General features: G+C 41.2%; 6 protein-coding genes across 45 annotated transcripts in view; 1 reads left to right on the top strand and 5 right to left on the bottom strand.

Moving 5' to 3' along the window:
• The window catches only part of edf1 (endothelial differentiation-related factor 1), a 3,358-nt gene extending 2,979 nt beyond the window's left edge, over nucleotides 1–379 (bottom strand). The window contains exon 1 of the mRNA XM_020082598.2: nucleotides 89–379. Within this exon, the coding sequence (XP_019938157.1) occupies nucleotides 89–166 (78 nt within the window). The 5' untranslated portion in view covers nucleotides 167–379. The remainder of the gene's footprint in view (nucleotides 1–88) is intronic.
• A 3,184-nt stretch (nucleotides 380–3,563) lies between these two features.
• On the bottom strand, nucleotides 3,564–21,902 carry prrc2b (proline-rich coiled-coil 2B). Of its 9 annotated transcripts, none has more exons than XM_020081980.2 (31): nucleotides 21,737–21,902; nucleotides 17,647–17,824; nucleotides 17,353–17,530; nucleotides 16,968–17,070; nucleotides 16,808–16,871; nucleotides 16,506–16,649; nucleotides 15,895–16,208; nucleotides 15,630–15,754; nucleotides 15,383–15,546; nucleotides 15,186–15,273; nucleotides 14,884–15,055; nucleotides 14,430–14,769; nucleotides 14,134–14,327; nucleotides 13,719–13,920; nucleotides 13,423–13,627; nucleotides 11,241–13,283; nucleotides 10,526–10,686; nucleotides 10,293–10,408; nucleotides 10,063–10,204; nucleotides 9,642–9,718; nucleotides 9,232–9,519; nucleotides 8,975–9,076; nucleotides 8,647–8,839; nucleotides 8,468–8,565; nucleotides 8,256–8,383; nucleotides 7,879–8,119; nucleotides 7,605–7,772; nucleotides 7,399–7,478; nucleotides 7,141–7,213; nucleotides 6,703–6,912; nucleotides 3,564–5,928 (listed from the first exon to the last, which is right to left on the bottom strand). In XM_020081980.2, exons 2-31 carry the CDS (start codon nucleotides 17,759–17,761, stop codon nucleotides 5,758–5,760), a joined length of 6,699 nt encoding a protein of 2,232 aa, XP_019937539.2. In that variant the 5' UTR covers nucleotides 17,762–17,824; nucleotides 21,737–21,902; the 3' UTR covers nucleotides 3,564–5,757. The 9 variants fall into 9 exon arrangements, with proteins under 9 accessions (XP_019937539.2, XP_019937536.2, XP_019937542.2 ...); XM_020081977.2 differs by having other exon boundaries at nucleotides 10,526–10,689; XM_020081983.2 differs by having other exon boundaries at nucleotides 10,526–10,689; nucleotides 13,423–13,624; nucleotides 17,353–17,527; nucleotides 21,737–21,890.
• Nucleotides 21,903–23,160: 1,258 nt separating this feature from the next.
• Nucleotides 23,161–80,943, bottom strand: LOC109626228 (inactive phospholipid phosphatase 7). 28 transcript variants are annotated; one of them, XR_011239099.1, is made up of 37 exons: nucleotides 80,745–80,943; nucleotides 78,956–79,151; nucleotides 78,642–78,796; nucleotides 78,023–78,221; nucleotides 77,858–77,928; nucleotides 77,675–77,744; nucleotides 77,468–77,571; nucleotides 76,954–77,060; nucleotides 76,755–76,821; nucleotides 76,447–76,570; nucleotides 73,387–73,545; nucleotides 71,612–72,062; nucleotides 71,385–71,521; nucleotides 71,202–71,290; nucleotides 70,567–70,653; nucleotides 70,116–70,265; nucleotides 69,314–69,472; nucleotides 69,093–69,196; nucleotides 68,642–68,821; nucleotides 68,195–68,283; nucleotides 68,022–68,105; nucleotides 67,389–67,697; nucleotides 67,135–67,302; nucleotides 66,665–66,776; nucleotides 64,811–64,856; nucleotides 63,923–63,992; nucleotides 63,692–63,776; nucleotides 63,359–63,411; nucleotides 61,723–63,273; nucleotides 60,548–60,615; nucleotides 60,268–60,451; nucleotides 59,962–60,114; nucleotides 58,071–58,242; nucleotides 56,819–56,964; nucleotides 55,953–56,007; nucleotides 55,645–55,678; nucleotides 25,447–26,092 (listed from the first exon to the last, which is right to left on the bottom strand). XR_011239099.1 is itself a non-coding variant. In XM_069513359.1 (36 exons), the coding sequence occupies exons 1-36, from the start codon at nucleotides 80,784–80,786 to the stop codon at nucleotides 26,080–26,082; spliced, it is 5,988 nt and encodes a 1,995-aa protein (XP_069369460.1). In that variant the 5' UTR covers nucleotides 80,787–80,943; the 3' UTR covers nucleotides 23,161–26,079. The 28 variants fall into 28 exon arrangements, 16 of the variants coding, with proteins under 16 accessions (XP_069369460.1, XP_069369459.1, XP_069369458.1 ...); XR_011239091.1 differs by having other exon boundaries at nucleotides 26,075–26,092; nucleotides 60,268–60,460; XR_011239098.1 differs by lacking the exon at nucleotides 25,447–26,092 and adding an exon at nucleotides 43,087–44,125.
• fam78ab (family with sequence similarity 78 member Ab) lies at nucleotides 33,415–43,479 on the top strand. 2 transcript variants are annotated; one of them, XM_020081964.2, is made up of 3 exons: nucleotides 33,415–33,556; nucleotides 34,225–34,528; nucleotides 38,745–43,479. In XM_020081964.2, exons 2-3 carry the CDS (start codon nucleotides 34,266–34,268, stop codon nucleotides 39,268–39,270), a joined length of 789 nt encoding a protein of 262 aa, XP_019937523.1. In that variant the 5' UTR covers nucleotides 33,415–33,556; nucleotides 34,225–34,265; the 3' UTR covers nucleotides 39,271–43,479. The 2 variants fall into 2 exon arrangements, with proteins under 2 accessions (XP_019937523.1, XP_019937521.1); XM_020081962.2 differs by having other exon boundaries at nucleotides 33,505–34,528.
• Nucleotides 80,944–81,926: 983 nt separating the features above from the next.
• On the bottom strand, nucleotides 81,927–110,867 carry LOC109626450 (nucleus accumbens-associated protein 2). Of its 3 annotated transcripts, none has more exons than XM_020082414.2 (7): nucleotides 110,450–110,867; nucleotides 92,119–92,300; nucleotides 91,244–92,008; nucleotides 89,696–89,872; nucleotides 88,050–88,155; nucleotides 87,722–87,819; nucleotides 81,927–87,623 (listed from the first exon to the last, which is right to left on the bottom strand). In XM_020082414.2, exons 2-7 carry the CDS (start codon nucleotides 92,228–92,230, stop codon nucleotides 87,097–87,099), a joined length of 1,785 nt encoding a protein of 594 aa, XP_019937973.2. In that variant the 5' UTR covers nucleotides 92,231–92,300; nucleotides 110,450–110,867; the 3' UTR covers nucleotides 81,927–87,096. The 3 variants fall into 3 exon arrangements, with proteins under 3 accessions (XP_019937973.2, XP_019937978.2, XP_019937977.2); XM_020082419.2 differs by lacking the exon at nucleotides 110,450–110,867 and adding an exon at nucleotides 109,849–109,961; XM_020082418.2 differs by lacking the exon at nucleotides 110,450–110,867 and adding an exon at nucleotides 93,403–94,242.
• Nucleotides 110,868–113,737: 2,870 nt separating this feature from the next.
• tmem250 (transmembrane protein 250) lies at nucleotides 113,738–115,547 on the bottom strand. 2 transcript variants are annotated; one of them, XM_020081634.2, is made up of 2 exons: nucleotides 115,300–115,547; nucleotides 113,738–115,036 (listed from the first exon to the last, which is right to left on the bottom strand). In XM_020081634.2, exon 2 carries the CDS (start codon nucleotides 114,843–114,845, stop codon nucleotides 114,426–114,428), a length of 420 nt encoding a protein of 139 aa, XP_019937193.1. In that variant the 5' UTR covers nucleotides 114,846–115,036; nucleotides 115,300–115,547; the 3' UTR covers nucleotides 113,738–114,425. The 2 variants fall into 2 exon arrangements, with proteins under 2 accessions (XP_019937193.1, XP_069369465.1); XM_069513364.1 differs by having other exon boundaries at nucleotides 115,379–115,515.
• Between the last annotated feature and the right edge of the window lie 28,632 nt (nucleotides 115,548–144,179).

Genomic DNA, 144,179 nt, shown 5'->3' on the forward strand with positions numbered 1-144,179 from the left:
ATAAACAGCGATGTGAAAGCATTTGGGCCCTGGATCAACTGTTGACGATCTGCTTCAGGAAAACAACGGAAACGCGCTGGTCTCTGACCTGCTTGGATTTGGCCTGAGCAGCGGTCGGCCCCTTCTTCCTCAGCACAGTCACCGTGTCCCAGTCGCTCTCTGCCATGTTTCCACTCGATGATCCGCAGATTCAGAAACAAGTTCAACTCGCTCCCTGCTCAAAACGAAGCGTTGTGTACGCGGCGCTGCTTCTTCTTCAGCGGACTCACGCTCCGTCCACAGTGATCACCCACGCGTTCTGCCAAAGCTTTATTGAAAACGATGAACAGTGACATAAAGGAGCTGGTGTCAGCAGCGCCCCCTGCTGGAGGAGCACACTGACCCACTTCTGGGTTTCCTGCAGCCTGGAGGCTTTTTAACATGATTATACAAATACTTTTTTAAATACACTCGTATCTGCTGTCCCATCATTTATACAGGCTGTGTTATTCTAATGCATAACTTTGTATAGCTTCAGTTATTTATCTTTAAATCTCTATTTATATTTGGCTTCAATACTCCGCCTCGGTTACTTGTATCTTTCATTCACCCCATACTTAAAATATTTGTGTTGTCAATATCTCCATTAGCACATACTTCAGTATGTACTACATATACTACAGTGATAGCTTAGTAGTAGTTCTGGTAGCTGGACTTCCATCTCAATGTTGTGAACTTATTCTTGATAGTTTAAATCTATCTGTCTATCACACTTAATGTACTATTTAAAAAAAAATCTGTTCACACGAACAATACTAATAGCGTGTTTATTAAAAAAACACAATACCAAACAGAAATACAGGGCATAGAAGAATATGTATAGTATTAAATTAGATGTAGAATTATGGAGGCTAATGAGTCTAAATGTCCTAATAAAAAATGAAATGTGAAAAGACTTTTTCAGTCATCAGTTTGGTGGAGGTCCACCAGGTCACCAGTTACAAGACATTTCAGAGGCAGCGTCGCTGTTTCGTCGAGTGCGGATCGGGGACCAGCCGAACTCAGACTGGGCGTCCTCAGCCTGGTGGAAGCGTCCCCAGCGGTAGCCGTGTTTGGAGCCCTGTTTCACCGCCCATGCACGAGGCTTGGGATTCATCTGGAAACAGATGAAATAGAGATTAGCGATGTTGCCAATACAATTTACATTGTATGATGTGTTTCCATATTTCATCAGATTTCATTAACTAGGTGAATGTAAACAGTTAAGATGTACTGATCACAGACTGCATAAAGACCTCAATCACCCCCTGGTGGTTGGCCACAGTATTGGTATAAAAAGCCCTGCCTCCTCTATGTTAGGGGATGGGACACAGACCAAACTAAAAAGTCATAGTTCATGTTAAATACATTTTTCTCTGTAACTTAGGTTGATCTCATCCCACTGATGTATGTTCAAGTGCTCATTTAAAGTTTTAGATTATTGTCAGGACCTTGTTGCCGCAGCTCCACATGACAACTGTTTTTTCAATGACATCACCAGCATAACTTGTTGATTACATTTACATTCAGGATATGGAATATATATAGATATTATATTTATTGTTTTATTGAATATCACAACTGTCTGTGGACCTTCCTACTGATCGTCACCCATTATTATATGTCATTACTCCATCATATGCACGTGATCAGCAGAGCTTTTTCTGTGTTTAATGTACTGCAGCATGTAAAAGCATAAGCCTCTAGAAAGCCCCCATGTCTTACCTGAACAAACACTGATGTGTTCATGTGAAGAGTCTCCACTCGCTCTGACAAGTGATTCAACCACTCCAGATGCTCAGCGACAGACTGGCTTAGATCACTGTGGCTCTGTATCAGAGGAAAGTAGAGATCTCAATGACAATGAACTTTGATCAAACAGTCTTGTTTTAAAGATGACAGGCCGACTAACGCACCTCAGACAAGTTGTCCTTCAGTTCGACAGCAGCCAGGCGCACATGCTCCAGTTTGTCGATGTGCTCTTTCAGCCGGTCGTCAAGCTCCTGCATCATCATCAGGCCTTCGTCTGATCTCACGCTGAGTTTGCTGGCCATCCTGAATCTGACACACACACTTCTCTCTTTACAAAACAGACAACTGAAACATACAGACTCAGACAATAAGAAAGTAGAAACATCAACATAAAGCTGGACGATCAAACGTGTTCATATCAGTCGAATTCTGTGAATTATTATAATAAATGTCACGTTATTATATCTTTTAAATTCCAAGACTGAGTTTTGATCCTGAGTGAAGTTTGTGGTTGAAGCTCTTCTTTAGGATAAACACTTGATGAACAGCAAAACAATTTTAACTTGCACCTCCTCACCATGTGGGAACAATGCATTACCCAGCACTGCGTGTGTGTGTGTGTGTGTGTGTGTGTGTGTGTGTGTGTAGAAGTAAAGCAGAAGAAAAAAGCACACCCACAACCATTACCAGTGGATTGCTGTTCAAATCCTCAATTCATAACCAAACTATCGTGATTTTTCTGTTAGAATATGAAACTTAGAGATTTGCCGAACGTGTATTTTCTTTCTTTTTTTCTTTTTCATGCAGCGAAGACACCCAGGCGCGTTCCCTGGTGATTTGACCTAAAAGCACATCGCGATCGGGAGACATTCTTTCATGCGTTTATTCCCAAATTAAGAAAATCCAAGTTTAAAACCGACGTGACGATGTTTGGACGTCAAACTTTAAAGTCAGTCAGTCGCGCGTGCAACACAGTCAAACAACACGAGACAAAACTCCAGAGTTTCCACTAAAGTACAGACACATCAGCTGAAAACAAACATGACTTTACCGGTGATCCGCAGCAGAAAAGTGTCGAGGTGCAGAACACGACTTCCTCCCTCCAGAGCCACCGAGCACAAAGTTTCCTCGTCCGGACAAGACTCGTCTTTGTCCGGAACATCTCTGGAATCTGACACTTGTGACGTCACCCACCCTGCTGCGTTACTATCGCTATATTACGGTAATTGATTTACTTGTATTTTCTCAAGAAAAATACCTCAGTACATCTGATCAAAAAACTCTGAAGAGATGCTATTTGTTCTCTTTGTCGTGTACCATCATAGCTTGTAATAGAAGAGAATGGGCATGGGGCTGATATTAAATCTTGATTTGATCTCAATGCAAACAGACTGTTTTGTCTTGCTTCCTACGTAGCATGAATTCCAGACCAATCAGGAGATAGGCAGAAACAATCCATTAGGTTTTTATTTATTCTTGTTATAAATTATTATAAAGTAGAATATCTTCTGTCAGTGATAAATGGTGAGGTGGCTATACCACAAGGCTATTAAAACATTCTTTTGCATTTCAAACTATATATACTAATACAAATTTCGGCAGATAGATAAGCTCGTCTTTAGCTTCACATTGAATGTTAATGTGTGCTATGCTAAAAAAACAGCCTGTGAAATACCTTTTCTTTTTCAGACACTGAGCTGGTCAGTTTCAAAATGACTCCACTCTCCTGAAGCTTGATTACTGTAATTATAAGGTACTCCCACCAACCTCAACTAACAGCCCCAAGACTGAAACCATTTGATGCATGATTTTAATATGACAAAGTGAGAGTACAGAATCAACAGTACATTTAAGAAACCACAACTGCTTTATTTCTTTTCTTTCAATAAGCTCTTTTTTTTTTTAACAAGGGAGAGTATTGACCAAATATCTGAAAGGATAAAGATCAGATAGGATAAATAGAATGCTGGATCAGCTGTAGAAAGCACTGGTCCTCCAACAAAAATGAAATATGCATCTTAAAAGTACAAAAAGAAAGAGTCGGGGAACATTTGGGTGCAGGTGAAATGATGAGAGGCATCGAGATCTTTTTCAGTAAGGGATAAGAGGCAGAAAACACTCCAAGCCTGACAAACCTATCGACAAGTGAAAGCAGTCCAGAACACAGTGACCTTTTCAACGTTAAATCCTTTATAGTGCCATAATATCTAAAAATGAAATGTGGTTTTGAGCCTCTCTTCGCTAAAGAGGCCTGACTGTACAGTTAAGTATGCATATACATATATACCAGTGAAACATTAAGATAAATCGCAACATGTTGTAGTGTCATGGAGCATTATAGTAAGCAGTAACATTTAACCAGGTATGACATTGGCAATTTTGAGTTTCAAAATAAATGTCCATTACAAAGAACAAAGAAAAAAAATAAAAGGATGATTCCCAACAGCTTCACATTTTCAAATAGAACACTTTAAAAGTCCTTCGTAGTCCACTGGAACTGCAGCGCGCGCAAAAAAAGCGTAAGCAAAAATGTTTAATTCGGCAAGCAAAGCTAAACGCCCCTTGTTTGTGATCATTAGCTTCTATCAGGAAAGAGTAAAAGTTATTTGGACCCTGAATGTGATTATAGTTAGGCTGCATTTATTGCTCTTGCCACCTCAGAGACCAGATGCTGAGTAATAAAACGGAATGAGTCCGTTTCTTCCATGACACAGAGGGATTTGAACATTACTAGTGAACAGTGTTTCAGGAGCTTTAAAAGGAAAAAGCAAACTTCCCCATGGTTGAGGGATGAAAATATAATCACTTATATCACATGTTCATAAACTGACAATTTGATTCATTTACAACCCAAAGAAAAAGGATAAGAAAGCAAATCAGCTAATTCATGAGGGTCCTTTACAGCAACTGAGAATGCAGCCCCCTCCCCACATCCCCCACACAAAACATCACAACGAGCCCCAAAGTTTTGCTGCCAGCTTGGTTTGTTTAAAATCCTTACAGTCGACGGCAGCGTAACCAACACCGCGTTCGGGTAGATAGGAGTCCTGCGACTTTACACACACACACACACATTCAGCACATCACATGCACACGCCTTATCGATGCCAGTGAAGTTCCCGTGGAAGCGACATGATTTTGGTACAATGTTTACCTTTTTGTTTCAGTTTATAGACAGAAAAAGAGCAAGCAACAGAATGTTTAAAAAAAGCAAACAGACTTTTAAGAAAAGAAATCATCTCTACCAGTCTACGCCGTTTTTGCCGCAGTTCATGGGCTGGGTGGAAAACCCCAGAGGATGCACTTCTAGGCTGATGCGACTCAACCTTTGCCACATTGACATGCAAAGATGTCCACAATTAGAGTAAGCTTTTTTTTTTTCCAGGTTAATAAAATACGTCCTTTACCAGTAAGATGAAGGGGTGATGACTTGAACCTTTTATTTACCAGCAAAAATGAGCAACAGGTGCCCCACTGCATTTCAATTTTCTTTAAAAAAATGTTTAACAGACTTTTCATCTCATAGTGAGTTTTATCAAGTGTCTGCCTGGTCTCGAGGGCTACAGTCCATAAACAGGGAGTAAATACAGTTTGGCAAAATGGTGTGAAAAATGAACCGTCTGTCTGAGTTGGCCACTTCTCTTTTCCCTGCTTCAAGGAGAAACCCAAAAAAACAGAAATATCTTATCTTTACCAAGCTCCCCTTAAAAGTGACTAATAATAAATTAAAGAGGACCTTGAAGAGATCTGCTTAAAAGACTGTTTGTGTCTATGTATATATTTATAATATATTTATATATCTCTATATGTGGTGTGAAATAATAAGTGTCCAGTTCTGACAGTTCAAGAGGGGTCAATTCATCATGTCTGCATGTTTGCCCCTTGCCTCAGCGCCTCTGGATGAGATGGGTCTCAGAAGGCTCAGACATTGGTGGAGGGGCTTTGCGCTGACAGGCTGGGTGGCGATGAGGACGTTCAGGTCCATTGTTATAATGCCTTGCCCTCCTCTACTTTGACAGCCTGGGGTTTGATGGCTCCAGTGCGTGCTGGTTTGGCTTGACCCATGGAGGGTAGGGGCTCCTGGAGTTTGCTGGTCATGCCCCCGGATGTTGTCTTGCCCTCACCCACTGCTTTGCGCACTTCTCGTAAGGTTTTATTCTGTACAAAGAAGAGGCAGGGTTACTGAAACCTACAGCAGCATCTAGTCAGCTTTACATTCATGCTGTAAAATTTGTTTGGATAGTCCAAGGCTGATGTTCAGCTGCCTGGAAAATATAAAAGATATATTTCTTATATACTTCTCCCTCAGTAGTTTCAGACATTTTCAAGGGTTATGTTGTCTGAAACAATGTAAATTTCAAGTTAGGGGAAAAACCTTGTTTATAAAGTGTGATCACATAGTTTGATAAATCCAATAACACCAAACTTCTACTTCATTTAGCACAAAAACTGTATTTTGCACTGACATCATAAACTCTAAACAGATTTTGTCTGATCAACTCAGCCAGATGGTCTGTAAGTTCTACCATGCTGAAGATTACTTGTCAATGAGTTGATAGTCACTCAAATCAAACTGATTATCAGCATTAGGCTATCCAAAATTCAAAACAATCATTCATCTGCAATCATATTTAGGAGTGCATATACAGAATTACTGTTTTACTTTTACTAATAACTGTCGAATGAAAAATGTGACTATATTTGTTAAACATTTTTAGACTTAAGGGCAGTTTAGACAAATTGTTATCATTACTGTCAACAGTATAAAATTACACTATCTCAGATACGTCCTGCAGCAGAAAATACATTTCAGATATAACTACATGTAAGTCAAAGGCACTCTCTAAATAAAAGCAATAAAACAAGTGATTCAAACAGAGAAAAAGAAAATAGATTAAATTAAATTACCTATATTTACAGTGGGTGGCTCACCTTCATGCCATCCTCTGGCCCTTTAACAGAGGGCTCGGGGGCCGAAGGAAGGGTGGAGTGGGAGGGGTCGCGGCCAGGGTTAGGGTAAGGGGGGGAGCGGATAATGACAGGCTTGTTCACCTGCATGACTGGTCTCTGGATTGGGTTGGGGAAAGGGCCAGTGGTGGGGGGCCGCATGTGCATCACCATGCTGCCCTGAGTGGGTGGGACCTGGTGGTCAGGGGGTTGAAGTGAAGTGAAGGGAAGAAGGGAAGGTGAGGGAATGGGAAATAAATGGAAAACAAAAAATTAGCATTGAATTTATTATTATTTTCAGACCTTTCACACAAATACCTGCATTTATTCACAAGTTTGTTATGGTATTGCTTTGAGATACACAGCCTTCGATGTTGGAAAACATTAAATACACCTCCAAATAAACATGTGAAAAAGAAATACCTGTTGAGTGTAATGTGTTGGCAGGGGGCCTAAAGGACCAGAGGGCTTCCCACTGGGGCTGGCAGACCCAGGCCTGGTGACAAGAAGGCAAAAAAAAAAAAAATGTTCTTCCCTTTTCCTCACCAAAAAATGTTTTTACAATCCATGTCTTCAAATATACATTGTAATACACCTCATCTCAATTGGTAACATCCTAAAGTAGCATATTAAGTGTGAGCTGTATATACAGTTAAATTCTAGGAAGTCTTTTCCACTCACCTGTAGGACCCTGCAGGCATGCCCTGGGAGTGGTTGGGCTTATCAGAGAACTGAAAGCCTTTCATTTCCATCTGCGAGGCCTGAGTAACAACAAAGACACATTTATCAATACACAAAACACTGCGGACTACTCTTTATATCATTATTGCATTAATGTCTGAACAATGCAGCATTTGGTTGAGTGACATGAGAGCTACAAGTCCTACCTCTCGACTGCCGGTCATGACAGCAGGCTGGGATCCAGGCGGCAGCATCCGACGTGGGCCTCCCACCGACAGGTTCTGTCCCTGCTGCAGCTGGATGGACTGTGGGAGGATGAGATGCTGCTGAGCTGAGCCGTAGCGCAGCTGAGAACCAGGAAGGGGCATGGTCACCTGGTGACAAGAAAGATCTTAATGTATTTAAATCTGAAAATCCGACTACCAAGAGAAACACGGTATCTTGAGCTGTTTTGAAACCGAGCTTCACCTATGAACTAACCTGAATGAGCTGAGAGTCCATTAACTGGGAAGAACCCATCCCGGGCCCCTGGTTCATCTGGCTGTCATAGACTAGTTGCTGACTGCCATTCATTGGCTGGTAGTGTGAGCCTGACTGTGACTTGACCATGTCTGAGGGCTGCATGCCAGGGAAAGCAGAGTAGGGCCCCTTGAGAGGGGCTCCACCCGACAGCACCATGGGGCTGGGCTGTGACAAGTTGTGGTGCATGTACACCTGTGACCTGAAACGAAGCACCGCAGCAGAATGAGCAAAAACTACATTGAAATGAGGTTCATATGTGCCATCTGAGCATCCAACTAATTGAAGCAAATTATTGAAACTAGTGGGACGTCAGTGAAAAATTGACGTGGCAGTACCTGAAGGGAGGGATAGAGCTGAACATCTCTTGAGACTGAGAGACGGGTAGACCGCCCCGAAGTCCCAGCTGAGCCTGAGCCTGAAGAGACGTGTGGAGAGAAATAGGAATCTGCTGGGCTGCAGCCGCCTGAATGAGGGAACAAACGAAACATGACGACAATTCTGCTGATACACAAACAAGCCTGTGTGTTTATTTTGTTTATCCCTCTACCTGTTGGTATGTCTGCTGCTGGGTCATGGTGGGAGGTACAAGGCGTGGCTGGCTTGGAAAGACATGGCCGTCCAGATACAATGGTGTGATGTGATTACCTACAGAGATAACATGTTTTTGTTTAGTTGTCTTCAAAGACTAAACCCTCATCGTACAAAGAAAAATAAAATGTGCTCTACCTTGCATGGACATGGAGGGTGCTACTGAAGCCACAGGCATTGGAGGCATGGACACTCCTCCAAATGAACTGTAGCTGACACCACTGGATGAGCCAACACTGCAGGGAGGCTGAGCACCTGAGGGTCCTCCGCCAGGGGAGCCCTGCTCAGGGAGGGACTGGGAGTTCTCCCATGCCTTACGTGCCGATTCCATCTGAAGAAAAGAAACATTTTAAATTGATGAGCATGTTCCATTACCACAATCAGTTTTGCCTTTATGTTCCCACTAAATGATCAGGAAATGGTTACCTAATTAAACACTGAGTACATGGGATTGTAATTCAAGTACCTTGAGAGTGAGGTCAGCACTGGGGAAGGAGATGGGGTTGAGGTTAATGCCAGGCTGCAGGTGATTGGACCGCAGCATGGGAATAGTCTGATTGAGAGCCGTCTGTTTAAAAAAAAAAAAAGTTCAGGATCAATATCTCATTATGTATGTATTCTGCTCTTCTCTGGAGGCATTATATTATTGGTTTTAGTTGCAATAATTCAGATCACCTCTAGTTTAGTTTCCAAGACAACAGAAGTACAGTTAAAAGCACTTACATTGGTGGTCAGTGCTTCCTGAAGCTTGTTGACAGGATTGGACACTGGCCCCGGGGTAGAGCCTGGTGGTAGGCTGAAATCAGAGTCTTTGGCACTGACACCAAACTCAATAGGAGGCACGGGCAGCACAGTGTCCACATGCAGGTCCACGCCATTGACTGGTGTGATGGGGCCAACTTCCAGCCGATCAACACCTTCTGAGCCCTTGCGGTGCTTCAGGGAGCGTTCGTTTCCGATGGGCCCCGGCTTGTGCTGTTCTTTACTCTGCTCTGGGCCGGCATCAGAGTCCTGGCCAAGAGGAAGAAAATACATTCATTTATTCAGGTTTTAAATCATTTAATTTTGTTGCAAAAAATGATATTTGACAATAATGAAGCAGAGAAGCAAAGTAAAACTATTAACTGTATTACCTCAGAGTTGGGCTCGCTCCCAGTGTAAGACACCTGTTTAGTCCACGAGTCTCCCCCTGAAGACTGGACTGAAAGAGCTGCAAAAGATAAAAACAAAAAACACAAAATCATCAATTATATTATATAAAGAATATCTCAATGAAAATTATTTTATTGAAAACCAAAAATTTAATAGAAGTAAGCTTTTGTATAGAACCCACATTTTAAATAATTCCTTCCCATTAATACACGTTAATGAAACTCAAAAAACCTCAGTTTAATACTTGAGAAAAGCTGTCAAATAAAATTACAATAGTATATTGTGCTGTTAAATACTTCAGTTAATGTGCACTGAACAATGTTAAAATGTTGTCTCTAAGGTTCCTGCTTTATAGAACCATATAAAACTGCGAACAAACACTATTAGGACCTTTTCTATTACCTGAGCTGTTGGTCTCCCAGATTTCAGTTCCCAGATTGTTGGAGGAGAGCGCCTCCTCAGGTTGTTCAATGCTCATGCTTCCCTGCTTTTTAGCAAAGCGTGGTGGTATCTTGGATGCGATCGTCCTGTTCTTCACTGGCATCTAACATGGCAAGGGACATAATGTTTAACAAACTATGCACTATTGTTCATTTTGGCATGAGGAGCATCTGGATGCGTGTTAAACTTACACCAGCTCCCTGTTCCTTCCTCCTCCTCTCATCTTCCTGTGGACGCCTTTGCTTTTTGGACAAGGCGTCCTGGTATCCATCTGCATTAGAAACTGGTCCCCCTGCATCACCCTCAACTGAAAGAAAACAGGCATGTGGTCTGTGTAAAATACAAAAATGTAGGAGCACTAATTGCCCATGGGTATTTCTATCAACATGGAGAAAAACTACTAATTAAAAAACAGAGGACTCACTGGGGTAGCTGCTGAGTTCATACTGGGACAGAGATTCAGGTATGTCTGTCTTGACAGGTCCTGGCTTTAGCTCCTTGTCCAAGTCCTTCCCTGATGGCTCACTGGGCTCCCTCTCCTCTGGCTGCTCTATGCCGTAGATTGGGCCCAACTCATCTGGGCTCCTGCTGAAAATAGATGAATATTGTAAGCACTGCTAAAACATCAACAAAAAAATACATAAAACTGTGACAAACTTAAGAGAATCTCATGATACACAGAATTTAATTTTGGGTAGTCAAAATACACGCTCAGGGGTGGATTCTGTTGAAAATCTACAGTGATGTTCAATTTGCCACTTGTCTGTAACTGACTGCATTGGGAGTCATGCTATTTACCTCAGACTTTATTCAAAAGCAGGGGGAAACAGCAGCAAACAATATATCTCTATAAATAACAAGCATTCACCTTCATGAATAAATAATTGTTCATTCAAATTAAGGTGACCTGTCCAGGGGAAAGTTGGATCATATTTGGGTCAAAACAACATGTGAAGAAAACATTTTGGTATTGGTTTAATAGCAACTATGACAACCAGGCACGACACAAGACATTGTCGCATCAACACAATTCCCAAGCACATATTGAGATTGCTTCATTCCTTGAAGCAATACATATGGGTATAAGATGGTAGAACCTACAATGGACTTCTATTAGTCTGTTCTATCATTCACCTCACCTCTTACAAGAAGTCCCTCCGTTCTGCCAACTGTCACCCCTGTTAGAGGACGACGTGGGGGGATTATCAGGTGTACGTGTCATCTTGCTCACTTCAAGCAGTGATGGCTCGCCTTTCCTGTTCTGCCGTTCAACCAGCGGTCTCTGGCTGGAGAAACTTCTCTTGGAGAGTTCCCTTTTCTCACCAGAGCCTGGTTCGCTGTGGCCCGAGTCAGAGGGAATATCGCCATGTCCCTGTGTAACTGCGCTTCCGCCTCGCTTCTCTCTCCAATCGCCCAAGTCGCTGTTGTCTGATCCTGTCTCCCATTCTTCCACCTGACCATGTAGGTTGGGCCGTCCACCAGAGTAGTGGCCACTGGGCCAGTTGTCTTCCCCACTGCCTTTGGGGCGACCAGGCCAGGGGTTTGCGAAGTCTCCATTTACATACTCATCACTCGTCCACTGGTTGGAACCTGGTTCACGTTCTTGTTGTAGACGACGGAAGCGTGGAGGCTTGTCTTGTCGGGGTGGACGCCGTCTCCTTAACATCTGCCTGTCTGGGTTATCGTTATCAAAGTAGTATTCTCCCTCACGGTCTTCTGTGCCATTTTCCATTAAAGAGCCAGTGAATTTAGGGTTGTACTTGAGAGACTCGCGCTCAGCAGGGAGTCTGCGGGTATAAACAGTCTCAGCTCCAGGACCATAACCATTCTCTTGCATGGAGCCACCACTGTTAACAAACTGGGGCCCACGGCCTCTCCATGTAGAAATGTCCCTGGAGCCCCCAAAGCCTCGACTGTAACCTCCAGTGGTATTTAGTCTGGGAGGCAACGTGCGACCCCCAAAGCCCCTGCTTGCCTTGGTCTTTTCTTTGAAATCTGCAGCCGTCTGGTCATCTGTATACACTTTGTTGGATCTCCAAGAATCTCTATCAGCTTTACGGACTTCTCCAGAATCTGTGTAACCTTCGCCATTTTCAGATCCCTTCTGGCGTCGCCTCTTCGGCAGTTCCTCATACTCTGAGGTTTCACTCAAGGTCTCACTGACATTTCGCCTCCGGGGCTTGCCCCTCTGGAACTCCTCCACCTTGACCAGTTCCCGGGGTGCTGCTCTGCCTCTGCCTGTCCGTTGAGCACCGATTCCACTGCTGTTGTTATTATTGTTATAAGCTCCTCGGAGATTGTCCCCACCTCGGCCACCACGGGTTGCACCTCTGGAGTTGAAATCCCTAAAGCCTCGACTGCGGCCTCTACCTGATCCCCTGACTGCACCAAAGGCTTGTTCTTCGTCAATGAAGATCCAGTTATTACGTCGTGGTGCCTGTGGATCACGGTTGTCTTGGCTGTCTCTAGGTGAATGGCTCTTGCTGCTGTCCCAGGGGTTCTCCTTGGGAGAATCATCACTGTGGGTGCTCAGAGGTCTTTCTGTTTTGATGGGAGCTGGTGACTGACGTTGCCTCTCTTCGGGTTGCTTCTCAACAACAGGTGAGGCTGCACGCCTGTTGCTGGCAGGCTGGATGTCTTTCTTCAAATCATAAACATTAGTAAGGACCTCTTTCTCTAGACGGTAGGGGACAGGCTTCTCCTCAGGCTCAGGTTTAGGCTTCTCATTCTCCTTGTCTTCCACTTTAAGTGCCTTGAGAACTGGTTTCTTGATGGGCCCGGTTCTGCGAATCAAAGTACGCCCACTGGGTTCAGGTGGCTGGCTCACACTACTGCTGGAGCTGGAACTGGCTTCAGACCACTGGCTTTGTGCACTGTTGTGTCCCCCATCTTGTTTCTGGCCTCTTTCTCTTTTCCAATTGTCCTTGGAGCCATCTGAGGTCTCGTCATGAGAGTCAGGGCTATCTTTGAGATGTTTGTCTCTTGAGTCTTGTTTTGGGTATTCATTATCTGCAAGATTCTGGGGGTGGGTCTGAGCAGTGGTCAGCAAGCCATGGTCATGATGTGCTCTGTCTGGGGCTCGGCTCTGGAAAGCATGGTGGGGGAGATCATCTTGAGGGTGGGTTAAACACTCGTTGGCTCTTTCTTCATAGGAGTCCTGTTGGGAGCTGATGACATCACTTCTGCAGAAAAAAGCCCATCAAGAGAAGCCTATGTCACTAAGCAAAGTTTTACTAGATGTTTCATAGTTTATTTAGAGAAAATACACAAGCGTGCCTCGAATCAAGAACTGCAAAACATATTTTCATTACAATCACTAACCTATCATCTGGCTGGCCACTGTCTGAGCTTTCATGTTGCCTCTGGTAAGGTGGGGTGAAGCTGCGCAAGGGGTAGCCATCTTGGTTCCACACAGGGTAAGGCTCAGTGGAGGGGGCTCTTCTCTCCTGGTGCAGGTTGGAATGGCCCTCATCAGAACCAGGACTGTTCAAGTGGTCTTGATGCATCATGGGTTTCATCATTCCTGCTGATTTCATGATAGAAAGTTTTTTCATGATAGAAAACCAACACATTTTAGATGTGAAGGTATGTGCTTGTTTTGTTGAATTTGGACTCACCTGAAGAATGGACAGCACCAGGGTAGTAGTCCACAGGAGATCGTCCTTGGGTCATGCGGGGATCCATGAAAGGCGGCATCATCATCCAGCGAGGGTCAAACCCGAGGACATGTGGGGGATAGTAGCCCCGTTGGCCATGGCTTGGGTTTGACGGGGCAGGGTGTCCTGACTGCTGCCAATGCTGCATCTTGTACACTTGATCCTGTTGAATGTATACAAAAAACCGATGTGTCAGGAAATGAATGAAATTGAATACAGTCCACTTTCTGGACTTAGTCAATGTGGCCGGACGTTTTATAATTAAGCACCAACTAGTTACAATAGACCCTTTTTACACCAGACAACAAAGCAGTAAATAATAATTGATACATTAGTATGGGGCTTTATGTCAGTATGGGTATCCAGTGGCACTCACCTGCTGCTGCTGGTGGTGCGGTGGCTGCTTTTGAAAGCGGGGTGGGATGGGTTTGGCGGTATGACGTCCGTTGTAGTCTCCTGGGGGGGAGGAGGGCTCCTGTCCATCATCCTCACTGCCACGGTAGTTAGAGAAGCCAGATTCCTCACGGTAACTATGGCCTGGAGAGTTGTCTGCAGGACACTCAGTTCCATCTGGAAAAAATAAAGGATACAAAAATATTAGAACTGCCTGTTGTAGAGCTTTTATTTTAAGTATGTGGACCTAAATGTGTAGGTTTACTTGCAAAATCTCACCTTTTGTGCTGTACTGCCAGTTCTCATGATGACTTTTACTTTGTTCCCTGTTTGGGGACAGCGGGACTTCTTTGCCATCTCCCTCTTTCTGGCCCTCCTCTGTCCTTGATGTCTGCCTTTCGGTCTTCCCAAATTTCTCATCCAGCCTTTTCAGTTTTTCAGCACAGGCAGCCAGTCGCTCCTCACGGGCACGCCTCTCTTCCTCCTCCCTGCGTCTGCGGGCTCTTTCGACGGCCTCCGACAGCTCAGGTGACACATACTTCGCCCTAGCAGGAGCCTGAGACTGGCGCTGGTGATCTTCCTGGTCAGTCAGTGGCTCCCCTTGGATTTTCTGCTGGGTCTAGAGATAGAACAGAGGTAGTTCAATAGGCAGGACATCTCATTTATGTAAAGGATTAGACATGTTATCTCAAGAGAGGAGAATGAAAGAAAACACAGCATTGTGAGCTTTTACCTGTGCGTCTGTAGAGAGATATCTGCCGTTGGCCTTCCTTGCAGCCTCGAGTTGGTGATGTTGGTAGGAATAGTTCTCCTCTTGGCCCTCTGAGGGGTAAGCCTCACCTGAACTCAGGGAGGAGTGGCAGTCACGTTGGTTCTCTCTCTCCCTCTCCCTCTCCCATTCAGTCCTAAAAATCAACAGATCAAAATGAACCAAGAATTTTTTTAATGATGACAAAACTATGACAGAGAGTGTTTTCAGTCTAACAGGAGCGCTAAGAGCTGTCATGAGGTATGATAAAAAAAAAAAGATCTCACCACATCTTTTTTTTTTCATTGGTGGAGTGCTCATCTTCATCATCACTAAACTTGAGCTTCTCACTATAATCAACTTCCTCATGGAGTCCTGGAGAAAAAAAAAACATCAAATAAATAAATAAATAAATGAAAGAAAGTCACAATTCTATTAGATCTCAATAAGAGAGATGTCTGGAGGCAGTTTGAGGAACACTGACCAGCCCATCCATCCTCGCAGTCATTGTCAAGCTCATCCAGATCCTTCAGATCCTCAGGATTGATGATGGCTGGGCGTTGAGGTCTTTCACCAGGCCTGCGGATGGGCTGAGAAGAGAGCCGAGGTGTTGCACGCACAAAGCGGTTCTCTCTTCTTACATCACCACTGCAATCAGAGACAGCGAAAAAAGACATTAGCAATTGTCTATATGACTTTTACAACTGCTCCCACATTGTGAATGTACTTACTTGACGAGTTCAGGTTTGGCGAAGCTCTGTCTAAAAGTGGGTTTGTTGTCAAATCGGACTGGAGCTGTGACGGTGGCAGGTACATGCTCTGTACCTGGGGCTTCACGGGTGTCTTTAGAGCACATCTGTAAACAGCAGGATGACACAAGATGTTAATGGCAGAGAAACAATTAGCCAACAAAAGCCACTGAGCTGTTTCTATCCAAAAGTTAACATGCACAAAAAGTCCTTGCGTGTGAAACATAATGAGTCAAACGGTACTTACAAATGCGGGCAACATGTCGTGGTAGACAGCAGTGGAAGTGTGGTGAAGCTGGTACTGCAGGGCAGTAGGGACGGCTGTTCTGCGCACAGGCTGGGCGGGGCGTAGGGAGGGCTCCTTGAGGTCGAGGACCGGTGACTGAGCCGTCACTACACTTGTAGGGGGGGTGACAGTGGCAGAGGGGGGGTGGGATGGGGCTGGAGGAGTGCCAGTCTCACCCAGGGCAGTGAGCTTACCCTCAGGATCTGGAGGCAGGCCAAGGGTCAGGGCTGAGGGCTGAAGGTTCCTGCCACCACCTTCCCTCCAGCTCGTCACATCTTTAAGTGGGAGAGGGAGATTTTTAGAAATGACTATTGACAAATTCTACATGTGTATGTGCATTTAATGGACAAAATGTGAAATCAAACGCCATACAATGGTGTTTTTTTATCATCATCACCTCCATGTTTAAACTGCTACTGGAGAGGGTTATATAAAAACAATCAAATGATCAAAAAGCCATTTCAACACTATCATTGGCTTCCAGACTATCACAAATGTTAATAATTTAATAATTTGCTTTAAAGCAGATATTATCTTAGCTTTGAGACTACCAGCCAGCCCCTGAGACTTACTCTGGGGGCGGAGGCTTGGTCCTGGCCCATACGACGGATCGAAGCCGCTTCTTTCCTTGCCAACCCTGTCCTGTTCTCCAGCTGCCTTCAGCGTGGGAAATTCCTCGTGAGAGAAGGGCTGAAGTCGGTTTGAGGCCCTTGAACCTGTAGTTTGTGTTAAAAGAAGACACACGCAATGTTGTACTAATTGTCAAAACCAGATGAGGGTCACAATCTTGACAACGTATTCTTCACCATAAGCATGTAATTGAATTTTTAAACGCAAGTCACTCTCAATTAAAGTCAAACATGCATGCTCTCACCATCTTGCTCTACTGCCTTTCCATTTAGCTGGGCCCATTGCTTTGGTCCACCTGTGTTTGTGTTCTATGGAAAGAAAACGAAAGACAATTGATATGTTTGTTAAAAAGAATCTACATAAAATGCCCAAAGTTTGACGTAACTACAGATGAACACACGCACCTCCTGGTTGGCTACCGGTGAGGGCTTCTGAAGATTGGAGACAGATTTCTGTAAAGCCAGCTGTGGCTGCAACTCCGGCAGCTGTGTTATTGATGCAATAGAACTAAAAAAAGAAGGAAAACATTTAGCCAAAGCAGGCACATGCTGACTGTAACAAAGCTCAAAGCTTTAGTTTGTTTTATTGCAATGCTACCTTCTGAGAAGGGGTCTCTCAGGATGCACCTCTGCATTGAGCTTAATGTAGGTAACTTTAAAGGTATTTGAAAACCATACATCTTGGTTTAGGCTGATTAAAAAAACTGATGAAAAAAAAAATACCACTGAAATTTAATTTAATGATGAGATGAGAGGGTCATTTGCTGTGTGTGAAGCATTCTCTCCTCACCTCTTTTGATCGGGTTGTTCCTGCTTGTTCGCCCATCCTGTACCGTCTTTGGGCACAATAATCACGTTGGGATCGTTACCTTTGTTTTCAGACTTCAAGCTCGGCAGGTGAGCGGGTGGGGGCATGCGCCGGGCAGTGGCCACTTTGCCAAGACTCTGTAAGCCATGTCGCGGAACTACTGGGAAAGAAACCACAAGTAGACAAATCAAGGGCACTGAGATTTGAAAAGACAAGTGGAAGCAGGATAATAGAGATATAGGGTAAGATGGGAGAAACAAAACATATCAATCTTACCTGTGTTTTTCTGAGTTTCTATTGATTTTCCCTTGTACTTGTCAAATAGGCTGAGTGAAGAATACTTGCTTTTCCCATCCTTGGACTTGGTTATTTGCCCCAAACGATCGGACATTGCGATGTAATGTCATCTAGTATGGAAATTTTTCTTTGCGCCTCTTCCCAGTGCCTTCTGATTCTACAAAGAGAAGAGGGAGGAAAATTAAACATTTCATCCTCAATCTTGTGAGACTGGAGACAATCTGGATTTTGTCAGCACCAAATCCATTCTAGATTCTTGAGCATTAAAAATAAGTAATTTTGAAATCAGAACCCCTTATTGTTTCAAGAAATAAAGCAGCCAACTTGTATAAACCCAATGTTAACTTTATTAATCTATATTTATTTAAACATTACAAAAGAACTTGTCAGGAACAGTGATTTAAATGTAGGATATATATGCATCCATCATCATTTTTATAATTTGTACAAAAATACGCCTACTTCTGTCTACCTTAAGCCATTTTCAGACATGACCTATGGGGAAAAGTTTACCAACAGTTTGCCTTCCGCACATGCACAACACACTGGGAGGTTTTCTGCATTAATGCATTCACAACAGCATCAAATCCTCCGCATTATAGAGGTGAGAGGTGGAGCAGCCGAGTGCAGCAAGCAGAGACAGGAAGTTTCTGTAACACACTGCTGTTTAGCTTTGTCAAATGTGAATTTCAAGGTTTTGACCGCCCCAAACAAAATTCCTCTCACCTCCATTGCACTGACATTTGAAGCATTCCTTTCAGACGCAAACAAGTTCAAGACCAAGGCTCGTAAAAGCTGCATGACTAGTCACCATAATGAGACCTTTTGTGATTACAGGTATCCGAGTGTTTTAACATTCCCAGGCTGCAGATGATAAAATCTACCCCTGAAAATGAAGCACGGCAGCTAAAACTAAGGCTCGAATAAATGTTCTCTATCTGGTCATGTAAAAGTACAATGTTGGCAGTTTGAGTTTAGCTTGAGTTCTGCTTCCTGATAATTGGTACAGCATAGTTAGCTGTGCCAGTAGAACATGGAAATGACGATTTGTGAATGTGTTCTCAATCACAGTGAATCAGTATGCTAACCATTTGTTTAGCTTTTCCTCCACAGTCAAAGCACTGTCTGAAATAGCAATGCAAATAAAAGAAAGGGAAAGCAACGCTGTGGGCCAGTTGCATATTTTGCATCAGACATGCTCTGTTTGTACAGTGAGCCAATAAATCGACCATTGAATCTGATTCAGTATAGTGTAAATATGCTTGAATCACAAACAGAGTATTTCTAAACACAGGTGTAGAGAGACCACCTCCATGTTAGCGGTCAGATGAACTTGTGTAGTTTTTGCAGCGTGTACATGTGCAACTAACAAAAGCCAATGGGAGGTGACGCATCAGTCGTCCTTTGTCACCAGTATTTCTGTATGTCCCAGCCCTTGGACTGTGTGATCATAAGCCTTTCCAGTGTGACCTCAGCAGCATCGCAGTTATACAGAAAACCATGTGTGGTATGTCGGCTCTGATCACAGAGGCCCACAGCATGGTTTGTGAAATGTATCCTAAGCATCTGTAAAAATATCTTTAGTATTCAGGTATTAAATGTGTCTAGAACATTTTTGAATTATTACGCAACAGTTACATCAATTCCTCAATGGGAAAAATTACAATGGACATTTGAGATTAAATGGAAAAGAGTGATTTGTTCCACATTCACATCTGTTGCGAAACTTCGCCTCCAACTTCTGATTTTCTTTGACATGGGGGCTGCAGCACAACTACGGACAACTTGCACTTAGTCGCGTACGAGACAGTCTTTGTGTAATATTTCTTACTTTGTACCGAGGTGCCATGAGCAACTGCTTTGAAATCAGACACTGCAGATATGCCACCCTCCATAAGCCCACAGGATAACCTCCCAATGTTGAGCAAGATAAAAATGTTAAAATGACAAAATCTTCACTGTGACAGATGATCTGTACAATGTATCTCCACCGTTAAACTTAAACCAGACACAGTTAACGGAAAAAACAGGTAAGCCCGATCTGAGTTTTTGGTTTAGAATGTTGTTATTCTTAGAACAATACAAAATAGCTTTGCAACTCTCTGTAAGTCAAGATACCAGAGGATGATGAGAAAATAAGCAATGGTGTAATGCATTACATACTTAACTCTCAGTAAAATATGACAGCCCATGTTCTTGTTTGCAGGAAGTGGACTCTTTCCTGGCAAAACTCCATGTCCATCTATTCTTCCCTTACAACTGAGATAACTGTAGAACTGATGTGATGTTTGGAGAAACTACTTGAGTCTCACCTGTTTTACTTGGAGTCGTGTCCTTAAAACACCAGATTAGACTTAGATATAAACTTTGTGCTTATAGGGAGTTAGGGTAAACACAGTCAATCTAATGCAGCAGGTTCATCAAATCTAATCAATACTAACAAAACATGAAGAAAACAGCAATAAAGCAATTCACTTGTGTGCATCTACTGACCTTTTACTTGAATTTTCTCCAAACCCAGATATTTTACTCGGTAACTATGAGGTTTTTTTTTACTTAATGTTCACGTGAACCACAAAAGTGGTTGTAAAGAAAACAAAGCTGGAGAACAAAAGCAACACAAGCTCTAACAACTAATAATCGAGACCGTTTTTATCTTCAGTAAAATAGTACAAACAAAGATAATCAATATGATTTCAAACAGTTGTATGGTCTGGTTTCATGCTGTGATAAATCACAAAGCGGTTTCATTTTAACGATGGCTTCTTGTGCTCGGATTTCGAAAGCGATTGCTTAATCACACACGATGGGATTCGGAGTGTGACACGCAGCATTGGAAGTGAACTACAACAAACTCCTGTTTACGTGCCACATCCATTTAGACACAAACAACCTACATCTGCTTATTTCACTGCTGTACACACAAAGCGATGCTGAGGAAAACCGTCGTCCGAGCGGAAAACCAGGCGATGGGCGACGTATCGGAGGCCGCTCGGGTTAAAGCTCCGTGGAGGCGTTGTACTGAGGTTTCTAAAGCAAATATCTGCCCATCAGGCTCCATTTAATTACACGTTAAATCACACCACGCCATTTTCTCATTCGTTAACTCAAGAAAACAAAGGTTGTCTACAAAGGCCTTACAATTACACCTTTGGTGGAGGCTAGGAGGATGTGGAAGCTAACGCAGTGACAGCTAACGTTCTCCCTCCCTAGACTTTGTTTACCTTCACGAACGTATTTCCACCAGACAACACAAGTGCCAGAAATCAAATGAACCATAAACACACGTTTCCTGAAATATAACGCCTGACCTCTATAACGTGAACGTTACTTCTCGGTGTCGTTACCTCACTGGGGGCTAATGCTACTTGCTGAACACGAAACGGACACCAGCGAGTTCGCCGCTTGAAAAAAACAAATGTTTCAGCTAATGGCCCCAAAACTAACAAGCAGATATTGTGATGATGTTTGATTCTGTGATTCGATATAATCTCCAACTGCAGCGTAACGACACAAGCGTCAAGAGGTAGCCTCGGTGTAGCTGCTAGCCATCACACATGCTAGCTAGCTAAAGGAAAATGGCTAATGTAAACATCAAGTGCTGGTGGCCGAGGTCCCGGGGAGATGTGCACCACTTTTATTTACATGTGATAGAAAGAGAACAAATGGCGTTTAATCGTTTATTTATTCTAGAAAATAAAAAAATAACACAACACGGCCACTGGCTCTAAATTAGCAGCAGCTAGCTTCGACAGTCACAGCTTGTTCCGTTAAACTTCCAGTCGGGTGTTCAGGAAACAACAGTGACAGGCCGGTGTTTCCCACACAGTTTACCGCTGGGCTTCACTTCACCGAGCACACGGTGGTTTAACCAGCGGACACCTCCGTGAAACCTGCGCTGACATTTTCAGCAGCAGCCTCAGCTCGGGCTGAACACAGCGGTGGGAATGTAGGACAAGGCGATTAAAAATGGCTGCTGCCCAGAACAAAGCAACAATAAAACAGGGCAGCGGAGAAGAACAAGGCGAAACCGAGGATTTAAGCGAAGCATCCGCGTCCCGCAACTCACCGATTGAACGAGTTAGCTTTTCTCCTGGCTGCTGACAGAGATGTGTTTCCACAAAGTGTTGTCGAAGCGGAGGATGGATGGAGATTGTTTCAGCCCCGATTTTCTCAGCTTCAACCGAGATCAGTTGCTTGGGTCATACCCGGCCTCAGACTGTAGGGGGCAGAGTGGAGCTGGATCCGCTCCCTGCGTACCTACGTCACCGAGCGACGTGAGCCAGGAAATAGGGGGATTGACCCCTGCTGGTCAACAAGAGCAATTACAATGATAGATAGATGGATAGATAGATAGATAGATAGATAGATAGATATATACATAGATAGATAGATAGATAGATTCATAAATGGATAGATAGATAGATAGATAGACAGACAGACACACATAGAGAGAGAGAGAGAGAGAGAGAGAGAGAGAGAGAGAGATGGATGTATGGATAGATGGATGGATAGCTAGATGCAGAAAAGAAAAATCGAGGAACAGAGACAAACATCCTTAGTTACAATATAAGGTTATGTTCTAAAGTTTTTCAATCCCCACATCTCCTCCTACAAATACAAATATAATAACTTTGCCAGATTTCATGATGATTTCAGTCAAGCCTTGTTCCTGGAGTCCCGGGGCGTGATCGAGCAAACTCCTCTAGAGGGAGCACTCGTCTCGCTCTTCTTCAACCGTTCTTCCATCCTCTCCAATGGTTTCTGCATGTCACTGATCCAACACCAGCTACTGGTGCATGTTTCTTTCTTTTTTTATATTAGAGACAGTCATTCAATTTTTGTGCAAATATCTTTAAAACGTGTAAGAAAAACAGTCATATTTACAATTAACAGATGGAACACAAAATAATCATGATGTTATTATAAGAATCATGTAAGAAAATGCATTGAGGGTTATTAAAGAAGATGACAGTGAAAGTGTGTAGTTAGTGACATAACTTTGTTAACTTTTATATCATTGTCATGCAGCTATTTAGTGCACATGCTTTCATGAGCCTGGCTGACATTTTACACATCTTGTTCTCACCCTGATTAAGGGGTTGGGCATTGTAACAGGAACAGGGCTCATACCTACAGCAGAGACAGAGCTCAGTGGCACCTGTAGTTGTGATGTCTAATGTTACCTCTTGTATATTTTATATGTAGCTTAGAGAATGCCACAAATGGAGCAGAAAGACACAACAGAGGGAAGTGTGGTGTCTCTTAAATAAGTGCATGAGGAAACAGGCCTGCGAGCACTATCAGCACTTACTCACAGGGATATTTTGGGGACATGTTTTGCAGCGGCTGCGGAGGCCTTGATTGTGGTGCAAGAGTCAAACAAACGTGGAGCTTTTAACAAACTGTGATGCCTCTCATGTTTTGCAATCGGAGACAAATCATCATCTAAGAACCTGTGACTTGGTCATGATGAAAACACAGAGTTCAGAGTTAGGATTAATCAAGTTTTATTTCATCTTGAGAAAACAGAGGCAAAAGTCCTTAAATATAAAGTACAATGGCATAGTTCTTGATATCAATGGTGTTTGATTTCTAGGATAAAGTTTGTCAAGTGTGTATTTTCACATGCAAAAAGTAAAGGGAAACCCTTCACTGTCCCTGCCCCACTTTATTCAAACTTTTAAAAATATGACGACAGAGGAACTTGGTCCTAATGTTCCTCAGATATTCGATACAATGTATTCTGATCATTAACTGTGCATAGCCAGGGAACGCATACGAAATGACTATAGAAAATTCAGCGAAAGTTATTAAAATTCTTAACATCAGACTCTCTCAGCCAGAGAATTTTAGGGCACACACACACACCATTGCACAGGTGCTGTTTCCTGTCAAATTGCCTGTGGTCAGAGTAGTGTGACAGGAAAGCAGAGGCTGTGAAGACACGCAGCTTCAATGATAATGAATCTTATTGGAGTCAACAAGTCAGAGAGGCCATTGCAAAATACTGTTGCAATAAAATACATGCGCTGTTTGCTGCCTAGATCAAATCTCTATCACTTAGAAAGTTCGTCTTAGAGTCAAAGTAGTTCAGTTACCAGGCAACCGTGAGGCTTAAACTGAAACTGTATCTGACAGTAACAAACCACCGAGTTCGAGTGAACTCAGGTTTGACTCATTTAATCCGTTATGCTGTATATACTCTGCTCAGTGTATAGCTTCTTAACTTATCTAGAATGTGTATTCTGATGCCATGCGTGATCAGAATGCATTTATTTCATTTATTTAAACCAAAAAATGACTCAACATTCAAATTAACTGGAAGTAAGAGTTTAACAGTTTACCGGAGAAAGCTGCTTTTTAACTCTACAGTTATGCCTCTTATAGGTTTAAGCTGATTCCAAAGCCTAATTCATCTACTTATGATTAAGTGTTGATATAAGACAAGGCACTCTTGCTGTAGAAGAATTAAAGATAAAAAAATGCCCAAAGTGTTCATCAGGGTGACCATTTTTTACCTTTCCCAAGCCACTCTGATAAAGGCTTTTTAATTTTTCACAGATAGTGGTTTATTTCTTTTTGTATCAAAATTAACCACCCACATGCCAAAGAGCACATTGTTGGACTTTTTAAAAACATGTGTCTACAAACGCTTCTTTTGTGCTTTTTAAATTAGTTTTTAAGTGTTTCCCTCATTCTGGTTGGCAGAGAGGTGTTGTAAATGACTATTCATAAATATGAATAGTCGTTTGTCTCTGTATGTTGGACCTGTGATAGGCAGTGGGACAGACTCCAGCCCCCTCTCCCACCTCAACAGAACAAGATAATAGATGGATTTATGTTTGGTGGAGATGTTCCAAATTTCAGTGTTGAATATAATGCGTCCACATTTGACTGACAGGCCACCTCATTTTATTATTAAGATGGAAAAGAAACTAATTTAGAACATGAAATATAGATCGCTGTACACAACAAACTGAACTATTGTACAGTATTTACACACCAAACCACTGCACTGAAATACTAAGAAAAAATGTCTATAAAAACACATTTTGAAAAAAAAGGCAACATTTCTTAAAAACTGCTCTTCAAACAGATGCTTTGCATCCGCGCACACATAGTGTTCACGCTTGAGTTGTTTATTGGGGCATAGAATCACTTACATGGTCGCTGTCAAACCAAAAACATCTGTGAGGCTGACGTGCAGACTGCAAAGAAAAAAAAAAAAAAAAAGATTTCAACCCATTAAAGAACACTTTAGCTATGATGGAAATAATATTTGACCCAGTAAAAAAACTTTAATTATGTGAAATTAGTTAAAAGCAAAAAAATTACTTAATATTTGATGAACATACAGTAAAAAGATCAGGAATCCCATCAGAAATACACAAATATCTTAAGTCATGCCAATTAGAAACATTATGGAATATCCAACAACAATCACTTCATATATTCTAGTGTCACATCCATTGTAACAGCCCTACACCAAACTCTATTCAGGGTTTAATATGATGCAAGTATTTCACTAACCTAAAATGAAAGCACAAAACCCTTAATACTTAGAGAAAAGAGGAAGAGGTAACAGAGTAGAAGAAAAGAGAAGTAAGAGCGTGAAGAGAAGGAGGCACAGAAACTTTAAACAGAACTGACTGAGTCAAGAGGTTCAGTTATACATGAATGGTACCAGCTTTCATACTGTATGAGAATCAAAGATTTAAATTGAAGAAAATTCTTAAAACTTCGTGTTAATCTTATTGTCAGTTTGCAGTCGTCTTATTTTTCCCTTTACTATGAAGAAGCAGTAGAGGCCTGACTGGAGATACCAGGGTCTGTGAAGCATTATGTGTCACCTGCCTGTCTTTGGCGTTACATGCAAGCCAGCATGTGCATCCAGATATTAATGCTTCCCTGTTCACAGCCTGCAACCTCAGACCCTTAGAAAAATAATTTAGAAAACCTATAGAGGTCCTTTATATAGCAGGGTTAGTGTATCAAATATGCCTAGCGTGCAAGCATAGCTTTTTATCAGGAGCTCAGAAAAAAGGGCTCCAGCTGAATGTGCTTATTGAAATGAGAGCCTGGCAGGTGCTTGATGACAGCCACACCGTCTCCATCAGGCTGAAGTGCAGCAGGCCCAGCGCAAAGCCGCACACCATGTCGGTGAGGTGGTGCTTCCCTAGCAGCACCCGCGATATGCCCACCAGGAAGGCCCACAGCACCAGCAGGATGCGAAGCGGCACAGCCAGCACCAGGTGGGACAGCAGAAACTTAGAGACCATAGCGGCTCGGCTGGCGTGAGCCGCCGGGAAGGAGTAGAGGTCCATGGCGATGCAGTCCATGAATCCTGGCGTCATCTCCCAAGGACCCCTGCGCTTCACAAGTCTCTGGACTCCAGCCACCGTCATGACATCAAGGATGAGGGCTGTCACAGAGAAAGTGAGAAAATTAGTTATATCATGAAAACCAACAATCTGTAGTGGAAGAGGCATTAAGATACTTCAGTAGAAGTAAAAATACAACAACATCAAAATACTTCATTACACTGCTCAGCAATTACAATTTAGATATCTGAAACGTGACAATGGACCCCAAGCAGACATTATTTCTTTCATATTCAAAAAAACAGGAACCACTAGTTTAAACAATAAAATGTTTTATATGCTATTTTATCAGTGTTTCCATTTTTGATATAAAATCCGAATCTGAAAAATAGTTTATAAGTGAGAAAGTAATAAATATGTATATAACGATATAAGTTTTTTTTTAAGAACAGATCTAATCCTTCCCATTACTGTTAAATTGCAATTTCTAATTAGTGACACATTAAAACGAAGCACGTCTGCATGTCAGAACATGAGTTGTGGGCAGTTTTTGACTGGAACATATCAAAAATTCCCCGAAGATATATCCCACAGTTAGAGTCAATCTGCAGACTACGTATCATGTGGCTCACATTCATAGTTTTGATTGAAATGTCTCAACAACTGCTGGGTGGACTTTCCTGACATTTGGTGCATCCACCCATGATGTTAACATCGGTTACCATTTAGCTCAGAGCACCTTTTTCATTTTTTGTTGAATATGTAAACAGTACTGAACAGAACAAAAGTGATAAGAGCAAAAGACAGGAAATGAACAAGATAAGAGAAACAAACTGTCACAGTGGAACAGTGTGGTCCGATCAGGGCTTTTTATATAATGCAGTGAGGCGACTATAGTTGTAATATGTAAAAGATACATTGGTGACCAAGAATAACTCATCAGTAGCATTTGCTTAGAGTCGACATACCAGACATTTGCAGTTGCCTTTTATAGCTCCATACCCCTCCCAAAAATATCCTACCCATCACCATCTTTGTCTGCCATCTTCTTAAACACGCACACGCACACACACACACACACACACACACACACGGCCAACCCTGCACTAAATAACTGTCAGTTGTCTGACACATTGGTTACGCTGCCCTACTTCTCATTCCACTCGCCCACGCACCGTCCCAATGGGGCCATTATTTTAACTTCCACTCCAGCTTCTTAAAGGCAGGCTTGTGGTAAGGTGCTGTCTTTTTAAGAAAGGAAGAGACAAGGGAACAAAGTAGAGGTGAACAGGTTCAGTAAAAATTTAAAAAACAGACGTGCAATGAGACTGGTGCAGCCCTACGCTGCCCTGTGGCAGTGAACATCCCAAAAGCCCTGAGGGGAGGCAGAAGGTGAGCGATGACACATCACATTATCATCTGCGAGCCTGTTTGCGGTGCCCTTCAGCTGACTACAGCAGCAGCGAGGATTCAGTTTGTTTGGCAGCGTCAACACATCAAATGACCAACGTCTTCAAGAATGTGGAGGTAATTTAGCAAAAATACTGGTATTACTTTTTTTGCAGCTGTTTTAAAAAAGAATCCTGTGCTGGGACACAGACAGCACGGCTGCAGGAGGCACAGTGTGATAATACGTTTGAAGTCAGCCCCCCCTTCAATCAACACACAGTTATTGATCACACACAAACAACAGTGTTAGATTTGAGCAGCCGAACGCTCTCCAACAGTGAGACACCTCCTGGGTGCTGAACTCAGATGGACTGATCAATGGGAACCTGCTAAATTGGGAATGGAATCTCCACCTCTAAGAAGTGGAACAGGTGTAGACAGATAACTGGCTCCACCAGATCAACTTGCAATGAGAGGAAATCCCACAATGCCTATTGTTTTCTCATAAGTTCAGATGGCGCACAACAGTAAAACACTGCTTAGTTTTTTCGCTTGATCAGAGTTTCTTCTTTCCCACAGCAGCAAGTGTCTGTCACTGGGTCTGTCTGATTTCACTGGATGATCTTGTATGAAATGAAAACTTATATACTCTAATGAGGATGAGCTAATGAGGAATGCTGTGTCTCAATTAAAGAGCTGCATCCTTCAGAGGCTGCATTTGAAATGTCTTCATAGCAATGCGGCTGGACTGTCCCATTGAAGCCTCCTTCAAATGTGTCCGACAAATGCATCCTTCCATCCCAAAGAAACCACAGCTCCAACGGGTGGATTCTTCCAGGCCCAACCTATCATCCACAGGTTTTCAAAAAGGTAATGGCACCGGCAAGCGACGAGATGTCCAATACAAACAGCTAACAGTACACATGTTAAAATACCAAGGGTCATTCACACTTGAGCTCTGTTGCTAGGAAACAGCAATAAGGGTGAAACGAGCTGCCGACACTGATCACGGAAACCCTCTGTTGACCAGACCATCTCATGTCTTAGAAGACTGCCTTGTTTGTGGAATGGTTGGACCCCATCCTCGAAGGATGCAGCCTTTTGTCACTCTCTAATTTGTTTTTAGTTAAGTTTCCATCAATCGATCCTTTGAAACAAGCTTGATTTAACCATACCAAGGGTACTGCACACCCTGGTGGCAATGGCAATTAAAAGATGAGAGTTGATCAAAATATCTGGCTCCTCAGCTTGTGTTTGTCATTTGATGGTGGGAAGGGAGCAAACATTGAGGTTGTGGAGTGTTTTTATTTAAAGAAGCTGCCTACTGAGGAAAAACAAACAAACAATGCTGGCAAGAGTGAACCAAAACAATCCAGGGACAGAGTAACACAAACTCAGTGACTTCAGTACATCGGGCTCCGGTCGGGATCGGACAGTGCCTGTCTGGTTCAGGCTTTAGTTTTGCCTCAGGTTTGGACAGAAAATGATGATTGTGAGGATCCTCACAGAGCATCCTGCTGATATATTAATTGACTCTAGGGGCCTCCTTCAGGCAAAGGTTGACTGATTAGTCATGCAAACAGAATCTTGACTTTCCTGATCTTTGTCAGTGCCTGAAGCATCCACAGGACTTGATTAAATCTCTTCTGCACTTTGAATGGAGTTGCATTATTTTATATCAAGCCTGACTCTTTGAAATTAGAGTAATTAGGTCACTGGAGGAACTTAGTCACACAAATGAAGAAAACAGAAAACACAAAAGCTGCACTACACTATAGTTGATAAGTGTGGGAACATCCTCTGCAGTCAAGGTCTGCTTGTGCCGTGCCTCTGACATGTTCCGTTGTCTTATTGTCCCAGTCATTGTGTGACGAGACAGTTTTCCAAACACTATATTGGAAATCCAGTTATGTCAGTGTTATTCAGTCATAACAGTAGACTGAATAATTCCAGACTGACCGGTCTTAGCTGATTACTTTCCCATTACATGAAAACAAACTAGGAGTGTCAATCAGCATTAAATTTAAAATCCCCAAACACTGTTCAAAATGTATTCCCAGACAGACCTTGATAGACTTGATAATACGCAGGACAAACAAATAATCAACAAGCAGTTGAAATTAAACAATGTTCCAAACACAATACAACTGTGTCCTAAATCCAGAGATTTACTCTCTTCCAATCAGAGCTCAGAGTGACTACAGCCGGAGGATTTGTACTGCTTTTTGGTCAATAATCTGTGGTCAAGACTGCACGTGTGTGTGTGTGTGTGTGTGTGTGAGTATGCACTCGCTCATGCACGTACACACACAAGTGCCCCAATCATTCTGACAAATTTTACTTTGTGTCATATGCTCCTCGTAATATATGCTGAATTAAAAATGTAGCACATACAGAGAAAAACAATGTACTACTAGATCAACAACAACAAAGACCTTGTTATGTATGGACCCATGGGAAAAAACCTTATCAAATAAAAATCTGTTTACAAGCTTCATGTCTGAACATATTTTGGGGACCTTGAAATGTTGGCAAATCCATTTGCTTCGGAATGAATGAGCGCTGATCAAAGTGCATCTTGTTTTGCAGCTGAAACTTTGTAGCACAACATAATATCATGAGCCATACAGTGATGCAACTCAATTAAAATGTGCTTCTCAGATTTTTTTTGTCATTCTAAAAGAGTACAAAATAAATCTAATAGACAGAAAAGCTGTGAGATACCAAACTCCTTTCTTTAATACACAATGTTGACTTAACTGCACAAAACTGACATGTGTTGTCATTCTGTCTGAATATGCAGCGTTTGTTCTGGGCAGAATCTGCAGAAATATGAATAATGTGTCAATCATATTAAATATTAACAGGTCTGCTTTGCATTAGAAAGTGTGTTAGTGTCAAAACAACAGGTCATATGATGGGTTTATATAGCTTTAGCTTAATAAATAAATTAATAAAAAAATTATTAATGACTTGTAGAGCATGTAAGAATCCCATTGTCATCCTCAATGTAGCAATAATACATTATAATGTATAAGCCCTTAATAAAATATACCTTGGCAGAAAGTGTTGTGCAAACCTCTGCATGTTGAGAACATTTAGAAGTTGCTGAAACCCCTGTGTTCAAACTAATGTGTTTTTTGTTTAATGTGACTGCATGTCCAAACCTTTATAAGTTGACTGGCACAGCTGACTGTTTCTCCAGGTGAGAACAAAAGTGGGTAAAAGTAATATGAACACTGTCCCACATAGCAAAGTTTGGCATAGCATGTGGTATTTGGGCCAGATTTGCTATTTTACAAGTGGGCCACACAGCTCACATCCATATCATATGCAGGTCTTTTAAAAATGATCTGACTCTTGCTGTAAACTTTTGCACACTGTCGTGGCGCAGGAGGAGCGTTGTATGGAAGATGTATGTGCGTGTTTTGAACAGGCTGGTGACTGGCGAGTGTGATGTGGCATTTACCAAGCAGCAGGTTGACCAGGACCTCTTGTCCAGCCAGAGTGTTACTCCGTGTGAGACACACGATAGTGCCAATGATCCACGTGATGCCGTGCCCAGTGAGCGCTAAGAGGGTGACCATGGAGCGGCAGCCTCCCCACGAGGACGACGTGTAGGCGCACACCCCCATGCGCTTGGACAGACAGATATCAATGGCGAGGAGGGAGTTCATGGCGATTCCCTTGAATGAAGGGTTCAGCTGCATGCAGTCCTCCTCCGGCATCTTGCTGCCACTGTCGGTAGGTTCCTCGCTCTGCTGGCTTGCTTGCGGCTTGTTTTGGCCCTGTCGCCGGGCGCTGCCTCGGCTCTCAGAGGGGCCGGGGCCGCGGGGAGGCTGTTGGTTCAAGGACATGAACTCAGGTCTGCTCAGGACGTTGTTTCTCTCCCGCGCCCGGGACCTCACATTGTAAGTGGAGGGCATGTCTGGATGGTGCCAAATTCGCCTCTGTGGGTGCAACAGCCGATTGTCAATCTCCGGATGATAATTCAAGTGGGTGCGGGTCGACCACGCCGGTGAAATGTCCCAGGATAACACTCCCAGCACCCCCACCTCCTCCTCCTGTGGCCTTAATAGATATATTTAGAGCCACTGGAATGTGCGCTGGCCATGCTGTTTATACCGTGCAGGCAGGGGGAGTGCAGTGAGTGGCATTTAGCTCGGCCAATCCACTGAAACCCGATCTGCAGCATGGAGATAAAATAACAACATGCACGTCTTGTATCGCCACAGCGCTGCACAGCCCCGTAGAAAATAAGAGCATCACTGAGCGTGCATCTGTGGAAAACAAGCTCAGGCTAGAAGAAGGTGCAAGAGATTCGCACGACACGGTGTTTTCATCTTACCAGGGGAAGAAGGATGAGGAGCTACGAAGCGCACAGCTTGACTCTAAATCTCCCCTGCAGCCTCCATAACACCCCTGATATCCCGGCAGAGAGGAGAGGAGGAGAGGGGATGATCGCATAAAGCGATGCAGGCTTAAGAAGTAAACAATCAGCCAAAACAGGGAAGGGCGAAGACAAAGCAGCGCAGCCTGTGTGGCGTTTGGCCGCTCCGTGCGCATGTTACGTAGTTTACGTAGTCCCGATTCACCATCTGCGGTGCGCTCTGCTGCACAGCGGAGTTCTCCAAGGTGCTTAAACAGACCATATCATTCTTCTTGTTATATGGAGACCGAGGGAGGACTTTCTAATATTCAAACTGATACCAGTGTCCCACCAAACAAAACGAACCAATAACTCTGATAACAAGTGAAATAATAAATGAATATATATATATATATATAACTGTGGTGGAAAGCCTATTACAAATAAAACCCCAGAACAAACTATGATTGCCAGACTGATTATTGATAATTGATCAGTCAACTTGTCAAAGCTGATCACACCCGCCCAGAAACAGCTTTGCAGACTACGGTACAAATCAAATAAAAGTTGAATGAAAATTGTTATTAGGTTGAACTACAGTCATATACGTTTATTTCATTCATCGACCAAAGAAAACTATTTAAATGCACACACAAATTCTTAAATCTTAATGAAAAGGAGCAGAAAGAAGAATCTCAAATAATCTGCCCATCTTTAACGAGACATTAATTAACAAAGCAAATAATAAAATAAAAAGTGTTTTCACAAAATGAAAATCATTAGGATTTAATTATTATTGTTATTATCATTATTATTATATTACATTAAGTCATTCTTCGGTAATCCTCTGTATTTTAACCATTAGTTTTCTGCATGGAGCACTTTGTACTGTGTTGAAAAGTGCTAAATTAAGTAATATTATTATCATTACCTTGTTATTTAACTTGTAACTTATCATATTATTGTGTGTTAAATCATGTAAGGAATAGGATCTTGTTATTACAATACAACATGTTCTGATACTATAAAATGTATAGTGATTGACTGTCATGATCATCATCATTTAAAGATCAATCTATTGTATTATTGTTATTTGGAACTGTTAGAATAGAATTCAATCCTCTCCACCTCCTGTGAAAATATACATTTATTTCAAGATTTACACTGAAGCCTAACTCACGTGCTCTGGGGCTGCTTTCTGATCAGCTTTGCCGCACCCAACAGAAACTCTTAAGACTACATCTCCCAGAAATGCTTGCGGCTCAGGGCGGAAGTGTCGTCCCTGAGATACTTAAAGAGCTGCTTCACAGGCAGCTGAAACAGACCAATGCGTAGCGGGGGTGAACCTGCCGAGGCAGCGATGGGACGAGCACCGAGACCTGACAGCCTGCGCCGGAATTTAGGCTGAACCGCATCCTATCGCGCCGGGAGGGTCCAACGGGTCTACGTGACTTCATCCCGGTTGATCTTCCCGGTCCCGTCCCGTCCCTCCAGAGGCGTCATGTCTTTATTCATCCCCACATTTACGCATGGAACCGGTGGAGTCGGCGCTGAAGTTGACGCGGCGGTGTCCTGTGGATGTTGCGGTGCTCCTTCTCAAACTCGCCTAGGTGTGGGCGCTCTCGGAGGGGCTGCATGCCTCCGTGTGCGGGACGGTGAAATAGATAATCATAATTGTGTGGCAGACACAGAAGGAGCGCGGCTGAGAAGCAGATAAAGGAATTATAAACCTCTCTGTGTGACCGAGGAGCTGTGAGAGCCGCGGATCGTTCTGCTGCTGGAGACTTTCTGCAGAACTGTTTTATAGGTAGACTTCTTTTTTTTTATGCATGTTGGTTTTTGTTAGATCACAATCCACGAACCTTTAATCCGCACATGCATTTACGCAAAATACGCCCTTTAATTACTACACGTTTTTTTATAGTGATGAACTGAGGCTATTGCGGATTAAAAGGAGACTGTGTGAGCGTCACATCTCAGCTGTGATTTATGAATGTCTGTTTCTTTCTGTCGCCAGATGGATAAACAGTAGAGCTTTAACCCTTAGATTATATAGTTCAGGATCAGCCCCATAGTGTAATACAGACTCACACAAACAGCAGCGCGACGCCAAGATGTAACATTAGTAGTTTTTTGTTAATTATTTAGCGCGTAATTATCCTGAACTTTAAACCTTTTACTCACACCACTCCAATGCATGATCGCCAGAAGGTCACGCCTTTCTGCGATAGATAAAGCAACTTGTGGGAGTCAGTGACTTGTATCGTGACAGCATAAAAGCATCAATGCACGGATAAGGAAAGTTCTTGCATCTGTGCTTGTTTGGTGAAGTTGGTTTTACGCACCGGAAAGCATACACTCTACAAAAACGAAGACTCGCTGAGCTCGTCCTTTTCTTCCTCTTTTCTGTTCTGGATCCAACTGAAATGATTTTCTTCTTGCTGTGTCCAATGCGTCCTTCTCCTCCTCCTCCAGACCGCTGGACGTTGTTGTGGATTGTGTTGCTGTGTAATGCGATGGGCTGCATCCAGAGTATCAGGTGTAAGCCCAAGAGTTTCCGTGACAGTGTCATCGTCCTGGAGGTGAACACTGCCATCGATTCCAAACCCACCAGCATCGACGAGTCTAACAGCGTGGTCCTGCGCTACCGAACGCCGTTTTTCCGCGCACACGCCCAGATCCTGGTGCCGCCTTTGCCCTGTCAAGAGACGTGGACCATCGGCTGGATTCAAGCGTGTAACCACATGGAGTTCTATAATACGTATGGAGACAAAGGGATGTGAGTATTGTGGGCTCTTTCTTTTTCACTGTGTGGGGACTCCCAGGGATGAATATGAATTATTTAGATATGAACATAGAGTTTGTTTGGTTACTGAAATACAACACCGATGAAAATAGCCATTTGAGCTCTGATGGGTTCATTTGCAGCATATTACAACTCTTCTACAATTCAGATTATAATAGCAAGAGTGGCATCTTTGTCATGTATGACTTTGCATATGAAAAAAAACATATTTACCCCAGAATTTCTTGTCATACTATTGTTAAGGCTGCAGTAGCGACAAATATACCAATTCCAGGTTCACTGTCTTATGAACAAGCTTTTTATTCAAAAGGTTGTACCACTTATTTTCAATATAATAATGAATTGATTACCAAAGTAGCGTGGCCATTTAATGTTGATCTAGTTATTTAAATACTCTTGACACAGTGCTTACCAGTGCTTTATCAAAAAAAGAATTAAGGCCACTAAATTGGACAAGCAGTTGCTGATATTAGACTTTGCAGATAAAACATTTAACCAGTTTAGACAAAGGACAAGAAACCCAGCTAAAGTTAATGATTTCCAAACTCCACTAACAGAAAACATTTCTTTGGGGTAATTTAGCTGCTTGTGAAACTTCCTGTTTTTATGACTAAAGTGCAAGAATGACTCCAAAATGAAAATCCTCTTCAGTAGTGAAACTTGTCTGCAGTTCAATCTGAGCGGTCTAGCACCACTCTGTGCTGTGTATTAAAAATACTACACATATTAATGTCTGTTTCCAGGAAGATAACATTTGTAGAAAAGGAAGATAAATGAACTGTGAGTGCACTTTAATTTAATCAGTCACTCTGCTGTGTGTAGTATATATGTGGGCTTATAGCTTCTTGCTTGCAGGCAACAAAGTAGTTCAAAACCAAACAGATACGAGAGCAGGATGTTGTGCCTCTGCTTGTCAATATGTATAGGTTATTTTTGCACCAGTGGTTATTAAGAAGACAAACTGCTACAAATGCAGCTTTAAAATACATTTATGACACTGCATGTGTGTGTATTTGTGTTGCCACAAATGCTCCACAAGTAGCGTTCGTGCTTTATCTGTAGAATCTGCAGCAGAGGATGTTCAAGTGTTGCACGTCTAAGATTAGAGACCCAGTCCACTTCCACTCCCCTGGCAACCCGACCCCATTATGGTCCCACACATGTGAGTGAGTTACTTTCTCAGAGGTCGGTCTGATCAATAACTTTTGTCAGAAGAAGTTGTACCGTTTACAGTAACGGTCTCTTTCATCCAAAGTTACACAACTCTATCGTGAATATTTGGATTTTATGTTGCTTAAGTGTCTTTTTGTCGATTGTAGCCATAAACGCATACAAGCTTTCATAAATGTCTAATACGTCAAGATACTTGAACACAACTCTAAATAGATATACATGATGAAGTGGACAGAATAAAAACAGAAGAATGAACAATTAGTCAATATTATGCATTTCTTCAAATTCTACTTGTTCTACTATTCTAAATATTTAATTGTTTGTCATTCTATAAAAATCCTCGGGTTCCCTGAAAACAAAGAGACAAGTTCAGATACCTTGACCAATAGTTCAAAACTCAAACATATTAAGTTTATTACGATATAAAACAGAAACGCAAAATCCTCCAATTGAAGGAGCAGGAACCAGCAAATTGCTACAGATTAATTTTCTGTTGATCAACTAATCGATTTATCGACTAATCACTTTTGCTCTAAAGGGATTTTTGTAAAGATCACATTAACTCCTAACCATAGTGTTCCAAAGTGTCTAGTAAATACAGACAAATCCCAGTGACACAGAGGAAGAGTCATCTTAAGTTGGAAGTAACCAACATGGATGTAACAGATGCAGTATATATATAGATAGTACTACACTGGATATAGGGGTGTTGGAATGCACCCACCCACCTTTGCTGTAGCGTCCACAACACTTCATGCTGAATTTACATTATTTTGTCTGCCAGTGTAGCTCATGCGCTCAAAAATGTTTTTCATATATCATTATATTCCCTATTTTAAACTCATTAAACTTTTCCTCAGTCAAAGACAGAATTTGACGAGCAAATCAAGGCCACTTATTCCTGATGTTCATTTTAGGATGAAAGAGTTGAGTTCGCTCTCGACACGCGTAGTCCACTGATGTGTGTTATGATTAGATGAGGTCTGCTGTGTTCCTCTACAAACGCAAAGGTGCTAAAACACGAAATGTGGTAGAAGTGAAATGAGACCATTTAACAGCAGTTAGAGCTACGATGGGTTATGGTAAGGATTATTCTGTTGCAACCACGGACGACTTCTTCTTTTGATTAACTCAGATACAGTTATGCTCAACATATGTTAATTTCCTCTGATTCTGTCTTCAAAATATGGTACGTAATTCTATTTATGACATATAAATACATATTGTTACAGTTTCGGTTGATTTGGTCACACTTGCATTCATGCTACTGGTGGCAGGAGAGGATTTTTCAGTATTTCTCTATGAGGCTACTTTACTTTCACAGTTTCAACTGTTTAAAAAAGGATAAGTGGGATCTGTGTGGCTCTGGCTGATCCGAATGGTGCTCTTTGGTTATGCAGGTAGAAGTACGACAGAGTCTCAATATTTATTGATGCAAAATCTTCAGGTGAAATCACTTCATCAATTTATTTATCAAGTATCAGCAAAGATAGCGACCAACCAAATGAAGTCTAGGTCTTCATCAGGGTCTTTCATCTCTTCATCAGTTACTTAAAGTTATCTACTTTAACAATGCATTCATTACTTTAAGCTATTTCACTATCAACTACTTTAAACTAAAGCTATTTCAACTATCAAAAAATGTAAGTATAGATTTTCTGTCCTTATGCACTCTCAAATGCAACCTGTACGTTCTGGTGCTACAGCTGACTCAGTGTGCGCATGTATCATTTTCATTAAGCTATGATTTAAATATTTTTTTCAAATTAGTTGAACTCCAAGAACAGCCCTCCCTGGTAGCTACACCCCTTCTCAATATAAATTGCACTAGAATTTCATTTACGATAACTGATGACCTCAGGAGTCATAGTGCATTAAAGTTCTGTCATTTTTTTTAAAGAAGTGACTAATTCGCTGCGGTTCCGTCACAAACATGAAACCACACACTGAAGACACAAACAGGAAGTGAGCCCTGAAGTGCAAAAGCAAGCTGTGATCAAAGTTCCTCAGCAGGTCCACGACTCTTCATTGTTCCTGTGTGTACCTATGTGCACATGCTCTACTCTGCCTTTTATAGGAACCCACGCCTTCTACTAGGTAATTTTGACGGTAATCTTTGAGTTTGAGTACGCATACAGGAACAGGTCACAGTCTGCCTGACATTTATGTGGTTCGGTGTTGAATGACTGATAGAAAGTATGACCTAAATAAGGAAAATGAATACATGTTCCTGATGAAGTATAATGAGCTTGTGAGGCCATGTTGTCTGCACAGTTGTGCTTATAAGTAATAAATCTGAAAAGTGTTTTTAATTTAGTTTTCAAGGGTTTATGCCCGTGACAGAGTTGATTGCTTCAAATAGTTTTTCCGAGGCATCAGTTCAGAGGATTGGGTGATTTTTGTTTTTTTGCGAACAAAAATGTACATATGCACATGCACGTTCACTTTCATATTCACAAACACACACACACAAATCATGCCAGCCTTGCTAATCTCGCCCCCTAGGTGAAAAAAAAATCACATTGCCATGTCGGCACTAAGCCATGTGGATGTGATCACACTGTTATCTCCTCTGCTCTGCTGGTCCTCAGCTTTGGGGAATGAAAGGTAACCTCTCTCCCTCAGTGGAGAGAAAATCGATAGGTGGACCGACTGTAGGTACCAGGTCACTTAATCTGTTCAGTGTCGCCCGCTGTGTGTGTCACAACATATTATTGCACTGTATTTTTTTCACAGCAGTTTGAAAATTGGTGGAAAGAATTAAGAGCGAGGCCTTGAATGAACTTCTTGAGCCTGTCTTGTGTTGATGCATCAACAGCAACATCAATAGGGAGATTACTGAGATGCAAATGCTCGGCTGTTTGTACAGGCGTGGTTTTTACCTCACGAATCATTTGGTGTGGTTTACTCTGCCAGAGCTTAAATATAAGGTGTGATAAGATCCAATTATTAATGAATCTCATTAAGCACTGAATAGCTATCAGCTTCAATTCTGATGACTCCTTTCTACTTCCAGGTCAAGTTGGGAGCTCCCAGACCTGCGGGACGGCAAGATCCAAGCCATTAGTGACTCGGATGGAGTCAACTACCCATGGTACGGTAATACCACAGAGACCTTCACTGTTGTCGGCCCCACAAAGAGGGAAAGCAGGTTCACCATTAGCATGAATGACAATTTCTACCCCAGCGTGACCTGGAGCGTGCCAGTCAGTGACAGCAATGTGTCTCAGCTTAGCAGCATCCACCGTAACCAGAGCTTTACGACATGGCTGGTGGCCATCAACCAGGCCACCTCAGAGACTATCGTCCTGAAGACAATCCGCTGGAGGATGCAGCTCTACATCACAGTGGATCCGGACAAGCCTCTGGGTGAGCGGGCTGTTCTGAACGAGCCTGTCATCCAAGAGCAGCCCCAGATTCTTTGCAAGAACGAGTCCATCCTCGCAAACGCCATGGTCAAGCCTAACGCCAATGACGCCCAGGTACTGATGTGGCGGCCAAATAATGGTGACCCCATGGTGGTCATCCCACCCAAATACTGACCCGTTTCACTGACCAGGCTGGCCTTGGATACTTTGACAGTATCATCTCATATTTGTTCTCTTTTGTTTCGTTCCTGCTCTTCACCAGCTCTCACTGCTGTCGCCCTTCGTTGACATTAATGTCCGTCTATTTTCGCCTCTTTACTCTTTTCGCTCTTCTGTTTTAAAACAACGGAGGGAGGGAAAACCAGGCAGAGAAAAAGTTCTGAGAAAAAGACCAGCTGATGCTACAAGGGAAGGAGGATGTACTTTTTAAAACTGGAGTGAACAAACTGCAACCATTCTACCTTCAAACTGGGTCGGGTCTCACTGTGCTAAATGAAGTCATTGAAGAAATGAAAAACAAGAATATTTCTTGGTTTTTTATTTTGGACCTTTTTATATTGTGGCTGTTTGAGCCAAGCAATGCAAGGTTTTTGAGTGTGGGTCAAGTTATAGTATTTACATGACCATGTCTTCGCACATGCTACATACATGGATAGTTACAAACGTTGTATTCAAATACCAGTTGTGTTTTTATTTATGGTTGGGAGAGAGTGCATTTTATTTAGTTTGTTGCTGCCGTTGTGTGTTTCACATGGCAAAATGCATTGGTTGACTATAGATTTTAGTAGTTTAAAAAAACAAAAAAAACATGCAAGACATTCAATCCATGCTGCCTTAAGTTTACATCGCTTTCCACTGCAAACGTTTTCGCCTTAAACTAAGTGCAATGCAGTATTTTGCTCATTTGTCCCATCTCTTCCAGACTGTTGGTGCTGGCGTGTGTGGGTTTAGGACAGGAGATAACCCGCCTCTGACAAATGTATTGTCTAACAAGTACAACCAGCAATATGTATAGAAGCAGTTATACAGTTGTGTTTCAAGTGAATTACGCAGCAAAAGCGATGCTATGTGCAGAAAACACCAGTGAAGCAAACCCTTGTCAATAGCACTGAGTACATAAAACTTTCCGTGCAATAACAACTTGAGCGAAAGGTACTTAAAAGCACTACTCAATTAACCTCATTCAGTTTATTCTCTTCAGTGGCGGCTGTTGCTTTCAACGTCCTTTCTCTTCATCCTTCCATCTCAGGGCCCCTCTTCACTTCCTTCCCTTCTCCTTTTTCATCCTTCCGTTCTCGGTTACTCTTTCTTACCACAATGAGCGTGTTTATTAATACTTGAAATTAAAAAGACAAAGGAAATAACAGCAGTAAGTTTTTTTCCCTCACAATTATACGCATATTTATTATTGTTGACATCCTTTAAATCTGTAAAACTTAACTTTTCATCAAAATCAAAACATGTCTGCGTCTCAAGCCTCTATGTTTTGGCACTTATCCTCTTAATCTACACCGATATTCCTCCTCTCCCTAGTCTTTTCTTCCCCTCTTTCCTTCTCTCACTTTTTATCGGTTGTCGAGGCTGAAAAGCAGAACAGGAGCCATGTGAGTTTGATCCCGGCTGCTCGGTCGGCATATACTGTAGATGACCCACTTCTCTGCTCTGCCAGTTGTGGGGCTTGTCTCTCTTTATTTTACCGCCAATTCACGCAAACACACATACAGACACACAACAGTACTGGTCTGCTAAATACAAACATATAATGAAACATTGCCCATTTAAATGTTCATTTTTGAGCATGGCTTCAGATCCAAAACAAAACCTTTTTTTTTTTAAATCTATTGATGAAAACCTTTGTTAGAGGTTTTCATGTTAAAGTCCAGTTTTTGCTTTAAGATACTATGAACATTTATGCAAAGTTCCCTGTGTTTTGGCTCCAATATAAAAAATGCATCAAAGTATTATGTGGTTGTGTGTTTCACAAAGATTTGTAAGCTGCTGCCGCTGCGTCAGTGTATACACACCTCCCTTCTATGGAGTGAAGAAAGCCTTCCAACTCCGTTCAGGAAACATTTCTTTGTGCATTTTTTTAGGATATTCTGTCCTCTGCAACATTACAATACAGGATTATTGTGTAACTTCCCTGTGTAGTACCTTGATTTTGCTGGTATGTTTACCAGGACTTTAAAGTCACACTTTAAAGTAATACTTTGATAAGTAAAGATTCTTGGGGAACATGCCTATTTTTATGAAAAGTTTGACACCATTCTTACATTTGTGCAAAGATAACAAAAAATGACAACCATTGAAACACCTATTCAACCATGAGTGATATGATTTCCAATATAGATCTAATGGCAGCTCAGTAGAATGACAGATTGTAACCCTGGCTAAAGGCTCCACAGACTTCCATTCAGACTAATGTCTTATATAAGTCAAATAACAACCAGCTGAACCAGTGCTCAAATATCAAATCCATCCATGCGCTCGATCTCTCTTTTAAGCCCACACACAGCTTCATCAGGCACTGCTCCTGCAGCCGGGTTCATAAGTTACCGTGAGGCCCTGTGCTCTGGGCAGAGTCACAGACTGTGGTGAAGGGAGACGAGAACAGGCTAGTAAGGGACTACTGTCATAATTAGATCTGCAGTGACACACTTACACGCCCTACATGGACTGAACCGTGCAGTTGCGAGTTGTGCTGTGAAAGGCAAAGGCTAGCTGGAGTCATGGGCGAGGTATACGTGAGGTCAAGGAGCAGATGTCAGGGGGCAACGTATCTGAAGCTGCTAATGTCCTAAACTGAGGTTGTGGTGGAGTGAATGTGAAGTTGACAACACATCACGTCCGTTTAGAAAACTATTGTATCCTTAACTGCTTTGTAATGTCTTCAGATGACCTATGGACACCACAGATCGTATCCAAGCTGGACTAAGTGTAATATAATTAAACCTTGACACGCGTGGCCCGTGCTCCAAACGTGTGTGTGTGTCTGTTTGTTTTCATGTGAGTTGTGTGTTAAATCCAATTGGAGGGATTTAGAAGGGATGAGTTACACTGATGTACTTCTACTGTTGTTGTGTCATGATCTCTCTCTCTCTTTCTCTCTTACACACAAACAAACAGGCAGGACAGGGTACGTCCTTGTCATAAAACAGGGATAGAGCTTGGACGCAAACACACACACACACACAAACACACAAACACACAAACACCCCAAGGGGAAAGGAGTAGGCCTGGTGCTGTATCTGATTGTCACAGCAGTGTCACATTGGCAGCCTGAACTCATTTATCAGCCCTGCACGTGGACGGTCGGAGCACATGCTACAAAGCCATATGCACAAACACACCTATCTGCTAACAAACAGGGTGTGATGTATGTGTGTCTCCTGGTGATAAATTACAGCAAGGACGTTTTTTTATAAAGAAGAAATAGAGGAACTGAGGTCACACAGTGGGTGCCTGTGAAAAATCAGCAGCGTCTGATGTTGATGGAAAAGGGCACTAAACATCATCTGTGTGCGTCTGTCAACTTTGCGTTAATGATTTTACATTCAGAGAAATGTCACAAATGCAATATGCTTCCTGAAAAAGCCACAGAAAAACAACACCGCACATTATTGGTTTTCCTGTACGGAGCACCAAAAGTGCCAAAATTGGACAGCGCCAAAACTATGCAGTGTAATATTGTTGGTAAGTTGTGAATTCAAAAAAACCTCTTGGCACTTGATGATGGGCCTAATTTCATTTAATTTCCTGAGAAATATCACAAATGCAAAATGTAGCCATATGGGATGTTATTTGTCGTAGCGTTTTCTGCTCGTACGGCTGTGCCAAGCGATCGAACCCCTCCCTTCCTAAACCCACACATTACAGTTCTTCTGAGGGCTGCTACTTTTGCTCCAGCTCTTTATTTATTGGTTGAACCCTCGTGAGACAGTAACCATTATTTAAACCAGTAAACCTAGTTCACACTCAGGACCACCTGCCTTTCATTTCCTTATTTTTATTATTAGTTCTATGCCAGAAAGAAAAAAATGGATTGTCCACAGGTCAATTCATCTCACTATTCTCCTTATTTCAGAAAATATACAACATAATTCAGTGTTTGAAATACAACCTGACATGTGGTACATAGGATACTACAAGCAAATATGTTTGTTTCTCATTTTGTTTGGTTTGTTTGGAAATAACAGCTCTGATATAGTTCAAGCATTGTGTGTTTGTTCAGCTTTGACTTTTTACACCAATACTTGAAAATGGGTCAGTTCTGGAAAATATTTAAAACTGTGAAAATGCACAACATTGGGGTGAACAACCCCTGAAAAAATATGTAAAAAAAAGTCTTTTTTCAAGAATGAATAAAAATGTACAAATGTCACCCTTCGTCTTTCCTTTTCTTTTTAGTTAAATTTGCACATTGACCTTATTGAGGTGCAGTTACATGTTCACAATGTTATCAAATAATTTCAAGGTCTTGTTTAGCATTGGGAAAACTACTATTCACAACATACTGTTTTCCAATTTATAAATGTAATATTTTCATTAGCTCCAGACCGATTTATTGGTCGGCTGTAAAAGAAAAAGAAAGAAAAAAATCTCGATATGAGAAAATCACAGACATATCAATATTGGTCTTTATGTTTGCTGATATAAAAACTATTATTTTAAAGAATAAACAATGCAGAAAAGATGTGCATTTATGTATTAATTCCGGGTTTGATATGGACATCTTAGGAAACATTCCAATTTAATTTTTACATAAATATCAGCCAATATATTGGTATCAGTAAACTTTTCCTCCTGAATATTGGTATACGCCCCCTAGAAATCCATAGTGGTCAGGCTTTGTACTGGCAGCCCACTTCACTGGTCTGAGCTGTTTATCCAAACTGAAACTGACTAAGATTTTCTTTGCTGCCTCGAAGATACAAATCACATTTCCTTTTTTAGCACATCTTCTAGTTTTCATCTCTATATGTGTCACTTCAGGGAGATTTCCTCACCAGGCATGTTGGGTTCACCCGACCTGCACAAATCAAAAGACCAGATACCAGATGAGCCAGAATAAAGAAATGCTGTCTAAAGTGCTGAACTGAAAAATCTTGAAAAGCCTGCACATTTACAAAGAGGCCAGAGGCGACACATACACTGCTGAGCACAGTCAAGGCTTTTCTATGACAACAGAGGGGATGTTACTGCTCTGTATGTGCCTCTTTTTGTTGATGGCAGCGATTGAAAGCAATAAAAGAAGATAGAGCATAGTGGTGGAGTGAAGCCACTGGATAAAAACAAAGGAGGGGACATAAAAAGAACCACGCAAAGAGAATAAAATAAAGATTCTTCAGAAATAGTCAGGTTATGCATAAATTCAAGGGAAAACTTGAATAAACAAGTGATAGTCCTGGGTGCTTGTGGTGGCCCTACATGCCACTCAAACATTAATTTCTTTTCCCTTTAACCATCCCAAGTATTCACCAAGTATTGGAAAATATTATTATTCTGCATGCAAGTCTAATAAATGTTACATTTTACTTGTGGCAGAGCTGAATTAATAAATCTCTAGTAGCTGATGTTGACAACTCCCCTACCAGTCAGGAATTAAATACTTGAAACTAATTTGTTTTCTGAATTTCCATTTATACATGGGTTGGTCAACAGATTATACCATGAAAAGAACCAAATCTATCTGTAAATAAGTTTTCACGACCCCATCTGTGGCACATTAATCTTTAGAGAAGTTGAACATACAGTTTGTAGCTTAAAGATTTAGCGTTAAACTATATTTTTTAGCAAATGTTACTCAAACAGGAATATTGCATTTGTTGGGAACTGTCTGATGTGGAATAATAGACATCAGTTATGCTAGTGAGGAATTACAGCATGCTTTGCATGGTTTCCAGAATGAAGATATATATATGTTTCTATATATACCATACAATGACATACTATAGCAAGCTAAATATGCAATAGCATTTATTGTTTTGTGTCTTTTCATCCCATGAAAAGAAAATCTATCCCCAGCCTTATATTTTCCATTCACATGTTCTATGGTTGAAATTGAGGGTTTCTGTGTACGACCGTGATTTGTCAAATTCATATGCGTAATCTCATCAAAAGGGATAAAGGAGTTATCAGAAAGATTAAATGGCTTAAACTCAGAGCATCAGAGCTGCATCACACAAGATTAGAGATGTACAATAAAGCAATGACCAACTCTCAGTGGCTAAGGAGCCTCTTTGTATCCCAGTGGCACACAACCACTGGGTCAAATCAATCAGAATGTGTGCATCTGAGTCAGGTGATTGAAATGCAAGAAGGGTACACAGGTAATGCTGAACGGCTATGATAGCAGGAAGAGTCTCTTTTCAACTCCTCTGCACTGCACCTCCCTTATAACTCCCAGAGGAGTTCTCAAAGGTTTACAAAGTGCACGTCTGGGTTCCTTAATTTTCTCTTCATCGCTCGGCATACAATATTGCCACATTAGGCATGTAAATAGGGGCTTGAAATTAATCTCTTGACTACAGCATGAGCAGCGAGCAGATATTTCCTCCCTCAGCTCTAGCTCAGAAAATCACTGAGCTAGAGCTCATATATGATTGTGGACACTGACTCACACATTTTTAAGACAAGCTTGGGATTTAGCCACGTGTGGCTCTAACTATGAAAAGTCATTTCAACAATGAATCTGTGGGGAAAAGGGAGGCTGATGTTATTCTCTGTTTTAATGGCTGAGTCCAGCAGCTCATTTACAGTTAGTCTACACGCCGGATTCGGTTCAAGACCCTACAGCCTCGACTGTCTATTCTATCCTGGTCACATTCCTGAGCTGCAAATTCACAGCTATATTTACATGGCTCAGAGTATGTTGCTGTGTCTCGCTGACTGCACACGTCCACCTGTCCCTATTTGTAATTCAAAATAATCACTGCACGATTGCATCGTCGCTCCTATTAATATTCAAATGGTGCCACTGTTAAGAGTTGAAACAGCCGTCTATCATTCTTCGCAACAAGTCCTCCGAACTAAACAACCATATAGATCGCTGTCCCCTGTACCCTTGACCCATAGGAGGGCAGACATACCAGTCAATACTGGGGCTTATCGGCCACTGATCCACAGAAATCTACTGGCTTTCATCTTTATCAGGATTGATCTCTGAGTGACTATGAAAACTAATCTCACCTACTCGATTTTCAAAGTTATAGATATATATGCATGGAAGTGAGATTTCGCCTTTGTATTTTCCACATTTAGTGGAGCTGATTAGTAGAACAGACAGTCGGAGATGTTATTTTGGGGGGGGTCAGGCCTGCATTTAGGGTTTATGAACATGCGAGGTGTAAGTTTAAAAAAGTACTGATGGTCGTCATTGTTTAGAATGATACCAGTATTATTAGACCGTCTCTGATGTCCAGACATTTGTAGAAGTCAGTTAAAATAAGTACGCCGTGTCGTATGGGAGAAGGTAAATTGTATATTTTAACCACTTTTCAAGCAGGGGTCTTAACAAACCTCAGGTTTATGTGCACTACGGATACTTTTGTGACAATAAATTAATATTGGAATATTATTAAATATGGAATGCAGATAACACACCTGAGAGAAACTTAACATTTTCATTTTCACCTTACAAGATGAGGATAAAGTCACGAAATTAATACTTTGTGAAGACAGTGTTGTCTGAATGTCATGAGGCCACCATCTCCAACATGTTTGAAACCCTGTGTGCTCTTCGAGGACGTAACATCCTGTTTGACCTGTTGGATCATCCGTCAACACTAACAGGACACATGAATTGAGGAAGGACCAACAAAAAAGCTTCTATAAGACATGTTTCCATTCAGTCACAATATGTGATTACCTGTCGACAGGATCAGGCTCAGGGTTCCTGCACAGTTCACCAAGTTATTATAGAAATGATTACATTAATGGACCTGGATAAGTGGCAGAACTGGGTGCATCATTACAATTTTGGACACTTTGCCATTAAGAGACGATGAGTTTACTATCATGGACACTAGATATAAAACAAAAAATGTATTTACTAACTATCACAGCACGCGCGAGACAGTATTTAAAACATATTGTCAACTTATTTTACACAATAAACAGTACATTTATATTTTTATGAAACAAAACTGAAATGAATGAATAAACTAAATGTTTATTTTCTTAATTTAAGTTTGATTGATGTAGTTGCATCTGTATTTTCTTTTTATTTATAGTGAAGTTTATGGTTAATCTGTAAAATATCAAGCCTCAATCACATTTCTTTGTCATTAGGAATAATCAAAAATGTTTACTCCCAGATATCTGCATCTACCATCAAAACTCTGTATCTTTTTAGGACAGTGTTATGCAAGTTATTAAAATGTATTATTGCAGCTAAGAAAATTGATGTGACAATAAAGCTAAGCACTCACTTTGTAACCCTTACGACGTTATATAAGAGATTGATCAACAAAAATGTACATCAGTGCTCCGTCTGGATCGTCACACTAAGAATCGTCTAAGGACAATAACTGCTCACTACAGAGAATCATGCAATTTTCCATTTAAATTAATGACAGCCATTAAACACGGAGCATCCCACAAGTAGGGACAGGGGTACTTATTGGCAACCTTTAATTGCCGTCAGTGTAATTACAGCATGTGATGTTGTTGGATCGCACGTCTCCCACACACAGACGGAGGCTTTTGTAATAAAAGCCAGACATCACACAAGCTGCTCCCGAGGGAGAGCATCCACAACTTACACAATTATAAGTTGATGAGAAGTTTTAAAATGAACACCTCATCTGACCTCTGCTTGTCCAGTCCATAATTAATTTCCGTCAGTGGATGAATGCCTTCACTCACAATAACAAAACTTAATCCCCCTTTTGTTTCGCAGTTAATTCCACTCTGGTCACACTCAAACAACTTCAAGGAGTTGAGAGAAAAATCAAAAGATACTGTGATAACAAGTCTGAAGTAAGGCACAGATTTTTTTTTTGAGTAAATAGGGAGTCATAATTTTGTCCCAAATATTATTGTTACTATTAACTTTAATTAAAAGTTACATGTTATGCTCTTCAGTTTTTCTTTCCTCTAGTATGTTATTTAGGTTTTTTGTGTGTATCTAAAAGATCTACACAGTTCAACAGACCGAAGTAAACAGAACCGCCGCGTTAGTAGACCAGCCAAAACATCCACATCATCGTGATGTGACATCACAATACCTCACATACAATATTATAATAATAATGATAATAATAATAATAATAGAGCGGGCCAGCTGGCCAATCAGAGCAGACTGGGCTTTATTAGGAAGGGGGGTCTTAACGAGAGAGGAGCTAAAACCAAGAGTTTCAGACAGAGGCTGAAAAGAGGTGCTGCAGCAATGGAGGGAATGAGGAAAGTGATGTGTCTGAACATTAGAGCATGTAAACATTTTCAAGCAGTAACACAAATTAAAATTATGAACCTGAATGCGAGCATAATATGTCTGCTTTGAAAACAATAAAGTGGGTCAATACACAAGGCTGCTGGCATGAAAATATCGGCAATCAATCATGTTTGGATATTACCGATGGGAAAGCTCAGAGTGCACACGACAATGATTCCTACTGTATCTGGTCGGTAAAACACATCTGCTGACAGCAACATGCATTCAAATTCAAGATGCTTGCTTTGTAAAATGGGGAATGTCTGGGATTCAGTAAATAATAGCATTAACAACAGTAAGCATTTACTAGCTTCAATGGGAAATACCCTGAAATGGATGTTGATGAAACCCTGAGCTAACCATGCCTCCTGCTACAAAACAGACACTAAATTATATAAAGATCCCAGTAAAATAACATTTTACTTCAAGAGGTTAAAATAGGGGACAAGTAAAGTTACTTTTAGGATCAGTTCTGGCCAAGCAGAGGAAACCTGGGTGATGCAGGACATTATAGTGTTAAGCTCAAACTGGAAGCAGAGAATGCTCACCTGAGTGGGAAATTCAGAGGTGACGCTGAGAGGCCAGCTGCTGCTCGGCTCACACTTAAAAAAGAAAAGCAGCTTTTGTGGCCGAGGCAGGGGTCTGACCTCAAATACACTTCAGTGTAAACGAGTGAGGGCGTCTCACATCAGTGGTGCAAGCAGCTTGAAAAAAAGAAACATCACTGTCCGCAATAGAGGAGTCTCATTAGTGTAATATATCCTTTGTGTATCAGGTGACACATATTCTCACTTATTAGGGATCAGCTGTAACATTGGGATATATTTCATCTCCTTCCACATGGCAACTGTTTTCCTTCCTTCCTGATGCTGCTTGTCTCATTATTAAACAACTTTCATAGGAGGAAAAGAGAGAGTGTAGTTGTTGCCTTGGTATGTATGAGCATTCATTAGAGTGCACGGCTGCAGTGATGCTCAAAGTCTTCCCCCCATGTCATCTGTGATAATTCCGGACATCCATGATCAAGTCTATTAGATATGACTGTAAACCCATTCTCAGTAACACATTCACATGCAAAGTAAGTGTTGAAATTGCTGTCACATGCGCCTATTTGTGTTGTGTCACATGTAAACAGACAAAGGGGAAGAACCAGCCCTGTTTGTCTGGGGCACTAAGTGCATTACATGGAAGACTAAGTGAGTTTTATGGAAATGAAAAACTTTCAGAATAAAGCTTCTTTGAAGTATCAGGATAAGTAATGACAGTGAACTGCTTAATCCCTGTGAGGGAGTTAAAGACAAAAGAAAGTGTGAAAGAGGAGACTGCAGGTAATTAAAGGTTGGGATGGACTTAGCACTGGCTCGGATGTAATTTCTCATGCATTATGTTCATGTCAGCACCGCAACAATGCTTTGCTTAGCATCTAAGAATGAACACTACCATGCTAACATACTGTGTTTCGTCCTTACATCCAGCAGCTTGATGGTTGCAGTAACAAGAGCACAGCGTTAAATAGCCGGAGCAGAAAATGTGTCAGTGCAAATACATTTCATGGTGATCATTTGAATATTTGAGATATTTCAGTCTGGAACAAATGATGATTCAGATAGATTTCCTTTAATGTTCAGTGAGGAATACATAAATCCACCTTTCCACTTTACCCATACACGTGTATACCCTCTAATTATGTTGAAAAGAATTTCGCTCCTTTTTTCCCGTTAGATTTTAAAGAAATCTTGTTTAACCCTTTTACAGCAGGGTGCTGGCTGTCTATCCACAGGAAGCAGCACCCGAATAGGTGGGCGAGGCCTTGGAGAAAGCGATCCGCAGTGCACCACCAACTCAGTGCAGAGAGAGGGGAGAAACAGTTGAGCTAGGTCTCCCTCGTCCGTTTAGTGGATTATTGGATTTGGATTATCTGTGTGCACACAAAATTACTCATTAGGCAAAATTGTTGTATGCTCTTTGGGAGAAGCTGGTGTTCACAGTCGCTTGCGCTGACCTCACACAATAGAACAGCAGCACAGAGCTCATAGAAATGACTTAAGAACCCAAAAGATGCACACTCTGGGACGTCCAGTGGCACAGATGAATATGTGTGGAGAGTAGAAGGTGCTCAATGTGTGCTGCTTATCATCAGTCAGTGTGTACGTGGGGGGCAGAGAATAAGGGGGAGTTGGGGGAGGGGGGGTTAGGACAAAGCTATTTTTATCTGGATTCCATGTAGACAGCTGTCATCCTCCTGAGTGCGAGACTTTTCCTGCAGTTCCCATCCTCAGGAACAGTGACACGAGTTACAAAAATAACTGTTACTATCAAATATTTCTGTCATATCTTAGGTTTATTCAAAGTTAAAAATATATATTTGTCGGCTGTTAATGCTTTTATAGAGGCCATTTGTAAAGTGGGCGCTGAAAATCTCATAAGCTCATCCTCTTTAACTGAAAGCATTACAGACTCATTAACTGCCCTTGTGCTTCTCTAACCTCCACGTACCATCACATACATCTGGTGAGGATAACACATCATTGACTATGGACAGCAATATTCAGATTATTAACCTTATTCTGAATAAGACATTATTTTCGTTATGAAGTTTACATGAGTTGCAAATAGAAGATTTGCTTCATATTCCTGTTTACATGTTACGGAGCATAGTCCCGCTATGATTCATGTCCACATTACATCCTATTACTTGTTTGGACTCAAACCCAAGGACATGAGTCATCAAGTAGCTGGTGACCGTTGTATGACAATGTCGCAAAATTCTGTGAAAACTCCAACAAGACGTTATGCTGCGATTAAGGTGTTTAAGTGTGTCTACGTAATGCAAGTCAAGTTTGAACACTCCACAAGCCATCACAGTGACTGGCCAACATTAAATAAAATGTAAAAATCTCAGCTGATATCATACAGACTTGTGGCTTCTACAGGAGCATCTACCATCACTTCACAATTGTGCAGCTTGTGGTAAGTCTACCTTGGATCGTTATAATATTATATCTCTATATCTAGCATATAATGCTGCTGTTCTGTTTCATCAGCCAAAGCCATAAAACTTCAATTTGTGTTGTTTTCATATGTTGCCAGGAAAAGCCAGTAGCTCCAGCCCACTCCTCATATCTATAAAAGCCTGTTGGGGAATGTGGATGGGACCACTTCAGCAGGTGTCTACGACGGGTCACATTATGACCCTGACATTCTCTTGCTGCTTCAGAGTTACCGGAACCTCTGCCTTCCCTTCCGCGAGAAAGAAGGATGACAGATAAGGTTGGACACAGTGACAGTGACATGCTCCACAGCCATAAGCTGGAAATCTAATGCGGTAGATGGCAGCCACATGCCGCCACAACACCGAGGCTCTGATACAAGCCATAGATCCCCATTAGCATTTCTGACACAACCCAATTTAGCTGCATGTGTGAGTCAGTGAATCCCTGACTGAAGATGGAGAAATGAGCTGCATATCAAGAGGGATTTAGCATTAATTAGTGAACCATCTGAACATAGCCCAGGGCTAACTGCTATGCTATTCATGCCATCTCAAATTAAAGCTTTACACAGAAAAATTCTCAGATTTTATTTCCCTTTGTATCAAGAAAATACCATGTAGGGGTTTTAACCATGAGAAGTACTAAAACAAACTATGTCAGGATGCTTTACTCATATTAATTAAAATCAATCAAATTATTATGTTCCTCTTCTCTGCAAGATTATTTCTCAGGGATATAAGGATGAGGGCTTTGGAAAAGGTTTAAAGGTTTAAAACTTTCAGCTGCTGCTTGAATTCATTCCCAAGACCATTACGAAGTTACCCATGAGTGAATGAGTCACATCATGATCACAGTGTTGTCTTTTGTCCTCAATTTGCTGCAAGAAAATCAAACCATAACACAACATATTCACTGGAAAGACAACACATAATCGATGAGTCGTTATCGTGACTATTCACAATTAAGCTGTGCTATTAAGAGAGTTTAGAGTAGACATTTTGAGACATTTGATTTATTTCCAGTTGTTTTGTGTAAAAATATACATAAAGAGAATTTACTGCAAAAATTATTTGAGAAAGAAAATATTCGTTTTGTGATTTTAAATCACAATTCCTTTTAACAAGGTTCAAAATTTGAAATTTTGAGACATTCTTCATGGGTGTGCATTTGAAATTTTTTTGTTGGACACTGGGGAACATTAGATGCCGTGAACACCATTCTATATAATCCCATAAAAGAGAGAAATGTTCAGAAGTAAAGCTCAAAACTTTGTACATTGTGATGTTTCAAAGTGAAGACACAACAATTTTAAAACGCTGAACAAAAGGCAACATTACTCAGGACTATGACTGTTACGTTGAATGCAATGATACTGAAAATCAGTGAATTGCATCAACGTGTGTAACTACATTTTCTGTAACAGGTCATAGCAAAACGACTATTTGTCAAAGACATTGATGGGAATCCTTTTTTCCAGGTACCTCACACTGACCCGTCTTGTTTGTATTGATGTCAAGTTGTCAACACTTCATTTTCTTATTCCCAATAAAATATTAAGACCACATAATCAGCCACACTCTGCAAGCTGCTTATCCAAACATACATACGCTTCTGTAAAGAAAATATGTGTAAAACTATTTTCTAATTTACTTTATTTACCCCTTCTACCCAAATGCACCACAGTCCTCCCCTGTCCCTCCTCTCATTGTGTGGCACAAAGGACTTGATTGCAGGAAGAACTGTAGCTCATGGAGGTTTAATAAAACTAGCTTCTCCAACTGGCAAATGTTTGTGAGCTTGATCTGGAAGAAGAAATGACAGACAAAGCAGAGAGAGGGAGAGATTATTGAAAGAGTCTCAATGTTTGTTTCAATGTTTAAAAGGTACTAATAGTAATAGTAGTAATATTCGAATTAACGCTTTAATGTGTAAATCAAATACACACAACTTCTTTTTGAAATGAAGTTTAAGGATCATGATATCAAACATTCCATGCTGAATTTCAAGGATATGTGTTTAAAGTGCATTCGATGTAATGGTACCATATTGACGTGTGTTACTGGAATAGAATATATTTCTCTCAATATTTCCAAAGTTTTTTGAACGACCAGATGGATGTAGTCCAACAGTATTATTGGTGAATTTGGATATTTGTGGTGTGCATGAATAGGGTTGGTGGGGGTTGATTAAATGTCAGTTACACTAGACATCAACTTGGTCTTGTGTAACCAGTGAGCCCATTGGAAAACACATGCCCAAGCAGAAGGGCCATGCCCCACCCTAGAAAAACATTTAGGCTGTAAAAGTCCAAAGAGGTTTCTAGTCAATTCTACTGCCATTATTCCATATGTACCGGTCTTGATTATTGCACATTTTGATTAGTTAACTTACTCTTTTGTTGTTAAGTTTACAATATTTTGTCTGCTGTTTTTTGCCATTGGGTCACAATGTTTAAAGGTTTCCAGTGGACACACTGTAAATGTATAGTGAATTGTAATAAAAGAGAAGGTGTCAGTCAATGCAATTCTTCCTGTGTTCTTTCGTCAGTTATTTTGCAAATATTTGTCAAACAATAAAGGGGACTCTTCACTCTCTACTTGGAAAGTCACAATCTTTCAGCACACACACACACACACACACACTCACATTTTCATGGAGTGGACGTAGGGCAGAGACTGATAAAGACAAATGAGTGTTTCTCAATCATCTTGCTCGCATTATTTGGAAACAGGCTTGTGGTCAGAAAATGTACACCTAATTGCACCGTGTTATTCAAAACTATTTTACTAGAAACAGAAATTACAGTGGGTGGATGGATTTAAATGTTTAGACGACTGCAGACAAGCCTTACACTCGGAAGTCACTTCCCATTTGTTTTTCCTAAAAAAAGGTGGCGGCATGCCGAGAGCTATGTATGTTGTATGCTGTGAATATTTGCTCTTGAGTCATGAACTGTCTGTTTACCTTTCAAATAGCCTATGTTCTACGACTACAGACGACAGGCTCTCTTCTCAGCATCACATCCCCTTTGCCTCGGTTTTTTCCATCTACAATGTACATCACCTCTCTGGATAACTGACAGAAAACTGTGATATAGTGACTGAGAACTTCAGATACGCTTGACAGTGACTTCGGTGATTCTGATTTCAATCTATTCTGTTTTTTATTCAAAGGTTTGAACACAATTTCTTCAAAATAATACTGGGATATTATATATATAGATATAGATATATTATATATATATTTATATATTTTTTTAATCATGGTATAAAATGAACAAAAAAATCTGTTTTTGTTCCTTTTGCTTCATAGAAATTATAGAGGTCCTTTGTACTCGGGTTCGGCGGTTTGGTACAGTGAGAAAAACACAAGGATAAAATAGCAAAGACAAGGAAGACTCAAAACAAATGCAAAAAGGGGCTGAAATAAGGATTATTAACAGCATGTGAATGTGTCTCATATGCTAAGCCTTGTCCCCACACACACTCCTGCACACTTCAGTGTGCATTCCACTGGAACACACCCCAAGGAACACTGGCTGCCATGTGACACGCAGCAGCAAAAAGAGGAAGAAGAAGCAGAAGACAGGGAGAGGTAGAAAGTGGAATTGAGGGATGAAAGAGATGGTGGGATGGGAATTAATATCCTATCACAAGGGGGCAATTAGGCACAAAGTGTGATGAGCGCATTAAATAAAACATGGCCCATTTTAGGGACAGTGACTTCCAACAGGGGTCAGGGACATGAATCATATCTGCAAACACATGATTTAATGTGTTCTATATTTCATCTGGTGTTTTTTAACAATGGTCGAAAGTGCATGAAAGACATTTCATCTGCAGTTTAATAGAGTAAAGGAGAAAGCTGAATCAGACTTTAAATGAACACAGAGCAGAGAGAAGATGAAGAGAGGGAGATAAATGAGGGCAGATGAAGTGGTATTAAATCTGAAAGGTTTGTAGAAGCAGTGTTGTGGAAGAAAAGACGTGAGCTGCAGCAGAGTTCAAACACCACAGGCACAACACGCTGCTGCCAGGGAGGAGCAGTGAAATGTGGCTCTGCCCACTCACCACCTCACACACAGAGAACAGAATTCAAACTCAATGTATAGATGACACTTACTGGTTTGAAGAGCCAAAGGTGTTTCCAGAGAATCCTACAGGATGAAAAAAAGTGATCAGTTGTGTGACTGTAGCCATAAAACATTGTAAGTGTCAGTGTAGCGAAAGATAAAAACCTAATATCGCAATAATATTCTCCTTTGACAGCACATGTTATCTCTGACAGATCTGTGTGTTTCAATATGTATGGTTGATGGTACAGTAAAAGGCCCCTAAAATGATTTAAATTACTGATTAATCTGCTGATTATATTTTGATTAATAAATAAATCAATAAAATATTTAAAAAAAGCCAAAATGGATGTCTTACCATTGCTTGTTTGACTATTTTATGTTGTATGACATTTCTCACATCATTTCTTGTTCTGTGTAATAAAGTATGTTGCATAATTTTATTAGGATATTAACACAATAAATAAACAATGTACTTCAAGATGTTCTAAAGAACACTTTAAATGAAAAATATTAGGTACACATAGCATAAACTCTTCAGAACTGTAATGTGCGATTAATGAAGTGCATTTTATATTTCCAGTTATTTGCTTTTATTTATTTTCTCTGTTTTTAACTCGTGTATTCAAGCATTTTTGAAAGTGTAGGCAAAATGTATTACTATTATCTTTATGATAATCATCATCATCACCATCATTATTATTATTATTATATCTACTATCTATTAATAATTATAATAGATAATGGGTGAAAGAAAAGTGTATGGATGTGGAGAACTGTTTCCTGACTTCACTTGAGCCACTGAGCTTGTAAACAAGAGGGAAGCTGAAGACAAAGAGCGAAGAAAAGAAACATTATTTCAGTCGTATCCCTCCGCCAACCTGTGGTTTACATTCATCCGCTCACACTTAAATGTAGCGAAGACTTTAAAGAAAAATTAAGTGTATTTTCTTCACGATTAATGGATTAATTCTTCAGTTGTGGCAAACAATGTGTTCTGTGAGCTCATATTGACCTCTGACCTTCAACCACCAATGCAATCAGTTCATTCTTGAGTCCAAGTGAACGTTTGTGCCAGATGTAATAAAATTCCCTCCAGGCGTTTCTGAGATATCACGTTCATGAGATAGCGATGATGGACAGACAACCTGGCCTCTGACCATGGCAGTCGCCCGTATGGAAACATAAAACAAAAAAAAAAGTTGACTGAAATAGTAGTCTCACCTCCTGTCTGTGGCTGCTGTCCAAACCCTGAGAAGCCGCTGGGCTGATTTCCAAACCCAGAGCCCTGCTGGGCCAAGTTCCCGAATGACGGAGTGTTCTGATTAGCTAGAGCGCCAAAGGATGGGGCAGGGGGAGGTGACGCAAACCTGAAAACAGACGCATACACAGAGGATGTGATATGGTAAAAGAAAAGAAACATTTAACAGCCATGTTCTAACCAACAATTTATTTTGAGCAAAGAAACTATGTTATTTAGCTCCATCCAAGTAAACATGCAAGCAGGGCAGGAGGTGTCAGATGGTGTGGATGTGTGGGTCGGGGTACGAGAGGATTAAGAGACAGGGGTTTAAGCAGTAATCTCTTCTGCAGGACTCATGCCACACTGAAAAGAGAGAATAAGCAAAACAGAGGAAAAGCGGGAGGGAGCAGGCCTGTTTAATCTGCAGGCGGCATGACCCCAGAGTGAGATTATCTGAGGGGAATAATCTAGTCCTGCACAGAGCTCCATAGTTTAGGGCTCAATGGTATCAAAACATGTGCACATGGTGGGCACGCAAAAAATGAGGAGGATGGAGATATCATTTGAGTGGAAACAGAAGAAAAGATGTAATGTAATTTCTTTTGTAAGAAATTTCACTTGGTGTAAAGCCCACTTGCTGTGGACTATAAGATGTTCTCATTCAGTGGCCTGTTGTATTTCACTGTAAAATGTTTGTTTGATACTTTCAAAAAAGTACTGTACGGCATCTGCGCCAATAGTGAGATATGTTACATTAAACCAACGTTTCCTTTTTCCTTCATTATTTCTACATGAACATCATGCAGCACATTTTATGTCACCAACTGTATTTCTGATTAAGACAGATACATTTTTACTATTCTTAATTCAGACCTCTCTCCGAGCTGGCATGCAAGGGGAGGGGTAACTCTCACAGAGCTGCTGCAACATACAAGCACAGCTATCCAGTGGAGAAAACTAATGTTAAAAATGTGGTTACACTTCACTAGGAGGGATGCTGCTAAATCTTGAAGCAACAAATCATCTGCATATAACAGCGAGAACACAATCTGTCAAATCATCAAAAGAACGGCCATCACATAAAGGTGGATAAATTGCCCAGATCATAGTTCATCTGTTCTTGCCCCAGATTTATAATGTTTGCAGCCTGGAGCCCACACAGAGATAAATAACTCCATATAAAACTCTTTAATAACAGATCTTTGTACAGAATATAGATCACAACTTTCTTACCCAAATCCTCCCATGTTGGAGGCCGCAGTTCCCTCGCCAAACACTTTACCAGCGGAGGAACCCATGTTGTTGTTGAATGAAGGGTTGGAGCCGAATGACGCCGCACCTCCAAATGCTGGAGAACTACCGAAGGAAGGGGGACTTCCAAACACTGGAGCGCTGCCGAATCCACCTGCAGAGGGGAAATCGATAAATTCTTCAAAATAAAAAACAACCAGAAAGCAATCAAGCAGTAAAAGCGTGGTCCTCATCGTTGTTTCTACAATGAACAAAAAAAGGTTGAGTCACGATGTCGTTGTATGGCTTTAGCTTATTTACATACACTTTCTTGATCTATGTCAAGGTTCTTCTCAGGGACAGAAAAACATGTCAGTGTGGAGATATGCTCAGACCCCTGTGTAAATAATACTACACATACACTCCACATGTGGTCTGAAACATGGCTACACTTACTTAGAGGGTAATAACAAGTAACAACCAAAAATTGTATTTGAGTCGTAATTTCTAATGAGCACTGTTGTGTATACATTTTTGGAACAACACACTGTGACTGCTTAATAACAGGATTAATACTTCACACCAACCCAAAGCCGCAGAGGTTGCAGCACAGAGGGAGAAAGGGCGGAATGAAATTACAGCCTGACTACCAGCATGCTCCAGTAAATAATTGATTGAGCTAATGTAACAAGATTACATTCCCTGTACGTGGGCCAATGACGGGGCATTAGTGTGCTGAGTGGTACCAATATCCCAGTGGAGCCGAGGGATAGCTTGGATAGCGGATTCTATTTATAAAAAAAAAAAGACTATGAGAGGAAAAAACTCATTTTACACCTTGAAAACCAAATAATAACTTTGGTTGGGGGGGGTTTACATTAATTCTTCATACTTAAACTTGATACTGTGTAAGTTGTAAACCTCTTTGGTTTCCGCTTTTCCCCCAGTTTCCGCAGGAGCAATCAGGGGGTGGAGCTGTGCTATTGAGGTCCCACCGATACACGCAGTCAACTAATCAGGAGTCAGTCTTAGCTGTCAATAATGACTTTTAACCCCGTTTTCATAGAATCCAATAATTAATCAAAACAGTACTTGCAGGAAGAATTACTACAAACACTTGAACAAACATCAGTGTGATCTGAGCTACCTAAAATTACAGAAATCGTCTTGTAGAAAAATGTATTGAACATCTACTTTGACTATGCAGATTTGGTCCATGCCCCATCCACTAACATGGAGGCGATGGAGTTTATGATCTACACAGCAGCCAGCTTCCAAGGGGCGATTGGAATTCTTTGCCTTAACCTTTAGGGAGCAGTCATGCTGTCCATCTCTATACACAGTCCATGTTTATTTATCACCCTCTGTTTGCAAAGAACAAAACCAACAGGTCTGACTGAGCTTGTTACAGTTAAACTGACATATATACAAACTGCAAACAAATAAGAATGGAACGACAAAGCAAGAGTTTAATCCTCTTCAAAGTAAACAGCAGTGCAGCAAGTGAGACCATAACCAAACTACTGCATGACTCGACACTAGTCGATGCTTACATAATGTAAAAAATCAACAAGGACAAGGCACAAAATCTGCTTATATGCATCATCAGCTGTCCTCTTTCATCTTGACTATCATAAAACAAACACATTAATGTGAATCAATACATTTTCTAACCACACGAAAACTGCATGAACACCTCAGGTTTTCATAAACACCTCATCTTTAAGTAAATATTCCTTAAAGGCATAGAATGCAAAAGACATCTGAGGTCATGTGCACCTTTCTACATACTGCAGAACTCAGATATCTGTATCATCTCTTTATGAGTAGACGAATAACTAATTTGCTGTGAAGATTTTTTTTTAAAATAAAACAATGTGGTGGCAGGTTGTACCTGGTTTTGTCGGAGAAGAGAAGGAGCCAAAACCCTGGGATGCGACACTCCCTCCTCCAGTGCTGAAGGTGCCACTGGGTTTCTGCTCACCAAAGGAGGTCTGTTCAAAACCAAAGGCCTTGGCACCACTATTCCCAAACAGAGTGTTGGAACCTAGAGGAGAAACAGGAAGATAAATCCACATCTTTTTAAGAACAGTAAAATGCTTTTGCTTTATGATTTCCAGTTGGTATCCACTATGGCACAGGCAAGTGGGAACACTGATGACAGAGTAAAAAAACAACTTTATAGATTGTGTTAGCTTACCTGTCTGAGCAGACTGGCCAAATCCTCCGGTGGAGGGAGGGTTGCCAAATGGGTTCTTGTTGGCAGCCTCCTCAGTGGGTTTGCCTCCCAGGCCACTGAAGAATCCTCCACCAGCTGATGAGCCTGCAGTGTTGGCTGAACCTGACCCAAACACACTCCCACTAGATGATTGCTGCTGCTGCTGCTGCTGCTGGGAGATAAGTATTATTCATATGACGTATCCAGAATGGGCAATACTTTAAACAATAACAACATAACAATCAGTAATAATGGATAATACCTGTCCAAACACACTGCCAGTGTTTGGTTGTTGGCCAAACACAGAAGTGGAAGAGGAGCAACCGAAACCTGAAATAAAAGAAAAGTCTATGACATGCACTGTTAAATCTACACGACTGCAGTAGATGCTGTGGAGTTGGTGATGCCATAAACATTTTCAAATCACCACTCGACTATTTTGCTCCCCTTTTCTCCCCCAGTGTCAGTCACAACAGAATGAGACAACTATGGAAACTTTGACCTTTGAGTGTGTAGTCAGGAGCTGTGTGCAACTGCTGAGCTGATACACTGACATCAGCTGTTCGTGGAGAAACACATTCCCACTCTGCTCTGGGAATTTAGAGAATCTTCGGGAATGGGACAACTCCCGTCATGCCACCTTCTCAAATCTCACAACCATGCAGCCTACTCACGCTCGGTAGTATGCTTCAAGTGTCACATTTGGATTCAATCACAATAATATGTGAAAGTCAGCCAAATGTGTTAATGCTCTTACACACCCTCCCTCACTTCGCACTGCCCTTACTGATATAATAATATAACTGCAGTGGTTGTCAGATGCCGTTAGCGCCGCCAGTCAGAAACGACTTAACCATTTTGAGATGTTCAAGTCTGATGAGCGAGTGTGACATCACTTTGTCTTCAGCTGACATTTTTATAATGAGTTTCTGTTTTAAAATTGTAAATCCTGTCTACACTATTATTCTAATAGCCAGGAGGTGTATTTTTTCTCATTCATATAACAGCCATAGGATTGAATTTTTTAAACTGAAGATGCTATGTTGATATAAATATGCCACATAATAACAAGAAAAGATGAGAAAAGTAGAAACATCATCAACAGGGCTGATAATAAGGTGAAAAGCAGGTGAGTTCTGCCAAAACTTTTCAACGGTTGCATGTATCATTAAACACACAATTATGTTACCAGATTAACAAAGAACTAATCCAATGAGGCAATTAGAAAAATGCTCAGAAACAGCATACCTCCCACAAGGCTGATACCCTATTTCGCCATGCTACAGAAAGTGAAAATTAACAAACAATGCAAGAGCAAACTATGCTATACCAAAGAATGGTTTTATTATTCAGTGGCAATAAATAAAGCAGTTAGCCACAAGCTGTTTTCTCTATTTTACTACTGAGCAATGAGTATCAGTCACGACTCGCACTCACCTGAGGGCTGTCCAAAGCTGAATCCTGCGGAAGATGACGTGGTGGTGTTACTACCAAACACAGAGCCTTGCCCAAATCCAGAGCTCTGGCCAAACGCTGGGGCTGTGCTCTGTCCAAACAGCCCAGAGCCGGTGCTGCTGGCTGTGTTGGCAGTGCCTGTGCCAAACGGGAAGGAACTTGCATTGCTGGCAGTAGCAGCACCAAAAAGACTTCCTCCTCCTCCTCCTCCTCCAGTGGTTGCACTGTTAGAGCTTGCTCCAAAGGCTGGCTGGCCGAAAGAAAATCCACTAGCTGTTCCAGTGTTACTGGCAGGCTGGCCAAAGCCACTCACCTGGCCAAATACAGTTTTGCCAAAATTAGCTCCAGCTGATGCACCAAACCCAGATGAACCAAATCCTGTGATTGCTGGAGCCGAGGGGGCTGAGGAAGCTGGAGGTGCAACAGGTTGCCCAAATACAGTGGCAGCAGTAGTTGTTGCAGCGCTAACAGCTGTAGGGGTGGGAGTGGTTGCTGCATTGGCAAATGTGTTGATTACTGTTGTGATTCCAATGGTGTTGCTGTCTGTTGTTGCAGGAGCAGGCTGAGTAAAAATGGAGCCTGGCTTATCAGAGGAGGGAACCTGAAATGCTGCTGGTGCAACCTGGGAGACAGGAACTGCAGCGAAGGTGGCAGCTGCAGAAGTAGACACAGGAGCAGTGGTGGTGGTGGCAATGTCTGTGGGTGCTTCTACTGTGGGAGCACTGTATGGTGGTGGAGGGGCGGCTTCAGCTGGTGCGGCAATGGAGGTCGGAGGTTCTGGGGTTGGGGCTGGGGCAGTTGTGGCCAAAGGAGGTGGGGGTGTTGGTGCTGCTGGTGCTGGTGTGGTTTCTATGCTGGCAGCCTCCTCTGCAGGGTCGAGTACTTCTGGGGCACTGGCGCTCTCCACAGTGGGTTCAGAAGCTGGTTCTTTTTCAGGGGGAGGGGTGGGTTCTGAAGGTTGTTGGGAAACTTTTGGTTCCTCTGTGGAGTCTGAAGATTCTGCAAGGAGACTACTGAAAGACGTAGGTAAAGCTGTGGTAGCTGAGCCTAACTGGGGAACAGAGAAGGCTGGCTTAGTTGTTGATTCAGGAGGCTTAAACAAACTGCCTGACGCTGCTCCCTTCGCCAAGTCTGATCCCGTGGAATCTTCTGCAGACTTTTGAGCACCTGTACCAAAGCTAAACTGTGCTGCTCCCTTGCCCATCCCAAGTCCACTGTCCCCGAAGGTAAACGAGGCAGGAGTAGGTTTGGCAGAGGCATCTTTGGCTTCTTCTCCTTGGCCCACACGTAGTCCGGAGAAACTGCCCAGTGTCTCACCTCCAGCTGTCTTAGGCGGCTGTGGCTCTACCCTGAGGGCTGTCGTGGTAGAGGTGGGTTTGGCTGCTTCTCCTGGTGGGTTTGGAGGCAGGGTGGGGGACGCTGTGTGTAGAGCAGGGGAGGTGGACTTTGGGATGAATGAGAATGCCTCCTCTCCAGCCTGCCCGAATCCAATTTTGCCATTTCCACCAAAGGAAAATTTACTCACATCCTTTGCTGGAGAGAAATTAGGAATAACAAATGAATACATTAATTTCACACCCACTACTATATGACACCAATTTACTCTCTTGTTTATTACCTTGTGATATTCCAGGTCCCTGTGCAACTGAAGCAAAACTGAAGCTTGCGGACCTGCAAAAAAAACAAACAATTTAAATCACACATTGATATTGTTCCAGTAGCTACAATGACCAGTTAACTGAATGATCAAGTGCATTTTATATTGTGGAATTGGGTTAGCTGGTTGCCCTAAATCATATTTGAAGGACAAAATAGCTTTTCAAGCTTGTACCTAAAAAATTCGGAAAATACTATACGAAACATGTACAGCATATTTTATTGTATATATGTCATTGTGACAAAAAAATCATCAATTTCATAATTCCTCTTAAATTGTCCTGATCTGACTTACCCTGAAGGAAAGGAGAAACCTTTGCTGGTGTTTTGCTCCACTGAACTTGCAGGAGCCACGGAAACATCAGGTTTGGATGGTTGACCTGAAGGACATGTAATGAATTCAATCCAAATCTGTCATGGGAGTTACAGTATCACCTTGAAATGAAATCTCAGTTTTGAAAACCAGAGAATTATAATTTTGTTTATCCTCCATTATACAGTAGACATATTTTAAAACAGTGCTTACCAAACACAAAGCCTGTCTGTGAGGTGGTTGTACATTCAGCGGACATCGTCTGGATACCTTGAGTAGGATTCTGCAGAACCAGTTTGAAATACACTCAGACCATTGTTCATTCATTTTGAAAGATCGTAATAATTCAGACATTATGTATATCATTTTGTATGTCATTTAAAGAATCGTTATACAACGTTATACAACTTTCTCCCACATCCCAGGTGCAATTAACTGTTTTTCTTTTTTTTACAGAAGTAGTGAAAACAAACTCATGAAACAAACTCCTGCAGTCGGAGATCAGTGTGTTTGTTCTTGTATGAGCCCAAGTTCAGTTTAATGAGACTGATCCAAAGATTTGTGCGAGGAGTTCCCCTTTCACTGTGATTTGTAACATCAACATGGGAAGCCACAGGGCATTTCACACTCATGCAGTTAATGGTCTGTATTCACATGCAGACCTGTTGGCTATCTGTGAATTTTCACAAGTTAAAAGTTGAGTATTTAAATAATGGCCCTTAAAAATACACTGAAGACATTTTTTGTGCATACCATGCTGCTGTAATAAGTTGGAATTTGCATGTGTCTTTGAATTAAATTATCTGTTTGGAAGAAAATCAGACCAGTAAGTCTCTCGGTAAATGTGGCATGGGTGGATAAGATGGCAATAACCATTCTACATATTGTTTCAGAAAGTGTGAAAATGTTTTTATATTATTATTTAATATTATTGTGTCAGGTTTCTGCAATCCTATACATATACTGTGTTTGAGCCATTCAAAGTGTGCTATGAAGTCTGCATTTGTGTAATATGATTTAAGTAAGTGACAAGACTACAGCAACACACAAATGTGAAAAGATGAGGGACAGCCATGTGAGTGATGGATAGAAGATACTCACTCGTTTAGCCTGGGTAGAAGAAACTGCAAAGACTGGATCTGGCGAGCTGAGAGGGAGAGAGAGAGAGAGAGAACAAAGAAAGTGTTCAGTTGCAATCAAATGAAATGAGCTACTTGTGCTTATGAAGTGTATATAAACACACAGACACACACACACACACATAAACACATTGACTCTTGACTGGGAATCATTTGAAGAAATGGCTGAACCATGACTGTTTGACAGAGGGAAAGAGTTCACCATGTTAAAGCTGGATCAGAGAAAAGCCCACTTTCATAATCATCTTACTCTAACAATGCCTTACTTTGCTTATTTGTTATTGTGAGCAGACTTTATTTGGCAAAGCCCGAAGGAGAAATGGTCGACAAAAATATCAAGCAATAAAGTGGAGCATGGTCCAATGAGGCAGAAAGAGTTAGGTGCAGGAGACAGCGAGTGGATCATGTACGGAATAAACAGCCGAATGAAAAAAACACGAAGAAAGTAAAGTAAAGAGGATGATGGAATATAATCACAAACAGTGCTGTCTCCTTGTTTTCTTTTGGCTCCATTCTCCAATATGCTGGTTTTTACATTAAACCTATGTTTCATTTAAAAGCGAGTGTGCTTGTGCTGGAGTAAAAAACAATAAAAAAAAACATTAATAATTAAATATGAGCTACATGTTATATACAACAATAATAAATGCAGTAGTTTTAGGTTTGAGGTTTAAAAAGGAAGGAAATTATAAAACTAAATTATGAGCAAAATGAAAATATGACACTGATGTCATGATTGAGGAATCAAGCTGGGATGCAGAGGTATGGCGTCGTCAAAGACTGCTAACCTCTGCCGGTCATGTTCATTGGCTAAGAATAGGTGGAGTCATTGACCTGACAGATCTATGGTGAGGGGAGACACTCAAAACGAACACTGGACCTCTAGAGGACTCATAGTGACAGACTGTCTACTCACTGAATCCAAAATAGATTTAGTCTGCAATTACAAACATGATTCAACGCTATAAATATAATATGCTTAATATTAAACAGCAAATATACAGGAGTGATAATTTGGACATGGCATATCTGAAAAAGCTCTTTATTATTCCAAACCGCATCAAAAGAGAAGTTGCAAAATCCAAAGTAACATTATCTGCACCATTCGCACCAGACTTAAAGGTACCAAAAAGATAAATCAAAGACTGCAGTAAAACTAGCTGGGAGCGGTCTCAGTCAGTAACACACACACACACACACACAGAATACACATCCCTGATCATATGGATAATGCAAGCAAAGAGCTTCTCAGGGCAAAGAAATGATATATTTTCAAATGGCCAAGTCAGCCACCTCAAGCGAAATGTGGGATTTTCAGCCTTCAGTTGTTTCTTCACCAAGAGAAAACCATGTTCAAACACACAGCACCTTAAGGCTGCTGCAGAAAAAGCCTGGCAACACAACTCAAATTTTCCAGACATCAGGTAGTCACAGACAGCAACTGATTTCCATCCAAGGACGAAAAATAAATTCTTCTTAGCTCTTTTTCTTACTTTGTCCAATGACTTTTGTGTGAGGGGATATTCATAAAAATGGCTCTAATCTACCACCAACTGGTAAATATGTTTTTGTTAAACTGTCCAAACACTTCATGGACCTGTCTGTGCTGATGTAGAATTGCACAGGGATTCAAGAAACAATATCTTACAATAACACAACCATAAGTACAATTCCCTTCATCCAATATGTGTTCATATCTGGATTTTGAAGCACACCTGCTTTTTTGACGCAGTGTCAGCAGAAGTATACATTTTCTGAACTAAAGAAGTCCTTGTACTGTTGCATGTTATAATTCTGTATCATATCTGAGGTATACCTGATGATAGTGGAAACTGGAACAGGAGACCCTTTCTCCTTGAGCTCCTGAACATTGACGACCTGAGGAACTATCTTCAGAGTGGACTCTGTCAAAGAAGCACCGACAACAGCTGGAACACACACAGGATACAGACAGATGAAACTACAGTGTTTTTATCAAAAACAAAATACACTAGAATGAAATGAACATGGCATTGTAATTACATTGAAACCAACAGCTCATTCAGATGTGATGGGGTGATGAGCTAAGACATAAGGCATTCAGAGCCACATATTTTACTCTGTAAGTCTGTGTCTCCCCCTGGTGAATTATAGTGGGCACTGCAACAGGATCTTAAATAAACATCTTCTTATGCAGTGTTTCCTTTAAACACTTAATAATAAATATTCATCATCATTTGAAGATACATAAATAAATCGACTCTTAATTGCAGACAGAAACTGGCGACTGTTGAATCTTTTTCCTACCCATCTTCTGATTGGCCATCTGCCTGCGTAGAGCAGCGGTGGCTGCGGCCTGCTGGGCAGGGATGGTAACAGGTACGGCCCTCTCAGCTGGTGGGGCTCCGTGTTTGACCGTCTTTGTGGCAAGAGCAGTGCTATCAGGCCCGCTGAGGTTGATCTTATTGGTTGGAACTGAAATAGGAACACAGTGCAGCATGTCTAATCATGTTTAATCCTTGTACATCCGTGTTACTTTTGACATGATATAAATAACTTACTAGGGCTGGGTATAGGGCTGAGTCCAAAGCCCATAGCCTGTACTTGGTGAATTTTGGTTAAAGGTGTAGACTGGATTGCTCCAAAGCCAGGCTGGATAGAGGGGGTCCTCACGACAGTGGGGTGACGAGGGGTGGCAAGTGCTTGGGGTATGACAAGGAGGGGCTCTGGCTGTAGTTCCTCCTCCTCTTCCTCCAGCTCCAAGTGAGCAGGGTGGGGGTCCAGGGACTGGGACAGGGTGGAGGTAGAGCTCACATCATCCAAGTCCTCGTAGTATTTAGGGGACAGGAAGGCGGATCGAGACAGGTTGGCTGGGAGAGAATAGATCAAGGAACACTTAATTAATATGTGGTATAGACTTCGAACATTTATCTCATTGAAATCATGGAGTACCATAGATCTTATCATTTTGAAATGTTTGTTGAAGTAAGAGGTCTGTTTAATTTAACAGTACTCTTGTTTGTGTGTAGCAAGTCTCAACCTCTCTCTTTCACTTTGAGTTGAGAGTGTGATTAAAGGTAAAATAGATGTTAATGTTCATAAAATCACAAAATGTAAGCCTGTAAGTCAAACTTGCAAAAGAAGAATGGATGATTATGACCCTTGTTAACTTAGTTTGAGTAAGAGCTGTGTACCTGGTGCAGTTGAGCGGACAGGAGGCATCTGCCCCTTTGACAGGAAGTTGCGTAGCTGGGACTGTTTCACTGGTGAGATCTTGACTGATGTAGAAAAACATCTACAGTTAGTATTCATTAAAATTAAACTAATTCTTTCTATATACAAAAAAAAAACACAGAATGATTCATACCTGGAGATCTGGTTTTGGTTTTGAGAGGGGTAGGGTCCAGTCTGGCTTTCAGGAGAGCATCCCTTAAACTCTCAAGCTCACTTTCCAAACTGCCATAAAACACAGGAACACAATGTTTCAAGTTGCAAAACAACCAAATGTCTTTTAAGAGTAATTCAAAGTGCACTAATACATACATTTAGATCAAATTTGAACATCCCCTGAAGGCTGCCACACCGACAGAAATTAGTGCACCCTTTAACTTATTCATGATGTATGATGATTATGTTAAGAGCTATTACGCCACCCAGTTATGAAAATCCCCACTAATTAGATTTTTTCTGTTTTTTAATAATTTTAAAACTGCTCTAGATGCAAATTGTGGCTCATATACATCATCGTTCACCACAGGTATGTTTAACACTTTTATCCACAAGCTTTTCATTTCCTCCCACATCACTTCCTTACCCAGCAGTTGTTGCTGTCGCAGTATTTTGGTTTGCAGTTGGTGTAGTTGTCTTGTTGTAGAGCATCAGTGAACTGAGGTCTTTAACCAACTGCTCCAATCTGAACTTTTGCTGCTCGATGATGTACAGGTTGTTGGCCAGTGTTGTGAAAAGACCCTCACGCCCTGGCACGGCCATGTGTCTGTAAAGAGAGGAGAGCAAATGACACTCAACCCAAAATCTTTTTAGTATCAAAAATACCATGTAGTAATAGGTAAGTTATACTAAAGTATGTTTCCCAATTGACAAAATACTTAATCGCTTGGCTCATCAGCATATCATTATCATAAGTATCAGGATTTTGAGAAGCTTGTGCAAGAAACTGTTTTTGTAATATTATGATGTCTCCAAATCTCAGAATTTATTTCCTTCAACATAACCCTAATACGCCATCAAATGTCTTTTGTGCCTACTTCAGCTTTTTCTTCTTCTCCAGATGTTTCTCCCATTCCACATTCAACACATCGTTGACGTCTTCCACAGCAAATGTAACGTACTGGTACAGTCTGCGAATCTCCTGAATCCAGGAAAAAATAAAATAAAATAATTTGTGATGCATTTATACAAGCTTTAAGGGAACGTATATGTGTCCACTCATGCAATGATTTGAGTCATCCCCTGTTCCATGTGTCACCTTGAGTCGTTCCTCACTGCGTGGGTCGAGAGGTTTTTTGTAAAGCAGCTGTCTGTTATTTTTGTCTTTGCTCAGCTCACTCTGGGTGATGGCTTCTTCTGCCCCAGCAAAGCCCTCCAATAAGGTTGTCTTCAGAGTCCCAATATCCCCATTGAGAGACTGAGAATTAGGAAAAGAAAAAAAAAAGGTTGGATGAGGACAGGACATGTCGTACAATAAATTCCATAGAGACCATAGATATGACACTAAAACAAAACAACAAAACATGCACTGTATGACGCTGCACTTTTGGACAAAGATCACATTATAATTCTGCCGATACAAATGATTTAAGCATCATAACTTGGTCCTCTTTGAAGTTTTCACTCCATGTGATCAAGAAATTAATAAAATCATTTTGCTTATTTTGTGCATGTCGGTGCAGGCAAAAATAAAAATGTGTCCATGCAGAGAGAGAGATTTCTTTGGGAGAATAGGCCTCAGCACCGCATCGACATCCAAACGACTCCAATGTGATGACCATTCATTTGTGGAAGCAAAACAAAAATGTTTTGCCTTATTAATTTTCAAGTTACAAGATTATATGTCAGATAAATAAATTGTGATAACTTGAGAAACAAAGATGCAAAGTGCTGTAACAATGATAGGAACCACTGGAGTCATTTGTGTGAAAATGGTTTGAAACAACTTTGATGTTTAATGTCAATTTGTTTTAGGAATGGTTTGTACAGTGCTGAATTCCTGAAGAGGAAACACATCACATACATCAACAATATCCATCTTCTTTGTTCCATCATCTCACCTCTGTAGTTTCCTTGATCTCCAGTGTGAAAATATGTAGGTCCTCTGACTCCTTCCTCAACTCCTTCATCTCGTCATTGGTGCCAACCTTGAAATCAGCTCTTGCACTTCTTGCCTTAAGGTCATCCAGCTCCTTCTGGAAGTGTGCAATCTGATGACAAGACAAAGACACGCTGAGTTATAAAACAATGTAAGGAAAAATTGTCCATACAGCCCTAGTTTTGATGATGTGGCTGATCTGTGTTTATGTACGCAACTGTCAGTTTATGTGGTTTGTATGGTGCAATCAAATTTCATTTAATTAAATCATCCGTTTAATTTCATGATATGCAAAGCTCCATTCAGTTACCAACTATTTACCAACTACCAACTATCTTTAACTTTAAATACGCTGCTGCAGAAGGAACTAAAAGTCCCAGTGGCACACATTACTTTAGTGTGGACTGTCTCACCTCTTCCAATATACCAGCCATGATGTGATCCGACTCTTTCTTTTGCTGTGGCTGCTTCTCCACGGCCTTCACAGGTGCCACAGGGGCCTGAACAGGAGAGAGAGATAAAATACATCAAAACCTTCTGTTCAAAGACAGGAGGAAAAAAACAAACACACTTGGTTGTCATCTACCTCCAGCAGTTGGTTTCATATGAGTATGCTTTTGATAGTAGCAACTCCTACCAGCACAGTTGCACTGACATCCAACATCTTGTCAGATCCATTACCATGGAAATCTTGCATGTTTTATCTCCTCTGTACGCTTTTTTTTTTCATTGCAGTCTTGTGATTGTTATTAGCTAATTTTATTTTTCTGTGATCAGTTCACTGCATACCATGTTAGCAAATTTAAATACAGGACCAATAAGCTGTCTGAGGCTGATGTGTTGCTTATATAATGTAGCTGAGCTGAGATACCGGTTCTCCTGTAGTATTAGAGGACAGGAAATAACTGTAGCTCATTTTATGCTAGTTTCACAGCGTCTTCCCTTTAACTGTTCAGCATTCCATGAGCTGACTACCAACAAAACTAAAAGGAATCTATTTGATACCTGAACAGGAAAAAAAAAAAAAACGTAATGATAGACAAACAACCTGTGGAGCTTGGATTCGGCTCTGGGCAGCAGGAGTCGGTTTCTGGACAACTGTGGGCGGCGTGCTGGTTTGAACTGGACGCACTGGGGCTGAGGTACAGGCAAGAATATTAGAATCACACTCTTACTCATGAATACTTCAGAATTAAAGAATTCATTAATGTAAAAAACAAGACTTTCTCACTAAGTACAGCTGGTGGCTTAGCGACTGCAAGTGGAGGGGCGGTCAAACTACTGGAATTGGAGACAACTGGTTTGGGTATTGGAGAAGTGAAGGAGAAAGACTGTGGGGCTTGTGCTGGGGTCTCCACTGCTGAAAACCTAAGGAAAGAGAAGATGGATTTGTATATATTTGTAAACATACAAACATGAATGTGTCAGTCACGATATCCTCTTGTGATATATCGGTACCTCTCATTCAGATTCATTTTCACTGTGGGTGGGGAGGCAGCAGCAATGCTGTGAAGGGCTGGAGCTGGAGCTGGGGCCGGGGCTGCTACCGCTGCCGGTTTGATGGAAGGCGTGCTGATGGAAAAGGCAGACGGTGCTGAGGGAGTATCAGAGGGAGGTTTGGAAGCAAAAGAAAAGCCTGAGGATCCTGAGCCAAAGGACATGGATCCCCCCAGGGAGAAAGCTGAAGGGGCTGAGGTGGAGTTGGTAGTTGGGACAGAGAAAGTGAAGGCCGATGAGGACGATGACACAGGAGCTGTTGTTACAAAGCCGAACCGAGCAGCAGAGGAAGAGGCAATGGGAGCGGCAGGAGTGGGAGCAGCTGCTGATGTTAGACCAAGATTTTGGAACACCGCTGGGGCAGATGGAATGGCGGCGGCAGCAGCTTTTGGTAGTTGGGCTGCCAAAGAACCTGTGAATAGAAGGAATATTAGGTGTCACTTGATCTCATCACATGTTCAGCAAGTTTTGTCTAATTTTACTACTGAAATTAGCCTCAGAGATTAGAATAAGTCCACATTTTTCATGGTGGGTTAGATGCAACCACATTTCTATCAGACTTCAAAGAAGTTTGTACAAATGTTGACAAGCCTCTTTCTGAATTACTTTGGATTGGTTAAAAACACTGGTCTTCCAACGTCAGAGAAGAGTAAGCATTTCACAGTGTTGTCAAATCTGACTACATGATCAAAACAAGACTGGTCTCATGCCATGAACAATTGTGAATATAAAATGAAAAATTACTAATTGTTCAATTAAAAAAAACTCTTCCACAAACAGAGTAATCAACAGAAGCTGATTCTTATTAGTATTAATAAATAGTACTTTCTTTCCAAAGACTTTTCAATTCTTTTCTGCCGTCATCACCACTAGACTCACACCCAAAACAACGTCTTGGTCCTATCTTATGATGTGAATTGCGATAAGATCTTCAGCCGTGTATAGTCTTAGAGCTAAAATTTTATACAGAATTAAAGTCATGGTTAAGATAAGCCTAATGTGGGATAAATTTAGATGCGTTATTTGACTGGTCTCTGGTTGTTGTGTAACTTGCCACGTGTGTGGTCCAACCCACCTCCATAGACAACTGGTGCCTGCTGCACACGAGAGGATAATCGGCCTGATTTTGGGTCTGATTCAAACCCGACGATTGCAGGGACATTTTAAGGCTGATCTGAAAATGATCTAGTTTAATGATCCTGTAATTTGAGGGTTTCACAGATATAATCTTAATGTCACCAACTGGACACTCCAGTTGTATCCACAGAAAAGTGCAGCCAGCTGATGACGCTTGGAGTCTAACTCCATGTCGGTTTTTATTATGATGTCACGTTTGATCTCGCAAGTTTCTGAGAGTTTCCAAGTCTCTAGAATTGCCACTCAGAATCACTTGTTTGTTTAAAATGTATAATCATGCGATCATAATTTCTTTTTAATCAGTTACATCTATTGTTATAGCTGTAGTTTCCCACATTTATATGGCCTCTAGTTTGCAGCAGGCACAAGGAGAGGAGGATACTAAACTGCACATAGAAAAAAATAGATCACATTTTCGTATGACCAAGTTCGTCAACAGCCTATGATAGCAAAACACCAGGAAATGGAAAAACTGTCAAACACTACTTAATTATCACTGGAGGAAACATATCATTGCCAGGTTTGTTTGTGAATCACCATGAAACCCTCTTGACAACATTTAACACTAAAACATCTGTCCCATTCACCGGGTGTCTTACCTAGATTGGGCAGTCTCTCCCCCTCCAGAGGGAGAAGGCTGGGGCGTGAGACCAGCTGCTTCACACCAGGATTGAGGTTGAGCAGAGCAAACGGGCAGAGTAACCCCTCCGTGGATAGCATTAGCATCGTGGGCGCTGGAGGTAAGGTCTTCTCATCAGCTGTGAAAGAAACAGAATGTGGCAAAAGATATTCAGAGAGAAATTGCCTACATTACATACAGCAAAACATGTTCATCATTTCATGCAACATACCAAACACATAACTGTTACACACACTAACTCCATCGTTCTATCATGCATAACTCCCCAATTTCCTCCTTCTAAAACACATTTTCCACAGAGCACAGAATCAGGGAGAAATCTCTGCAGCTCTCTGGTAGGACACTTTGTAGAAAGATTATTAATTGAGAGCCATATCTGTGTGCAATCTCCATTGGACGGTAATAAGACTTTTGTGAGAAATTTCGATCTCTGCACAGCTCCCAATTCACACCGCTGCACAAGGAAAACGATTAGCAGCAAGTGCTGTCTGCTCTCTATGGGTTCCTCTGTTTGTGACAACAAACTGCGGTTTGTCACTTTAATCATTAAAGTCTTGACGGCATTTGAGCACAAAGACTGTATGTCAGTGCCGAATTTATCCCATTAACCTTGGTCCATTCTGGCCTCAAGTCGTTAAAATGAGCCAGATGCGAGTGTTTCGCTGAAAAAGACTACTGAAAAAGACTACTGACCTGTCCAATAAATAAATTCAATGCTGCTGCTGAAGCCCCCCACAACTCCTTCCTGTTCTTCATGCTGTGGCTACGTTCATTCGACACATTTTTTGTTTCAAAATGCATCATCTCTGCTATGGATATGCCTCTTGTCCACACAACTCCGGAGTTTTAGGACCACTAAAACTGAGAGGTTTGGAAATGATGACGTAGAACAAGAGCTTGCTGATTCCGTCGATTCGGTCACAACGCAGCTTTCGCAGATTTGTCAGGCTTCTATCATATGAGCATCTTCCGTAAACAGCATTAGCCTCAACTACCAGTGTAGAACGCAACGTGGATAACGTGTTCCTGACAGCTGTTGTCCATTTAAATTCTACAATGTACAAAGAAACGGTTTACATGAGTTGGAGACAAGCTATTATTCCTTTATAGGAAAACTCTCTCTACAAACAACAACCAAATGCTTCCTGTTTACCCCGGCACGCAGTTGCCCAGTGTACCTGAGTGGTAACGTGATATATGTTTTCAGAACTGTTAAAATGGACAAGGACTAAAATGATTACAGAGCCAAAACACTTGTGTGGACAGAGATCACTTTAAAAGCAGAAGTATGGATGTAGCCCAACTTTCCAAAGTCATGCAGGTTCAGACTGGATTTTCCAAAAATGGAAAATATGGTCTGAACTGACATGTAAACGATAAAACTGAATATTTGCGTCCTACATTAATGATGGATTAGTTAGAGTTGATACCAGTTGCTTCAAATACACGAGTAATGTATACAGAACACTTTGTCCTGGTTGTTCCCTCTACAGCTGCGTCTCATAACAGCAGTGGCTGTTCTTTTTCAGTCCATCTCAGTGTTGGATTACCTACCTCTAACTCAACTCTCTAACTACATTTTGCATCTACTCTATATTCATCCTGTTATGCAAGTATATTTGTATTCTATTTTCTGCATATATTCAAACAAATTGAGAAGATGACAAATATTGTCTTTCACACAACACAAAATAAGCCTGCAATGAAGAGAACAAACATAGAAAAATGCAGCCTCTAATGTTTAGTTTCATCTCGGTTATGAAAACTACAGTTTGAAAGATAGAAGCAAAGAGATAGAGGGTGAAAGAGAGAGCGAACAGAAGGGAGAGGCACACAGTAAACCTCATCAGCATTCTGCAACAGGATTGTCTGGGCTTTGTTGTTTGTTGTGGTCCTCTAGCTTGTCTGAACCATTTTAATGAGCAAATTTTGTTCTCCTCTCCACAGATAACGCTCCCGTTACTCTCCCTACGCTTCCCCTATCTAATGTCTCACTTCCGATAAAGGTTTTGATCTACTACAATCATGTCAAAATACTGCTCAAATTGCAGGTTTGGTTTTTATTTTTTGCTCGATGGGGAGGGAGTTCTTAGAATGAGCACCGAGAGATGTGACTAGACAGCAACGGCAGCTCTACGTGAATGTCTGACAGACTGGGCCAGTTAAGATTAAGCAGTGTTCTGAGACGGGGCTTATCACTATTCTTTACACACGCTGCAACAGAACACTGCAGTGGAGGCTGTGTGCACAATGAAAACCTGAAATTGAAAGTTAACTTAGATTTGACAGAAACCCCCCAGATCTTTAATATGCCGAACATTTTTTTGTAGGTATAACAAACTGAGAGTGCCATAGTGCTTTGAACTTATTTTTTAAAGAACCAGAAAAAAATATGTCTAACAAGTATCAGTATAAAAGCATGCATGTTCATTAAAACCAGCTGATTGAGGTGGGTGGTAACTGAGCGCAGAACTGTGCACAAACCTTACAAAACTAGTTTAATTTACTGCAAACCATCCATTCTTCCAATTAACTATTTTGTGAAACACCTAGTGCATTCAGTGAGCCTTACAGACATTAATCACATTTACGATAATGACAATTTGAAAAAAAAAAGTGGTGTCCAAAAGCGCATAGATGGCAAATGCAAGGAGGAGGGATCCAATTTAAAATTGTTGGGGTGGGAAAGGTTGTGAAAGGTTGTGATTTCAGTTGAATCATGACTTCGAGCAGAAATATGTCTTGGTTCTACTAATTCTGTGCCAGTAAAACTGATTTTTTTATATTAAAAAAGCGATAATGTATATAAGATGTGGTGTATTTATCAGAAACCCATTTTTTAAACCATTTTACAGATGAATAATCAGATGGTACAGTGCAGTCTGCATAGGTTTCTTATGCAACCAAATTATGTGATGGGGAAGCCCAGAGGTTACGCTGACTTGACATGGAATCCTTTAATTCTACTGTGAAATCATTCAACAACAAACATTCACAGAAAGCCAAGACTTTTCCTTACAGATGTAGATCTCCTGCTGGCTGGTGTAGTCTATGGCGAAGCCGAGAGGTAGAGTGTCTTCATTTGTCTCAGTCACTGGAAGCTCAGCCCGACTTGCATCTTCCAGAATCCAAAGTTCCCATATCTAAAAGGACGATAATTTGTGGACATCAGGCTACAGACATCTAGTGTTTTTCCATCAGACCATATAGTGAGAATCAAAGCAAATCCAGACTATGAGAATAAAATCAGTTTCGGTAAAACACATAGGATGCAAGTTTACCTTTGCTTTAATCAACTTTAATTCAAAAAAGTAAGTCTTAGTTTACCTTGTCGTCTTGTCTGGCTATGACGCTGACCTCAATGGAAGCTGCTGATGCTGCAAACACAAGGTCCCTGAAAGAAATCAACAATGAAGCAAAACAAAACGTTAAACAAATTTAACATGAAATCACAATAAAACCAACACAAATGTTTGATGTCAACAAGGATTTTGGGTACCGAAATCTTGACCACAATCTTTCTTACCAGTCCTCCACATGGCTCAGGAAGTAGTGGTGTAGCCGTTCAGTGCAGCTGCCATACACCGTGTCACTAAAGTTCAGATACTTCGTCTCCACCTTCTCATCCTTTTTCTGTAAAAATAAAAGGGCATCAAATTTAATTACTTCAAATTTGTTATAGTACATTAACAACAGATGACACCTCTGTGTGGTGGAAACATATTTCAGCAGCTTTATAAATTCTGATTTTATGATTAAAAGAATGTCCCTACAAATACTGAGAAACATATGCATTCACAGGCGTCCCACGGACAGCAAGTTAAAATTTCATAGTCTGTGACACACCTCATATAAACAAGAACTTGGATAATGAGCTGTTAAATGTGAGCCAGGTAGCATTCGTGTACATTTCAAATACATATATGGTAAAAAATGATCTACTGAGTTAATGAGTGAGACTGCGCTGAAGGAGTGCAACCTGACAAAAAAACCAAATGTGATGAGGTGATCTGTATGTTGCTGTAGACCGTGTTACTCACAGGGAGGGAGATCAACACAAGCTCGGGAGGGGTCTCAAGGGATCCATCTGCAGCAGCATATACCACTGCAAACACAAAGGTTTTCAGCCACAGGACATCCAGAGCTGAGAGAGACAATGGAGAAAAAAAAGTTAGTCACAGATGAGATTTAAGCACAGTGATAAAAGTCATACAAACTTGAATTTTATAGACACATGGTTGTTTCACCTTTGACAGCATCATCAGGGGAAGAAGTGTAGAAGTGTGGACATGGGATCACTTTCTTTTCCTCTAATGCCTTTTGAAAAGAGGAGATAATCAGTTATTCATCTTGTCAGATATTGAGTGCTGCATCTCATAGCGAGCGCAAAGTTTTTATATTTTTGATTACAGTGAATTAGCTTCACTTACTGGTGTGTACTGACTGACTGTGGCATTCATTTTTCCTGCAGCGACTTGTTTTCCTTTTGGACTCCAGCAAACTGTGTGAAAACAACAAGTACACGAACAACATTTAAGCCACAGCAGAGATACGGAGTAGAGGTAAACTCAACTGATACACTCAGTCTCACTCACTGCATGTGATACCACTGGATGCGGGTAGCTCGGCCTGCACTTTGACACTGTCTGTAACATCCAAAATCATCATGCTGCCATCAGACAGACAGGCAGCCAAAGTGGACGCCTGAGCAGGATTCCACTTGAGGTCCAGCACCACAGTGCCAGAGGGAGCGGCTGCCTGCAGCGATGCAAAAGGTAACTTCTGTTGTCTTGCCTAGAAGAAAGAAAGAAAGAAAAAATGAGAATTCAAAGGGTCAAATTCTTGGTGACTAAGAATACTGAAATGTAATTGATTATTTTAACTATCTAATAGAAACAACCATGAGCATGTCAGGATTTTCTTCACATTAGGAGCAAGTCTGCAGCTGTTGACACGATAGCACTGAATAACAATGTAGGCTTCAAACAGACATTCATTTGTTACAGAGATGCATCAACTCAGTACCACAGATGAGAATGCAGATAAATTTTACCCTTATTTTTTCACAGGCATTTCCTGTTCTGAATTGAAGCTTTAGAGCAACATGTTCATGCACAGTAAAGTGAAAATGGCAAATAGATCTTGGCTCTTTATGATTTTTGTAGAACCTGAAATAACAATTATGTGTGTCTCAAAAAATGATGAAATAATCACCTTGTTAATGAAGGTGCGGACATCGTAGAAAGTGAGGGATAAACCCCCCGCCTCAGACATGCCACATACTGACAATGTAAGTTCATCACAGCTGAGAGCTAAGTGATGCACAGCCAGTTCCAACGTCACCTCGGCCAACACTGGTATTCCACTGACTAGAACAAAGAAGAAGATTGGAGTGAATTGTGAGTAGGAGAGCAGAGTGGAAATGATGTGAAAAATGCATGATAAGTAACGATAAAGGAGATGACAATGCAGTGTGATAGTGAACAGATATATTTTAAAATGTATATCTTGTACAGTTGTATTCATACCTATTTCATTGGAGTTGCCATCAACTTTATCAGCAGCCAGGATATCATGTGTCAGGTAAACTTTGAATGTTCTGTTGAGCCCAACGTAACTTAAACCATATCTGTTTGAGATGGTGAGCAGATTGGATCTTTCTTTAGGCAAATCCCCAGGAGCATCAAAGACTCTTGCTTTCTTCATCTGACGGAACTGAAAATCCTAAAACACAAGGAGAAGCACTCTTTGTTATTTCATGGTGAAAAGTTAAAGGTGGTACAAAAATATGGCTCCAGCTCAAAAACTGCAACTTAAACTGAACAGAAGATGAACAATCATATACTATAAACATTCTTTTTCTCACTGCAGGGCTTGTGCCCTTTGATACGTAAGGACCCAGTTGAGCGATTCCACACTTACTCACAGAGGACATTCAAGTTATTGTAATGGTTTAGTTTGAAAACCTAGGGCTGGACCATATAACCACAACTTATATCAAGAAGAAAAAATCATCAGTCAATCCAGATAATTACTACACTAAAAATCACTCATTATTATAACTTTTGAGTTAAAAGACATATTTTTGCTCCCTGGTGAAAGTTGCAATATTAAACCGTCCTTTACGGGCAGAGAACGACAAACTATTGATAAACAGATTTTCCAAATCTGAGGAAGATAAATGATGTGTTATATCCTCACTATGATTACACAATTCATAAAAAATATAGTGATAATACTTGGACTTTTGTTACAATGCTATTGATGTAATTATATTGCACTATTTAATGATATTGCCCATATATATAATGATATAGCCCAGCTCTAAAAGAACTTGCTGCAAAAACTTCTACTGAGACCTTGGAAAACCCTACAGCTCTAATCCTAAACAAAATCAAAATTTGATTGCAGGGAAGTAGGATATAAAGGAGGATATAAAACTAAAATCGTTTCATATTAATTCTAAAGTGGAACAGGATGAGTGCACATGAAATCATTCAGCTACTTGTTCCATGAATACATGCTGCAAATTGTCCTTGTGTCTTTTTTCAGCTTGGGAGAATTAGATTAAACGTGCAAATGATCACAAAACAAGGACATTTAAAAGCCAAGCATCAAATACTCAGAACCAAAAAAGTAGCTGTACAATTTCGCAAGGTTCTGAGCATTTAATGTAAGTTTCACTGACATGAACTAGGACATGTTCTTACATCTGGGTTCGTTGACATGTGATGACCCAGTTTGTTGACACATAAGACAGCTCACTGTCTCTGACACGGGTCTACGTTGTCCTTCTGCTTGACTCGATTATTCTGACACCGTAAGTGCGCAGAGCCTCAAATCGAAAGTTGGGACTAAATCGAAAGTTAAAAGGAGCAGTGCTTGATTCACGTCAGAGTCTGCATGCTGAAGTGTTTTCGCTGTGATGCTACATGAACTACGGGTCAAGGGTGTTTGTCGGGTCCATTCTACACACAAGCGATTGTTAGTTCACCTGTCATCAAATCAAACGTCAACGAGCACATCAACATTAATGCTAACGACTACCAAGCTAGCATACGAATGTGACTGAACGATAAGTAAACGCTGCTTCTTGAGAGGCATTGAAACATCTCTCTTCCACCATCAGTGAGGTCCGGTTTATAAACGTGGCTCTGTGAACACCTCCAGGTTGCAGTGAAGTTAACAGAAGACCTAAAACCCACCTGCTAGCCGAGGTGCTAAAGTTGAGCTAACCAGAAGCACGGGAGGTGAACTGGCATGGTGCTAACAAACATTAGCTCAGACATGCTAACCCGTCGTGACAACAGAGCCTACCTTCATTTCCCTCTCGTGAGGAGAGTCCGTGTCGTCGCTCATTCTGACGGAGAGCGGCCGCTGCTTTACAAGCAACCTGCAGTTTCAGAGTGTTTCTCTCCGGGTGTGGATGTGAAGCAGATTCTCGTTGAGCCACATTGAGCTGAAACTCGGAAACTGTACACACACACGCCGCGGCGCGTTTTTTGGTAAGAAACCTACGTCAGAGCTGCGCAGGACGACGAGTCGACGTCAGAGCGTCCTGAGATCACCGAGCAATGGATGTGTTCTAATAAGCTGCATGGATGAGCACACCTTCTCAACAGGGGGGCAATATCTGGTTTACTGTGCCATGAAAATACACGTATGGCTCCAAGCCATAAGGATTTGTTAAGAAACACTATTTACAAATTCCCCAAATATCACTATAACCAAGTTATTACTCCCCTCATCCGTCCGGATGGGATTAATTCAGTTTGACAATAAAAGTGAGAGGGGACATTGTCACTTAATGGCATTTAAAGTAATTGGCCTCATAATTACTTTTCCCTGTATACTCATATAACTAAGATCAAATACATCGGGATATCATGAGAGCAATCATTAACGATATCATAAACTCAGTAAATTAATATCTAGAGGTAGAAAAAACATTTTTGTGACTTTACAAAATAAAATGTAAATACTAGATATTAAAAAGTTATATTTAGTCATTAGACATAATTGCATTGGCTATTGACAATGCCTTTATGTGAACTTGTATGTACTTGAATGTACTAGTGTATAGTCATTCTAGCTAGGTATCACAATCAGAAATATGCATTATTTGTGTCTATTTTTCAATAACTTACAAATTTCCCCACAGAAAATGAGTTTGGATACATTTAAATCAAATACATTTGATTAAATTATCATTTTTTATATATCTTAGCGGAGGTTCTCATACCATTATTGAGAACTTATGAAAATAATAATGATCATTATCATAAATTTTAAATTTACATTTTCCACATGAAATCAAACTTCTGCCAGTATAATGAGTGTTCCAGTTGTTCGCTACATAAGAAAAATGGGGAATTTTCAAATGGGATTCTCTGGTGTAATCCATATTTGGACAAGTGGCCAATCTGCTATGGAGACAAAGCCATTTTAAAGAAATAACTTAATAACATTCAATCAGACAAAAGACAGCTGAGGACAGTGTATGGTGAAGTAAGGACTTTTATTAGAAAGCAGATTTTTCTGTATTGCATTTAAAGAAATCATGTACTCTTAGACTACACAACCAAAACTGGTGGTGGCACACAACCATGATGGGAATGAAACGTAGATTCTTATGCAACGTCAAAAGTGGCAACTTGCATTTTTTCTTGTTGTATATATTATTGATGCTTGAGTCGGAAGGCGCATAAACATTTTCAACATTTTGTCATTTTAAACATAAAGCAGTTGTCAACACTGTAAATGTGCCATCCCAGTTTTCCTGGTCCAGGCCCTGTTGATATTGAAGAACATTACCATGATCAATGTGTCAGGTTGCATGATAAGACCCTCTTTTTTTGTCATATTTGGACTGTTGTCCACCAAGAATTTACCAATGAGCCCAAACTTGGGGCTGAGTTCGACCCACGTTCGTCAGAGCATTACAGATATGGTCCATTTCAACATGGAACAGCTCTGTTCACGAAGCACCAAGGTATCAGTCAAACTTCAGTCAGTCCTTGTTGCAGAGACACACACGTAATAAGTATAGAAGGCTGGGGTTAACATCATAATGTCCCCCGACTCTGGGAAAGAGTAAGCGAGCAGAGACCAAAGCAAGCTGGAGAAAGACAAAGCAAATAGCAAGAGCACAGCAACTCATGTCAGATCTCCCATAGTGCACTTTGAGTCTCATCCCATATTCTGATTGTCAGCGCTCTGAACACATGGCTTTAAAAAGTTGCGTTTCCCCCCTCGTTCACCGAACCCTTGGTCGCTCTTTACGGTTTCCCTCTTTTTCTTTCATTTTTCTAAGTAGTTCTAAAGTGCTGGCATTATATTCAAGGACACACACATACACATACTGTATAAACTTTTAGTGCATTTTCTGAGTCTGCTGAAGGTTTCAATGCACAGTCAACTGGGTAGTTATTCTACGTATTCCACTCTTTAACACTACTTTGTCGTCGTTATCACAAGAGGTGATAAATCTTTTTTACGCAAAAACATTCAATAAAAGGCAAGGGTGTGCGGTAAAAATACAAACCCTACTCGTCGCAAGAGTCTTTGTTTGCTAACAGTGACAACAGTTATTCAGCATAAAATACATGGTGCATAAAGATCAGAGGTTTCATCCGGTTAGAACGAGTTTTTCTGAATGGCATGCATTTTATGATACAGGTGTCTCTTTGCATATAAATGTATTGTTTTCAGTCCGACCATTCAAAGAAAGAAAAAACACTATGCCCACATTGTTTTACAATGGGGGATGAAGCGAGCACTATGTAGAGTTTTAGAAAGTAATTAACTATTTATTTGCAAAGAAAATTTGTGTAAAATAGGGTGTTTTCAATCAACAATGCCATCCCATTTCTTATAGTGTGGTTTTCAGATCATGCAGGTGAACGGCAGATATTGTAACATATTTCTGTCACTAAATTAAAGAAACAAAACTCTGCTCTCAATGAAAGAAACATGTGCAAAAAATACATTACATACATTTTTCAGGACTTTTTCAATAGAGCTCTTCCTCCCAAGGGTTAGCCATGACATTCTCTGAGAATTTATTTTTTAGTGCAACTTTATTCTTGTTCAAATTCACCCTGCACAAGAAAAAGAAAAAGACCCCAAGCAGGAAAGAAACAAGGAAAATTAAAAAAATATTTAAAAAAAAAGGAAATGAATGTTTTTGTCAGTGGACAAACTGGAAACAACTATTCAAAATGTGAATATATCAGGAGACATAATGTAAAAAGTCTTATGTATGTGGTATTTGTTTTTCTTGGGTGTGACTACAATAGGAATCTTATGCTAGATTAATTTTTCCTTTCTTTTGGTGTGAGTCCTGGTTGTTTCCGAATGGCTGTTGAATGTATCCAAGTGCCGTAATTCTGTTCAACTTATTCTAACTGGTGATCTTGCACATTTTCTCCCAAATTAACGACACGATCGCAAACACGAAGTCACAAAATAAAACATAAATTGTTACATATATAATTCTACAAGCAAAGTTTCTAAGAAGCCAATTTAGTTTTAGTAAAGGCGGCACTTTGCCAGTCCTTCGTCTAGTTACTCTCTGAACCTACACGTTCACAACATAACATCCACACCCACACAGTCACAGTCTAAGGCACTGCTCCTCACCCCTTTATCACTATTACTGTGAAGTATATCAGTGTTTCCCACTGCATGTCATTTAACGCCTCAAATACCTAAGTAGTTTAAGTAGCACCTGCTTGAAAACAGGCCTTGGATAAACAAATAGGTTTATATTGCAGGGAAATATAAAGAGAGAAAAATAGATTTAATGTATATGACAATTTAACTGCACAGTTAAATATTTATGGTTTAATTTACTAGGGGTGGCATGCTGTATTTTGTAACTTAAAATAATTATTGGAGTTAAATGTGTATGCATTTTGGGGAAGACTGTTACCTCGAATGACAAATAATCACAAGTGCATTAAGGTAGTGGCTTCAACAAGCAACTGAACGCCTTTATTCTTTTATTAGTTTTTTTTACAAGAGCAACTTTAGGAACTGTCGCTTAATAAATTAAAAAATAAGAAATAATTTGCTGAATTTTTAAGAAATCTTCAGTTTTGCGAACACACGTGTCATTTCAACATTAGAGACACAACTGTTGGGATAAAGATAGTATAAACAGTGGTGTAATAAAAGCCTGTACTTGAACCTCGCTCCGTGTCCGCCACAGTGGAAGACCTGTTCAAATAAGTTCTTAAAAAAAATCACAACATCACTAAAGCTTTAGATTAGAACATCATCCAGCCAAACAGCCAGATTAGTTTTATATTATGGCCCATTTGTTTGAGAGTATACAATTGAGGAAAGCAGTGAGTCATACAGATATATAAAAAAGAGATTCAGTATTTTACCATATTCAGTCAAGGCTCAGAGCCCTCACCAAAGCAGTGCTACAGTTTACATTCATCCATCATCTCAGCCATTCTGTCACAGCCCTGTTTTATCGATGGCAGATCACATTTTTCCAACAAAAAAAAAGAAAGAAAAAGAAAAATTGTAAACGTCATTACTATTATAACCTAGTGCAATTTTAACCCTGTGTTTCTTGTGCAGGGCCATCTTAAAGCACCCACCCCCCAAAAAAATAATAAAAAGATTTGTAGAACAGACAGAGAATAATCTGGCCCAACCTTCGAAGTGACACAGCACTGATGTTTCCAATATATGCAGAGGGCAAATATTCTGTATTTTCTGCCTATTATATTTTTTCAACCACAGAATTCCTTGTATTTTTCCCTAAAAAAATGGCATTGGCTTATAATTACTTTGGGGTTAATACATTGACTGGATTCAATAGTCTTTTCTCGTGATTAAATCTCCAGGAAAACTTGGAAAACAGAAATAAACTTTTCAAAAAACAAGAAATAAAGGCTGCTCGGACTGCGTCCTTACATGTGGCAGAAAGCGTGAAAACATATTAAAGAAGAAAAGAAAAATGTCTACGACAAGACAAATACAGGTTTACGTTGCTGTTTGACATTGCCTTGTAACATCCCCGTCCCAAATTTTGTTTAGAAACAGTCATTGTCAGAAAGACCATTTGTTTTTTTTCCCCCACAATACCCAAAATCGAATAAATAATCAGGATGATGTGGAGGAAAAAAATATTCAGTCTTTAGTACAGTCATATTTCGGCAAACTCCTTTGTCTCCAACCTTTAACCTTTGTTTTTAATTTGAGTGCAAATGCAATAAGCCAGCAGAAATTGCTCTTATATGTTTTATTCAATAACTTACCCCCCGACATCCCTCCCACCCCCCTGGGGGACAAAAACAGGACGGAAGCAGGACGCTGTAGTATCGCACCACATCAAGGTAAAACAGTGCCTCTCTATGGCATGTTTTATTTCTTCTACCACTTGGTGTAGTGCACGTCAGTCTCCTCTACCTGTGGTGACAGAGCGCTCTGCACTTAAAAGAAAAAAAAAAAGAAAAAGAATCCAACCAGTACTGTGTCAAACACAGTCACTTCTAGGTAACATCTGAATCAGTTCTAACATGTGTCAGACTGTGGTCTGTGAGAAACGTCCCAGTGAGAAATGAAAAAAGGAGTTCTTTTGCGTAGTGATGGTATCTCGAGGCAACAGTAGCTGTTTTTCATTTCTATGCAGGTTTGTGGCGTTGTTGTTGTTTTTCCGTAATTTCTCTGTATCCGTTGTTTGTATTCATGCATGCAAGCTTGGATTGTAGGGCTTGTTCTTGTCCGTGTATCTTCAAGACAGAATGATAACTGGTAATTGAAAAGGATTCTTCAAAGTTAAAAAGCATTGTTACGTTATTGTATTTTCTTTGAATGGTTTATTCAATGCATTGGTGCAGATATTAAAAGGCTATTATCTTAAATGTGTGCACACGTGTGTGTGTGTGTGTGTGTCTGTGTGTTGGTGTGTGGTAAGCGAGGGCTGTCTGAAGCAGACACAGGCATCACATTGACAATCTAATCCAATGTGTCATGGGAAAGTATGCATGAAAAAACAAGTCCATGTGATAGATTATTAGGTCGATTGCAGAGAAGTCTTTAACTTTCCCAGAAAACCCTCTTTTCTCGTCTTTATCATAAAAATGTCTTCCTCTTTTTAACAGGAAATGAAAATTGTTTAGTTCAATTGTGCTAATTCAGTGCTTGACCTTTAATTGCTTATTACGAGAGCTGTCTCTCAGATTCGTTTCTCCCAAGGTTACATGGGTTTTTTTTCAGAAAACGGAATGATTTTAAAAACCATCATATCGCACTCCGTGAACTGCCAGCAAACAAGTGCTCCTCTGTGCTGCCATTTGTTCTGGTATCAGGCCTTTGTGATATTGCTGCAGGAGCTGAAATACTGAGTATATACAGCACATACGAAGAAGAGGGCGGAGCAGAAATCATTGATTTGCCCGATGTGCTAACGCCATGCCTGTGTCTACTTCCACTATCAATTAAATGCGTGTGTACACAAGCACACGGGTGCGCATGCATGTGTGACAAATTTCTGTTAGCGAGATCTACGAGCGCATCTTGTGTGCTGACGATTCCTGTTGAGGAAGCACAGAGGAGAAGTAAGAGCGCTGGACGAGATGCAAGCAAAAGAAAACAAGGTGTTAAAACAGATTTCACAATGTGTGAGGCAGCTCCCAACAAGGGACGTTCACTGTCCATTCACCCGCAGACCTTGTTCAAAACTTTCCACTTCCTGCTCCGGCGGCGTGTCTCCACAATTGCCAGCCTCAGCACCTGGGATCAAAGTCGGTGCCCCAAGTGATGCATCAACACCTTCTAACCCAGCTTCATCCTCATCTTCCTCTTGCTCCTCCTGCGCAACCCCCTCGCCTTCAGCCTCAGCTCCAGCTGCCCTGGACCCGGGGCTGCCCTCTGTGAGCGGTGGGTGAGTCCTTAGAGGGTCCTTACGATCTGGATAATACCTTTGCTCTAGGTTCTTGAAGTCGGGCTCGAAAGGGAGGGATACCCCTGGTTGAGAGGCACCCAGTGCCAGGCCAAGACCCACAGCAGCACCCATGCCCATTCCTGCACGGTACACTTCCATTCCATCAGGCAGCATGGACTTGATCTTCGGCAACCATCGCTTGCGCACGCGTCTCGCGTTTGTGCACATGTCGGCAGCAATCACATTCATTTCACTCTCCTTGAAGTTAGGGTTGAAATTCTGACAGTAGACTGTAAAAGAGAGAAAAATAGCAAACTGCATGTGGGCAAATTGTGCTCTTTGGAAATTCTGTCAAATTTAAATGAAATGATCGGGACAATAAACCTACGTTTTACAGCGTTGAGGACCCTGCTGTCTAGGGGTTTCCTACTGGGGTCACTAGTAGAAGAACGGATACCTGTCCCACAGCTATTGGCTAAAGTGTTTCTGCAAGGATACAGAATCAACACCAGGGGGCAGAGTCAGCTACAGGCACATGCAGTTGGCAAACATGGGAACACATAACTAACTGCATTGCACAAACATGGCCACAGATGGAGTGTGAAAGTTGGTCTGTGACAACTGCGGTTGTGTTGGAGTCATACACACGGACTCGAATATCACAGTGGGTCCTTAAAGACAACACCAGACATGTTCTCTGTAGTCTTGATACTCACCGATCAAAGAAGGTAGCTAGCAGACGGCGGAGCAAGACTTTGTGTTTGATACCAGCACATAGATGACAGTTCATCAGCTGGCCTCGAGTCATGAACACCTGTGTACCTGTGTGGTTAAACAAAAAAGCAATCTACTAAGAAACACACACATTTCATCATCTTTAGACCTTATCATTTCTCTTTTTGCCCTAACCACCATTTCATCTTCTACTGCATTTGAAATTCCTGTTCAAGGAGATGTTTTATGGAGCCGGAGAATCATATACTGAAAGGAAAAGAATCAAAGCTGAAGGCCATAAAAGCATAAACCTATTAAATTCCTTGGTTTCACTTCCCTTAAAATACGGTCTCTTTTAAATCCATGCATTGTTTTCTGCGTCTAACTTAAAGACCAACACATCTCAAATGTGTTCCATTCCTTTTTAAATTAAATTGCATTAGGATCTGATTGAAGCGGATGAACTTCAGACAGCTTTGGATGTGCACAGATTGTGTTCGACTGTTCTTTTGTGTGAAAAGATTCAACATGAAATTGATTCAACTTTTTTTTCCCATTGAAAGAATGATATTGCTGTAGCTACATGTTGAGCGGTGCCGCTGCTCTCTTTGAACAGCTCTGGTCTGACAGCCAAGAGCAATATCTGGTAGTTCCACCAAAGAGTTCAGTTTTTCTCTCATCGAAACAAAGAATCTTTTCCCTCGTGCTCTCGGAGCCATCGAAGGGCCATTTGGCAAACTCCTGGCAGTCGTATGTTTTTACTCCAAAGTGACTTCTGTCTAGTCCCTCCACCACAAAGGCCAGATTGACGGCGGCTGAAGAGATGGTCATCCTTTCTGTTACACTCTTCAGTCTCTACAGAAGAAAATTGTGTATCTTGTGTTCTCCACTCAGACATGGCACAAAGGGTCAAACCTGAATGACTAAATCATCTGACCCGGGATTGGAAATAAATAGTAAAAGTTTTTATTAGAACTGCGGTTTCTTTCCTTCTGGTCAAAAGCAATTTGCATACATTAGTCTGTTGGATATAAAGGGATTTAAGAGCAGTCACTGTTACCTCTGCAATCAAACCTCTTTGCCCAGTAATACCTCTTTTACACAAAATTATTTTTGTAAAAAAAAATTGTAAACATTCCCATTGCAGACAAAATCCTGATGTTGGTGTGTATTGGTGTGTTTTTTCACTAATGGAAAAGGGGCTTTACATATTTTTGGGGTGGACACCATATTGATGGAGTTCTTCAACCATTGAAATTGATTTAATCAGTTAAATTCAATTTAGGCTGGGGCGTAATAGCAAGAAGGTTCCCGGTTAGAATCCAGAGTTTGCATGTTCTCCCTGTGTCTGTGTGGATTTTCTCCGGGTGCTACTGCTTCCTTCTACAGTCCAAACACATGCAGATTGGGTTAGATCAATTGGAGGCTCTAAATTGTCTGGAGATGCAAATGTTAGTGTTTATAGTTTGTCTATGTATGTTGGCCATTCCCCACCTCTCACCCAATGCCAGCTCTGATTGGCTCTAGCCACCCCCTGTGATCCTCAAAGAATAGGCGGTATAGATAATTGATTGAAATTTAATTTGACAGCTATTGAGTTTCAAATGATCTAAATGTGGATGAATTGTTGAGGAATGCACACTCTTACCAGCTACCAATTCCAGCTTCTCCCCAGGGTCCCCCTCTGTGTAGAGCTTCGGGTGGCAGCGGTAGCCTATCTGGCTGATGAGGCTCGCAGGCAGCGCCACCAGGTCCCGGCGGATCAGAACACAGTTGCGGCTCTCCAAGGCCAAGGGCACCACTGCCATCTCTGGCTTGTCCTGGACTGATAAAAGAAAACAGAAACAGAGAAGGTTCAAATAGGGTTAAAAACAACTGAGAAGGGTTACGCAGACTACAAACTCCATCAACAAAGTTCTACTATCATCCGTAACCTCTGCATCCCCTATTCAGATAGAAACATTTAATTAGGGAAGCAGGTTGGTGTAATCTCATACAAGACTGTTGTGTTTCATAAATGTTTTAGAGCTTTGCAGATGTATCCCAGATAAGTCATGATGCTGCATCAGCAACTTGAGTTTTGGAGGGGGACAGATCCAAAGCGGGGTGTTAGGTTCTAAATCGCAAAATTCCTTCCTCTAACCTCTAAGATGACTCACGAGTGTATGCACATGCACGCACCTCTCTCTTACACACACACGTACACACACACACAGGAGAGGAGAGAGAGACGTGAATGGTTCTCAAATATCCCACAATGTCACCCTGGGGTGCTCTGAATGATTGCAGATAGAGTGGATTTCATAAATATCTGAAACTCTAGAATTTGACAAACCTGCATGATGCCTTTGAGCTGCAGGATGCCAAGAATGACAGAAAGTGTGTGTGTGTGTGTGTGTGTGTGTGTGTGTGTGTGTGTGTGTGTGTGTGTGTGTGTGTCTGTGTGCACATGTGATTTTGAGTTTGTGACTATCCATCAGTGTCCAGCTTGCACGTTCATGTTCATGCAAACACGTGATTATAGCTATTCTGCGTACATGTGTAGGCAAATGTACACCAACATGAGATGATGAGAGTACAACCAAACAAAAAGCAGCACAGTCCAGTTGTGATAAGGAGTGTGTTGTTGGTCACGATGCACTCCAATCATAACTCCATAAAGCTATCTTTATGCTGAGAGAACCCACACACACTGGAGGCACACAACATCCTGCTTATTCAAGATGAGCAGGATACATGATTTATGAAAGATTAAATCATGGAACTGGGATGAACTTAATGTGGATCAGTTTTTTTGGGTAAATACATATCAAGTCTGGGCAAGGAGCAACAAAAGCAAATTTTCTGAATATATATATTTCTGCAAGTCATGCCCACTTTTACTTTTAGCTTTGTCTGATATCAAAGACATTTTGTGTATCTGAGCCAAGGGCAATTATGAAAGTGATGCACTTAGTCAGATTTTACATGACTGGAAAGATAAACTCGATGAAGGATTGTCATATAGACAGAATTTGGTCATTTGTCCAGTTTTTCCTCTAAACAACTTTTATATATTGGACTTATGAGTGGAAAAGGGTAGTGGACTAAAGTATTGTTGAGTTTTCTGTGAAAACAACATCCTAAATTCAAGTAAGATTTTGATTATGATAAATGAGATTCCATCTTTGGCTGTTCAAATTAATTTAATACTCACTCCCATAGGGGTTCGCTGAACGTCCATAGAGATGGCTGTAGGCATCCTCTGTCATCCCATCGTAGGGCTCTTCCTCAAACTCCTCATCCTCATTCTGGTAGGATGTTGGACTGTCAGTGGTGGGCAAGCTGGATGCTCCAGGACTGGACCTTTCTACTCCTGCTCCTCCTCCGGCTCCACCTCCGCCGGCCCCTTGAAGGTGGTAAGCAGGCAAACCGGGGACTGGGGTCCCTCCAGCCGTCGTGTAGAACAATGAACTCGCCCTCGCCAGCCGACTCCCCAACTCCGAGGACGAAATCTTGCTTTGTATTGAGGGCATCGTCAGGGGTGTTGGTTCGCCCCCTTCTAGTTTAATCTTACGCTGTGACAGGAGCAAGGATTGAGACCAACCAGGGGTTCCCAGCAGAGCGGCCACCGCCAGGCCGTTACCATTATTAGAGGGACTCTGTGGTTCGGAACATGTTTCCTCTAAGGACCCTGCTGTTTGCGAGTCACAGTGAGGTGAGTTGGCTTTGAACATTAGGTCCATGCCTCTTTCAACTATATGCTGAATTTGGAGGTAGCCAGCTGTGTACATGACCACCAGCTGTTCGCTAGCTGCCATTGTTAGCTTCCCTGTGTAGCAGAAAGTGAGGATCTGCTCAAAGCAAGCAGGTGTGACTGAGGAGGGCAACTCAAACTGGGTCTTGGTGGAGCTGCTGAAGAGGTCACGGAAGTAGAGGCTGCTGGCAGCCAAAACGGCCCTGTGGGCTTTAAATGCCTGACCTGGTTGATGGAAATAACAGAGAACAGAAGAAGTTGAGAATTAATGAATTTAAACGCTGTGTCAAAGTTTTGCAAATCATATCAAATCTCCAGATTCCCTACTATTCTACCTTTGACCAGGATGGATACATCACAGTAGTGTCCCAGCAGGCGCTGCTCATTGAGGGAGCCGAGGACCGTGGCTCCAAAGTTGGGTATCTCCACATGGAGCAGCTGGGACATGTTGGCAGAGAGGCAGATGAAGATGGGGGCTTCAGATATTCACTGCAGACTCTGCCACTGAGAGAGGCATCTGTAAAAAAAAAAAAACAGAGATGAACACATTGGAGAGGAGAAACACTGTGATAAAAGGAGTGAATAGAAAACGTGTAAAAGATGAATATACAGTACGTGCCAGGAGGAGGTAAGAGAGGTGAGAAGGAAAAAGATTGAGAGTCTCGAAAGGAGTAAAGACCAAGAAAAGGAGTTGAGGTGAAAATGAATACAGTTGAGGGAGAAGTGAGAGGTGTGTGAAAGAGAGATGAATACGTATGCGGAGAATGGTGGGTGAGAGATTAGAGGCGGGAGAGAGAAAGGAGGAGTCAAGTCGGAGCAAGAGGAAAGAAAATCCTAAATAGAATACAGTGCCGTGCCTACTGTACACGAGAACAATGTGAAATGCCTCAATGCTATGTTGTATAACATGGTTTAAATTCCAGGAACCTGGATTCCAGGTCTGATTCCATGCATTGCACTTAATGAATCAACAACAGTTCTCCTGTAGACTCTGATAACCTGTAAGACGCCCATAACAACAACTTTCTTTCTGCCTTCTCTCTTTTCTCTCTGCGAGAAAACCAAACTGAATCAGTTTAGAGATTTATTCTACACTCTATATTGTTGTCAGACACACAACACACACACACAACTTCGTATTTACACCTTCTTTCCTTCCCTGAACCTTGTGTCATTGTTTTTTTCTCTTCCTCCCCACCAACCAACCCACTCACACATACACACACACATACGCACTAGTTTCACTATTAAGAAATGCTGCAGAACAGTTTCCAGGAATACAAACAGAAAAAGTCACCCACCCCCCCACCCCCCTCTCTCACTCACACACACACATACACACACACACACACACAGAGACACAAACACACACAAATGTGTGCACACTCGCACTCCCACTTCATGGACTCCATACAGGCAGACATGCACAGGCTCACTTACATAAAAGCGTGCATGCATGAACACATACAGCCCGGGCTGCATGAGGGAGATGACTGTGTACTCTGGCACGCAAGCACTCACCTGGAGAAGCCAGCACATGACTTTTCCTCTGCTAACACAAACACACACACACACACAGACACACACATAAAGAAAGTGCTATCCCAGACAGTTCAGACCTGTGTTAAGCCAGTCCTGTGGTTCAGACACACCATGGAGCCTGGACACACACAAAAACACCAACACCGGCAGCAGCAGCAGCAGGAGCAGGAGCAGGAGCAGCCGGGACCAGGACAGACGAAGAGTAGTTAAAGAGATGGAGGGAGAGCACTCTGATGTACTCCGTCTGGCCGACTCTCTCTTTTCACTTAAAGTGTCATTCCCACTGTTTCAAGAAGACGATCCCCCACTGCCGTCTGACTGACTTTTTCTCTCTGTCTGTCTTCACACAGCCCTATCTTCTATCTCTATATCCTCCAAAGCCCCATTCTCCCTGCTCACTGTCTGTTCTAGTGCCGTCTCAAAGCCTCCCTCCACCTCCCTGTCATTATCTCTCCCTCTGTTTCTCTCTCTCTCTCTCTATTCTCCAAGGGTTGAATTCAACAAGTGCCGCTGTAAGAGAGAGAGAGAGAGAGAGAGAGAGAATGGGGGGGAGAGAGAGAGGAGCAGAGCGAATCAATGATGAAAGGAGTGGGAGGCTCGGTGCGCGTGCGTGTGTCTGATCAATGCAGTATCTATACGTCGCAGGGAGTGGGAGGGAGAGAAAAACACAGGCTACAGTTACAGACAGAGACAGAGACTGGGCAGAGCTACAGAGCGAAGGGAGGGAGGGAGGGAGGGAGTGAGAGAGGGAGGGAGGGGAGAGTTGAGACAGAGAGAAAGTCATTTGAGGACAGTACGAGCAGAGAAAGACAATTAGGTTGAAGCAACTTCTGCCACTTTGCCCCCCGGACACAGATGCCTATATGGTCGGAGCAGACAGAGCATGGGTGACTAAGACAAAAAGGAGAAATGAAAAGAGCTCACCATGGTCACCGCTGCCATTAATTAATTAGACAATGAATAGTGAAACTTCTGAAAATCCCTTGTTTGACGCAAGTCTGGAGAGAATGCGTCACTTGATCGTCTTGGTAAAGCAAACTCTAACCGACTTGGAAGCTTTAATATATACACTGCAGTGATCCTCTAATCCGAGCTATTTAAGAATTAAAAAGGTTAATGAAAAACACAGTCTGTCATTTCAAGGTATTTCCCTATTTTCTTGCAGTACAAACAATAGGTTTTTTTTTTAAGACATTTTACTTTTGAGCAAGTGTTGTGTATTTTCTCTGAATCATGCAAAGACCTCTCTGCCAAACACCTACACACGAGCAGAGAGAAGTTCTGTCTTCATGGAAGACTGTTTGGTAGATGAATTGATAAATTGAATGATTAATTTACGCCCCCGCTTTGGTGGCTCAGCTTATGCAGGTTTATATTTTATGTGTTTTCATCTTATACTTTTTTGACCAGCTTGTGGAAAGGGCCTCCCTAAAATGTGGCTTGACGTGGATGAGAGAGGACATGGAGCCAGATATGTCACAGCCTGTGACGGGGAAGGAAAGACAAAAGATAATATCAAGCAGAGAGGATAATTTCCAGAGAGATGTGTGTGCAAGGATAAGAATACCGAACTGCTGTAAGTGCACAGTATACAGGCATACACACATGCACATGTTGTGTAATAGCAGTAAAAAACTAGTGTGGGAAGTTTTCTGCATTTCGGATGATGCGACATGAAGACAGTAAACATTTTGGTAAATCATTTCACAATCCCATTCTGTCCTCACACCTCAGAAAACACTATCTGCTAAAAAAAAAATTAAAAAATGCTGATGCAAAGCTTTATTATATCAAGAATGTGGCATCAGAAAGCAGCCAGACACATTGCACTTCTTTCTTTTTTTTGCCAGTCAAACCTCAAGTAGAGAAAGTTGCGCTAAACCGAGCAAACTTTTACTCTTCAGTCACAGTGGAAATATGAAAGGGAGGATATCACAAAGCTCTGAATGCAGTGAGTGAGTCAGAGTTTGCCCCAGCAGTGTGATATCTGCACGGCACATATAGGTACACATGAGTGAGCACCCAACAAAAAAAAAGAGCACAGTCAAACACAAATCCGCAAACAGACATTCCCTGTTCTTTTCCACACGCCAACACACAAGTCAAGGTATCCTGCTCGTGCACACACATTCTCTGTTTGTCTGTCCCTCTGTGAACCTGCCACACCGCTTTACCACCGGTCCGTCCATCACTTATTGTTACTATTGTGTCCTTACATCGCCTCCTGCTTCTCCTCTCTCTCTCTCTCTCTCGCGCTCTCTCTCTCTCCCCGTTCTCTATCCTTTCCGCCCCGCATACCACGTACCCACTGTCTCTCTGCCAATTAATGCACACAGGGCTGCATTGCAGTGAGGCTGGCGCGTGCCACAGCAGCAAAAGCACAGTACAGAGTCTACAGACATGCATGTACGTGCCAGCCGGGCAGAGCGAGAGGGGAGGGGAGGGACGGATGGGTGGGAGTGAGGGAGGGGGGGGGGGTTGAAGAGAGGAAAAAGGGAGGGGGGAGAGAAAGAGCAAAAAGGAGAGTGAACAAGTGAAAGGAGAATATGTCGAGTCAGGCAGACGGCGCGGCGGTGTGCCACACTGCACATATTCACGGGCACACATATGTGGAGGTATATATATATATATATATATATATATATATATATATAGATAGATATATATATAGATATATATATAAATATGCACAAATAGAGACAAAGATGCATGCTTGTGAATATCCGCAGAACAAGTGCAAAGACACACACATTCCAACAGCACACACACGTATGCAAACACACACAATCAGGCACACGCAAATTGCAATCTCCTCCGCCTGCATTAAATATAGACTTTGCACATCCCTGATAAAAAAATATAAGGCATGAACTCCCTCGACTTGTTTGCCTTGTGATTGCTGTATATGTGCATGCCTCTCTGCCGCCTGTGTCCTCGTTTCCTTCTGTGTCTGTTTACATTTCCATGTCAAAGTTTCTCGCATACCAAGGCTTGTTTCTTATAATCATCTTTATGTACTGAGCTGTGACTTTTGGCTCTGTATTTCAGGTGTACATGCATGTGTGTGTGTGTTGGCGTAGTTTGTGAGTGGAGCTATGAGTTTTGAACGCTGCTCAGATTGCTGTTGTCTGCTTTGTTGGAATGTGTTACATCCATTTTAATCAAGGATTCATACCTACGCACAGTGTTATTAACTGTAGCAGCAGGTCCAGGCATATTTGAATAATATGAAGAAATGAGCTGATTCGCCAGATGGCACACGCACACGCACGCACACACACACACGCACACACAAACACACAGATTTTAATTGCTAGTTATATTGTAGCTATACCCAATGACAACAGGGTAGCATTCAAACATAAAACCATAAAAGTCATACACAGTTAGGATTCGTGTATCTGCCATTTATCATCTGGCGGAACAGTTCAACTGAGTTCAATCGTATTGAAGTAAAGTTGGTGTCACATAATGCAAATAAAACCCTCACACTAATATACATATATTAAGAGGATAAATGCACAGAAACATAATAATGATCATCAGTAGCTCATTTACAGCTGAGAAATAAAAGAAAAAAGCAGACTGAAGGAAAAATTTTAAGTGAGCTGAACAGGAACGGCTCCTTCCCCTCTCGCTATGTTGCCTCTATACAATCTCAATATGAACAGTCCCCTCGTTATAAATATTCAGATCCTGCAGTTGTTCTCATGTCTAAAGTGTACCAGACAACAGATTCTATCCACGTTGAGACGGCAACGCTCCCTGGCAACAGTTCTACCAATCGGGACGGAGCGGGTGTCTGCCTGAGTCTGTCTGAGTATCATTATGGGATGTCGAGAGAGAGAGAGAGTGAGAGAGGCTGCTTATCACTGCTTATAATGCAACATCATTCCCTGTGTATAGACCCCGCTGGGTGAAGTTGTCTGCACATAGTCAGGATCAAAATCATCTTTTCCTTAAAAAAAAAAGAAAATGATTCACACAGTTATGTAACAAACAGACAACTGTGAAATGATTTGTGGTGGGCTGAATATTGTCTGGTATCTTTCCACTTGTATTCACTCGATATGCACACTAATCACCACCAGTCACTGTGACTATAGGAGGAGAGAGATAGAGTCCTGAATTTCAGGTTTAACTACAGGCACAATGCTGTCTGTCTGCTGCAATACAAAGAGGTCATGTAGACAATCACATACGGAGGATGCATTCAAATCTGTCTCATCATTCTTTTCCAGAATTACTTTAATAACTTTAAATGTCACAATAGTAACTATGAGGGTTTTTGTACATAAATGTCTTGTGCTGTCTAACTTCTGATTTATTTGTCCTGATCAATATAGTATGACCAATTTGACTTCAGGACTGCAAACTGAACTTTTTAAGTTGACATCACCCTTTAGCTTGGCACATAATGCAGCTATGATCAGTAAAAGTAACAATGGTTCAAATGACTATGTGCATTGTGAAAGGGGTCATTCAGAGTATCAAACTCTCACAGAGAGTCATTAACTCTGCAGTTTGCAGTCAGTTCTACAAAGTTTTATAACATCTTTTAGTTCAATGTTTTAATTCTCCAGTCTGCAACTTCAATGTTTTCATCCACTCACACAACTTAGTATTCAGTCCCACATACAGCAGGCAGCTGTTAAAGTGAATAATATCAGATAAATGTATTGTTAATGCAGAATTAAGCAGCTTAAAGAGCTCAGGTATTGTTCTCAGGAGCTGGTGGAGAACAAATACTGAGCCAAAGGAAAATCAAAAGTGGCCAAAACAAGAATCCACCAAAATGAATTATAATATTATTCCATATCTGTTATACATATATATATATATATATATATATATAATTACCATGATAAATTTGAAAGTTATGTCATTTGAGGTTGAGGATGAATAAGATTAATTACAAGGTACAAGGTAAGGTTAGAATAGGTTATGTTGTTTTTGGGCTAATTAATTTAGATATATAATGTGCTCTAGTGCTGGTTTTCCATTACTCACATTTTTTTCCCATGTTTTAAAAAGTGGCAATCCGACTGGCTGTCATAGTTTTTGTCTATTCAATAAATTGTAATTCAGGCAATTACATTTTTGAAAATTGTAGTTCGAGACTACAATGAAAAAAAACCTATTGTATCCATTTTAGATATACCTGCCTATATCTGCAGTGTCAAGGGGACAGTAACATGCAACCATGTTTTTAATGGGTTAATATCAAGCATCTCTATGGAGAAAGAGAGAACAAGACAACCAGCTCTTATTGCAGCAGAGAACTGAAAAGGTTCAGGACTTAATCAAACACAGAACAGTTGGGTACCAGTCAGTTAAGCTTGCATTCCTGGTGATGTGCAGAAAGAAAACCAGACAGAAGGTGGAAGAGCATGTACAGTATGTGTGTGCATGTGTGTGTGTGTATTTGTGTGTGTGTGGGTGATCCTCCGGAGGCAAAGACATCGCTAATGGACTCCAAGTGGCTGAGGGAGGTAAACAAACAAACAGCAGCAGCCACTAGATCACACCAAACTCCAGTGACACACACACACACACACACACACACACACACACACACACACACACACACACACACACACACACACACACACACACACACACACACACACACACACACACACACACACACACACACGGACATATGTGATGGATTTTGAGCATATATTTGATATTTGAAGATGAAAGAGGCACGAAGATCGAAAGGTACATGACGGGAGGTATGTTTGATAGTGGGTGAAAAGGGGGAGCGGAAGAGTGGAGGCAGATGAACAAAAAGAGAGCGGACGGAGGGAGGGAGTGTGTGTGAAAGATGCAAATAGAAAAAGAACAAGAGAGAACTTGACGAAGTGCAGTCACAGTGAAACGAGGCAGCGTGATAGAGAAAGGTAAAGCTCAAAAGGAGTTTGGGTGAGGAGAGAAACTGTAAGAGCCAAGATGACAAAAAACAACAACTTTTTGTCTAGACAAGATAGGCTGAACGAATCATACTCCCATTCAAAACTTGACCAGTATTGCATTGACTTAATATATTGGTGACAAAGCCAAGGGATAGCATCAGATGGACTATTTGTTCAAATCAAACGAGATTCCACCTCCACATTGTCAAATCAAAGATGTCAGCATCACCAAAGACTGCCATTTCTAGGAAATAAAACCCTGCTCTGTGAGGAAAAAGGGAAGAGAGTGCAGAGTGACACAAGAACATCAGGGGAAAGCGTTTAGGGACAAAGAGAGTTGGATTTTTTTTTTGTAATAATAAGCTCATATTGCAGAACCATGGGAGCCTCCAGGTCGTTCCAGTTTATAGAAACACATAAGTGTGACGTTGGAGGCAGCAAGAAAACTCAGGCCCAGGACTCACGCAAGACTGAAATATTTTGAGCAAACACTGACACAAGACCAAAAAGCCCCTGATTTCCAGTTTATAAGGAAGCAACGTAAGCAGCACATGAAGAAAAAAAGCCAAAAGAGAGAAGCAAAAGCACATAAAATGATTTAAGAGGCATCAGTAGAATAAATGTGTTTGACAGCAGCAGTAGAAGCATTTGGCATGTGTAAACAAGGAACTGCACCAAGAGTACCATGTGATATTTCTGCTTTTGGGACAGTTTCTAGCTAATAAATGCTTAATGTTGGCAGCAGCACGCAGCTGCCATGTGACTAGAGGTTGTCCAAAATATAACACATAACTGTGCATTTTCCATGAGCCTGAGGGCCCTAATTTCATGCTGGCAGACACTGATCTACAATCCACTATTGATACTTCTCTCACCTTTGACTATTTTGTCTACCTCCACAATGGAGAGCATTCTGACACTGGTGCCAATTAAGGTATCCATGGCATATTATATACCTTGGACAACCTGGTTGGTCGGTTGAATGGTCGGAAGGTTGTTTGGTTTGTTGGTTTATTTGTTTAATCTTTAGTTGGATTTTCATTGCAAGAAAAGGTGTCAGATGAAATCTCTAAGGGGACTTGTGGGCCATTATGCACCATTCACAATTGTATATAAATTATTGTCCAGACAAAAAGGGGAAAGGTTGTGTAGTTTTTCTTATCCTCCCTTTATGAAGTTAGGATAGTTATATCTAAATATATATATTCTTCAAATTAGTATGAATGTATGTGAACTTTAAATATGTCTATCTTGAAACCCACTTTGAACGAACACCACTTTCCCATGGCATCACAGTAAGGGTGTTGTTCTCCTTGTGACTTGACAAGGACACCAGTTGAATCTCATTTGTGGCATCTTGAACCCGCTCCCCCTATTTCTAAACTGCGATGGTGCCATGACAGGGACCGTACTGATTTTAAGAAAGGGCTAATTAGCTCTAGTTGATGCCTGCCTTCAGAGCACCTAGATAATTTATTCTTGCAAGTACGATTACAAAGCAGGTGTGCCGCTGCTGTGCTAGCACTCCTGGCCATAAGACATCTGATACTCGAGTATGCTAAAACACAGTGGATTTTTGCAGCTTCTTGCACTTTGATTCACAAGCACATGGTCCAAAAACTACATTGATATTATCTTTCATATGACCTTCATCTAGGGACAATAGGGGCCTTTGGATGATCTGCTGAGTGTCACAGACTGTCACACAAGGACTTCAATTAGGTTACATTTGACTGGATGTCTCTATGTTTGCGAGTGTACAGTATGTGTAACAGTGGTGACACACCCTATGCATTTGTTCCAAATATGACTAGATTTTCACAGCGCAGAACCTGCAGGAAATCGGGATAAATCAGCGAGAAGCAAAAGCTCATGAGTGGTGATAATGCGCACGCACACACACACACCCACACACACACACTATACAGAAAAGACATGAATGGAGTGGTGACAGAATAGGAAGTTTTTTATTTGTTGGTTGTTTTTTCATCTAAATACTGTATACATTAAATGTTGATCTGACAGACTTTAAATGTATATTTTTGTTGTTGTGTTTAGATTTATCTACTGACTGGTGGGGAGTTTCCGGCCATTTAGACCCCTTGTAAGCTTGGTGGGGGAGTTTCAAGCTGTTGACAGAAACAAATGCAGTTGTTTGAAATGTGGTTTCAAACAGTCACTGTGTGTTCAGGGGAAATTATGAAAGGAAAAAAGTAGAGCAAAAAAATACGTGTCACAGCCTCACTCATCGAAGCCCCCTGAAACATGGAGATTTAGGGGTTATTTCTTTTGAAAGAAAATATTGGAGAATTATAGCTAACACCATCATAAGGGCAGGTACTTATATTTTATCCTTGTAGCTGCTGGGGCATAGCTGAAAAAACTCTCCCTGGAAAAACAACATCACAGACTCAAGTTTAAATACAACTGCATTACCTACTGTCATGTCCCTTATTTAACTCTATGGGTCATTTGAGGACATCACATATAGATATGTAAAAGTGGAACATTTCTTTTTGTACTGTTATAACAGGTCTATTGGTTTTTACCTTTTGGAAACACTTGGTCTGTTGCAAAACAATTTAAAAACGTCTCTGCTGTAGGTATACACGTGCTAGAAGCATGTGACATGTTACGACGGTGGATTTACACTCCAAGAACAATTAAAATCTGTGGATAACAGCTGCAGTGAGAGTGTCAATCAAACAGGGGCTTTTAAGGTGAGAATAATCAAAAGACTATAAATTAGCTTGTGCATCTTTAAGTGTGAAAGCTGCTTGTAATTCCTATGCTTTTTCTCCCCTCACAAGGCGTTTCTCTGCATGAAAAACACATTTAAGGTTGTAGCAGGGGGTTGCTTAATAAAACAAAACTTGAAAAACTGTATGTAGTTCCCAGTGCGTATAACAGTCAGTGAGAAGTAGAGTGTGTGGCAGGGGAGTCCGGGGGTGGGGGTGAAACAGAAGTAGAGAGAGGTGGGGGGGTATGGAGAGAATAAACATGCCATTTTGATCACCATGCGCTTTCGTGTCTGAGCTGAATGCTCTACAGTGACACATGCGTGACATCAGAGCAGCCCAACATGGCTACCAGAGGAGCCCGGCACAACGCAAAAATGAGGACACATCTTTCAGCATCAGTGCCCCACTGTCTACAGACAGGCATACACAAACACACACGCACACACACCCACACAGAGAGAGAGCAGTGCCGACACTGACTGAGTGCCCTGTGTACATTTCTCAATTAGAGCAGACAGAATGCTTTAATTCACTCTCTTCCATGAATAAAAAAAACCCCTGCAGGAAAAATAAATGCTATTTGATATCATGAACTGGGGTAGGTGAATAAAAAGAACGTCTCATGACATGAGGCAAAGATTTCCCATGATAAAAAAAAAAAATCACAGTGTTGCCTAGTGTTGGAATGTATCATAAAAGACAGTTTGTTCATGTGCACGGCATTACGTACACATTTATTTTGAGTGCATATACCCCCCCCACCACCACCACCACCCTCCTCCGGCAGCCCCCCCACCCCCCCACCCACACACACACACATTTCACTGACCTAAGAATCTTCCAGTCAGCACCAGACTGAGCAAGCACACATGTGCTCAAATAACATGTCACCTTGGATAACCTCATCACTCTGCTAACATACTGAAAAGGTCTCATGCCGACCTATGTGAACAGAGCTTGTTTATCTCTGTCTCAAATCAGAGCTGATTAAAAGACACGGCAAGAGACAGAGAAACTCGTGGTGCAGCAAAAACCATGTTAGTTTTTGTAGATATACGTTTGTGTAGTTGAGGGTCAGCCAGTCGAGGGCAACAAAAGCATATGGGAGTTTCACAACATGAACACACATGCGAGTAGAAGAAATGAGTGATGATACTTAAAGATATCGTAGTATAATAGTGTATGAACATTGTTTTCTTGTTTGTCTGTCAAGCCATTGTAGGGATATACGACCTATAATGCTGTTAGACTGATGATATAGAGCAATGTGGCCTATACTGGTTCACACAGTCATAAAATGTAATTACTCTATACACAGATAGCTTTTATGACCTACTTGTTTGGAATTGTAACAAGTCTTTATAAATAAGACTATTATTATCACCACAGTAGCTACAAAGAGCCTTTTTATCCATGAACAAAACATTTTTTATATTCGAGATTGTGAGATTTATTTGCAGTCTTGCTGATATTTAGATGAGAAGGTTGACGCTACTCTGGGTATATTTGTATACTAAATATGATGCTACAGCCACCGTTAGCTAACTTAGCTTAGCATTAGGACCAGAATAAGCTATCTTATTCATTGAAAACTGAATCATTTGTTGGATTCATCCAAATAACAAAATGCACTATCGACAGGTTTTATGAGGGTTAAGTACATAAATATTTATCATTTGAGCCAGGCTAGTTTCCCTCTGTTTCCTGTCTTTGTGCTAAGCTAACCTAACTGGCCACTTGCTGTAGCGTCATAATGAAAGCACATATACAAAAGTGTAGTTAGCATCCGGTTAGCTTTGTTTAGCATAAAGACCAGAAAAGGCTGGCTTGGCTGTGTCGGAGGATCGAAAAAGAAATATCTACATTCACAAAGGACGTAAACAAGAGTGGCATCGACCTACCCGTCGCTCAGTAAAAAAGCTAATTATTTCCCAGGGTACATCAGACGATTATTATTATGCCATGACCCCCCAAAATATTAAATTTTGTACCAATACATGGTGAGACAAAATTTCAAGAGAAGTTCTTTTCATCATTCTTCTGGTAACGTGTAAAACATAAGGTATGTAATGCTAATGCTGTGATTTAGCGATAATTGCTAACGTATGTATAGCAGTGGGGGGTGGGGGGTGGGGGGGGCTGTGTATTGAAGCCACCCGCCTCAGATTCCTGTCTTTTTCCACTGGCTCCTACGAGCTGTGTGCCCGGCTGTGAGGACACGAGGAGCACATGCAGAGCAGGTCATCGCCACAGAGACGGGGGGTCAGCCCATTCACTTACCTCACTTATTACCTTAAGTAGTAATTAGCACGCTTTGTTTACTGCCAGGAGCCTTGAGAGAGGCTTGAAGTTTGCAGCAATTTAATTATGTACAGCAGACAGCAAAAGACCATGGAAAATTGAGGTGGGCTGCGAGGATAAATGCCATCCATGGTGGTCTCTCTGTCTACTTCTGAGTGAGTGTGTGTCTGCATGATTCCGTGGGGTTTATTTATGCGTTTCTGTGTGTGTGTGTGTTTGTGCATGACTGCAGGCGTCATCTCCCGAATTATAGGTTTGACTTTCACAGTGAGTCTAATGTCCCACCGCTGAAAATCTAAGGATCTGGGAAAATTGTTCTAAACCTATTCAGGCTGCTGCGGCTTCACTTACAATGAAGCCTTTGCAAAGATATGGGGAGTTTAAAAAGTTGATACGCAGTTTGCACAATTTTTCTCTGGAGATATTTAGGTGAATGCCAGTGACCTTATTATTGTAAGACCTGACATAATGTAGATTAAACATACAGAGTTCAACCAAGGCTCACCAGTTCTGCAGATGAAGGGCTTTAGGTAATAATAAGAGTGATTATACAAGTATGAACAACTTTTAAACCTTTCAGAATTGCTCTTAATGCATATAACATTATGAAAAGTGGAAAAAGATCCTCATAATGGTACATAACCTTCATAAATTTTTAATATAACGATGCCGCGAATAGTGTCAAACAAGTATTATAAAGTGCAAAATCAAAATTTCCATCCTACTTGAGAAGCAGATCTCATGACTATCAGAAACACATCCTCAAAATGATTCTCGACAGTCTGCAGCGCTCTAATATGGCTAGGTGCTCCTATTCATGCTGAAAGTACTCAGAACAATGAAATGTGCACATGCTCCCTTTCTTTTCTTTTCGCCTTTTTTTTAATACATGAGCACAAATGCACAGACATGTACAATCACACTCTCAACACACTCATACACACACGCAACACAGGCACGACATTCATACCATGTGATCTTGCTAGGCATTATGCCAACGGCCAAACATGTCACTTACCAGAAATCTCTGAGACAGAGTGAGAGAGTGAGAGAGAGAAAGAGAGAGGGAGATTCTGCACATTTGAGAGAGCTCCTTGTCAAGTGTGAGTACAGTGCATACACTGGGAACATGAAATGTAGCTGCTACAGTTATCTGCAATGTAGTGTGGTGTGAGGGCTGTCGATTCTGAGAAAAAAAGAGGAAAAGAAAAAAGAGAGACACGTGATATTTGAGATCTAATGTGGAATTGTTCTGAGGAACATGCCATGTTTACTGTTCATTGTCTCCATTCTTGGAAGGCTTCCTGAAAAGCACGTAGCACGACAGGACTGTCCAAATCAGTTACATTTCATAATCCGAAATGGTTCCTGCTGATCCTTCCTCTCATTTACCCCCACTTAGTATTTCCTGTATATGCATGGGTGGTGTGTGTTGGTGCATAGCACATGACAGTAAAGATTGAAAATCCCAAATCACAGAACCTATAGCTACATTATCATCAATGCGTGTGCTTCAAAAAACAAAACTCACACATCCTTTCTCATTTTTATCTTGTCTTTCGTCTAATCTTTTGTTCCTCAAGTAAGCCTGAAAGTATATGAGGCACTGACAAGAAGATTGTAGGGAATTCTAAGAAGAAAAAAATATGCTACTGTAAATATTAAACAAGCACCGTATTCGAGGAACTGAAAAACTCTGTCTTGTGGCTTTTTTAAAATCACCTTTTTACACCACAAACATGGCGCGCACACGTAGCATCACGCTGATCACTGAATTATCTTTTTTCCCCAACTGGTTCCCATTCCAATCATATTTACTTTTGATTCAGGTGGGAAATGTTAGCTTACCGTGTTAGCAGACGTACCAGTTGAACATTGGTAATTTGGCCGTAATTTAGTTTATCCAAGTAATTTTATCAAATTCAGGCAATTGGCAGTTTATCTGATTCGATGTGACTCCCAACTTAATTTATGCTTTGATGAGGAAACACGTGGACGTGGCGAGGTCACTGGGGCCTCCAGCTTTGTTTAATATTCATATACTTTTCACGAGTTGGGACTTTATACTCCTATAAACCCAATGCAGAGAGCTGAGAGGACGTTCTTCCTTTGCAGGTAACAGAGTAATATTGGAGGGTGCACATTTAGGTCATTTCAGATTTATGGAAATACCAGACGTTAAAGACGGTAGCCGACTACTCTCATGTTCACAGATGTTTGGGCTTTTCCACCACAAAAGAAAACAAGCTGTCTTGCTTTCCCCTCAGTCCCTCTGGTACATTGAGTTGAATAATTGCATACTGGCCAAACACAAGCAATCCAATACAGACCTTGAAATAATTAGGTTGCAGTCTTCAAGCAGGTTTTAATTGTTGACACTTGACGGAAAAAGCAGTTTAACACCTACAGAGTCAAATAGAAACTACTGTGAGCTGGGGGACAAATTTGTCAAGAACATGTGAGGAAATGAACTTGAGTGACTTCTCACATAGTATAACGATATATGTGTTGGATTTATCTGGTATGGAAGAGCAGTAGAGGCAGGGATAGGAATAAAAATATCATTTTGCATTTGACAATAAAGTCAAAATGTTGAGAAAAAAAGTTGAAATGTTGAAAATAAAGTCAAACTAAATCAGAGGAGGATGATTTTTTTTTTCATTGTGCAAAACATTGTTAGGAATAATATCAAACTAATCCAGTGGAGGAAGATTTTTGAATTCTGCTTGGTTGATTACGTCACAGTTAAGAATAAAGGAATACCCTTTACATTATTGATATGATACAGCTATCAAATAAGCATACAGTTGCACCACTTCAGAAAATCCCTTCCACACTCCAGGGATGTGACATTTTGGCAGTTCATATAACTGCCAGCTGCTCCTCTTACTGGATTGGATGTATCAAAGAAGTGAACTTCACACTCGACATTTCAACTTTATTCTCAAAATGCAAACACTTCCTTCTCTCCTGTTTTTTTCCCTTATGTCTGGCCCTAATAGTCTTCCATACATAACATTTACTTTTTGTATTCCAGCTCCAACCAACAAGCCTGAACACACAAGCTGCAGCAGCAGAAATGTGTCTTTTAAATCCATCAGGGTTTAACCAGAGCCGGCTCTGTGTTATATGCAGAAACTATGAGACTAATGCATGAGAATATGATGTACGAGTGGTGCCCTGCATCGCATACCATCAGCAATGACTCATCACTGTCTCAGGGAAGGAAAAATCATACACGCATAAAGCTACTCTCCCCACACGCATATGCAGAGAAGGAGTGCATCGAGCATGAGGGCACACACACACACAGCAAATAGAGCAGCACCTAGGAAGAACGTGGACTCCAGGTTTCAAATGTTATAGTTTGGATCAATAAAATAAATTTGAATGCCTGCCTATGATGATTTTTAACATCAGTAGCATGCAATGTTATTCTTCTGTGTGTGTGTTACTGTGAAATACTGTACTAGAATTGACAATGACACTTGTCCTGAAATATTTACCGTCCACAAAATGACAGTGTAAATCACCTTTAGGTGGTTTTCTCCAAGTGCTCGACATATTTATGGAGCACTGCTGGACGCTAACTTGTATCTCTTATAAAGCTCCGGAGAAATTTTACAGAGGTTGTAACCTGACTTTACTTTTTCTTATTTTCTGACAGTTTTACTCTTCACCTCTTTCTGTCAGTACCCAGCATCAGTTACATTGAAACCAGTGTTGCTGTTCTCTCGCCTTGACACTCCCCACTTGCAGACAACCCTGGGCCCCCTTGTGGAATGCTGTATAGCGTGAGGCCTATGGAGGAAGGGCATCCCGGGACACAGCGAGAACACACAAATACACACTCAAACACACACACACACACACACAAACACACACACACACACACACTACATATGCTAACACAGCCACTAACACGCACATAGACAAATACAGCTGTTGAGAGCCTTCACAACCCTTTGGCAGACTTCCAAGTCAAAGACGAGTGCTGGAAGGCCTCCGTTTAGAGAGAAAGAGAGAGAGAGAAAAAAAAAGTCTCACATTTTCCATGTATGTTGTGTTTAACACTTGAAGATAGAAAGTTGGCAGCACGAACGCCACATTACCTCAAACTGATTCCCCCCCACCCCGTACTGTGGGGAGGAGGAAATATAATAAACTCTCTTGATGCAAAGGTCGTCTACACAAGTACAACACATCTCATTATCGTCCATGGTATGTTTCACATAAGAGAAGCAGAAACAGAAAGGACATGTTGCTTAAAACTAAGATTCACACTACACTGGTTAAATGATTCACACAGATCTATCACTGTGTGACATCTATTAGGGGACTAGGATCCATAAGAAAGATAAAGATGTCGCCCATAACCAACAACCAAATATGTGGGTTTTTTTCTTCTTTCTTTGCATAATCATCTTGACAACAAACACATGACTCCGCTGTGGTCTAGAGACAATAAGACAGAGAGCAGGGTGTCAGAGAGAAAAAGAGTGTGTGCGAGAGAGGGAAGGAAAGTGACAGGAAATTATGAAAATCGCCACAGGCTGTATGTCGGCGAGCCACACACTGCACCCATGTACACACACACACACTCACACACACACGAGGGGAGGGAGTGTATATATAGTCAGATATGGCTCCTGCAGGGTTCAGGTAAGGTAAACAAAGCCACAACTGACACATCAGACATTGCAGGCTACAGTCACGTGCAAGGAGGGAACAACTTGTTTTTGAACCTTAAATTAAATCTGAATTTGCTGCTAGATATATTAAATTATAAATTTAAAGCGCCTTTGGTCTCATTTGGTCCCAGCCCAAAGATTTTATAGCCTTTATTGTGTCATTTTTGTAAATGATTATGGATGTTGTGGACAGTTTTAGTGCACTCAGGTTAGATTTAAAACACAAAACCACCATTTAAACATGCAAATACCTTGAAGTAATACTTTAAATGCTTGTGAGTGAGGGTTCATACAGTGACACTTTTCAAAGCTTTACTCAAATTTATTTAAACCATATTAGGTATTTGCATCTTTGGTGCCCAGTTTGGTCCAGCCCAAGAATCTTTTAGCCCACATATCAGTTTTGAAAATGATTATAAATGTTGTTGACAATTTTCATGCACTCAGATTAGATTTTGAACACTAAATCATCATTTAAACATGCAGATGTTCCTTAAACTAACAATATAATAAAAGGAACACTCCTAAAACCTTTACTCATGAGTATTTCAAATGTTATCTCTACATATGTGACCATTTTGGCACAGTCAAACAACTTTATAGTTTTGAATAATGTAAATTTTGTCTATTATTAAATATAAATGTTGTTGATATTTTTAGAGCACTCAGTTAAACACTAAACCAGCATTTGAACACTTAGACGCATAGAAGTAACACTTAAAATCCTTGTGAGTGAGATGTTTAAGATGGCAATTTATAACCTTCATTGTGACATTTTTGTAAATAATTATTAACGTTGAGTGCACTGAGGTTAGATTTTAAACACAAAACCATAATTTAAACATGCACATACTCCTTAAAGTAACACTTACGAGTGTGGCAGCTGCACTGGATCATATAGGAACTCTGCACTGCCCCCAAAAAACCCCTGCAACCTCAGCTGATCTCGGTGCTGCTTGTAGCAGTCGTGCAGCATATAGCAACACAATAGATGCATTATGGGTGGAGATTTTTTTTTTGTGGGGGGGTGTTTTGACTTCATTGTGACGCAAGAGCAATAATAATCCTACCACTTTCTCCACTCGTGCAGCTGAAAGTAATGACAATAGTATTCCCTGCGGTTTTATTAAAGCGCTGTCCAACATAGAACTACACTTTGCTGGGGAATGTGGGAGGGTAAAATAAAACTACAAAAATCATGTGTGATTGGCGGCAGTAGTGGTGGTGGTAGGGTACACTTCTGTGCGTAAAATCCGCACATCCAAATGACTTTTATGGAAGTTAAAGAGCGTAAAACTTGACTTTATGAGAGTAAAGTGTGCTGGTGTTGGCGAGAGGAGCTCGTGGTTGTATATGCGCACGGAGAAGGAGCGAGGGAGTATATGCATGGTAAAAAAAACAACCTATGCGTCATGCAAATCAGGCACTCTAAACATGGAGCCAAGTCAAGACGAGAGCAGTGGATGTATTTACCAGATATGTGGTTATTCCATGAGCCGCGGCTGTCAGCTGGCGCAGATGTGGCACACGCTTCTCCCTCCGGATAGACCTCTAAAGTTTGCTGGGTGTTTCAAAGACGGGAAGAAAAAAGGAAAGAGCAGGCCCCTGGCTTTCCTCTCGTCCGCTGTCTCTCCCTCTATCTCTCCCTCTTCAGCCCTTTCTCTCCCATCTCTCTATCCCACTCTCTCTTTCTCTCTCCACTGTCCCCTTACAGGAAGTGAACGCAGGGCGCACTCACATGAACAGTGCGCGGACCGCGAGCTGCCTGACATCACGCACGGCTCGGTGTGCACTTCTTTTTTAAAGACGTAGACATGTTGGCGGGACCTGGCAGGGGTTTATTTCTCACTGAGCTGGAGGTGCACACTGTCCCGGCCGCAGCGAAACACACGGTTCTGTCGCAGGCTACCGTGCGCCTTTAGGGACACATGAACCCGGTGCACTGTGCAGACTTAAAGGTGTAGACTACGTACATGTGAGAGCATATAAACCTGCAGCGTGCGTGTGCATGTGTGTGTAAAGAGACAACATGCTATGTGCATACAGTGCGCGAGGCTGCAGATGGGACAGGTTCTTCTTCTTCCTCCTATTTCTGCGAGTCCTATAAGGACAACGTACATGTGTGGTTACCTCACGTGTCCCCATGCGATGACAGCTCACCGCACGATGATGCGCATGTGTGCTGCTGCTGCTGAGTTTAAAAAGCGCCAACTGCAGGCGGCGTGTGGCCCACTCCAACTTTTCTTTCACTGCAGACCAAGTGTCCCTCACAGAGTCATGACATGCACAGGAAATATGATTAGTATATTACTCCTATAACCTCTAGTATTATGATTAACCTGAAAAAATATCACCTGAGTTTAGATATTACTGCTTTTTTTATTTCCCTCCTAGAACTTTCTGGTTTTCATTTAAAGTCAATGGTTCCCTTGCTGTTTTTTTGTTGCTTGCAAACCTTTTAAAACAAAGTTAAGTCCATTTGAAAGCTCTTGTCTAACTTGATGAGCCGTTAAAAGAGGCAAAATATTTTTTTCCTTTCCAAAATGTTACAGTTTTATAACTTTATGTAGCCCCAAAGAGCTACATACCACAAGTAAAAATCACATAAAAGAATGTAACAGAAATATATACAGTATATATCTCGGTCTCTGTTTATTGTCAGGTGGCAGCAATGTCAATATCTTCTTCTTTCCATATATTTTGATTATTTTATGGCCTTTTAACCCCCCCTTATAATGACAGAGGCCTATAGAGCTAACCTAGTATTTGACAAGTAAGACGAAAATATGAATATATTGTAAAACATAATAAATAATATCATATGTAAATGATATAAAATGATTCATTACAAAAAATCTGGAATGGATTTATGGAGCAGAAATCTTTTTTTTTCTTTTTTCCCCAATCTAGCCAAACTAGGGGTCAGGACCCCTTTGGGGGCGGTGAGGCACTACTGTAAATATATCACAGAATTGTACTTTATTAAACTAAAAGTAAATTATGATGTTAATTATCACCTCCACCTGTGTAAGCTTAACTGTCAAATCCCAGTTTGCTCTATTTTCATTATCACATCACATACCTTATTATCGCTCCTCTCATAATGGCACTGAAAGACCTTCATTTCTCACCTTCGTTTTCACTTTGAACTCCTCGTGTTGCTTCTGTCTTCTCTCCAGGATCAATACCCCGATGAGACTCCTCTCTGTGTGGTCTTGTGATACTCCTATATGAGCCTGCAGTGTTTACAGTACATTTATTGTACCTCTTGCTATTTTAAGCACTGTAATATTCCCTTTTGGGATTATCATGTGTCTGTGGTGTTAAACAGTGAGTTTATAATGACCTTATTGTACCATTAGGGCAGCTATATCCTCATCAGTGTTTGCAAGGAAATTAAAGATTTTTTTTTTCATTATGACTCATCATTCAACTAAATTCACTGAAAGCTGTAACTCTGGCCTAATTAAATGACAGCTTCAATAAGGCACAGACAGTAGGAACTAGAATGGGACCATGAATTATTCCCTGGAAAAATGGTAAAAATGTCAAAAATGCCCTGAGTCACAATGTTAAAGAAAAAATATTCTGAAAACAAACACCCTATCTCACGATGTTGTGGAAAGTTAAAAAATCTTTCTTGGCCCATGTTCCATCCTTCCACCGAGTTTTGTAGGAATCCAATCAGTAGTTTTTGTGTAGTCCTGCTCACAAACAAACAAATAGACAGTTGTGAAAACACTCCTGGTGTAAGAAAGGAATCGTTTCAAGTCATCCATTTTTGAATCATCCGGAGTAATCTAACATGTGCTTAATATGATAATTTCATCCAGCGATAAGTCATGCATCACCATGTATTCCATATTTTTCATAAATGAAGAATTCAAGGTTTGGTCTAGATGAGGGGGGTCAAAGGCAGAAGTGTTGATGTGAAACAAAAAAAAAAAAACAGACGAGTCATTCAGACAAAGCAACCAAAAAGAAGAAATGAAAATGAGTGAGTATTGACTTAATCATCAAGTTCACCTACAGTCCAGCGCTATACAGACACCACGAGACAACTCATGTTCTCCAGTTCTCCTCTGGTGCAGCTGGCTGTCAGATCAGCCCTGGCTCTCGAGTACGAGGCATATGATGCGTTGATCCTCGGAACAAAAGCTTATTGTTGCCGCCTGATTATGCATTTGACGCTCAAGGCCATACCAGTCTCAAGCATGTCTCAGTTGGTTTCCCAATCGCTGTGCCGAAAGTTCATATCAAAATATGGCCCTGCTGGTAGTTTCAACTTCTTTCCTCTGTCTCAAATCTTATCATGGAAGATAAGCAAGGACATCTAAGATGATGTTTGTACAAGGTATAAAATATTAGTGAAGATACCTAAAACAGAAGGGGAAGTGTTAAACTGATTCTTTCAACCTCATGCGCCCTCATGAGTTTCATGTCAGCGTATGCTTCATGCTATGTGATAATGAGGCTATATAAGGTAACTGGGACACAGCCAGTTCCATTGTTATGCTTGGCAGAAAACAGCAGGGTCTAGTTGTGGTTGGTGTTTGTTGCGCTGGGGGAAGCTGAACAGAGAAGTCAGTCAGATCGGCTCTGAAACCATGTGAAGAGCTACTGACGGAGCACTTGACCCAACGCCCTTTTTCAATTTGAACTGTCACACACTCTTATGACACAGCTCGGGGCGCGCTGTCATGGGTGTTAGACAACACAGTAAGAAAATTGAGTTGGCCACGCATCTCAGAGCACGACACATTTCATCAACAGAAAATTTATTAAATAACTTAAAAAAACAAAAAAAAACTGGATGTTTATCACTTGAATGCCCGCCCCCCCAACCCAGTTCCACAAAACAACATTACACTCACTGCTGTTGACGACTTGTTTCGGTCACTTTCCGCACCATAACCTTTCAGCTTCATCTATGTGGTATATTGTGTTTAAACACAACATCCATAATATCAACCCAGGAATCATGGTGGAATTTTGCTTTTGCTCTAGGGCCCACTTTGTTTGCATTTTTGGCACACATGCCTGTCTTGCATCACGCAGCCATGACGCACATTAGTCAGAGTAAGTCACGTCTTCATGCAACATTTTTGACATTCACATTTTCCATTATTGCAAACGGAACAGTTTCTGGTCAAGATGCACTTCAAAATCTGTGAAAACTGTTTACAAATGGCATGAAAATACAAGAGATGTAATAGAAATAATTGATTCTTATGAAATTCAATTATATATCTGAAACCCAACCAATAAGGTTTAACGCATTTAACCCCAACGTCAAAAGGGTCTTTTTTGACTACAGTGGAGTGACACAGAGCAGTCCCACAGGACACGTAAAAGCTGTGTGTTGTTCCATGAAGACACACAAAGCTGAGGTTACAGTCTGCAGCATCCACATCGCACACTACATTTCCCACGTATGCTCACATCGCAGCTACATGTCCACAAACACCATGAAGCACCAGCCGAGCCCGCCCACCAGGAACATGGTGATCTGCATGCTGTAGATGATCAGGTCATTCACCACACCAAAGTCTAGGCGCCGGTGCCCCAACAAGAGCAGGATAACGGACAGCTTGTACTGCAGCCGCAGGAGCACGCGCACGCTCACGTACTGCAGGAAGAAGAGGGCGGAGAGCGCCACCCAGAGCAGGGAGGTCAGGAGGCTGCAGCCAAAGTACAGGAGGAAGCGGAGGAAGCTGTACATGCAGCGGGAGCGCAAGTACAGGTCGAAGTTGTTGTACTTGGTGCGCACTAGCTTGGAGGCGTGCGTCGACCCGCAGGCCGAGTGCATGCAGGTGGTGTGGGGGCCATGGAAGCTGCGCACCCGCCGTGGGATGGGGATCACAGGCATGGGTGGGCTACGGGAGCCCAGGAGTGCCAGCTGCAGGGGGAGTCCTCTGTGAGAGCAGCTGCTGGGGAGCCAGGAAGCTTCATTTGGTTGTGGAGCGAAGTGCAGCTCTCGCAGGAGCCTGGGACAGAGAAGTGGCAGCTTGTGGTGTGTGTGCAGTCAGAGAGGCTTTCTCCTTCATATGCAACATGGATCTGTGGAGATATGACATAGTTACTGTGATTTTCTTAATGCAATGACAACATGTACATATACACATGGCTGCAAATCCAACTCAAGAAATGCAGGCCTCTGTAGAACACAACATGCATGTCAACCCTGAGGGGAAGCCAGTGTGTGAGCATGAAGCTTCACGTGATATTCACACGACTACATCAGAGCTGTGACACCGAATAACACATCCCCTCCATATATTCCTCTGTGGAAACAAGTGATGGTGCAGAATCAGGGATCTTACATGCAACACTATGGCGCCTTCCTCCTCAGTAAGAAAAGACGACGGCAGTTTGACTCTCGCGTCTGCAGCACTGACTCACATCATTGACACTCAGTGACTGTGACTCCAACATTAACTGTTGTTTTCTGTCTTTTCTTGTTTCTCTTCCTTCGCGTCGGGCTGTTTTATTTTATTCCGGCGGAGATGAGACGTCGAGCCGGCGCTCGAACGTAAAACTGTCGCAAAGCACGCTAGTCACGCTGCCCGTGACGTCACATGGCGAGTTAAAGGGGAAGTGCGCCTCAACCGGAGAATTGAGCTCTGGATTTTTACATTAAAATAAGTTTCTATTGAGTTACACTGTCAGCAAATACTATATTATATATTATACATATATGCGTGTTTTTGTTTGTAGGAGATTTATGATTCTTTGTGCAATAACAACAACGAAAATGATAATATTAATAATAATCATCATCATTATTATTATGGCTCCATCTCCTCCAACAACCCTCACATTAATAAAAGGTATAGATAGTGATAATAATAATAATAGTGGACAATCCCCTCCCACTTTCCCTCTTCATATAGCCTACTACTTCCTCCTGTGGCTCCGCCTCCAGAAGCTTCACAGGAAGTCAGCTCACCTGGTCAGCGTCTCTCTGAGCGATGACACCTGGCGGGCTGCGTGGTGGAGGCCTCATCCTCTCAAGTTTGGACTTTCTAATGTGAGTTATCTCGTTTCATTGTCCCACAGTAAACGTATTTGTTGGGTATTTTTGACAGTTGAGTTGATGTTTAAGTTATGTTATGTCTTTATTTTTACTAAAAAACCTCTCCAAGCTAATCCCTCACCTGTCCTCACCAACACACAGCTGAGTTGAATGTACAAGACACACTTGCAAGGTGCTTTACAACTTTACAACTTGCCCTCTAATTGTTTTGAGCCAAATCCCTATTGGTGCACATGGAAATAAGTGAGAACCACTTTTACCACCTGTTAAAAAAATCATTGAGAAGAGTTCACTCAACACAGGCTACAGAACATCACTCATATACAACAAAACACTTGGCATAAAACCCACCAATCAAAGCTTGTTTGAAAAATATAGTTTTAGGGCCTTTAATTGTTTTTGTGTTTCTCATAATGTGTCTAGAGGGGTTGGAATACATTTCCCACTTTACTCTCAAGAACGTATGCCATATACGTTTGACCTGTTTGAATGCAATGTTTATAAAGATGATGGCACATATCCATTTCCTGCTTTTGTCCAGAAATGAAGCTAAAATATCTGGATATCTTGGGTAGTTGGAGTCTGCACTGTAGCGATTAGGTGATACTGCAGCCAGACACCAAGGGGCGATCAAGTTGCTTTGGGTTCACTTTTGGGGGAGCAGTCATGTCGTCCATCTTTTATGTATACAGTCTGTGTTCTGCCCCTGCAGCAGTGAAAGAAAAAGACGCTGCGGAGGTCATGTGTGCGTTAATGTTCACATGTCTGTAAACTTGACAAGGTTGTATAATGTGTCCTCAGAAGTGTCGGGACCACATTAAAGTGTCCTAGCCCCTCGCTCTTGTATATCAAATAACCTTGATTGGGCAGATTAATGCTTCGGCTGAATGATTGCATCTCAGCTATCTGTCAGGAAGCCAGATGGCAGCAGGTGACCACATAAATCATAATAAATACACTTTTTCATTTATTTCTATGTTTATTTTAAAGGGTTTATTACAGTTGTTAATCGTGTTGTGGAGAGGGAATTTAAAGGTGTATTATGAGAAATTAGAAAAACAATCCTCATAATATTTAATCAAACACTCATAAAGCTGTCAGCAAGGTCGAATATATTGTTCATGCATGTGCTCAGTCCTTCACGTTATGAATGAGTTCAGTGATAGCATAATAAGGTTAGTGGCTGCCCCCAAAAAAATCTTCAGTCAGCTGAAGGGAAATGGCTGTATCTAAGTGTATTTTCTATGTCCACGAGAGAGCGCTCACTGTCGCTGAGAAGGGCTTTTGATATTGATGTGTGTGGTGAGGTGTGGATGTTAAATCTTAGGACCTCAACAACAGCGACAAAAAGGCCTAGATGAAGGTGCCTTTATATTGAGAATACTGTGATCATCATATCTAATCTATTTTTATTCAAAACTAAATATCAGAGGTATAATCTTCAAACGCAGTGATGAGAATCATGTGTTGGTCAGAGTCAACTGCCTCCAGAACTTTAAATCCTACATCTCAGTGTATAATTGCATTCTGTTTTTTCTGAGACGCTTCTCTCTGTAAAGTATTTTCTTCCTGATTCCTAGTTTGTTTTCACTGTTGAATTCCCTGGAGGAGCTGCAGCATCTTATTTTTTTTCATCATCACTTTTCTCATGCAGTCTTATTTATATTTTATCTGCCGAAACTTGGCTTTGGCTTATCTGTGACAAACAACATTTAACTGAGTCTTGCTTCAGACAAAGAGATGTCTTCAGTTTCAGTATTAATAGATAAGTGTTATATGAGGATATTTTAATAAGAATCAAGTTTAATTAACGTTAAGACGGTAACTGACCCGAGGTCTCACCCATAAGTACTTCAGTTTAAGCTACAAGCTGAAAATCCATCATGGTCAACTAGTTAACCATATCACTGCTCTGTTATGTAGAGAGGATTATGTTGTCATATGAATCAATTCTGCCTGGAAACTTCCAAATTAAAGGAATGTTTTTTTTAACACAACCAAACCCAAAATGTGAAAAAAGCGAGTGCTGAACATTATAATAGCTCACACGGAAATCAGTGTCAGACGAAAATTCCCCCAAATGATTCTGTACTCTGAATCAGTGGTTCCCACACTACAGTTCAGGACCCCTGGGCATTACAAATATAACGTCTTAGCCATGATTGTTTAAAAAGGACAAAAAAATTAAATCTAATTGTGTAAACGAAGCAAATTCTGTTTAATAATATTTTTAATTGAAACATCGACGATAACATATCTATTGCAGATACACCAGGTAGGATGAACGCTTCACTCATAGCAACACAGAGCAAGAAAACAGTCTTGAGTTGGTGCTGCAATAGTTTAAATGTAAAATAAAAATTTGAAACTGTGTAAATTGCCTTCTGATTTTCATTGATTTCAGATTAGAAACAGCATCAGTTGCATTAACGTCGATTAACAGCAACACAGGAAACATTGTGACATGTGCATGTAGTAGATATATATTGTCAAGTCTTTGACACTTTTATTTTAGGGGTCAGGGCTGAAAATTGTGAGAACCTCTGCTGTAAATCACAGACTTATCAGATGCTTCCATTCAGCACTAAAAGTTTCTCTATCTTGGCCCAGAAATGGAATTTTTGGACTCTCTGAATGAGCCAGAGGCTGCTGCCCAGGTTGTTGTACTTCCTGTCCCAGCTGAGTTTAATCCATTTAGCAAGAAACTTTTTTCTCTATCTTCGTCTGCAACTCCCTTGAGAAGTGTACCTATAATGGCCTTCACTATTTTCTGGTAAGAAGATTAATGGTTGTTATTTAGGAAAAAAAACTGCCCTGAAGGTTGACTTCGCTTGTCGCGGGGTTAAGAACCAAGTTCTTTTCTCAGTATAAATAATGTTGGCACAGTAGGAAAGGATACAGAGTTCAAGCTAAAAGGACATGGTGTTGAAACAATCTCTGTGCAAGTTCACATTTAAGTTCAAGCCAAATTCTGGATTTATTTTATTATTTAAACAAAAGTAACACGTAGAAGTGAAATACAAATTAAATCAACACAAAGGCCTATTTTGCAATAAAAGGTAAACATTTTTTTTTCCTTTGTTAATAACTATTTTTCTTAAATGAGCATCAACAGTGTAACAGTTAACAAAGGTACATTACAGGCAGTTTAGACAACGATAGAACCGAAACAAACAACACACACACAGAAACAACTAACCAAGTAAAACCAATAAAAAACTATTAATACTACAAACAACAACATCTAAAGAGAAAATATACCATAACAATCCACCTATTCTATAACTGATCTGCCCTTCCATTGAAACCATGTCCCACCATTACATTGGGAAACATGAAATCAGTATTCTTAGTTTGGTTACACTATATTTTTAAGTATGTAAGACAAGTCAGACTCTTTTTAATCTTGTCAAAATCGACAAAGACGTGTCCTCAACCTTCTGTTATCCAACGCAGATCAGCTGCTTGGTTTCTCTTTAATTAGTCCTAATCACATGAGTTGACCTATTTCACTGATAAAACCAAACAAAGCAATGTTTGAAATTAGCTGCGATGCCAAGTCCCAAATTGGATGTTTCATAATGGTCTAATCCGCTTCACAGGAACGCAGGCCTACAAACGGAGAAGTTCTTTTCAGATTGACTGTGAATGGAATGTGATGTATTTGCAGACAGCTGTTCAAAAATTAGTTTGCATTTGCCTTAAAAATATATTTTCATTTTTATTTATTCATGAGGAAAAAGCTGGATGAGATGCCTCTAGTTGGATTTTCCCCACCAGAGAGACATATTTATTGTCTACCACTAGAGGGCGATGTTCATTCAGGTTTCTGCCTTAAGAACAGTGCATTGAATTTCCCAGCACCAGAGTTTCTGTCTTCCTTGTGCCCCTTTGACATAAAAAATATTTTTCCTGCATTATTGCATTCCTTGATAAATTGACATATACAGCACCATTCCAGCTAAATGGTGCCAAGTTAAAATGTTGCCTCTCCCTTACATCTGGTTAATAACTGCATCCGAGCTGAGGATGCTCCTCTGTCTTGTACCATTACCAAGAAAAACGACGCCAGTAAAGTGGAGCCTCGTGATTTAGGCATCCAAGTGCCCTTGTAAAGGATGTATACTGGTTCTAATCATGCATTATGGCAATATTATCGACTCATATCTTTCCCCTCTAAAACATGAGGACCTTTGGCGTATCGCCTCATCTCGCAGAAGGTGGAGCTTGGCCGGGGGATAGTATTAGGAAGTATATTCTGTGCTGCAGTTTCAAGTTTCTTTCCAAGTTTGAGAGCAACTGAGGAATGGCGCTTTTAAAATGTCATTGCCAAGGCTATTTCTTCTTTCGCTGACAAACTGCAGAAGGACAAATCGGCCCCGCTCTCTTGGCGATTCTGCAATCCACAGCTAAAGCTTCGCATCCTGCTCCCCCTCCCAAAAAAATAGCTGTTGCCAATGCATCGCCATCATGACCCAAAGAGCGTCTGGAGTGAGCAAGATTAAAGGGGCAACATGTCAAAATCCTCTTTGACTCCTCCAAACACACTTGGGCTCAATCAATTAATTCATTAACTAAGTAGAGGTCACAGCCAATAGTTGGGCAAAGACAAATTAAATCAATTATTCGGGCTAATAAGATGAGGGAGGCTTTAATTAGTGAAAGTTTAATCAAAGCCATGTCTGCGCTGTGTTATAAAGCTGCTCTGTGGATCTCTAATAGAAAGATCCATTAAGTCTGTCGAGCAAAACTTGGGCCACATATATGAGAATATACTGTATATGTACCCGCTTTTATGTTCCCATGTATTAGTTTCATTTTGGTAATAGGAGCTTCTGCCTACTTTTATTTGATCCTGAGGAATGTGGAGCATGCGGCTGCCAAGTTGTCCCTCAGTGTGAGCATGTTTTTCTGTTGGGGAGTCAAATTATTCATGAAAAACTTGGGGGAAAAAAAGCTAAGTAAATAAAATTAAAAGATGGGAAAAGGGCCTAACACTGATCCACGTCCAAGGCAGTTAGGTGTGCAGAGGATGCCAAGCCGTAGAGAGCAAATTAAGTACCCAATTAAACTAATTAAAATAAAACATGATGCAAGCAGTCAGGTCAGACGGTGGCGTCCAAGTTGCTTTGCTATATAAAGTTGAATTATGAAAGAAATAGACCAAAGACTGTTCAAACACTTTCAGTCCTCCTCTGTTTTTTCCCCCCTCATACACACATTCATTAGTGTGTGTGTGTGTGTGTGTGTGTGTGTGTGTGTGTGTGTGTGTGTGTGTGTGTGTGTGTGTGTGTGTGTGTGTGTGTGTGTGTGTGTGTGTGTGTGTGTGTGTGTGTGTGTGTGTGTGTGTGTGTGATAATCCTGTCAAGCCATCTGTTGTCATTAAAACCTGTTTCTACTGCACCATAGTTCCCAAGTAATAATCTGGCCACATGTTACTTTGAACTACTGAAATGCAAAGTTTTACAGGTTGTTTTTTTGTACGACCTCTATAAATTTTACAGCTGGCCGAATGTGTTGGGAAAGTTCATGTGTCAATAGTGTTTCCTGCCTTACATAGAGATGAGTCAACCGTGGGGAAATGTTACAATTTTGGAATATTATCCTGTTTTTTGTAATTCCAATAATCCAAGATTACGTTTTTGCCTCTAAAATTTGCCTCGAAAGTGGAAATAACGGGATGAAATGCTGAACGGTTCACTGGCATCGTCGCAGCAGAATCCTTTTTCTTGTCTGTCTCTCCTTTCTCCAGACCCATGTGGCTGGATTGGGCCCGGGCGAGTGTTAATCCTTGGCATAAATTGGGGTTAGGCTGGATTATTGACTGATGTGGAAACATCTGTATGGGCAGATGACGGGGTTGTGAAGCTCGGACTGAAGGATGAAAGATGAGGTGTTTCGGTTGGACTCTGAAGAAAGCGCATTGAAGTGAGGCTACTATCAGATGTGCACTATATGACCGTTGACGACCAGGCATAGTGAAAATCAGGATGTACGGTTTAAGATATATAATTGCATTGGTGCAAAAATGTGCATATGTCCATTTAAGGTTTAGAATGACTCCAAATGAAGGGATTACAAGACTGATATTAAGTTACAAAGTATTGCTCTGGATATTTAAGGTATTTTTTAAATTTAACCTTATGTTCTTTACGTTCTCTTCTTCATTACGAGGCTCCGATGAGACCAAGACCTTTCTACTTTCCAGAAATATGCACATTTTTTTGTGTGCATATTTTGCATACAGACCTATTTCTATCTGGTCGTGATGCATAGAGCTATTAATATGCAGGCGTGATTTAGAGGGCAGGGGAGACGAAGGGATTAGGCCTGTTTCGGTCCTCACTGGGGGGGTTGACGAAGGAGGAGGTTTACATCAAGAAGCCCTGATTTACGGCGGTGAACAGATGGCGGAGAAATTGCTCTGTTTGGAAAAGATATGCAATTTATTATTTGGTTGATATTGTTGAGGGAGAGACCAAGAGAAGGATAGAGAGGGAGATGAATTGACCCATGAGGACGGAGATGGTCTGAATGAGCCAATGGGAGAAAGCAGCAGGAGAACCTCCGCGGATCCCCCTCAGTGAGTGGGCGCATTGATGGCGTTTCTAAGACGCAACGGACGCAAAAATTAAAAATCAAAAAGAACTGTACATGTGATATCACTGAGGATGCCATGAGTTCTTGGTGATAATGGCCGATGTCATTGTCAGTGTGTTGTAAACTAAAACGTTTGATTTTCACAGTCCCATTATTTCGTTACGTCCTGCTCCTGCCTGCTGTGCCTCCCCTCACCTAAGATTTCTGTGCTGTGTCTGAGAAGAGAATCACTTCGGAAGAAAACGTGACTATGAGCACCTCTAATCTTGGGACATAAGTATTTGTTATCAGAGAGCTCTCACCTCTTTGTTATGTCTGGAACGACACTCCTGAAGTGTACACCCCTTGTCAATTAAGGATCCATACACTACTATTATATCAAATAAGTGGAAACATGATACAGATGCCACATACTGGATCAGATCAATACACACACACCCCCCCCCATTGATCTGTGGAGGTTCAGTCTGCAGAAACATATCGATTGTGTGACATAGTTCAGATGGAATATGATGATTCTGCATTTTTATGATTGGTCGTATTTTTTGCAGTTTGCACAAGACTATGAATTACGAGCGAGAGAGTTCTCAGAATCCATGACTCGATTTGACTTTTGACTTTAACTTTACAATTTGGTTTTAAGAAATTAAACAAAACAGCTACACTTCCCAACAACGTCCGCCAACAAGTCTAAAATGTATCTTTAACAGGACAGGCAACACAGTATGAAGTGTGATATTGTTTGGAATCAACCTTTATTAAATGAAACGTAACAATAATTTAGTCCATTGGTCAAAACACACCAAACAAAACTTACAAAAGTCATACAGAGCTCCCTTCTGCCATCTAGTGACTCTTTTTGTAACTGCGATGTGCACTCGTCTCATCAGAGAACAGCAGGTGCCTTTTGGATTGACATGCCCTTTTCTACACCAGTGATTGCAGTGTAGTGGGAGGATTTTACAGTTCAGTTGTTGTTTTAGTGTTAACTTTGCCTCCAGCAGGAGTCATGAAGTATTAAAGGTGCAGCTGCAGATAACTGGCAACTTGCCGCTAATGCTACATGCTAATGCTAGATGCAGAGTGGACTTTGAAGTGTTTTGCTTTTCCATCAACAAAAGTAAACATTTTCTTTTTGATACATTTTCGATTTAGAGGAGATATCATGACACATTTACTTTTCTCACCAACTGTTGGTCAGAATTCCAAAACGGGTTAAGGCTCGCAGGCATTTTGTGGTGTTGCAACACAAAGTGAAATATTCCACGGCCTGTTGATTTTAACAAGCATGCAGGGAGACAAAGGTCAGTCTGAACAAGAGTCAACAGTGAAGGGCAAGCCAATACAGGCAGTTAAAATTGAGATAGGTTAGTAACCCAGGGTGTGAGATAGGAGTGCATGTCTGTTTGTGTGTTTGTGGCTGCACCAATAACTGGTGCCAGTCAAAGGCTACTCGTGAGCTACAGCTTGAGCCACTGGCCGCCATTAGCCTGATTGGCCTGAGAGGTCAGCAGGGGTCAATTGATGGGTCAATCACATTGTCGATTTGATGACCCAACCACATTGGTTTGGAAAATAGCAGGCTGGACGTTGGCCACCTTCACTCTGCCGTTTGACTTATTGTGCATGCCAAGGCGTACGTTACATTAACACAGAAAAATCTATCTGATCACTTATGCTGATTTACGTTTGAACTGCGCTGCCCCGTCAACCCTCTTGACCAGCTCAAGAGAACATTTTAATGCAAGGAGATTTATGCTGCAAATGACTTCACAGTGGTAAAATATGAGTGCATGAGATGTGACATTTGAATTGTGTGTAGGATTTTTTTAAACCAAAGACAGAAATCTGATCTTTTGTCTATCATATGTTTAAGATCTATTTTTTTAAAAGACTTTTCACCTAGCTTCGCTTTTTTAACACACACACACACACACACACACATATATCACTATTGTCACTACCCTTGTATCAGTTACGGCCATCAATTAAAAAGAAAACAGGAAGACCCACATGTGAGTTGAACCAAAACGTGGCCTAGATAGAAAACACAAGATAAACGCATCGGTTTTCGAAGTGCGTCTCCTAATCTGCAGCAAAGCACCAGGATGATCTGGTATCTTTATCAGAGCCCCATTAATGATACAGTAAGTACACAAGTACCCCAGCTCAGATACCACTCTTCCTTTAACCTGCCAATTCCAGATCTGCCCGAGCCACAAAGAGAAATACCTGCAGCTGCACATGCTGCTCAGAGCGACATGATGTCAGGGGTCAAAAGTTTAAGGGTCAGGAAAGCAGGTGACCTCACTGCAACATTGCCACCAACACAGCAAAGAAAGGTTGGGTGGGGTTAGACTATAAATTTGTTCACCCATATTGTTTATTATTTTATGTACAGAAGTCGTTGGTCAAGCTGGGACTTCTAGATGTAACTTTACTGTTTAATGCAGTTTTTGAATTAGGCCATTAACTGTTGTGAGTCCATGTGCAATTGAAAGAAATGAGTAACAATAAGAATAGATGTTTAATGCAGACATTAAAGCTACAGTGTAGGGCAAATGGAAACGGGAGTCCTGCTGCACTGTTCATTCATTTTCATTGGGACTTTTTTGAAAAATACATCAAACTTTTCATAGTTACTATGGCTAGCATCTTAGCAAAAATGAACAGTCAAGCATTATAATACGGAGGCGAAGACTACAAGCAATCCTGTGCGCTGCTTCAGCTTCTTTTTCCTCTATATTCGATTCGTCTCAACATCCTGCAATTAGTCCAAAATACAGAACTGTCCAAAAATAGATGGAGAAAATTTGGTTCTGTTGGTCTGGACCATGGCCTGAGTCAACTTTCACACATGGTATTTTAGTTCAAACTCAACTGAAAAGTTTAAATGAGAGATTTCCTCCTCATATATTTGATATTTCAGTATTAGGCTGTATAAAGAAACAAATGAATACTTAACAACGGAAGCCCCTGACAACTATAAAATGTATAAATGAGTGATGCAAACGGAACACAATAAGGGAGGGGGCTATCAGTCCTCCAGGCTGTTTTCTTTTTTTTTTTTCTATTTTAACAATAGCCGTGTTCAGCAGTGCTGCAGATCAGGTGTCCATCTTCACACATGGTGACCCCAGCTTTGCAGGTTTGCGGTTACCCAAAACTCCTCCAATATTAAACACAGACGTAAACTGCAACTGGTCTCCCTTTACACAGGTACACACATAGACACACCGATGCATGTACGTACACAAGCATGTGCTGCACATTTGTTTTGTTTAGTTGTGTCCATGCGTGTGAACTAAAGACAATGGATAGGCCTCGCAATGAAATTCAAAATAAATGCATAGTGCCACACGCAGTCTGTAAGGTGTAAAAGTTCACATCATCAAAGCTAAAAGAGGAACGTCAAACTTTACGCTTATTAGCTTAGAAAAGTTCCTGGTGACCTGTCCTTCCCTCAGTGTTTCCAGCTCTTGTTTACCACCCTGTTGGTAGCAATGACTTTCAAAAGATACTGTAGCTGGATAAAATGATTATTACCTAAAAATCAAATTGAGAAAAAGCACACTTAGAAACTGTGTACAATTTAGTCATGCTTTGGTGCTGCCTTGGAGAAGGAAGCTCTGTTCTAATTCTTGTTTAATTTTTTAATGTGTTAAATGGGCAGTATTGCTAATTTCTCACTGTTAGAACTTGAAAGGGTTCCTGATTTTGTTAAAAGCATCCTCTGAATTTCAAGATCAGAGAGTTTCCTATTTTATTTGCTTTGTAAAATCTTTGTTTCAGCAATTTAATACCTAAAATGTTAGGAATAACATGAGAATTAGTTCCTCCTCTATTCCCAGCATGTAACAACATTTCCATGCTACAAGAGGAGACTTGCTGCAGAGCTTGTGCTGGCTTATCCAGCCCAGGTGGGGTTATGTCCCCGTCGGTTCACTACAAAGAGCGTTTAGCCTCTCCTGAATAATCCAATGAGAGCATCCGGCAGATGGAGACCCGGGGTTGGTAACCTGAGAGTGACATCTGACACATATGCACAGAGGGGACCTGTGGACTGGATGACTTCAGGTGGTTGGTGGTGGTGTGGCTTGTGGACATGTCACCTAACCTGCAGCTCTTTTTTGCTCTGCTCCCTTGGTGATACCTAAATGGGGCAGAGTGGTTGGGATAAACACTCTCTCACCTGGCCTTGAAAGGTCTAGTTTCCACCAAACAGACTGATTGAAATGACTCATGTTCTAGTTTGATATTTGTCTTCTGCTCTGGGTGCACATTAGTATTTCATTTTGCAGATGAAGGGAATAGAAGAGATTGTGACTTCCTAAGTGTCACCTTTTTGGTAAAAATGTGTTTAACTTGGCACTCTGTAGAGCGCATACCTCTGCCAAGGCACAACTGTCCGCTTAAATTCAAAGTAAGAATATTTTTTTCCAGATCCACCACCTGATTCGGATCCGCACAAGAATTCAATAGGTTCCTGCTCTCTCGACCAAATTCTGTGGTAATCAGTCGTGTATAGTTTCTGCGTAACCTTTCTCACAAACAAACGGACCGGGGTGAAAACATAACTTTGTTTGATAAATAATTACTTAGAGATTTTTTCCCCCCACATTTTGTGCACCATGTTGTGGTTCAGCAGGCACGGAGGTTCATGTCTGTCAAGCAATCACAATTACTGTATATTTGTTGGCAACCTCTACAAGTAGCCCTGAACGTGGTGCTCAGTAACTTATCGCCCCAACCCTAACCTTTCTGGGCAGAGGGAGCATCCATCATCTTAAAGTGCGATCTATTCCGGTCCACCTTCAGTCAGGGGAGGAAAGGCCTGAGCCAGCGTGTGTGTGTCGGCACAACTTATGGGCTGTCAGCACAAAGTGCAGAGCCTTGCCGGAAACTGACAACCACTGAATGACTGACAGTGACATTGCACCATTAGTGTGTGTGTGTGTCTGTGTGTGTGTGTGTGTGTGCGTGCGTGTGTATGTGTATGCGTGTGTGTCACACATTAAACCTCCCCTCTTTAATATTTCTCTCTTTGCCCTTAAAGATCTTTCTGTTTTTTCATGCCACCCTTCACGTAGTGACGAGCAGCAGAGGATCACCACTTATCATTATGATGGCGTCATCACTGTCACCTGGGAATGTGACTGTGTTAAATTAGACAAACCTTCTCTCCTCATTGCTACATTGACATTCATTCATTCCCCAGGCTATAGTTTTGTTTTACATTTTAATGTACCTCGATACATTTTCATATCTCTCGTCTAAAAACGTATTAAATTTCATCTTGTTGACACGGAGACCCATAAACAAGTTAAAATTCCGCTGCCATCTTGGTGCTTTAGCAGTGCTCCTCTGTCTCGTCAGCTCTTATCTTCAAATTTCCTCTAACTTGACTCCTCCTCCTTTATTTCTCCTTTTTTTCAACTCAGTTTTTCTCACTTTCAAAATTCTCGCCGCTTTTTCTCCTCTCTGTACCATGTGATCCCTCACTCCATCCCCCCTTCTTCCCCTCGCCGACCCTCCTCTTTCCCATCAGCACCCAGGGGCTGATGAATGCGTGGCCTCCTATTGATCGCGATGGGTGATGGATGATGGCTGGGAGATGAGTGATGGGGTGCAGGCAAAGGTGCCAATAAGGGGGCAGCCAGAGGGTGGGGTCTCCCCTACTGGCGCTAATGAGAGAAGACTAGGGAGCCGGCGGTTGTGGCAGCCCGCTCGGCCCCGCCTTCTCAACCTAAACCACGCGAGGCTCTGCATTTTCAGCTCCACTTTGCATTTTCTTCCCACACGCTGCACCCGTGGGTCACACTGTTATGTCCTGTTGGTGACAGGCCATGCATTGCATCCAGTGCGCGTCTCTGTATGCATGTTTGTAATTGCATGAGGTTGCAGAAAGTTTTCATGTGTTCTCGTATGTATGAGAGTGGGAGGAAAACAGAGGGTAATGGTTTGTAAGTGTGTGCATGTGTGTGGGCGGCTGCAGCATGAGTGGGGGGGTCTGGAGTGCCCAAGTGGTGGTTAGTACGAAAAGATGATGGATGATGGGGCAGGAGGAGAAGACTGCTTCTCCGCTCCAAATTGATATCCCAGCAAATGTTTTTGTCTGCTGTGAAAAATGGTGCCGCAACTCTCATCTCTGCTGCCCACCTCCTCCCCCCCCTTTGGTCTCTCCTCGGGCTTCTCTCTCTCTGCAGTGAATCACGCTCTGCAATCCATTTCCAACACCAAAAGCTTTACTTCCCGCTCCCCACCATTCTGATAACACCTGATCATGGCACCGGGCCTCCCGGCTTTCTGCTCACATTGTATACCTGGCTCTCATTTCCTCGTTGCCATAGAAACTTTCCCTGGATTGTTGTTCATCGCCCCCTCATCCTTCATCCCCTTCTTTGCTTTGCCCCTCCTGGAACAGCATTTAGAGAAAACTGCCTATTAGAGTGGACTATCAATTGTGGGCTATTACTGTAGCTATTGGCTGGAGTGGAAAAAGTAAAAGTCCTCCAGGGAGAGGTCGGCTGATTCTCTAATTGAGTGGGATGATGCGAGAGTTTAGTAACAGAGCCACACAGTTCAGAAAAAGCTATGCAATGCAGAGCTTTCATGTGATTTTTAAGACAAAAAACGTTTTAAAACAAATGATCAAATGTTAGGAAATGACCTAATGGTCTTATCAGTCGGAAAATAGTTTAAATGGATTTTAAATACCATATAAGGGTTTTTATTTAACAACAAATTCAACACACTGTGTTTTGTGTAATGTGAAAGGTTGTTTTCCGAAATATAATTTTGGGAAGGGTTGGTTTCTCAAATGTTGTATTTTCCAAAATGAGAAGTCAGACATCGAATCTGCATCAGCTCTTCACTGCTGGATCATTACAAGGTGTTCTTTTACATTATTAATATTCCTTTTTATCTCCGAAGAAGTAGAAATTTGTTGACGACACTGCAAGGTTAACTGCAAGAATGATGGGGGACAGAATATGTTCATCTATTGTCTGGAATATTTATAGTTTTCATGTTTTTGCCAAATTTGATGTAAAAATACCTCAACAGTTCTGGGGGAAATCAAGTGTTGGGGATGAGAAATGAGAGAGTAATGTTGGGAGAAAGGGATGAGAGAGTTGAGAGATAACAGGGGGATAACAGGAGAGATGGGGATGAGCTCACTTCTTTTGCGGTGCTTAAGGAGAGAACCATCTGCAGGAGAGATTGTGCCTCAGATTAGGAGTGAGGCGAGGCTCCAGCGGAGGGGATTACGGCTGCGAAACAGAAGCAACACTAATAGAGGACAATCCAGCTGCCTGGAGCGAGCTGTGCCGCCCACCCAGGAAAACAAACGAGCTAAAGGAAAGAAAAGAAACACACATAGAGATAAAGAAATAAACAAAGCCAATCTATATCTTAACAATAAAATAGAGTTTTTCTTACACATGTACACTTTAAATCTGAGGTTGGAGTCGGGCTATGTTTGGCTGCGGGATGTGTCGTAACTTTAATCCTAGTTCACTGACTGGGCTGCCCAGTAAAGGGGCCAAGAAGCCTACTCCCATAAGACCAATCTCTTTGACATCTGGGCCTCTGCCTTTCTCGGGGCTTCAGACAGATGTTGGATGATTGTTAAGCTCCCAGGGTTCTTAGGGAAGGAGACGTGAGAGTTGGCCGTGGTTTAACGCTGGTTATAAAAACACTCTGTGTCATTCAGGCATGTTCAGACAAAATGTTTGTTGATACTGAGGATTTCTAATCATACGTATCTATCGAAATATTTTATCGGGAGTTCATTAGGAATATTTTTTAAATTCTGTTTTAATATTCCTGTAAACTCAGGAGGTCGATCTTTTTCTTTTTTATGTTTATCAAATTTAGTTTAAAAGGGGTTATAAGTCCCACCTCCATTTTAGCAGATGGGATGTGGACCAAACGATAAAGAAAGATTACATTATTTTTCTCAAAGATGGTTTCTGTGATCTTATATTGTAGATATACTGTCTGACACTGATTGGTTGAGTGTGCATACAGTGGGACCTCGCTACTGTGGCTAAATCCCCCAATCACCACCGTGCTGACTCTGGCTTCAATAGATGGCAGCGTTCATATTCAGGATATTTGGCTTCATTTCTGGATAGTGGGAGGAAGAGGAGACGTGTCATCCATACAGTCCATAAAATCTTATGGATAAGATAAATCTAATATATCAATATATTTGGCTACGAATGTATAAGAATTATAAAGTAGAGAACAAAAGTCACACAGTACATCTTAATATTGGAAGAATCAAAGGTCACAGGACTTCAGTTCAGAAAAAGCTTCAATGCTGCATCTACCCCGACATCCGCTGTCTGTTTTCTAACAACAAAATGAGCTACTGTGTGAGACATTTCAGTCAATGTAAATGTGCTAAAACTCCTATCAGGATCGTTTTCCTGCTGCTGCTAACTTTAGCCCGTGCGTCGGATTTACAGCTGGGGGGGTCAGATCTCTTGTTATTCTCAGACTGCGCAGATTTATAGACTTTGGGTGAGTCGCTCTCTGGTCAGCCGGTGCTGAAATAATTAACACATCACTGAGAACACCACACACACACACACACACACACACACACACACACACACACACACACACAGACAGACAAATCGTCATCACAAAACATACATTTTGCTCATATTTATGATGAAAATATATTCACACGCACAGAAAATACAGTTTATAATGTAAATATTTGTAATAAGTACACATACACTCATATTAAAGTGTGCACTTTGGTTAACTAAACTGAACATTAGCTTCTAGACATGAATGCGATGTTAGTTGTCACTGTGCAATACATCAAGCTGTGCACAGGGATATTGTGTTTCCTCTACAAAACATGACTTATTGAAGAACCTGTTAATAAGATCTGTTGTTTTTCAATATTTTCACTGATTTTTCAGAGAATAAATCATGGATCTAAATTTAAAAAGCTGGTATCTGAAGTGGACTCATATTTGAGAAATTTTGTGCAGAACCTTTCAAGTTAAAGTGCATTATTTTGGTGACGGCTCTGGCTCAGCAAGTAATTGTTTTGGGCCCATATGGGGCCCACATACCACATGGAATGATGGCACTTGGGTAATCTGCTCCTGTTTATCAGATCTGGGCCACATTGCATAACCTCATGTCAACCAAAGGTGGCCCACATTTGTTTTAGACTATTGTGGCCATATTCACCATTTACCACATGGACCACTTTTTATTCACATCCAGATTACATCTTGCCTAGAGCAACGCATGTTTGCCATAAAAAGGCCCACATTTCTTTGGGATATCTAGGCGACCTTTGCTACTTTTAATGTGACGCTCACCCTAAATTGCCTCTGTGCTAACAGTGTATTAATAGTGTGTAATAGAAAAAGAGTTGCATATTGTGTGTGTGTGTGGGGGGGGGGGTGAGTGTGACTTGTACTGACTGGAAAAGCATTATATAAATACAATCCGTTTACTATTTGTATTTGATCTGTACATACTGCAAACTTACTGAATGCTACATACTGTATAGAGGGCTAAGAGATTCCAAATCATGAACCCACCCCGTTCACCCCATAATGTCCAGTTGTCACTCTATAATGGCCATGATATAGTTTGATTGGTGGATTAAACACTTATCCCTCCCCTCAGTCTGCCTTATTGATTCCCCCCCACCCATCCTCCCCCCCTCTTAAAGGTGAGGTGGACGCATGCCTGATAAATGGCAGAGGATTGATTCGTATTTAATTAACAATTTGCCGGAGACTGTCTCTACCCCCCCATCCCACCCTTTCCTTTTTCGTCTCAGGCCGCTCGTGAGACGCGACGGGGAGAGGAGAGGTGATGCATGGGTAATTTATAGTCTGATCGATAAGTCCTGGCCTCACCGCCCGGGGACGAGGGCTGGAAGCACTGTCAGGGTCCACCAGCGGGTAAGAAGGTGAAGCGACGAAAAAGGGAAAGAGTGACAGAGAGAGAGAGATTGAGGGAAGCAGACAAAGACAGGAATGAGGCACAGAAAGAGAGAGAGAGCAGTAAAGAAATCTTATTTTCAAAGGCTGAAAATGTGATGAATATGACAAGAGCAAGCAACGACACATACCGAAACCAAAGTGATAATTAGGATAAACTGAAAAGCACAGAAAAGCCTATCAGTCTTTGTACAACTACATTTTTCTTCTAACATATTAAACGTTTAAATGGGAAAATAATATTATTCTAATACAGCATCAGATATACCTAATCACTGTTGTGCAGCAGCTTTCGCAATTAGTTTTTTAGATACTAATTTCAATAATGTGCAATTGCGATTTCCAATATGTGCAATACTGTTGACATATCTATTCTTTTCCATATTTCTGTGTATATCTATATCTATTTATTTGTTTTACTGAGTTTATACTTTTACTGCACATTTCCCCAACTTATAAAGGATTATCTCATTTTATCTCAAGTTATAAAACAGTATTTTAGAGCTGAAACAATCAGTTTATTGATTTGTCAATTAACAGATAATTTATCTAACTGATTAAGTCATATCTTCAAGCAGGAAAATTGTTTTTTTTTTCATGTTATAGCAAACTGAATATCTTTGGATTTTAAGACATCACCTCAGAGTTTACGAATCCCTGAAATATTATTGACTGAATTATTTTATAATTATTTTAACTCAGATTAATCAATAATTAAATCATTTTAGGTGGATAAAATCTTTTGTTTAAAAACACCTTATACATCAGGGGGCTGTTATTCTGAGGTATGTCCAATAGGGGGCAATGCTGAGTCCTTATACTCCATGTACACTCTGCTGCTCTAACCGCCCACATACACACAGCATTGGAAAGAGAAACATGAACAACTACTTCTTAAAGGCAACTTGAAGAAGTCACGTCTGAGTGCCGTGTGTCTGTTCAGGGAAGCAAAGCCCTCATCACGTTGAAAGACAAGACAGGAAAGTGATCAGGTGTTTTCCTCAAGCAGGAAGAAAAAAGGTCCACAGACAGAACATGTCAGTGTTTCTGTGAAGTCAGAGAGGGGGGGATATATTCATTCACGCACAGTAAACCTGTACCAAGGTGAGAACAAAGACAATTAGTCCGTGCTGCTGTCCCCCCCCCCCCCACCAGCTTGAGCACTCGGGATCACCGGATCTGGACACTGGACACCACCACCACCCCCTTCCCACTCACACTCACACGCACGTTGACAAAATGGGCCGCTGAGTGGGCACAGTGCGGGGATGAGACCGCAGCATTTACGGCCCTCCCCATAAAAGTGTTTTATCACATATCTTGTAATGCAACACATTAAGGGTTGCTGTTGTTATTTTCCAGCAAGGTCATTTTTACCCCCGTCCCCTGCTGCGTCTCACGGCCTGCGCCACCGTCTCTCTCCCTCTCTCTCAGCTTCCCTTTTCTTGGCCGTTCTTGATGCCGAGGCATGATGGTGTTATTCTGCTCATAACGTGGAAAAGACACACGTAGGACTAGCTGAGGTCAGTTTTGTGACAAGGTCATCTGCAGCATCCGGGCCCACATTCGCACAAGCAATGGTTTTATCTGCATGTTTGTGCACCGTCAATTTTCTTCCTTTAACTCAGCTGCTGCATTTCGTCAAAGGAAAAGTGTTTGTGCTCACCACATGTAATCTTGTGTGTTCGCGTCTTCTGTGTCATTGTTGAATTGCTTTTGAGCTTATGTTGGGATTACAGTTCTTTGTCAGACCTACTTTTACCTTTTACCAGTATTTTTAGCCCTTCTTTTATCCAGTCATCATCTTAATGAACACATATATCTATTTTTTTTTTCATTTTTATTATTCCTCCCTTCTTGTTTAAGTCTGCGGGCTTTTCTGGTAATCCTATCAGTTCGGCCTTACCCCCCCTAACCCCCGCGACTCTCCTGCAGCTTCAGCAGTAATAAAAGAAAAGCATAATCCAGTGTTTAGAAATATGAGATTTGCTCGTTGGAATTCGTGGAGCTGAGTTGGATTAAGGAAGGAGTGAAGCCAGTGGTGATCTGGATGAATGAAGAGATGGGGAGGGAAAAAGTGAGAAAAGCAAAAGTTGGGTTTAAGTTGGTGAAGACTTTCACTATTTACATATAAAATATCTATTTGTCTTTAGCAGTAATTAAATCATTGCACGAGTAAGTACGTTTTAAAAAAAAAAAATAATTTGCTTCAGTGATACAAATATTTTATTGTACTTCACGTCTAAAACAAAACAAAACAAGTAAATCACCCTATGCACAGATGTGTCTTTGATTTTATTTCCTGTGCAAGTGAGTGTGAGCCTATGAGGGTGGTCGAGAGAGAAAGTGGGTGTGTGTTATTTATGGCTGCCAGGATTTGAGATGATAGAACAGGAAATTGGGCCGCTTTTTCATTTTTTCCCCTCCTTCCTATTTTACTGCACCCCGCTCATTTCTTTAATACCCTCTAAAATGTAAATCCGTATGCACACATGCATCTCGGACAATGTCCCCGATGTGAATTTTATGTAAAACGCACCCATAACTCTAGTGGACGATGTAACATATGACTCTATGTAATTTCATTATGTAAAAAGGGTTTTGTGTTTGTTGGAGAGCTGGAGGTGTGTGTGTGCATGTGCGTGTGTGCGTGTGTGTGTGTCTTTCTGGTGTGTATGGGCACATGCATGTGGTTGGGGGTGTTAAGAAGATAGAAGAAGTGATTATTAGTAAAGCCTTATGTTTGTGTCATGCCTGTGCGGACTGGGCAGGGTCGAGGGTGAATGTGTGTCAGCGTCAAGATCTCAGAAATGCAAAGTGGACACGGGCATTAAATAAAGAGCGGAGCCTTTCATTGACATTAGAATAATCCAGGCAGGTTTTTTTCTGTTTGGAGATTTTACTGTGCACTTATGAAGGTAGGCAATCTGCATATGGGACTGAGTCGAAAGGGTCCGATCAAAATAAATGTAATATTGTAAGTAATGTAAAACAGAGGCTGATCTCAACTTCAATAAAACCTCATGAGAAACGTAATGCAGATTAGAAATGTGCTTTATTTGGTTACAGTAACTATATATTATTATGGGTGTATAAAATCAGCATTAAAATTTACTGTAATCCCAATACAATCACATAGTAAAAAAATACCGTATTTGTTTTGTATAAGGACATAGTTTGTGCTTTTAGTTTAATGATTTTCATGAAGATTCAGTGAAGTTAATACTATGAACTATGGATGTGACGATTTAATTAGCCGTCTGTGACATGTAGAGTTTGTCAAAGCAAAACAAAGATGCACAATAAATTACACGGAACAAAAATTGGAACTGAAAAAGAAAGTGTGCTGTAGGAAATCATTAAGAAAGTGGCCATATTTATGTAGAGAAAATATTCCAACACTATTGATGAATTTTCATTAATCAATTAAATTATGGATCAATATCGATTTTAAAAGTATACAATCAATTCAATATTTTCAATTTGATTTAAGTCATTTATTTAAGTTGAAACCAAACAATCACCAACAGTAATTAAAACAATTATTTGATTTTATATATATATATATATATACTAACTTTAAATTTAGATTTTATTTCCTATCAGGTAATATTTACTTGACCTCACAAACTCACGTTTGGACTTTATGTCGACGGCTTTTTTCAATAGATAAATGAAAATGATCATGAAAAAGTAACATATGTAGGAAAAATCCATCCATTTTTTTAACCATTAACCTTTTTTCCTTATCTCCAGATATTTCCAGATATTGTCCATGCGTGTGTGTGTGAAGCAGGACGCTCTTTAAGAGCTGACTGGACAGGCCCAGTCTGTGTTTTAATGTTTTTGGATGGGGTTTAAAAAAAAAAGCCTTTCAGCTGCAGAAACCTGCTGCAGCAGGAAATGTGACATCAATCTCCTTTATTTCAGTATCTTAGGACAAACACTGCACACACACAAACATCAGTACTCACACACAGACACACATCTTTTCTTTTATTAAAGAACTGCCAATCCATAATGTGGAAATCATGCTCTGCTGATATCGATCGGGGACCGAGGGGGCAGTGTGTTGTTTAGTAGCAATGGCAGCGAGATCACAAGTGAATTTGTACATATGTATTTGTGCAGTGTGTGTGTGTGTGTGTGTGTGTGTGCGTGCTTGCGTGCGTGCTGCACCAGACACTCCAGTCTATTGGATTGAGATTCATTCGCTGTTTAAGGGTCAGGGTTCGGGCCACGTGTGCGCTGCATGCCTCGCTGATCAATACCACCGCCACACACCCTGCCTGACCCCTGCATTTAGTCACCGTAAATCCCAGAGCAACCCTTTTTTCCTGTTCGCCACAGCCCCCCCTCCTCTACATCCTCCTTTTCTTTGCTTCTTGAGTCATTTAAAAAAGTGATGGAGTCAAGGGGGAGCACTTTGTAAGATCTAAATACATTTAATGTAACCAGGGATGGCCGGTTGATGGCTAATGCTCGGAGATTCAAGCGATGGTCTCGTCTCAGGAGGGACGTGCTGAGCTGGGAGAAAGTTCCGAACGGGGTTTGATGTTGTAATCAGGGAGATGGTGACGCTTTTATACTCGACCATTACTGAACCCATGCTCTGAGGTTTTACATTCCCCATCGGTCGAAGGTAAAGCTGATAACTTACTAAAGATGCAACATCCCAGTTGTTGATTTAGCCATTTTCTGTATAACAGGAGCATTTCAAGGGATTTTGGGGGCCGCATGCAAAATGGACCTTAATTGAAATGGTAAAGGGTCTGTATTTATGTAGCGCTTTATAGTACGGTTGTATCATTGACCTTGTCATTACTCACACACTGCCAGAACTGCCATCAGGGACACTTTGGGTCTCAGTATCTTGCCCAAGGACACTCCGGTATGTGGAATGGGGAAGACTGGGATTGCACCGCTGATATTCTAGCTGGTGTATGACCCGTTCTACCTCATCTCCTGAGCCACAACCTTAGAAATGGACCTCCCCAAAACAGAAAAGAAACACATGATATCAAACCGCTTTATTCTAATCTTCAAACTCTTCTTTTACTATCTAAATTATGGAAGTGCAGACTGTGCATATGCATAAATAATGATTGTAAAGGAGAAAAGTTTAAGTGCAACACCCAGCTCCATCTCTGATGCATTATACATCATACATTGTACATTTGTAGTCCTTGAAAGTAGGATGGGGCTCCTCTCAGCCCAGGGCCCCAGGTAGAGAGGTGTGTATTCTGTTGCAACTCTCCTGCAACCTGGTCTGTTCTCATAGACCAGTGAGTACAGTTTTGTTACTCTACAAGAATGTCTAGGCCTCTTTTTACTGTCACACACAAACACGCACACACACAGGCACTCAAATGCAAAAATACAAACACACATGCACATTTTGCCCTGTGCGTCCTTCACACATCCTTCAGCATTGCTCCTCATTCCATACAAAATGCAAACACTGTGCCCCTTCACCTCCCATCGCTTCTACTCTACATACATACCTCCCTCCCTCCCCTCTTCTGTCTCTGTGCCGACTGTGGCAGCCGTCACGCCGCGCAGACATGTCTACCTGTCCGCGTTGATATAGTGGCGTAAGGTTCCCCTGATCACCAAGGTCAGGGACAAACAATCTATTCAATCCACTCATGATTATTAGGGGTATAAATAAATTTGGATGGGAGACTGCACCTTGAACTTTGAACCTTTACCCTCGGCTGGAATTTATCTTTTTAACATTTTTCTCTCACTGTTGCTTGGTGACGAAAGGTATCTCTTCCGCAACCTCTCTGTCTCTCTCCCTCTCCTGTTGTGTTTGATCCAATAATATGCAACACATCCATTAAGCGAATGAGACGGATGATGCTGCTCTACATATGCAATATTCAAACTATGTACTTGATTTCAACCAAAGTAAAAATATCAGGTTGCACTATAGAGTTGGACAGTTTATCAGTGAAGTGCACTAAGGTCTAAATTAACATTTTCATTCAATTCTTGTGTTATTGTTTAGTCAAAATCTGTATATGCTTAAATATCAGTATAAACCTCCAAATCCACATCAGGTGCTTCCCAATGAAAACATAAGGTTACCTGTGGTCAGATTGGAAGCACATGTCACAAAAGAATAAAATACTAAACGTGTCATAGAAATTTAAGCATGACCATTTAAAACATTAAAGGTAAAATAAATCCACAATCACTATTACACTGCAAACAATTTGGGTTACAACACGTCAAATGAGAAGTTGTTGTGTTTTAAATTGTCTTATACGGAAATGATTCCTTTCAGTGTTATTGAAACCAGCCCGACAGGATGTGTTTATGTGTTTCTTTGTGTTTTGTACAAGTTGTACCCTGTAATGCATAAACCCTCACATATACAGCGCTTAAGCCTGAAAACGCATCATGGAAATAACTGTAGTGCACTCATTCTCCCGTGTTAACAATAGTTCCACAGCTCCCTCTTGTTTTTTGTCCCCTGATCCTTCCCCAACCTCCCTCCCACCCCCACCTCCCCCAGAAACCAAATTATAAAATCATCGAGAGCATGATGAGATTGCTGCTCGGTTATTAATCTTCAATAAATACATCTTGACCCGGGGATTAAGTGTGTGCCCTCTCCACCCCCTTGTCCTCTACACCCCTGCCCCTCCTACCCCAACACACACCACCCTCACTCATCTCTCCAGAGATCCTTTGACATGAATTATGAAAAAAAAAAAGGAAAGAAAACAACAAGCAAAGGGTTGAGAGGCAGAGAGGGGCCGAGAACAAATGTTCCAACCTGGATTGAGCGTTGGCAACTGATGGCGGTGACCTTGGGGCGCCCTCGGACTGAAGCTGGATTACTTCCTCTCGCTGGGAAAAGACAAATGGCGTACTTTTGGTTGGAAATAGTTGAATAGAAATGTGAGTCTGCGTGTTAAGGATAAATGCAACAAATGGATTTTCAGACATGGGATTTGTCAGATTTATACATATAGCAATCCTAAAATCACGGAATCAATACACTTTATACATCTTTAACTTTAACCGTATCTAAAACTAAACTACTTGTTCTTTGAGAAAATCACATGGTAATGGTATAAAAACTGAAGACAATAACTTGCCTTTGAATGAGAGAAGAAGTGGCTCTGGCCTCTTAAATTATTTTTTGCTCCCCAAACAAAGCCACAGTGATAATAAGGGGATTAGTTGAGTTTTAAAGTGTCCAAAATAATCATACACTCCATTAATGACTTGTCATTTCTTTTCTTGTAAGGAAAATAAAACACCATATAGGTGTTGGCCTAGCTGAGTGCAAACACTTTGGCCTCATATTTAACTGTAAGAAATGAGGATCTTCTCGTCTCTTTCTTTCTCAGAAAATGTGTATTTCTCAAAATGTCTTCCACAAGCACTGCTCCTCTACTTAGCTCTAGGAAAGCTTTGAAAACGTACATCACTTTGTAAGATTCGACCGGAAAGAGAGAGCAGCACAGTGTGGCATTACATTTGTAGTTTCTAGACAGTTCGATAATATTTGCAAAGGGTGGCAGTGGTTTAGTCCAAATTTAGTGCAAATGAGCCACCTGTAATGGAAATCGGTCCAGAGTCCATTGTGCACATAACACAATGGTGGCCTCCGGAGGTTTAAATGTTGTAGCTTTTTGAAAAAGTTCATATTTGAAGCACTTCTTCTAAAGTATTTTAGAAGGAGATGGCAATTGGAACAAAATGTCTAAAAGTCTGAATAGTCGGGGTTCCATTTACACACTGTACAGAATAATAGCCTTTGGGGTTTCTTTCTTTCTTTCTGGCAATATTCAAATTAAAACGCTGACAAACAAACATGCAGGACTTGCCCTCCTTGTCCCTCCATCTCAACAAATGTGATCCACTTTTCGGTTCCCCTCAACTGCTGACTTCAAATACAATAATTATATTAAGTGATTCGTCAGCTCCTTCAGCCAGAGATCAGAGTAGACTCAGCACTAGAAGGACCCTCTTTGGTGGTCAGACGTATTGCAGCTCCCATGGTTGGATTTCTGTAAATCATCTAGAACCATGAACCATGTAATTCCTCCAGTATATTTAATATCTCTTCTTTGGGTTTTTCTAAGTTTTGGATGCAGGAATTCTCCCTCTCCCGCTCTCTGGCTCCTCTCTTGTCCCCCGCGTCCCTTTAGCGGTGACAGCTGAGCAATGGCCTTCCCCGGCGCAGCGATAATTGAAAAGCATGATGGCTGGCTGCTGGTGAAGCGACCATCTGTGAGTCTGAGTGGTTTGGTGAGTGTTGCGGTCGTGGGCGGGGAGGTCGAGGGTTATGTGAGAGCCAGACAGCCTCCCGTGGGGAGCTGTTAACACCTCTTAGATGCCAAAGGGCCCCGCGATGGCCCTCTGCAGAGCCACGGCTCCTAATGAGAAAAGGGGTGATCATCCCGCTGTGAGGCCAACTTAAGCACGTGCTGTTATGAATCCTGACAACAGTAATAAAAAGGCAAAACACAGAGGAAATGTAGCATCAGAATTTGCATATGATCAAAAATATCTGCTGGTGCCACAGCACACATTTTCTAACTCAGTTCATTGTTGTTATCCTCCATCTACAAACCAAAGTAACAGGATTGTGGATGGAAGATTTATAACCTATAAAAAAACAATTAATGCTGGAATGATTACTCAATTACTCAGCTGATACACAGAAAATTAATTAAATCCAGATTCAGTAATTGGGCGATTTGGTCGTTTATCAAAACGTAAAGGAGGTGCTTGATTTTCTTTGTTTTTTATTTTTCAAAAACCAGTAGAACAGGGGATTTCTTTTTTATAATAAGTAAGAAGTAGTAAAAAAAATAACATGCAGCTGGAAATCAGTATGTCTCATGCGCACACTCTGCTGTTAAAGCTCGAATGAAGCGCGCTCATAAAAAATGACAAACATTTGAACGCAGCGGCGAGAAGAAGAGCTACGATGCCGAACGCTCCTGATATGAATGTTCCTGAATGCATTTCAGTCAAGCATCGCAGACAGATTACTGGATATTGCAATCCCATCGCAAAATGAAATGAAGAGATAATTATGCTGCCTGTGGGTAATGGCGAGGTGGAGCCGTGATGGATTTGATTAAAGTTGTCAGGGAAAACACACGCTAATGACCATGTTGATTAGTTAGATTGCTTTAATGCGGCCTCCATTAATCTCGGGCATAAACAAAAGTATCCTATTGGTCAGTGCTGAGTTTGCAGTTTGTTTGCTCCTGCATTCACCATTATGAACACACTATGCTATGCATGTGTACTTTCTATTGAATATAATATGAATATTTAATTGAAAAAATTCTGTTATCTATATAAAATAAGTTATTGAAATAAAACATTTTTAAGTTTATTACTCTTCAATGTTTGTTTTTAGTTTTTTTGAAAAGGCCCAAACCAAAATCCTATCTACTACTTATGATGCACAAGTCCAACTAATCCTTCCTTCATCTTAGTTCACAGTATCTTCCTTTACCTTTCCAATCTCAGCCCCGAGGCCTCAACCACTGGCGGATCTTATTCATTACCTCTTAATTGATTGATATCTGTAACATGGATAATCCACTGATCACCCCCTCCTCTACTTCCTCCTCTCGTCATCCTTCCCCTGAGGTCCCAAAATGAAAAAAGAGCACGCCGCTGTTACCATGCATACATTTGCACACACACACATGCACGCACCGAGCAGCCTCCCCTCCGTTGCTGCTCCATTAGGTCTGAATTGTAGCTGTGATGTGTAGGACCCAGGGGAGGTGTTATTGTCAGACCTGATTTACTCAGCACCATCTGACATAGGACTGGGGAGGGGGTGCGTGTGTGTGTATGTGTGCGTGTGTGTGTGTGACAACAGGCGTATTGCCAGGTTTAGAGTCCTTTACAGAAAGGACAGTTAAAAGCAACAGTTTAACAGTCACTGTCAGCAATAGGCAACCCTTAACAGTCTTTCTGGTTATGAATTTGTATTTAAAAATGTACACCTTATAGTGTATATATTATCATTTCTATATTATGAGAAGAAGTCACATTGTTATTTTTTGTTTTGTATTTAAAACATTTTTTAAATTAAAAAAATCATCATAAATGTCTTGGTTGTATGAAAACACCCTGTTACATCCAAAGATGTAATAAAGATGATGAACTACCATTTAAAAACAGTAATATAATTTAAAAAACATTATCAACTTATTAAAACTAATAATTATTATAGTACTTATATGGCTGTATTTAATTATGTTTAATAACATGAAATCAGTGTTCTGAAATAATTTACTGGTTAAATAATTTAAATTAAAAGGTCTTCCTCTGAAAGTACATGTCAGATTTTATTGCTCATAAATGATTAACTTTTTCTACCAATCAAAACCAGGCTAACTTTCCCCTGTTTCAAATCTTGGAGCCGAGGGACAGTAACACACTGCTGCCAAAGCATCACTTAACTCCCAGCCAGAATAGGACAGAATGTTTAATATTGAACTTTGACTTGTTTGCCAGTAAAAAAGTAAAGCAAAAGCCACTATATCTTATATCAGCATCGTCATCTTTGTCAGCTTTAACCCCAGACAGACTTTTATTTTGAAAAGAATGAGGAATAATTAACCTCAGGAGCTCTTTCCCATGATTTTCATTTTTCTCTCATTGTTTTCTCACCATTTCATTATTTACTCATCGGGAAGCAGCCTGTGTTTTCATTGTTAAAGTTAAAGCCCCGCTGACACCTCTCACCTTCTGCCAGTCTTACACAACCCATCTCACAAATTGCAACTTAATCTAATTCTTTCCTCTGAAAATGGTGGATTTCCAACTCAATCTGGAAGAGTGGTGTGTGATAATCCCAGTTATTTGCTATGAAGAGTTCATCCCAGGGTCTCCAAACTCTCACACCTGCGGGGCAGAGCTAAAGGTGAGGGGAAAGTGGGATCATTCGCTGAGAAATGACTTGACCTCAAATGCCATGCACTCAACAAAACCCGAAGATATTTCGGAATCCCACAAATACACATTTAAGCATTAGTTACCGTTGTTAAACAGAACCACAATTAACTGCTTAGACGTTTAAGCCAAGCACTTCCTGTTTGCGCTGAGTCTGCGACAACGACCCCAAAAACAAACGGCACGGTAAACTGACAGAGGTGGATATCGCAGGAGATTAACACAGCCTTTGACACTTCACTCTCACCCCCTCTCCTGTCTTCGCCAAGCACTCTTTGGCTCGGGTTACGCACCTGTCGCTTTTTTTGAGGTAAAAGTGATACCTGCCACTCAGCTGGAAGGATTCAGCTGAGGATCCTGTCTGGTGTTCCTTTTCTTGTTCAGGGAAACCGAGGAGCGCAGCAGGCAGCCATTAATGGTAGGGGATGCTGGGGGTTACATTTCTAAAAGAAAAGGTTGGAGGACATCGTGTCCAGATCTGCCCAAACACGCATGCACAGACAGACAAAGCTGCACAATGTTGCAGACCGACACTTGTGCATGAACAAAGAATTTCCAGTATTTACTGTAATAAAACATGGCGGCCTCCGTAGAGAGGACCCGGTCGCAATGTGAATATAAATGGCCCATT

The sequence above is a fragment of the Paralichthys olivaceus genome, chromosome 18 (assembly GCF_024713975.1).
Source record: "Paralichthys olivaceus isolate ysfri-2021 chromosome 18, ASM2471397v2, whole genome shotgun sequence".
Classification (NCBI taxonomy): domain Eukaryota; kingdom Metazoa; phylum Chordata; class Actinopteri; order Pleuronectiformes; family Paralichthyidae; genus Paralichthys; species Paralichthys olivaceus.

Bases quoted from the DNA above. Each gene is read 5' to 3' on its own strand.
- prrc2b (XM_020081977.2), bottom strand. From the start codon at position 17,761: ATGTCCGATCGTTTGGGGCAAATAACCAAGTCCAAGGATGGGAAAAGC. The intron at 16,650-16,807 runs GTGAGAGCATGC...CACAAACTACAG, and splicing joins AAAGGCAGTAGAGCAAGATG to GTTCAAGGGCCTCAAACCGA. The intron at 10,690-11,240 runs GTGAGGTGAATG...ATCTATTTTCAG, and splicing joins GGAGGGACTTCTTGTAAGAG to CAGGAGCCCAGATGAGTTGG.
- fam78ab (XM_020081962.2), top strand. From the start codon at position 34,176: ATGATTTTCTTCTTGCTGTGTCCAATGCGTCCTTCTCCTCCTCCTCCA. The intron at 34,529-38,744 runs GTGAGTATTGTG...TTCTACTTCCAG, and splicing joins ACGTATGGAGACAAAGGGAT to GTCAAGTTGGGAGCTCCCAG.
- LOC109626228 (XM_020081957.2), bottom strand. From the start codon at position 80,786: ATGAGCGACGACACGGACTCTCCTCACGAGAGGGAAATGAAG. The intron at 77,745-77,857 runs GTAAGTGAAGCT...TCTTTTCAAAAG, and splicing joins CAGTCAGTCAGTACACACCA to GCATTAGAGGAAAAGAAAGT. The intron at 64,857-66,664 runs GTATACCTCAGA...TCTCCCTCTCAG, and splicing joins CCAGTTTCCACTATCATCAG to CTCGCCAGATCCAGTCTTTG.
- LOC109626450 (XM_020082414.2), bottom strand. From the start codon at position 92,230: ATGTCCCAGCTGCTCCATGTGGAGATACCCAACTTTGGAGCCACGGTC. The intron at 92,009-92,118 runs GTAGAATAGTAG...TCCATCAACCAG, and splicing joins TGTATCCATCCTGGTCAAAG to GTCAGGCATTTAAAGCCCAC. The intron at 87,624-87,721 runs GTAGGTTTATTG...TCTCTTTTACAG, and splicing joins GGTCCTCAACGCTGTAAAAC to TCTACTGTCAGAATTTCAAC.
- tmem250 (XM_020081634.2), bottom strand. From the start codon at position 114,845: ATGCCTGTGATCCCCATCCCACGGCGGGTGCGCAGCTTCCATGGCCCC.